The sequence below is a fragment of the Mustela lutreola genome, chromosome 18 (assembly GCF_030435805.1).
Source record: "Mustela lutreola isolate mMusLut2 chromosome 18, mMusLut2.pri, whole genome shotgun sequence".
NCBI classification, from domain to species: Eukaryota; Metazoa; Chordata; class Mammalia; order Carnivora; family Mustelidae; genus Mustela; species Mustela lutreola.
In genome coordinates this window covers 11,685,176-11,829,354 of record NC_081307.1, presented here as the reverse complement: position 1 = coordinate 11,829,354, position 144,179 = coordinate 11,685,176, and positions in this window count along the sequence as shown.

Genomic DNA, 144,179 nt, shown 5'->3' with positions numbered 1-144,179 from the left:
CACATCCTCGCCAGCATCTGTCATTTCCTGACTTGTTAATTTTAGCCATTCGGACTGGTGTGAGGTGATATCTCATTGTGGTTTTGATTTGTATTTCCCTGATGCCGAGTGATGTGGAGCATTTTTTTCATGTGTCTGTTGGCCATCTGGATGTCTTCTTTGCAGAAATGTCTGTTCATGTCCTCTGCTCATTTCTTGATTAGCTTATTTGTTCTTTGGGTGTTGAGTTTGCTAAGTTCTTTATAGATTTTGGATGCTAGCCCTTTATCTGATATGTCGTTTGCAAATATCTTCTCCCGTTCTGTCAGTTGCCTTTTGGTTTTGTTGACTATTTCCTTTGCTGTGCAAAAGCTTTTGATCTTGATGAAGTCCCAATAGTTCATTTTTGCCCTTGCTTCCCTTGCCTTTGGCGATGTTCCTAGGAAGAAGTTGCTGCGGCTGAGGTCGGAGAGGTTGCTGCCTGTGTTCTCCTCAAGGATTTTGATGGATTTCTTTCTCACATTGAGGTCTCTCATCCATTTGGAGTCTATTTCTGTGTATGGTATAAGGAAATGGTCCAGTTTCATTTTTCTGCATGTGGCTGTCCAGTTCTCCCAACACCATTTGTTGAAGAGACTGTCTTTTTTCCATTGGACATTCTTTCCTGCTTTGTCAAAGATTAGTGGACCATAGAGTTGAGGCTCCATTTATGGGCTCTCTATTCTGTTCCACTGATCTATGTGTCTGTTTTTGTGCCAGTACCATGCTGTCTTGATGATGACAGCTTTGTAATAGAGCTTGAAGTCTAGAATTGTGATGCCACCAACTTTGGCTTTCTTTTTCAACGTTCCTCTGACTATTCGAGGTCTTTTCTGGTGCCATATAAATTTTAGAATTATTTGTTCCATTTCTTTGAAAAAAATGGGTGGGATTTTGATAGGAATTCCATTAAACCTGTAGATTGCTTTATGCAGCATAAACATTTTTACTATATTTGTTCTTCTAGTCCATAAGCATGCAACATTTTTCCATTTCTTTGTGTCTTCCTCAATTTCTTCCATGAGTACTTTATAGTTTTCTGAGTACAGATTCTTTGCCTCTTTGGCTAGGTTTATTCCTAGATATCTTACAGTTTTGGGTGCAATTGTAAATGGGATTGACTCCTTAATTTCTCTTTCTTCTATCTTCTTGTTGGTGTATAGAAATGCAACTGATTTCTGTGCATTGATTTTTATATCCTGACCCTTATTGAATTCCTGTATGAGTTCTAGCAGTTTTGGAGAGGAGTTTTTGGGTTTTCCACATAAAGTATCATATCATCTACAAAGAGTGATAGTTTGACTTCTTCTTTGCCAATTTGGATGCCTTCAATTTCTTTTTGTTGTCTGATTGCTGAGGCTAGGATTTCTAGTACTATGTTGAATAGCAGTGGTGATAATGGACATCCCTGCCATGTTCCTGACCTTAGCAGAAAAGCTCTCAGTTTTTCTCCATTGAGAATGATATTCACATTGAGTTTTTCATAGATGACTTTGATGATATTGAGGTATGTACCCTCTATTCCTATACTTTAAAGAGTTTCGATCAAGAAAGGATGCTGTACTTTGTCAAATGCTTTTTCAGCATCTAGTGAGAGTATCATATGGTTCTTGTTCTTTTTTTTATTAATGTATTGTATCAAATTGATTGATTTGCCGATGTTGAACCAACCTTGCAGCCCTGGAATAAATCCCATTTGGTTGTGGTGGGTAATCTTTTAATGTACTGTTGGACGCTTTTGGCTAGTATTTTGGTGCGAATGTTTGCATCTGTGTTCATCAAGGATATTGGTCTGGAATTCTCTTTTTTAATGGGGTCTTTGTCTGGTTTGGGATCAAGGTAATGCTGACCTCATAAAATGAGTTTGGAAATTTTCCTTCCATTTTTACTTTTTGGAACAGTTTCAGGAAAATAGGAATTAATTCTTTTTTAAATGCTTGGTAGAATTCCCCTGGGAAGCCGTCTGGCCCTGGGCTCTTGTTTGTTGAGAGATTTTTGATGACTGTTTTAATCTCCTTACTGATTATGGGTCTGTTCAGGTTTTCTTTTCTTCCTGATTCAGTTGTGATAGTTTATATGTCTCTAGGAATGCCTCCATTTCTTCCAGATTGTCAAATTTGCTGGTGTATAGTTGCTCATAATATGTTCTTATAATTGTTTGTATTTCTTTGGTGTTGGTTGTGATCTCGCCTCTTTCATTCATGATTTTATTTATTTGGGTCCTTTCTCTTTTCTTTTTGATAAGTCTGGCCAGGGGTTTATCAATCTTATTAATTCTTTCAAAGAATAAGCTCCTAGTTTTGTTGACTTGTTTTTTGTTTTTGTTTTTTTTTTTTTTTTTTTGGTTTCTACTCTCATCTTTATTATGTCTCTTCTTCTGCTGGGTTTAGATTTTCTTTGTTGTTCTTTCTCCAGTTCCTTTAGGTATAGGGTTAGGTTGTATATTTGAGACCTTTCTTGTTTCTTGAGAAAGGCTTGTACCGCTATATATTTTCCTCTCAGGACTGCCTTTGCTGTTTTATAAAGAGTTTGAACAGTTGTGTTTTCATTATCATTTGTTTCCATGAATTTTAAAAATTCTTCTTTAATTTCCTGGTTGACCCATTCATTTTTTAGTAGGATATTTAGCCTCCATGTATTTGGGTTCTTTCCAAATTTCCTCTTTTGATTGAGTTCTAGCTTCAGAGCATTGTAGACTGAAAATGTGCAGGGAATGATCTCAATCTATTGGTACCAGTTGAGAGCTGATTTGTGACCCAGGATGTGTTCTGTTCTGAAGAATGTTCCATGTACATTAGAGAAGAATATGTATTCTGTTCTTTTGGGATGGAATGTTTTGAATAGATCTGTGATGTCCATCTGGTCCATTGTGTTAGTTAAAGCCTTTATTTCCTTGTTGATCTTTTGCTTAGATGATCTGTCCATTTCAATGTGGGGGATGTTAAGGTCCCCTACTATTATTGTATTATTGTTGATGTGTTCCTTTGATTTTGTTATTAATTGGTTTATATAGTTGGCTGCTCCCATGTTAGGGACATAGATATTTAAAATTGTTAGATCTTCTTGCTGGACAGACCCTTTGAGTATGATATGGTGTCCTTCCTCATCTCTTTTTATAGTCTTTGGCTTAAAATTTAATTTATCTGATAGAAGGATTGACACCCCAGCTTTCTTTTGATGCCCATTAGCATAGTAAATTGTTTTCCACCCCTCACTTTAAATCTGAAGGTGTCTTTGGGCCTAAAATAAGTTTCTTGTAGACAGCATATTGATGGGTTTTGGTTTTTATCCATGCTGATACCCTGTGTGTTTTGATTGGGACATTTAGCTCATTTACATTCAGGGTAACTATTGAGAGGTATGAATTTAGTGCCATTGTATTGCCTGTAAGGTGACTGTTACAGTACATTGTCTCTGTCCCTTTCTGGTCTACTACTTTTAGGCTGTCTCTTTGCTTAGAGGGCCCCTTTCAATATTTCCTGTAGAGCTGGTTTGGTGTTTACAAACTCTTTTAGTTATTGTTTGTCCTGGAAGCTTTTTTAAAAATCTCTGCTTCTATTTTCAATGATAGCCTAGCTGGATATAGTATTCTTGGCTGCATGTTTTTCTCACTTAGTGCTCTGAATATACCATGCCAGTTCTTTCTGGCCTACCAGGTCTCTGTGGATAAGTTTGCTATGAATCTAATATTTTTACCATTGTATGTCACAGCCTTCTTGTCTGAGCTGCTTTCAGGATTTTCTCTTTGTCACTAAGACTTGTAAGTTTTACTATTAGATGATTGGGTGTGGACCTATTTTTATTGATTTTGAGGCGGGTTCTCTGTGCCTCCTGGATTTTGATGCTTGTTCCCTTTGCCATATTAGGGAAATTCTCTGCTATTATTTGCTGCAATATACCTTCTTCCCCCTCTCTCTTTCTTCTTCTAGAATCCTGATTATTGTAATGTTGTTTTGTCTTATGGTATCACTTATCTCTAAAATTCTCCCCTCGTGCTCCAGTAGTTGTTTATCTCTCTCTTGCTCAGCTTCTTTATTCTCCATCATTTGGTCTTCTATATCACTATTCTCTCTTCTGCCTCATTTATCCTAGCAGTAATAGACTCCATTTTTTATTGCACTTCATTAATAGCTTTTTAAATTTCAGCTTGGTTAGATTTTAGTTCTTTTATATCTCCAGAAAGGGCTTTTATTTCTCCAGACAGGGTTTCTCTAATATCTTCCATGCATTTTTGGAGCCCAGCTCGCACCTTGAGAATCATCATTCTGAACTCTAGATCTGACATATTACCAACATCTATATTGATTAAGTCCCAAGCTTTCAGTACTGCCTCTTGTTATTTTGTTTTTTTGAGGTGAGTTTTTCTGCCTTGTCACTTTATCCAGATAAGAATATATGAACAAGAGAATAAAATGCTAAAAGGGTGGCAAAGACCGCAGAAAAATGTGTGTTAGCCAAATCAGAAGAGACCCCAAATATTGGGGAGATGAAAGGAGAGATAAAAAGAAGTTAAATTTAAAAAAAAAGAGAGAATATATATTAGACTGGTGAATAGAGCAGAAGCACACACTTGATTTTGGGAGTATTTTGGTCTCTTAGAAGAAACTATCTCCCAAAACTTTAATGAAAGAAAATACACACACACACACACACACACACACACACACACACATATATACACAAAATATATAATTTATATACACAAAATACATAAATTATATATATAGTATAGATTATATATTTTGTGTATATATATATACACAACATATAAACTATTTAATTTGTGTGTGTATATATACACATATATATGTGTATAATATGTGTATATATATGTGCGTATATACACACACAAAAAATAAGGGTATGATGAAGGGATGGAATATAATGTAAAGATAAAAATTAAAAAAAAATTCTTAAATGGAGTTGATAAGTTGGTTGGAAAAAGAAAAAAAAATAAAGTGGAGAGAATTTGCTCAGGCTGGAGACTAGAACAGCCCTGTGTTACATTTAGGGTGTATTTTGATCTATTAGAAGAAGTTGTATCCTAAAATTTTTTAGAAGATAAATGTGTACACAAGAGATAAAGTTAGATACAAGGAAGGATAAAATATGACTATAATAATAAATGTTCAAAAATATTTTTTTAAAGACTATTTATTTATTTATTTGACAGACAGAGATCACAAGCAGGGAGAGAGGCAGGCAGAGAGAGAGGAGGAAGCAGGCTCCCTGCTGAGCAGAGAGCCTGATGTGAGGCTTGATCCCAGGATCCTGAGATCATGACCTGAGCCAAATGCAGAGGCTTTAACCCACTGAGCCACCCAGGTGCCCCTCAAAAAGATTTTTTAAAGAAAGGTATTGTTAATATAAACTAGTTTAAAAATGTTAAAAGAGGAAAGAGTAAATGTTAAAAAAATTAGAATAAGAAAAAAATAAAATTAAAAAATTTTAATTAACTTTGTAAGACTAGAGAATCATGGGGAGAAGGCCATGAATTCCATGCTTTGCTTTCCCCTCCTCTGGAATTCTGCCATTCATGATAATTGAGCTTGGTCTCGGTTGGGTGTTCTTGCTGATCTTCTTGGGGAGGGACCTGTTGTAGTGATTCTCAAGCGTCTTTGCCGAGGTGGAATTTTGCCACCCTTGCCAGGGGCTGGGCTAAGTAATCTGCTCCAGTTTGCTCTCAGGAGCTTTTGTTCCCTGAATGCTTTCCATAGAGCTCTGGAAGACAGAAATGAAAATGGTGGCCTTCTAATCTCTGGCCCAGAGGATCTGAGAGCTCCGGTCCCACTCCTCAGAAAAGCGATCAATCACTCCTGTCTCCCTGGTCTCCAGCTGTGCTCCAAGCTCACCCGGCCTGTGACCAAACGTTTCCGTCTCTGGCATACAGGGCCATTTGGAGTCTCCAAACCCAGATCCCTGCCCCTCTTCCAGGGGCTTCTCCCTAGATCTAGTACTTGTAGGGTCCCTGCTCAAAAAGCAGTGGCCCAACTGTGCCACAGATCACAGTTTAACGTACCCTGAGTTGAGAGCTCACGCCTCAGCTCCATCTCTATAGCTGGCTTCCCTGCTCGGATACCTGTGAGCTCTGCTACACTCAGACACCCCTGATCCTTCTGTGACCCCATGGGACCTGAGATCACACTGTCCTGGTGAGGGCTCCACACCCACTTAGCCTCTGGAGCAATGTCCCTCAGTGGAGCAGACTTCTAAGCATTCTGATTTTGTGCTCCATTGCTCCACTGCTTGCTGGGAGACGGCCCCTCTCGCGCAGTCTATCTTCTCATCACTTCGGATTCACTTTTCTGCAGGTCCTAACTTTCAGAAAGTGGTTGATTTTCTGTTTCTAGAATTGCTGCTCTTCTTCTCTTCAATCTCCTGTTGGATATGTAGGTGTTTGGAATGGTTTGATAATTATCTAGCTGAACTCCTACTACCTGATGTCGTCTCATCCTGCTACTCCTCTCCCATCTTGACTCCTCCCTGCCACTGAACAGACTTCTGTAGGATAGATTCATTGTACCTATTCTAGAATTTCATATAAATAGAATAATACAGTGTGTACTATTTTATGTCTAACTTCTTTCCTGAGAATATGGATTTTCAGATTTATCCATCCATGTTACTATATATATCAGTAGTTCATTTCTTCCTATTTCAGATATTGTTCTATCATACAAACGTAGCAATTTATCTTCTCACCTGTTAATGGACATTTGAGTTTCAAGTTTTTGGCTATTATGAGTAAAGTTTCTATGAACACTTTGGTAGAAGTGTTTCTCTGAACATATGTTTTCATATTCCACAGGTATATACCTAAGAGTGGGATTGCCAAGGGTTTTGGTAAGTATATTTCAATTTTATATGAAATTGACAGATGTTTTCTAAAGCAGTTGTCCTATTTACCATTTTCATCAGCAATTAATGGGTACTGGTTGCTTCATATCCTTGTCAGCACTGGGTATTGTCGTGTTTTGTTTTCTGTCATTCTAATGGGTGTGAAGCCATTTTAATTTGCACTTCTTTGGTGACCAGTAGAACTGAACGTATTTTCATGAGCTAATTGGCAATTCACATACCTACTCTTGTGATGTGCTTATTGAATTCTTTGACTATGTTTTTTAAATTTTGTCTTCTTACTATTCAGTTGTAAGGGTTTATATTATATTCTGTGTATAAGTCCTTCCTTGCATGTCACAAATATTTTCTCCCAGTCTGTGGCTTACGTTTGCTTTCTTAACAGTGTCCTTTACTTGTGTGTGTGTGTGTGTGTGTGTATGTGTGTATGCACATGTACATGTGTGCGCTTAAGTTTGACATTTTAACCATTTTTAAGTGTACAGTTCAGTGGTATCCATTATATTCACAATGTTGTGCAGTTATCACCATCTATTTCCAAAACTTTTTCATTACCACAAACAGATTCTATAGCCATTAAGCAATAATGGCTGATTCTTTCCTTCTCCCAGCTCTTGGTAGCCTCTAATTTTTAGAGGCTTTGGTCTTTATTACTTTGCCTATTTCTGGGTATTTCATAGAAGTGGAATCATATAATATTTGTCCTTTTGTGCCTGGCTTCTTTTTATATTTTATTTATTTAAAGATTTTTATTTATTTATTTGACAGAGAGAGATCACAAGTAGGCAGAGAGGTAGGTGGGGTGGGGGTGGGGAGCAGGCTCCCTGCTGAACAGAGAGCCCAATGCGGGGCTCAATCCCAGGACCCTGGGATCATGACCTGAGCTGAAGGCAGAGGCTTAACCCACTGAGCCACCCAGGTGTCCCTTGCATCTGGCTTCTTATATGGAGTATGTTCTCATGATTCATCTATGTTGTAACATGTATCAGAACTTCATTTCTTTTTATTGCTGTCCTGTGGTATGTATACCACTTTTTGTTTATCCATTTGTCTACTGCTAGATACTTGAGTTGTTTCTACCTTTTGGCTATTGGTACTAATGGTGCAATGAACGTTGGCATACAAGTATTTCTCTGCATCCCTCTTTCTAATTCTTTTGGCTATATATGTAGGAGTAGATTGCTGAGTCATGTAGTAATTCTATGTTTATTTTTAGAGGATCTGTCATCCTGTTTTCCATAGCAACTGCACCATTTTATATCCCTGCCCACTATGTGTGAGAGTTCTAATTTCTCCACATCTTGCCAGCACTTACCATTTTGCCTTGATTTTTTAAATAATCATCACAGTAGGTGTGAAGTGATATCTCATTGTAATTTTGATTGCATTTCCCTAATGACTAATGATGTTGAGGATCTTTTCAGGTGCTTATTTGTCATTAATACATCTTCAATGTAACAATTTCTATTCAAGTCTTTTGCCCATTTTTAAGGTAGCTTTTATTGTTGTATTTTAGGAGTTCTTTATATATTCTGGATATTAAACCCTTAGTAGATATGATTTGCAAATATTTTCTCTCAATCTGTAAGGTATCTTTTTACTTTTTTGGCAATGTATTTTTATGCCCCCCAAATTTCATTTTAATGAAGTCTAAATTAACTACTTTTTTTTGGTCATTTGTGCCTTTGTTGTCATATCTTGGATGCCAAATCCAATATTGTAGAGATTTGCCCTTGTGTTCTCCTTCATGAGTTTTATGGTTTTAGTTCTTACATTTGGGTCATTGATTCATTTTGAGTTAATTTATATGGATGATGTGACATAGAAATCCTGCTTTTTTTTTTTTTAATGTGGAAATCCAGTTGTTCTAGCACTATTTGTTGAAAACAGTATTCTTTCACCATTGAATGAACTTGGCACACTTGTCAAAATCAACATAGATGTATGGGTTGAATGGTGTCTTTAGAAGAGCAGAAAACTTTAATATTTTAATATTGTGAATGCTAATATATTAGTGCTATTTTTTCTAAGCCAGTCTAAATAATCTTTCCTTACACAAGGGTTACAAAGAAAAAGTCTTTGTATAGATATTGTTTAGATTTTCTTTCTAAACAAATTTGTGTACATATTTAGATATTTCCTTCAATTTGTTTAGCTATCCTCTAATTTCTTAGTAATATTTTATCATTTTCAGTAAGGGGACATATGCTGTATAAGGATCCTTTTATCAAATGTATTCAGGGGGGACCTGGGTGGCTCAGTGGCTTAAAGTCTCTGCCTTCAGCTCAGGTCATGATCCCAGGGTCCTGGGATCCAGCCCCACATCAGGCTCTCTGCCCAGCAGGGAGCCTGCTTTCGCCCTCTCTCTGTCTCTGCCTGCCTCTGTGTGTACTTGTGATCCCTGTCTGCCAAATAAATAAATAAAATCTTAAAAAAATGTATTCAGAAGCATTTTTTTTTCTCTTTCTTGCTTTTGAGTGCTCTTATAAATGCCATTTCAAAATTTCATTTCTAGGGGTATCTGGGTGTCTTAGTTGGTTAAGTGTCTGATTCATGATTTTAGCTCAGGTCATGATCTCAGTGTTGTGAGATCAGGCCCTACGACAAGCTCCACACTGGGTATGGAGCCTGCTGAAGTTTCTCTCTTGCCATCTGTTCCTCTCCACTATGCGCCTTCTGGCTCTGGCTCAAGGGAAAAAAAAAAAAAAATCATGTCTCATTATTGCTAATATAGAAATGCATGGTGTGTGTGTTTGTGTGTGGTTGGTAACATTGCTGAATGCATTAATAACTTTTAATCAGTTTTTTGGTATATTTTTAGATTTTCCACATAGACATTCATGACAAGTATGAGTAAAAACATTTTCTCTTGTCCTTATTTTCTTTTTCTTCCCCTTTCTCCCTTCAAACTTTCTAATTTTATTTGTTTTACTTGACTTATTACACCAAACAGTACCTTTAATACATTACTGGATAAAAGTAGTGAGAGTAAGTAGACTTACCTTCTCCCAACCCTAGGGATTCATTTGTCTTCAATTCATTAAGAATGAAGTTAGCTGTAGATTTTTGGGTCCATGCTATTTGTATGTTCAGAAGATTTTCTTCTCTTCCTAGTTGCTGGGTGTGTGTGTTTTGAAGAAATGTTGAAATTTGCCAAGTATTTTATAGCCAATTCATTGCTGTTTTTTTTTAAGAATTAAAAAAAGTATTAAGTTCTCCTAATTTAATTATATTTCTATTAATCATCCTATATATTGATGACATTTTGACATATGTTTAAATGATGTGCTTCATGGTATACAGATATGCCTAACTTTATATCTTTATTGTGGAATATATTTTTCTCAATCAAATAAGACTTTTAAAATTCTGTTTATTTTTTAAACTTAATTCTAACATGTTTGGTATTAATATTGGATATCCTACTTACTCTCATTCTCCTTTGTATATCTTTCCCACTTCCTTCTAAGTCAGCATTTCTTGTAAAAAAATGTGGATTTTTAAAAAGTTTTTATTTAATAAAGGAGAGCTTTTTTCTTTTAATAGATGTTTCAGGTTTAAGGTTAGACTTTATGAACACAGTTAATACATATGATATAATAGATATAATAAAAGAAAGGAACTTGGCACTGAAGAAAAAGAACACATAACATTTTTGAAAACAAATAGGGCATATAAAAATAGGTCAAGAATTAATGCCTTAACAGAAATTCCAATTAACTCCTAAAGCAGATAAAATGCAGTCCATATGTCCCAAATATAATTCAATAAAAATAGAAGCCTAACATTTTTATACAGGTAGGACTTCAAAATTTTTCTTTTAAATAAATTGTTAAATATAGACATAGTCTAAATAGAAATTGACAACTATTTTGATGCTAAAAAACATTAAGGGCAGCATATATCAAAAGCTGTGGTATCTGTCTGGTCATAGTGAGCTGAAAAATGAGAGCATAAAAATACTATATTTTAAAATAAAAATGTAAAAACAAATTATGTATATAAAACTAAGAAGCTGGGGGGGAGCAAAGCTAAGGGAAATAAAAGGAATAAGAGAGATAAAACTATAAAGTAATGAAAAACAGAAATAGAAAATAGAGGTGATCAATAAAACAAAAAAGACTTTAAAATTATCAATAAAATGCATGAACTTGAGTAACTTTCACTCACACACAAAATACAAACAAATAACAGTAGGAATGAGAAAATAAATGACACTCTAAATTTAGTGCCAATTTAAATGTAGCTTATGTTAAAAATTGAGCACTTCAGCAAAAATCATTTTTTATTATAAAAATTACCAAATTCCAGAACACCTGGGTGGCTCAGTGGGTCAAATCCTCTGCCTGGTCATGGTCTCAGGGTGTTGGGATGGAGCCGGGTACAGGGCTCTGTGCTCAGCGGGGAACCTGCTTCCCCCTCTCTCTCTGCCTGACTCTCTGCCTACTTGTGATCTCTGTCTGTCAAATACATAAATAAAATCTTTTTTAAAAAATTGAGTTGAGGGAAATTGGAAGGGGAGGTGAACCATGAGAGACTATGGACTCTGAAAAACAACCTGAGGGTTTTGAAGCGGCGGGGGGTGGGAGGTTGGGGGAACCAGTTGGTGAGTATTAGAGAGGGCATAGATTACATGGAGCACTGGGTATGGTGCAAAAAACAATGAATACTGTTATGCTGAAAAGAAATAAAAATAATTAAAAAAATAAGCTAAAAAAAGAAAATTCCCAAAGTCCACCTAAGGAATGGCACAAATTATTGATAGTACATGGGGAAAATATCGGAAGCTTATCTGCCATGACAAGGCTCAAACAGGGTCAATTATTTTATGGGTGAGATTAACTGTACTTCTAGGGAAAAAATAATTTCCTTGTAATTTTTTTTAATTGGAAGAAAGGAATAGAATCTTTTTCAAAGCATTCTATAGATGTAATATAACTCTGATATCAGAAATGAACAAAAATAGTACATAAAATTCATGAACACAGATATGAAAATCATAAATAAACTATTACCAAATTAATTTCAGGAATGCATTAGCAGACTACTAATTATGCTGAGAAGGTGTATGCTGAGAATGCAAAAGTATTCACATTATGAAACATATGCATTAATATAATTAGTACATTAACAAATTAAAGGAGAAAAGTGAGTAAACATCTCAATATGAATGAATAAAACATGTTTCATTGCAATATTATTGACTCAGAAAAAGGAAGCTCTTAGTAAGCTAGTTAGAGAAATACATTTTTTAAAATTTGGCTTTAAAGATCTACCAAAATCCTTAAGATATTTCACTATGATTTATGATGTTTTAAGTGTGGTTCGTTGAATAAGATACCTCCCTCCAAACAAAAGTCCTAAATCCTGCAAGTGCATATGTTACCTTACATGGTAAAAGTGACTTTGCAGATGCCACCAAGTTAATGATCTCAAGATGGGGAGATGATCCTGGATTATGTGGGTGACAAGAGGTTAGACCAAGGGTTAGGAGGGCAATGTGGTGATGTAAGCAAGTGATGTGAAGGAGCCAATGCCAGGGAATGTAGGAGGCCTGCAGAGGCAAGGAACTGGCTCTCCCTGGAAGTCTCCAGAAGAAACCAGCTCTGCCAGTAGTGTTGATAGCCCAGCAGCTCATCTAGAACCTGACCTCCCAAACTGTACAAGAATACATTTCTGTTTCAAGTCACAAAGTTTGTGGTAATTTATTACAATAGTAGCAAGAAAGCTAATACAGAAAGAATTGTAGCAATCAGAAATAGAAAAAAGGTTCCCAGCTACTATGTTAGTACTAATATTAATTAATGAGGTTGGACCATGAACTAAAAGGAAAGTAAAAGAATATGTCTCTGTACACACACACACACACGGGATATATATGACAAAGACAAACTACCAAAAAAAAGAAAAGAAAAGAAAAAAAAATCAGCGAGAATCAATGGAAAAACTATCAGAACTAGTGAGAGTCCAGGAAAGTAGCCAGATAAAAAATCAATATTGAAAAATCAATAGCTTTCTTATACACTAGCAATGGCCCATTTAAAATGTAATAGAAAAATGGGTCCCATTTAGAATAGCCACAAGGTCATTAAATACTTATGATTAGGTGTGACAAGAAACTTGTAAAACCTGTTAAAAAAAAACTATACAAGTTTACTGAAGGTCATAAAGCAAGCCCCCCAAAAAGGGGAAAGTTGAATTATATTCCTGGTTAAAAATGATTTAGTATTTGAAAGAGGTAAATGATCCCCAAATTATTCTTCATATTAAGATTAAATTGAAAATTAAAATATGGTTTTAAATATATTGTGGAGAAATATGCACAAAAAATTTATTTGAAAGGAAACCACTAGATCTCACCAAAACCAAATTTATTTGAAAGGAAACCACTAGATCCCACCAAAAATCAAAACAAATTATAGAATTACAGCAATTTAAACGGTTTGTTATTACAGGAAATAAAATTGGTACAAAAAAGGTCAGAAATGTTCAGGTTTTTGTGAGAATTCAACTTATCAAAATTAGACATGGAGTAAGGTGTCAAAAGATAGAATACAGTACATTGATACTTTCACAATTGGTTATCCATTTGGAAAATTTTATTTAGTTCTCTGCATAACCTCATTTAAACCTAATTTACTGTAGATAGGGTCAAAGGCAAAATAGAAAACAGGTGCCTAAGGTTTTTAGAAGAAAAAACAGGAAAACATTAAAAATACTGGTATTGGAAAGACTTTCTCATTATAATATAAACCTAGAAGTGACAAGGAAGAAAAAACAGGAAAACATTAAAAATACTGGAATTGAAAAGACTTTCTCATTATAATATAAACCTAGAAGTGACAAGGGAGTATAGTTGACTGCACATGAATTACACATTATATATTGTTTAAGAGATAAAATGAAAATAAATATGCCATCTATGAAAAATAAAGTATTAATCATTAAATACATCCTACAAATCAACAAGAAAAGACTAACAGTTGAATAGAAAAATGAGCAAAGGACTTGAAGAAGCAATTGAAACATCCAGACTTATATACAAATGCAGATGTCAACATCAATAATATTCACACTTGGCAAACAACTAAATGAATGATAATCAGAGGTCTGCAAGGTGCTATAGTTAGAGCCTACTACCTAACAAAATACCCTAAAACTTAGCCATTTATTATTTTTTAAAGATTTTATTTATTTGACAGAGACAGCGAGGGAACACAAGCAGGGGGTAATGAGAGAGGGAGAAGCAGGCTTCCTGCCAAGCAGGGAGCCCAATGCGGGACTCAATCCAAGGACTGTGGCATCATGACCTGAGCTGAAGGCAAACACCTAATGACTGAGCCACCCAGGAACCCCGAATTTAGCAATTTTAAACAGCATTTATTCATGTTTGTGTGATTAAGAATCTGGAAAGTGCTTGACTGTGTGTTTCTGGCTTGAAGTCTCTCACTTTTTTCTTTCACCATTGGCTGAGGCTTGAAAGATCCATTTCTAAGTTCACTCATGTTGTTATGGTCTTTGGTTCCTTGTGAGTTGTTGGTCTAAGAGTTTCTGTCCTTTGCCGTGGCACATGGGTCTCTGCAAAGGGCAACATGGCATCTTGATGCCCCCAGCCGCAAATGAAAAGAGAGACTAATGTGAAAGTCACAGTCTTTTCATGTCTCATCACAAAGATACTCTGTTTGTTAAACATGAGTCAGTAAATCCAGCCTGTGACCAAGGGAAAAGCATTACGTCAGTGTGTGAATATCAGGATGTAGAGATCAGGAGGAGCCTTTTCGGAGGTTCTCATAATCTTAGTTGGAAAATAGTCCAGTGTGGTGATATCTCCTGAAGCTTACAGGGCACAAATGCTGAACCCCAAATCCTGAAATCCCGCTTTATAAATCTATTCTTTTCCCCTCTTTTTATTATTTATTAATTTATTTATATTTAATTTTAAAAAATTTTATTTTTGCTTCAAGTTTTTATTTAAACTCTAGTTTGTTCATATGTAATGTAATATTGATTCCAGGCGTAGAATTTAGTGATTCATCACTTAATAACAGCCAGTGCTCATTATGAGCGCCTTTCTTAAACCGCATCACCCATTTAATCCATCCCCTGCCCACCTCCCCTCCATCAACCCTTGGTTTGTTCTCTATAGTTAAGAGTCTTTTATGGTTTGCTGCCCTCTCCTTTTTACCCCTCTTCCACTATGTTCATTTTGTTTTTTCTTAAATTCCACATACAAATGAAAGCATATGGTATTTGTCTTTCTTGGACTTCGCTTAGCACGATATATTCTAGCTCCATCCATATCATTGCACATGACAAGAGTTCATTCTTTTTTATGGCTGAGTAATACTCCATTACACACACACACACACACACACACACACACACATCTTTTTTATCCATTCATTAGTCGATGGACATTTGGGCTCTTTCCAGAATTTGGCTATTGTTGATAATGCTGCTGTAAACATTGGAATGCATGTGTTCCTTTGAATCAGTATTTTTAATCCTTTGGTTAAGTACCTAGTAGTATAATTTCTAGATCAGAGGGAAGTTTTATTTTTAATATAAATCTATACTATAGACATTTTTGCACAAGTGTTTGAAGACAACATGCATGAGAATGTTCATAGAAAAAAATGCATTAGTGAAAATGAGAGGCAATCTAAATTTTCAATTATGGATAAGCCAATTATGATACAGGGTATCTGTGGAGTTTGATGCAATAGTTAGAATGAGGTCGAGTTATGTACTGGCAAGGAAAGTCTTTAAGCCATATAGTAAAGTGATGAAAAACAAGTTACAGAACAATGTCTTGACTTCAGTGGAATCTTATTAGGTAAATTATAAATAAAGACAAATTTAAAAATAAAAATGAGTTTTTTGAATGCATGTATTTAGATATGGAATATTTTGCTTTATAAACTTATGGATTTTATTCTTTTAAGGAAGAATGTATTAGTTAAATAACTTTTTAAAATAAAAGAATACTTACAGGAGTAGGTAATTTTTAAAACAGTGATATTACTGATAACCCTTTTAGTTTGATTGGATCCTAAAAACTTGACATGCCTCAGCATCAGATAAATATTATATAAGTTGTAGATGTTTTTCTTTTATTGACTAGATATCGGTTACAAATCAGAATCTGAGACTATGTCTCCCATCTACTGTAAGCTTAAATTCAAGTACGGGAAAAAAATATGTCACAGACAGTTGTAGATACTATCAGGTTAAGTCCTATTTTTATGACAATCTCTGTAGGAAGAGAACCTGATGGAAGATTAAACATGGAAGGTCAGCTCAATGGATTTTTCTTCTGATTAAAAAACAATGAGGGGTGCCTGGGTGGCTCAGTGGGTTAAGCCTCTGCCTTCGGCTCAGGTCATGATTTCAGGGTCCTGGGATCGAGCCCCGTATCAGGCTCTCTGCTCAGCAGGGAGCCTGCTTTCCTCTTGCTCGCTGCCTGCCTCTCTGCCTACTTGTGACCTCTCTCTATTTCTGTCAAATAAATAAAATCTTTAAAACAACAACAACAACAACAACAACAACAGCAACAAAACATAAAATATGAAGCCAGCCAAGTTGACGTTTTTAGTATGGCACCAGTTCTATGCTCCCTCTTCTCCTGACTCTTACAGTTTTTATTTGGGTTTCCATTTTATGATAGTATAAAGAGTCCACATTAAATAATATTTTTAAAATATAAGTCCAAGTCCCACAAATTGTAGGTATATAGCTTGATGCAGTTTCACCAAAGGGAACACATGCTGTGACTTTGAATCAAAAGAGATTGAACATTACCAGTATTGAGGGGAGCCCTTCATGCATGCACCCCCACCAGTCATTGTTTACCTCCTCATCCCACTGGAAAATACAATCCTGATTTCTAATGTAATACAATTGAAATTTATATGGATGGAACCATTCTAAATGCATTATATTGTCTCACTCCTTTTTCTTAGTATTATGCTTGTAAGATGCACTTGTGTTGCATATAGCAACAATTTATCTGCATTATTACAGTGAATGGGAGATTTACTTTTTTTGTTTTTTTTTCAATTTTTTGGCATTTATGAATTATGATGCCATGATCATTTTTTTTTTTTATTTGACAGGCAGAGATCACAAGTAGGCAGAGAGGCAGGCAGAGAGAGAGAGAGGAGGAAGCAGACTCCCTGCTGAGCAGAGAGCCCGATGTGGGGCTCGATCCCAGGACCCTGGGACCATGACCTGAGCTGAAGGCAGAGGCTTTAACCCACTGAGCCACCCAGGCGCCCCATCCATGATCATTTTTGATCTTGTCTTTTGGTCTTATGTATAGACATTTCTGTTGAGTATATACCTAGGTAAATAGGATATGCAGATGTCGTACTAGTGGTTACTTACAGTTTCCAAAATGATTTACTAAATTACACTGTGTTGAGGTTCCAAATGCTTCATATCCTCCCAACACTTTTTACCACAAGTTTGTTTTTAAGCTTTTCTGCTGATTACTTAATGGAATTTTAATTGGTTTTAATTTATATTTCCTTGATCATCAATGAAATTGAACATCTTTGAATAATTATTGACCACTTTGATGTTTTGAAGTACTTGATCAAATCTTTTGCCATTTTTTTCCTATTTTGTTAATACCCTATGTTGATTTTTAGGAATTCTTTATGTATACTGACTATGAATTTTTTGTCAGCAAATATTACAAACATCTTCTTTCACTATGTTAGGAGGCCAAGGTTAGAAGGTAATTATTTACTATTTTCAAGGTTAATCCTTTACTCAAGTATATGTTCTGCTTGCATATCTTTATCCTCTTGTAATAAATGTTAAATAAGCTCAACCCATCAAGAGAAATTTGTTTCCCCTCTATATATTTAAATAAAACTGGGGATAAAAATATATGTTTACAAAAAATAAAAAATTATATAAAAAAAATAAAAAATAAAACTAAGTACAGCTGCTTTATTCCTAGCTTCAATCTCTGTAAGAAAATAGATCATGTCCCCATGACTTTTCTGATCCCTCTTGGCTAAAATCTTTTGGTTCCACATTCACAAATAGCTATAATTAGCGAAATCATTTTTCCAATCCTAAAACCAGCTCAGTCTCTGAACTTCATCTATTCTCTCTTCTTCTCTCTTTATCTTGATCCTGTTGTGGATTGTACTATTGCCTTGAATGTGTCTATGTTTTTACCCACACTTTTTCCATACAATGTTGCTCCTTCTTTCCCTTGTTGACTATGGTATAGGCCTCTGTACAGGTCAGAGTCCAGGAAAGAAGAGCGGCAAATAGGATAAGGTTTTTTTTTTTTTTTTTTTTTTTTTTGTCATGCCTTGTATTATGATTGGGGACTTTGACTCTCTGGGTCTGTTGGGTATTTAGCATTGACTTTCCCGTGGATGCTTCCATAGGTTTTCAGAAGCTCCCATTAGATAAAACTCATTATCCTTAGACTTGGCACTATACTTTTTCAAGCTGGATGCTACTGTCTCAGCTCTGTTTTTTGATAATTCCTTCTATGCAGATGCTCTTAGAATACCATGCTTAGATAAATAGCTACAATCTCTTGGCTTTATATTTGTTAGTGAACTTTAGTTCACTGTAACCTACTCCCAAACCGAGAGATACATAGCAGCTTCTGTGCATAGTCCTGGTGAAGTTCTTCTCTTTTGACTTCATGTGAAAATAGAGTCACGGTTCCCTCCTCCTGCTTCCCCACTGGATTGAGGAGAGTATATTCTCAACACAGTTTTATCCCAGATTCTTCTTATGAACTCCTGACATTTCTAACACCTTTTATTCACTTGACGTTCATGAGTTGCTCTATTGATTCTGGGAATCTACTTTGAGATTTTTGCCTTATAGACTCTTTCACAGGATGCTTCAGTATCAATCATCATTTATATTATGACTCCTAGGTTGAAACTGCCAAATAATATCTTATTCATTCACTCATTTATTTATTCACTTATTCATTCATTCATGTATGCATACATTCAACAGATATTATTTAATATGTGCTAAGCACTGCTTTTGACACTGGCTAGAGTAAAGAAAAGAGAAATATCAGAATCTACCCTCTTTCTAGAGAGGAGACACACAAAAAGATTACATATAAGTTATACTTTACATTTGAACATGGCAAGTAAATGCAGAAAAATAAAATAGGGAAGAACAATAAGAGGTGGGTAGGGATATGGAGACAAGTGTAAAAAATACAGTCATCAAGGTAGGTCTCCTGGAAGTAAATAATCTGAGAGAAGATTTCTATGCAGTAAGTGTTTCAGACAGATGAGCTAAGTTGGGAGCACGCTTGGCTTGAGTGAGGGATGTATAGGTGGCCAGTGGCTGGAATAGCACGACAGAAAGTATAGAATCACTGGAGTCCAGGAGAGTTGACTGCTGTTCTTTTAGCCCTCCCCACCCCCCAGTAACAAAGGAAGGTTTTTGAAGGATTAGAATTGAAGAGTGACTGCTGACTCAAAGTTTCTAAATGAACATTCTGCTTTTGTATAGATGCAGATTGTAAGGAAGATGAATATAGAAGCAAGGAGACCAATTAGAAAGCTACTGCAATATTCTGGGCAAGAGGTGATGTGGATTGGATTAGAGAAGTAGCAGCTGAAGTAGCAAAATAGAAAGGTCAGGTTAAGAATATATTTTGAAAGTAGATATGAGCGAATTTGCTGACAAATTTTATGTGGGATATGAGAGAAAGAGAGGAGGTAGAGGTAATGTCAAGATTTTGGTACAAGCACCTGGAAGAGTTAATTGTAATTAATGGTTGTAAGGGGAGGAGTAGTTTGGCAGAGGCTGGGAGAAGCTAGTGAATAAGGCCATGGGTTCATTTCCATTTCTTCACATGTTTAAATTAATTTACATAGCTATCTTATTGAAGGTGTTGAGCAGGCTGTTAGACACATGAATCTGGAGTTCAGAAATTTCGTGGAGAGGTCTATACTCAAGATATTAATTAGAGAGTCATCAGAATATGCATGACAGAATTGGATCATCCAGGGCGGGAATATAAATAGACAAGGGAAGAGGTTTAGAGATTGAGTCAAAGTCACACAAAAGGCTAGAACCATGAGGAGGAGCCAGCAAACTGATTGTAGGAGTGACTAATGAGATAAGAGGAAAACAAGAAGAAGGCAGTACAGAAAGCCAACGGAACATGTTCAAGGATGAAGGAATGAGCACTTGGGTCAAATGTCCTAGTAGTTGTGATAAGATTGGAACTGAATTTTGATCATTGAATTTAACAACATGGAAGTCACTGATGACCTTGACAAGGACACTTTTAGTGATTTGATGAAAGCCCTGTTTGGATTAAATAAAAGAGAAGATGGGGGAAATTAAAAATTTCAGTTATGGACCACTCAACTCAAGTTTTGCTATAAATTAGAAAAATGCAGTAACAGATGGAAAGGGAACTGGGTCAAGAGTGGATTTTTAGAAAGCCTAAGTTTGTATCTCCATCCAGTCATCTAATAAAGAGAGAAATGCTGATCAGGGCAAGTATGAGGGGAATTTTGCTGGATCCATGTCTTTGTGGGGAGAGATAGGAGGTAAGTTAGTGCCTGAAAGGCAAAATTTCCTAAAGAAACATAGGAGAAGAACAGTTCAAAAAACTGAGGCTAGGTTATGTAAAGTTCATCTCCATGGACATTGAAATTTTGTAGATATGATAGATAAACAATGCTGGAGAGTGTTATCTGCAGCCTGACCTAAAACAATGAGGATAGGTGACCCAGTGGTTGGCAGATGGCTAAAACAAGGAAATAATACAAGTAGTATGGGTAAGGGATTGGAGCTGAGGTTTCACTAATTCAGAGGGCTTTGGAGCAGGAGTTTAGAGCAAGAAGATGAAAAGGATAATCAGGGAAGAATTTGAGAATGTAGTTTTTCCTGTTGAGGAATCATGAATTCTAGAGGGCACACTTGGGTGGGTTTCCAGAGTGGGTAGAGGTTGGAGACCAGGGGAGAGTGTAGGACATCATGGGAGGATAATGAACCCAAGAATCCTAGGCCTCCCATGGTCCCTGGCCTAAACCATAATAAGGAGCAAAAAGAGATCAGTCATAGTGACTCAAGGCCAATAGATAATCTTTGACTTTGCGTGGTGGGTGTCAGAGTGGGGATTCCTCCTCTTCCTAAAGTAGTCTTAAGGGCTCATGTGTTAGCTTCATTCTAAACTCAGAACTTCTTCATGACCCTTGCTAATAGAGGGTAGGAGTCTATTTCTAGTTCTCATTCTCATGCAGAATACGCCTCAGATTTTTTTAAAACATTATAATGACTTGCAGTTAGCAGTTTATAGAGTGTATGTGCTAGAAACAGCACAGATCATTTTGACTTTCATTCAGTATCATTATTTTGGTCATTTTATCAGTTTAATCATATGACCATATACTCTCTCTTTGCTTTGTAATGCCATTAAATAGGGAGGAATGATTAGATGAAGTTTAACATAAAACACAGACTTAGCTCATTTTATGGGTGCTATGAAATAGGGAGGAAGGATTTTTTTTAATCAATAGTGTCATTAATTCTGTTTGTCATCACCTCATCAATGTAGAGATCAGTAGAGGAAAATATATGGTTTTGACCGAAGGCAAGGAAGCTCCGAAGGACGGGTGTAAAGGACAGTTGACATGGAGATTGAGTTCCAGAAACTCTTCTGATGATACTTCTAAAGATCTTTATTTATTGGGGCACCTGGGTGGCTCAGTGGGTTAAGCCTCTGCCTTCAGCTCAGGTCATGATCCCAGAGTCCTGGGATCGAGCCACGCATCGGGCTCTCTGCTCAGCAGGGAGCCTGCTTCCCCCCCACCCCCTCTCTGCCTGCCTCTTTGCTTACTTGTGATCTCTGTCTGTCAAATAAATAAACAAAATTAAAAAAAAAAAGATCTTTATCTATTAGAGTCCAATTTTTTATTTTAAAGATAATTCCTATTCTGTAGCATTGATTTATATTTGAGACTGGGGAAAAGACTCAACCTTGTCTTGCACATTCTGTTCGCATTTTCCTTCAGCATTTGCTTTCAAGACTTCAGAACTGAAGCTCAAATGGACAGTTCTGACAGGTGACTCCTTGGAGAGTCCTCTTCCACGTGCTTCTCATTCAGTAGAAGCGATAGCCAGAGATGGGGTAGAAGAACCTGGCAAACAAGAGATAGATTAAACTCACTGGGTGTCAATAATGGATTATGTCAGAGTCACGAAGAGAGTTGGGGGAAATAATTTGAGAAGATGTACCAGGCATGCACATGAGGAATCAGTTTTGTTGGTCTGTTTCTTCAGTGTGAAATTTAATATCAGGAGTCAGAGAGCCAATATTCTTAGACATATTAGTAATTCTCAGTGAATAAGGAATTAAATTATGATAGGATAATAAGGTCTGATTGGCACTTGTCTCCTCTGGTTTCTTCCTCAGCTTTCTATATCATACACACGCATACACACCCCTACCTTTCTTATTCTTTCTTTCCTGGGTTTCAATCACTGCCAACAGCAGTACGGTGTGATTTATATGTGCTGTAACTGCCTGCTTCTTATTAATTTATTCAAGAAATATTTATGGAGTATCTTTTATGCCCAGGTACTATTCTAGGCACTGGTGATTTAGCAGTTAAACAGGATGGTTAAAGTCTCTGATCTTATAGAGGCATCTATTCTAGTGTGTGTGTTGACGGGAAGGGAGTAGAAACAATAAATATGTAAGTAAATAATATGCAGACTTGGCATATTAACAACAGGAAATCCAAATTTTAATATTTCTGCCTATGAATCACATAGAATCATATACCTGTGCTTGAAATATATGGGATCACACAACTAGGAAGAACTGTGAAGACGTGCGACATAAAATATTGCTCTCACTTCATTAGAAGGAAATTTGGGATGGAGGTGGTGATCATAAATTGTATAAAGTCAAACTGAAATAGGGAACTTAGCCATTACTATTAAGCCAAATCAATATTTAATTTCAATTTAAAGAGTATTTCACTCCCCACTAACAGCTGAAAACTTGGGTAAACCCTTCCAATTACCCAACTACCCACACCATGTAAAAATTTGAATCCTATAAATCAACATTGTTTCTTTTTAACCTAATGGTCGGTAATCCTTTGATAACCATATTCCTGTCCTCATGTTTTTAAAGACTTCACTCTCTTTGTTTCCCTGTGTAATTCTATTGGTTGGACATGGGTCAAATCTAAATCCCATGACTGCTCTCTTTTACAGACAAAAACGTGACAGAAGGGAGTTGGGGGAAATTGGAAGGGGAGGTGAACCATGCGAGACTATGGACTCTGAAAAACAATCTGAGGGTTTTGAAGGGGCGGGGGTGGGAGGTTGGGGTACCAGGTGGTGGGTATTATGGAGGGCACATATTGCATGGAGCACTGGGTGTGGTGCAAAAATAATGAAATAATAAAATAAATAAAAAATAAATTTAAAAAAATGTGACAGAAATCTTAAGGTTCCTCAGATTAGGAATAGGTTTGGGGTAGAGTAACTTTTAGTCAGAGCCCATTGTGATATCGAAGGATGGTTTAGGATCAGACCACTGAGTCTAAACCAAGAGCCATTGTGTACTGTACGTTTTCCTTCAGCAAAGTAACCTCTAAACTACTCACATACGAGATTATAGAGGTAGACAGCCGATTTTAAGAAATTGCTTGTCCTGTCATCTAATTCTGTCCTCACCTTAACCTACTACAGAGGCAGGCACTGTGCTTGCCTGTTTTCCCCCATCACAGGTTTACTCTCAGGTCCTCTCAGCTCTTTCAACTTCTTTATTCGAACATTTGCCAGACAAAAGAATTTCCCTCTTGTAATTTTACCTTTTCTCTGGTCAAAGTGTCAAGGCAAAATTAGGACTGTAGCCCATTCTCTGCACCATTGACCCTCCACTATTCCCAGAATTAATTTCTCAAATCAATTTGTTTGTTTATTTAAAGTAGCTGGAAGTTCCCTGGTAACAGCTAAGCTTTTCTTGCAAGATCCTATGTGCAGATTCAGATGGATCAACGTTAAAAAAGGAGGAGGTCAAGTTCAGAGATCTTGTACTATTTATGTGTAGCCACACACTGTATTTCCAGAAAAGTTGACATTTCTTGTAACGTTTTTAGAATTGGTTTACTTCTCCGGCTGTACACTTTCTTAGTAGTTGTAATTCATTTTGTCACATCCAGAGGAAAGGTATAGGATCTGTAGAGAGGATCACAACACCTAAACACATCTAGAGAAAAGAGAACACACAAACACACCCCCGCTGATCTGGTTCAAATCTCAGAAGAGCATCCCTAGTACCCTCTACTATTTTATACCTTCCTTGAAAAATAAATCATAATAAATACTCAAGGAGATGTTACTGAATTAATGCTAGATGAAGATTTCTCATATTTTCCTAAAAAGGCTAAAAAACATTTTTTTCCCCCAGAAGTCTCAAATCTCCTTTGTTTTCTTAAGGAAAAATATGCCATTTACCAAATACCAATACACCTATGTTTACACAGACTTATTTACCTCTTAGTTCCACCAAATACCTAAGATTTCACATCAGGGATACTAAAATAAAAAAGGTAGAACAGAAAGTAAAAGATGGAGAAAGGAAACAAACTAAGGAAAAATAAGTCAAGGGTCATGAGGCAGAGGTAGGGACGAAGCTCATACTGAAATATCCAGTAGAGTCCTCCCCACCAAGGGGGAAACACAACTGTGGCTCCATGCTTTCTTACAATCCTGCACAGAGAGAACCCTTCTTTTATGATATGGTTTTGGAATGGCTAGCCAAAAGCAGAGCAAGAGAATAGCAGTTACTAATACTTAAAGTAATTTTTTTTTTTTTTTCTGAGAGTCATCCTAAGTGAGATGATACATAATTTCACTAAGAACTCCCTCTGCAGAGTCTTTAGAGTAGGTGGAGGATAGACCAGCCAGCTGTTTCTTTTGAAGGCCAGCAGTGCAGGTCAATGCTATCACTTTCCTGTGCAGCCTTATAGGGCTCCAGAGTTGGGGTTCCAGGAAGGGCTGTACTCAAATGCTGATGGGCATTAGAAACAACTGAGCAATTCATCATGGGCAGATACTAAGGCTCCACTGACCTAGGAGATCCTTACTTAACAGGGCTGGAAGGGAACCCTGGGTTATTCATTTTAGCAAGTATTCCAGTTGATTCTGGTTAGACACCTATTTAAGAGCCCTTAAGTGACAGTTTTAATTTGTTTTTAATGCTTGACAGATGATGGGCGCTTGCATGACTGATAGATACACTGCTGAAGACTGTATGTTAGGTAGGCTTCAGAAATCCCCAGGCTCTCTCTACACTTGAAAGAACCTTTCAGAATGCAAATTAGCCAGAACAATGTTGGAGGAATAACCCTACATCTGCTCTAATTATTTGTTCTAAATAAATCATTTGTAAATTTTACTCTTTTGTCTCTCATTGCTAATAAATAGCTTCCAGTATGTTCCACAATCGATGGCAACACACCACTGTGTCACCAGCATACAAATTACCTGGAGGAATGCGTGGGCTGCATAGCCTTCAGACAATGCTTGACAAATATAATTTCTTTCCACTTTTTAAAAATAGATATTGAATGAAGTTAAGACTGAACTCTCTGACAGATACCTAGAATGTAGCTGTTTTACATTGCCAATTAAATCTAAATACGTCTTAAGAGCAGCAAGGTGTAAGATTTTTATGCTGTGAGGACCGAGGGACTTGAGAAGGATGTGCACCGGGAGAGGAGAGCTTTCTACTTCCTCTTGCTCCATTCACTGTTCTCCTCAGAATGCGTGTTCAATTTTCATACAGAAATAGGTGTCACCAAAGCTACGCCTCCAGCGAGAAATAGCAGTATCTGTAAGTCATCCCAAGAACACTTAGATTTGAGAAATGTTGTTCGCTGATGTCCCTTACAAGGCAAATTATAGTACCAGTCGTGCCTCATGGCTTGCTCTAGCATATTGCTTCTCAAAGTATAATCTCCAGATTAAAAGCATCAGTATCCATTGGGAACTTGTTACAAACACAAATTCTCGAGCCCCATACCAGATCTACTGAATTGGAAGCTCTAGGGGTAGAGTTGAGCAGTCTTGTGTTTTAATAGGCTCTCTGGGTGATTCTGCTGCATGCTAAGGTTTAGATACCACTGCTTTCCAGCATACTGAAAATTTGGGAGCTGGGAACGTATACCTGAAATAACTTCAGTTTTGGAAAATTGTTTTCTTGTTTCTGTTTCTGGTCACAGAGAGGCCTCATGTAAATATACATGTGTTCCCTCTAATTGTTCACTCTAATTTTATGGGGTTTATTTCAAATTGTGCTCATTTTCATTTATTTTGTTTGTTGTTTTTTAAAAGTCACCAAAATGGTGACTGTCAGGAAGGCCTATGTTTTGGGGGGGGGTCAGATTAGCACTTTTAAAAATAGAAAGGATGAATAGCCAAGTTTTGTATCAACATGGACGGGACTGGAGGAGATTATGCTGAGTGAAATAAGTGAAGCAGAGAGAGTCAATTATCATATGGCTTCCCTTGTGGAGCATAAGAAATAACACGGAGGACACTGGGAGATGGGGAGGAGAAGTCAGTGGGGGAAATCAGAGGGGAAGGTGAATCATGAGAGACTGTGGACTCTGAGAAACAAACTGAGGGTTTTGGAGTGGAGGGGGGTGGGGCCGTGGGTGAGCCTGGTGGTGGGTATTACAGAGGGCACGTATTACATGGAGCACTGGGTGTGGTGCATAAACAATGAATCTTGGAAGCATGAAAATAAATAAAATAAAATAAAAATAAATAAATAATAGATTTCAACACTGTAATTTGAAAATGCCCTTTCGAATTCCTTACAAGTTGCCACACCCTGTTTTGTTTTGTTTTTGCCTTATTCAGAGAGTTGTGTCCCTACCCTGCCTCTGGATACCTTCTGTTACAGTGCTGCAAGACAAAAGGACATTAATTTAAATGCTACTCTGTGTTCAGCCTTATCTCCTGCTATGATTTCTTACAGTCCTTTATTCCAGTGGCTGTTCTTTTATTTTACCAAATGCATCTTGTACTACCCATCCCCCTTTTTTGTCTTTGCTTATTATTTCTCCTCTTCTAGAATATACTTCTCCTTCCTCTGCAACATTCTTTAGGGGGCAGCTGAAATCCCATTTCTATGTTGAAGTCCCATCTGACAAACCGAGCTCAACATAATCTCTATGGATTTTTTTTTTTTTTTTGTACTATTCATTGCCAGGAAATGCCATCATTGTAGGTTATACCTATCCAATGAGAGTTTTAAGTTCCCTCAGATGCAGAGGTTTTTATCTTTCATTTGAATACGCAATTAAGTGTCTTGTACACAATTAGTAACTTGCAAGTTTTTTGATTAATTTTCTTATTGATACAATCGGTTCAATAGATTTAAAAACCTCAGTGCATATCAGGTACCAGCTGCCTTGGAAAGAAAGTTCATTCAGCCAAGTTTTTCTGCCCAAGTAGAATCAGTTATGTTCTTGTTCAGAAATGAGCTTGGCTGAAGGAGTAGAGTCCGTGAACAACTGTGCTACATATCAAAAGTGATGGGGGCTTTCTTGAGCAGAAATGTAAACATGTATGTCCCAGAGCCACGTCTGAGGAGACTGGTTAGAACTTTGCACAGAATGGGAACTCTGCGGACGGTGGTCCTAAACAAACCCAGCCAAAGGAAGGATGAACTCAGCGTGAATTACACAGTGTGGTTACCATCTGGAGCGGCACTGAGCTGGCTTATTGAAGTCCACTGAGCCTTCTAAGATTTAGAAAATTGAGTTTCAGTGTGACTTATGGGATGGTGTCAGTCCATTTGTCTTTATTTTACTCTCACTATTAAATACACACCTATATTCAGGTCATACCATGTGTAAGAATTTTTCCAAGCTATTGGGGTGGATGGTGCACAAAATAGACAAAGATTCCTGTCCTTATGAAACTTCTAGTCGAGTTCATCTGTGTATCCATGCAAATATCAACACCATAAGGATTTCTTTTATCTGTAATAACTGAATTGTCTGACCAGCTAGACTGCTGCTATGCTACACCTATTATGACTAGATCACACACCTCTTACCGGAGGGATGTCTGGTAGTAGTTACTACTTTCATTTCCTGGTGAGTCATACCATGAGTGTGGGTGGGTAATGGCATGCATTTTAACCTGGGTGGCTGACATGAAATGCACTCCTTCTGCCCATAATTGACTCAATTGTAATAAATATGTAATCTCAGTATTCAGTACTTCAATGCATTATTTAACTGCTCGTAATACATGTACTGGCTGTGGGGGAATGTGTATGGCTCTGTACACAGGAAAATATCGTCTTCTCGTGCAATCCTTTGTCTTTGATATTGTGTGTGTGTGTGTACATATATTTATGGTACATATCATTACTTCCACTGTACAGTTGAGACAATACTCAGAAACTTCCAGTGCCTTGCTATCCTGTGACCCTCAAGGCCATTCTCTTTCAGTTCTACACATTTTGTCTGACCTTACTGAGTTAAACAGGTTATCCTGAATGCACCATTAGAGGCTGCTAGCAAGCAAAACTTTGGTTCATAAAGCTCAAACACCATCTTAAGAAATTAAAGAGAGTTTGCTCTTTAATTCCTTGGAATGATTGATTGAAAAGCCATAAATCAGACCCATTATTCTATTTGGCAGAAACGTTAAAATAAAACTTGGGAAATGTGCGAACTTTGTCAGTAACTATCCTGGAGAAAGTCAATGGAAACCCTGAAACATCTTTAATTTTTTCACTGTAGAAAGGTCATCTGATTAAAATGAGCCCTTGATGATAACTTAGTTGTTGTGTGGAAGGCAGAAAAGTAATGATTTATAGAGTTCACAAAGAATGCTCTGGGACATGTTAACTGTCCCAACAAGCAGAAATCAGCCACCCTGAAACCTTCCGCACAAGGGATTACTAAACTCATTTTCACATGTTTGTAACCTAATTAGGTCTTCAGAGATAGTCTCCTGAGGCCAAAGACTAACAGTATGCCAGCCCCCAGTACTGCTTCATTCACATTTTAAAAAAGGGCTTTCAGCCCTTCAGGAATCACGGTTTCATTAAAGCAAGCAAATTCCAGGGAAAACCAATCAGGTTGGAAAGAATTTACATCCTTCCTTTTATAAATGATTCTCTCGGCTCTCTCTTTTTGTAATCTTCCTAAAAGTTGGTTGGTTTTTTAATCTTCTTTAAACTGTCACTTCCCTTCCTTTCTCCCATTTTGCCCAAGCATAGTCATTTTGATATATTTGCAGCAGCCAAGAACCCATTGCTGAAGACGTATGTTCTAAATATTTTCATCGGATTCCATGTAGCTACATAACGTGTAGAGACATTTTTCAGTGGTGCTGGGTACCGTCTCAGGGATTCAAAAGTACCCCTTGAGGCACAAAATCCTCTGTGTTAAACCTAAAATAGTAATGTTCATTTCAATCATCTAGATTATAGCTGTAGAAATGTCCTACAGGTTAGATTTTTATCACCAACAACACTTCTATATCCACGCTTGCTTGAGGTTTAAGCCGCCTTAATGTGTGTTTCTTTAGCAAGCAACTGGTCTAAGTCACCTGCTGTTTCTATGAAATAGAGCAAAAATGCAGTTTGATGAAACTTAATAGCTGATCCTTGTTTAGATATAATCTTCTCAATCAAGTTATTCCAGCCGGCGTACCTGGTTTAGACTGTAACTGCTTCTCTAGAGTGGAAAGCAGCAGATGACTAATATGGCATAACCAGGGGACAGAAACCGTGGCCAGAGTGAGCAGGTTCCTGATGGATACAAGGTGCCCTGTGATGGAAAAGAGGAGGGCTAAACCCCTAGGCACAGCATCCCAGCCTCAAATTGGCTCAAATTGGCTGATCACCCTAAAGGCTGTCAGAAACCAGACAACACCGAGCTTAAGCCATATAGATTTGAAAATGAAAATGTGAGGTACCTATAAACAGTTACCACCCAAATCAAACATGTACAGATTATATATTTGTGTGTATATTTCCCGCTTAATGGCACTTGTTCATGGTCAAATGAAATACATTCCAGCAAGAATTGTGTAGGACTAAGCTTTTTTTAAAATGACTGAATAATTCTTAGGATCATCGCAGTGAACTATACCTCTAAACTCTTTCTTTTTCTTGTGCCTTCATATATTAAATATAATTTTATGAGACTTTTTTATCTTTAACCTATCAATTATTTTATAGTCACACTTAATAAAAAAAAACTGGGTACTTTCTACAAGGCATGGCTGGAGGCTGATAAAATATAGATGATGGGTCACCTGTGGTTCAGAAGACATATGAAATGGGGGACACAAAAAGTTTATTCTGCTAGAGACGACCTCAGGGTTACCTTTCTATCATTCTAGTATTTCCCTTTGACTGCTGAGTCTTATAGATGCTTTAGGTAGGAATAGCATCTACTGGTCAAAAGCAACTTGTTTATCAACACACCCATGTAGTTGAGTTTCATGAAATGTGTACTGTTTTCTTATCAGAACCACGGTCTTGTCATGAAAACCTTCATAAATCATACTCCAAGAACAGCTCCTTAACTGCCTACTGTTTTCTTTTCAAATACCTATAGTTAATCTTCCTGACAGTTCTGACAGTCGTGTGCCTCCAGCTTTGAATTCCACATGTTGTAAGTAGCTTAAAACTTCAAGCCAAAGGAACAAGAATATATATCCATGGTAGGGACCCTAGATTCTCCTGTGCTGTGTCATCATAGGCGGGGAGAGCTCAAACGGGAGGTTCTTCTGAGGGTTGAGAATTTCTTCTTTATCCATGGGAAGATAGAGCTCTAATAGTTTTCGTTGTTGATGACAGTAGCAGAATGTGCTGTATTCTTCGGGCCAGATAGTTTTACATGCATCTATTGTGGCTGTTAAATAGTTATGTAAGGTGAATACTATTATTTAAGGTAGAACAGGTGAGGGACCTGATATCCAAGATGTAACACCCTCCAGGTAAAGTCAGGGAGCAGAAGAGCCAGGAGTCAAGCCTATTGTTACTGTTGGTATTAAAATCTGTCTTCCATTTTGTCAAGCTCGACTTCATTCAGTTTATCCTTTCTAATTTGGAAGGAAGTGAAACATTAGTTTTTCTCTTGTTATTTCAAGGAGTCAGTCGGCATTGCAGTGCCCATCAGGAACTTTCCAGAGAGATTTTGCCACAGGCCACAGTTGACAATGGGCTTCCTCATAAAGTTAACTGCTGCCTATGTCTATAGTTCCTGTTCTGACTCTTCTCCAGGCATATTATTGATGGTGTCCTGAGCTCTGTGTGGTAGGTGCAATTTGCTTCTTCAAATCCAGAGCTTGGGATGAACCGTAAGCTTCTCTCTGTGTCTCCATTCACCTGTGACTAGAGAGATAAAATGAGGAGAGAGTCTGAGCCTCCATCTCCAGCCATAGTGGGTAGACCCTTGGGGGGCACCATATGCTGGGTTCATTGTCTGAGTCCCTTCTAGGCTGTGCCATGCCAAAGGAAGTTACACTTGAACTTCACTTACATTTAGGATATAAGGTATTAGAGTTTGAAGGAAATATAGCACTCTCACATTCTTTGGTTGACTGGGAACCCTTCCTCACCATGAAACATACAGGCTTTCCAAGAAGGATTGTAAAATAGGCTGTCACAGGGTAAGGCTCGACTTGCCAAGGGGCTCACATGTAGGGTATGTGGGTTATTTGAACGATAAGGGACCTTGTGTATTTATAACTTGCCCATTTGATAAGGGAATCGAATCCCAGAAAAATTAACAAAATGTTGAGCTAAAGTCCTTGAGGGACTTTCTCTGTTGAGTCTGGGCCAACCTTGCTCCTAGTCTTACTCTCCCTCACTGACTCTACTTCAAGCTCACTGTATTTCCTGAACATTCCTCACATGTTCCTGGTTGCCCCTAACATGTCCCCCCCCACCATGACCCCCACCAACACCTGCTGGCTGCATTTCATCCAGTTCATAAACACTCTTCCTTTGAGATTCCATTTTAGGCCAGCCTCTAAATTAGCATCTGCAGCCTTCTCTGTCCCTGTGATATCATAATTTATAATAAATGTGTTTGGTGTCTTAATCCTTGGTTCCTGGACCAGATCTCCTAAACCCTTGGCATGTCCTGAGCAATAAGAGCAGTAGAAGCATCTTTTGGTACAATATTTAGTGTCTGTGTCCTCAGTTCCTGAAATCATTTCAGAGACAAAAAGGTGAAATGGTGTCTTTTTTGTTTTTTTTTAAAGATGTTATTTATTTATTTGGCAGACAGAGATCACAAGTAGTCAGAGAGGCAGGCAGAGAGAGAGAGGGAGAAGCAGGCTCCCTGCTGGTGCAGGGTTCGATCCCAGGACCCTGAGATCATGACCGAAGGCAGAGGCTTAACCTACTGAGCCACCCAGGCGCCCCTGAAATGGGTGTCTTATTATAAAAGCTGACTTTTGGAAATCCCTTTAGGAAGAGTGGGACTGGTTTCCAGGGGCACCAGCCACAAAAAGAGTGTTGTAACCTTCAGTCCCAACCCCTGATTCCCAGGGAGAGGAGGGGGCTGGAGGTTGAATCAATCACCAGTGGCCAGTGACTTAATCAATCATTCCTAGGTAATGAAGCTTCCATTAAAAACCCAAAAGGATGGAATTCAGAGAACTTCCAGGTTTGTGAACCAGAATGCATCTATGTGCCATCAAGCTGGGCCCCAAACTCCCTGGGGACAGAAGCTCCTTTGGGACCTTGCCTTGTGTATCTTTTCATCTGGCTATTGATTTGTTTCCTTTAATATCTTTCATTACAAACCTGTAATCCAGGGGCGCCTGGGTGGCTCAGGGGGTTAAGCCTCTGCCTTCGGCTCAGGTCATGATCCCAGGGTCCTGGAGTGGAGCCCAGCATCGGGCTCTCTGCTCGGTGGGGAGCCTGCTTTCCCCCTCTCTGCCTGCTGCTCTGCCTACTTGTGATCTCTGTCTGTCAAATAAATAAATAAAATCTTAAAAAAAACCAACCCTGTAATCTAGGGAGTAAATTAGTCTTCTGAGCTCTGTGAGCTGCTCTAGGAAATTAACCAAACCCTGGAAGGGGATTGTGGGTCCAAAGCACAGGTAACAACAAGAGTGTAGGACAGTCTTGTGGGACTGCGCCCTCCTCCTGTAGAATCTGATGCTATCTCTGGGTACAACTGAGTGGGATGGTAGGACATGTAGTTGGTGTCTGAGAATCGCTTGCTGTGTGGGGGAAATCCTCTCCATGTTGGAATTGGTACCAGAGCTGTGGTTTCCTTAGTATGCTTTCATCTTCTTTATAGCACTTAGTCCACTTCTCACTTTACCCAGATTTTTGCTCATCTGTCTGTGTGTCTTTTCCATGGCCATTGTTCGCTTGAATGTTGTATCCCTAGCAACTGCGCTAGCCAGTGAATAATTATGGAAGAAGAGTGAACAACTGAATGCCTGTATTTCACATTTTGCTCTGTTTTGCTCATTTTGTGCTACCTGAAGGAAAAAAAGAGACCTATATTTATCCTCTGAGGATCACTTCCTCCAGAAGTCTTCCTGGACTCTGTATTACCTTAATTTGGAGGATTATCCCTGACTCTGTGTTTCCACATCACTCCTCTTTGAGCACTTAGCAAAATATATTGGTTACCCCGAGCATACATCTGGACTTGGATTTCCTTGAGAGCAATTCTTGAGACCAAGGTGTTCCCAGAGATCAGGAATGGGAATTTGGGGGAGAGCAGAAGAGGGAAGAAGAAAGAATCAATATAAGAATATGATTTGAAGGTTGCTGCTGTGGGCAGTGGGGGCCTGATTCTTCAGGGACCTCTTGAGAAGCCTACAGAATGTCTCACAGAATTGTCTGCAGTTTGGGCACCAGTTTCTGTCCTCTAGGAGTTGAGTGGTGTCCTGCTGGTTGGAACTGCCACAGTTTTCAAGGGCATAGGAACAAGGAAACATCAGTGCCTGATGGCACCCACTTTCAGGACAGAGCACATGTTTGAGGGGAGAGGTTTCAGTGTGAAATGAACCAGGGGTTGGCACCCACCTGGAAGTCTCCCCCAGATGTGGCTGAATCAGAGGTGAGGCCATGAGCATGTAAACAGGGTCCCCATAGATGTTGGATCTGCCATGCCTCATTCATCTTCTTGTCTAGAACCTAGCAGCAGAGCATAGGGACTGGCGAACAGTGGAACTCCAACTAATAGCTATGGAACATGGTGTTGGCATATCTGAAAGGGGAGAGTGAGATGAATATGGGCTCTAGACACAGGTTTGGCTTTAAAACCCAGTTTCATCCCCAAACATTGAAAAAAAATTGTGTATGTCCCTAGCCCTTAGTTCTCTTCTCTGAAAAATAGGGTAATATTAGTCATTGCTTTAAATGAGAAAATCAGTGGAGCATTCATGGTGCTTGGCAAATAGAATGAGCTAAATAAATGTTAGCTCCACTGAAGACAGTAGTAAATAACCATGTTGGCTCGTTCTACTCAGTAAGCATGGTGAATGCTGTGGTTATCCACATGGTAATGGATGCGGCCCCAGCTCCCCGGCTCCCCAACTTGCTGTACGTTGCTTTGTCTACGACTGCATGTTTCCTTAAGCACAGCTGATGCAATGTCACCCCAGTTTCTTAAGTGTTAAAGTGAACTTTCCACGTTCTTCTGTATAGAAAAGGAAGGAAAAATAAAATAAGATGAAAACAGAGAGGGAGGCAAACCATAAAGGACTCTTAACTCTAGGAAACAAATAGGCTTGCTGGAGGGGAGGTAGGTGGGGGGATGGGGTAACTGGGTGTTGGGTATTAGGAGGGCATTTGATAGAATGAGCATTGAGTGTTATATGCGATTGTTGAATCACTAAATTCTACCTCAAAACTAAGAACACACTATGTGTTAACTAAATTGAATTTTAATAATTTTTTTTTTTTTTTAAAGAAAGGGTTTCCATGAAGAAAAAGGACATTTCTGCTGGAGGTAGTGGACTGACCATAATGCTTACCTCCTGTCTTTCCTCAGAGCCCCTTGAAATCGTACTGGTCTATGGAATGGTATAAATCTGTAGTAAAAAGAAAATGAGCAGAAACTCATCAGTAGATAAGAGGCTGCAGCACACTTGCAATTATAGGTCAAACAGATGTGTTTTAAACACTTTCGAATGTATGTTTCAAGAGAAATGCTGGCACACAATGAATTTCTGTAGCGAATGCTTGAGTGAATGAAAAGAGCGATCTCAACATACTAGTTAGATACATGTAGGTAAGCACCAGGAGATAGAGAAAAAGCAGAAACATAAAAATGGTTCTCTCTGGGGAGCAGAACTCTGAATGAGGAAAAGTAGTGGCAATGGATTATTGATTTTCATTAGGTTAACCTTCATTATTATTTTACTTTTCAAACAGTATTTATATGCTGCTTTGAACAAAAACACAGAAAAAATTGTAAAAGAAAAAAATGTCAAGAAGTTGGAGCAGTGACATATCCATGAGTTCCTTCATTTACTAACGGGAAACTTCTTGCATATACTTAGCTCAGTGGTGAGTCCCGAGACTCACAGGTAATAATCACCAGATAGACTATCAGTATATCTGGTGACCATGAATGTAGGATCGGGAGATTACCTGTGAATAAAATTGCAGAAAATCAAAGAACTATGTATAGATCCAGTTGATTTGTTTTGGGAAAAAGACTATTTTCAAGCAGCTGTGAATAATTACAACTAACTTGGGCGGGGGGAGAATTATTCACCTGGGTAGTGCCTGAACATTTAATAAATATTTGTGGAATTAAGGAATCAATGAGCCAAACCAGATTTTATAAACATTTTCCTTCTATTAAGTCAGAAAAATCTCAGTTTATCTGCATCAAAGAATTTTCTAGAAGTGCCCATATGTCTTTTTGATCGAATTGGATCAACAGATCAACTGCTACAAGGGGATGTTTATTTTCTCAAATCAATACAGAGTAATTATTATATCTACATCACGTTTGGGAGCCAGCTGAAGTTTATTGACTAGTAAAACCCTATTCCTTGATTAGGTGGTAGGTACTGGAAAAAGAGGGTATGATACCCAACCATCCTGTGTCTGATTTGTGGTCAGGAGCAGAGTAATGTGGAGGCCTGTGAGGGCACAAAGAGTTGATGAAGAGCAGCAGAGAACCATGCTGTGTTCCCCAACTAGAAAGCCAGCCTGGTCGTTCCCTACCTAGATTTGCAAAAACACACTCTCCCTAACCCACTTGATGGAAGCCTCTGCCTCTGAGGGTAGGGGAGGGTCAAAACATGCATATTGAAAATTTTTCTTTCTTTTTTTTTTTTTTTGACTCTTCCATAATTTGTATCCCTTAGAAACCTATTATTATCATTTGGTTACAAAATGCAAATATACTCCTCCATCTCAAACCCCTGGGTCCCCCTCGCCGCCCCTTACCCCCCGAACATTTTGGGATAAACACAACCAAACTGCCAGAAGGCTTTATTCCCAAAGCACCCCTTGCATGCAAAATCTGGCTCTCTCCCAGCTCCATTTGTTAAGGGCTCCTTCAGTTTCTAACCTATAATCTGCCTTCACTGGAAGCAGGAACCTGACCAGTCTCATGGGTTCAACAACTGCAATAGCTTCTCCTCATTGTTACTTCCCTGTCTCAGCTCATGAAATGCCCGCTGACATACGCTGGCAGTCAAATAAAAATAAAAATCCTCTTCACTAGTCCATTCATTGCTGTACAGATGCAGTATCGGCATTTGGCCTGTTAATATCTGATGTTGTTTTTAAAATTATTTTAAACTACCAGCTTATATGTGTCACCTCTCTCTGCTCTCCCACCTGTGCAGCAATGGGTGGGGGGGCACCTAGCCATTTATTTACCTACTAAAACTTGACTCAGTATTAGAACCTGATCCGATCCAGTTTATTTCTTTCCTTTTCTTTTCTTTTCTTTTCTTTTCTTTTCTTTTCTTTTCTTTTCTTTTCTTTCTTTCTTAGCTCCCTTTCTTTTTGAAAGATTTTATTTATTTGAGAGAGAGGGAGAGTATGTGTGAGTGAGGAAAGGGGCAAGCAGATTCTGAGCTAAGCATGAGTCCGACTCGAGGCTCAGTCTCATGACCTGGAGATCACAAGCCAAAATCAAGAGTCTGACACCCAGGGGTGCTTGGGTGGCTCAGTGGGTTAAAGCCTCTGCCTTCGGCTCAGGTCAGGATCCCAGGGTCCTGGGATCGAGCCTCCCATCGGGCTCTCTGCTCAGTGGGGAGCCTGCCTCTCTGCCAACTTGTGATCTCTGTCTGTCAAATAAATAAATAAAATCTTAAAAAAAAAAAAAAAAAGTCTGACATCCAGCCCACTGAGCCACCCAGGTGCTCCAGCTCTAGATTTCTAAATATTCTTAGGCTTTGAAACTTGGTTCTTGATACTTATATTTAGAGTTCTGTTTGTTGCCAAGCTTAGAAATGCTCATCCTCGTGGAATAGAGTGAGTGGCTTGATGACGCCCACACTGCCGAGTTTACAGTGTCTCAGTGCACAAGCCACTCCACTCGCTGTGCTAAGTCAGTTGCTTGCGTAGTGAGAGGAGAGGACAGAGCTCTAAGTGTGGGGCTTATCATAGTTAAGAAAGAGGAAAAGGGAAATATGGATGCTGCAAGTGCAGAGACTGCAAAACAAGGACATTTCAACAGTCTTAATGACTAGATGAACCTCTGCCATTAAAACAAAAGAAAACAGAACAAAAACAAAAACAAAAAAACACCCAAACTGTTCATTAGTTCTCAGACTCTAAGAACTCATAACCTGGAAGGAAAATAGTGTCCTACTCCATCTTCTGCATTATAAGATAAACACCTTAAAGAATTGAGCTTTTCCTTATTCCCCCCTAAATTAATAGAGCCTAGAGTACAGAATCTGGCATAGAAACATGCTTATTCCAATATGAATTGAATTCAGATACAATTGACTCTTCTTTAAGAACTGTGTACCTATAACATACAACCTAATTATTTATTATATTTGTTGTTTATTATCAGTGTCTTCCCAATAAAGAAGATAAGCTCTGTGGCAACAGGTATTTTGATCTGAGATTTTGGTAACTGATAGATCTCAAATGCCTAAAACAGTGTGTGGCACATAGCAGATACTATAAATATATGTTGAATGAATGCATGAATGGAAATCTCTGATGCCTTCCTAAGTCTGAGTCACCAGAGAAATCTTCCTGCAAAGTGGCTCCTAGTCTTTGAAATTTCACAGACCAAATCCATTGAAAGGAAAAAAAAAAATAGGAGTGTGAGAATTAGTGCTGCATTTATACTGATTCAATTTGGACTTTTAAAAAATAGCAATGAATACCCTCATATCAAAAAATTTTTAAGATAGAAGGATGGACTTCTCAATGCAAAAATAAGAAAAAGGAGAAATGATCTAAAATAATAGAAAAAGGAGAACTGATCTAAAATAATCATTAGTCTTCTCAGAAAAGACCGATGCTGACCAAAGTCATGGACCAACATCCAGGTGCCAGCAGGCTTCTGAGAGCTCTGAGCTTTGAGAACCATAGCCATAAGCTCCACTGAGCTGACCCTGGGCCAGTCCTACAGACACACTGGATTCCAGACTAGACAGTGTCAGTGACTAGAGGAGCAGAACCTTACAGGGAACTGGAGAGATCATCTGGTCCAGGAACTGCAGGCACTTCTAACTCCTGCCAGTTTATTGGGTGGCTTCCAGTTGATTTCGTCCCTCTTGAGTGCCCTGATGTTTTCAGCCTCAGGGGGAGCACTCACCAGCCAGCTGGCCTTGTGGAAACTTCCCATCTCCATCCCCTTTCCCTACTGAAGCTTGACAAGGGAAGAGCAAAAGTCCAAAAACAGTTCCTTTCTCTTTCTCACTGTTGACTTCTTTTTAGCAAACATGTGTTTCTTCAGCTTATGTACATAATAATGGATATAATCCAGTATTAATGTATGAGCCAGTCAAATGAGGAGGATTTGCATCTGCATCTGTAAATTGTCTGTGTGTCTATCTATCTATGTGCTAGAATTTCAGGATGCCCCAGGGACCCTCTCCAACCTTGAGGGTTCCTAGCTTATGTTCTCTTCCTCCTTCTCACAGCAGGGGTTTCTGGAACCTTCCCAGCAGTAGACATAGTCCTCAGCTCTCCAGTTGCTAAGACCACCGTGCCTATGAGAGCATCCGAACCTGGGCTTGTTCAGGGATAGGGCTCCTGCCTTGCTCTTGAGCTCATTTCTCTCCCTGCTAGCTTCATCTCCGCCACATCCTTCAGAAAGAGGCAACAAGCACCAGACCAGTCGAGAAAACTGAGTTTCTCTTCTGGTAACATGACTGTTTCCCTGGTATTCTTTAGGTTCGCAAGTCCTGAGTTCCTCTTCTGAGTGTCCATGCTGCAGACGGGGGACCTCTTCCGATGGTGGGCCTGGTTGGTGGCAATGAAAGCAACGAGAGAAAAGTCTAAGATTTCCTTCTGAGATGATGATGACGATAATGATGATCATTTTGCATTTTTATCTATAAAATTGTTCACATCCTGTCTCAGCATAGGGTACTTTTGGGGGCTGACTTCTTTCTCTGGATTCTCCTCCCTAAGAGCAGGCAGTGATGGAACAGCAAGGTGCTAGTGTGAAGAACCCTTTTTCGCATGGGAAAGGAATAGTGTAAGTGGTAGGTTGTTTAGCTTTCCAGAATAAGAATGTAATTTTTAAAGATTTCTTTTCTTGAGGTGCCTGGGTGGCTTAGTAAGTTAAGTGTCTGACTCTGGGATTCAGCTCAGGTCATGAACTCAGGGTTGTGAGATGGAGTCCCATGTTGGGCTCTCTGCTCAGTGCAGAGTCTGCTGGAGACTTTCCCCTTCCCTCTGTCCCTCCTCCCACTTGTATGTGTGTGCTCACTCTCACACACTGTCTCTCTCATAAATAAATAAATCTTAAAAAAATGATAAAAAGATCATCATTTATAAAGATTTTGTGTCTTGGGCCTAGAGATTTCTCTGTAGTGACTTTACTGAAGAAAAAAAAATGTAATCCATCTTTTTATTTCCCCTTCTGTGTAGGAAATATATTGAAGAAAGTTTCATGGTGAATGTTTTCAGAATGATGTTTTTTGTTTTTGTTTTTGTTTTTCCTAGCAGAGGATATAAAGAACAAAAAGGCCAGTTTACTGGTAGACATATGTGGAAAGAACCCTCAGATTTGCCTGGAAGACTTTTACTGTCACTACAGAGAACATAACCAAGTTCAGGCTTTGCAGTGCTGCTGATTATAAAGAATTATTTCCTGTAACTAGATCACCAAACATATTTTTTATTAATGTAGGTGACGACTGAGGCATGGAAATGGCTTCATTGAAAGATATATGATAGTTATAATTCCAGTGGGGACAATGTTATTATATGGATTTTTATTTCTATTTAAATCTCTCTTTTTTTTTAAATAAGTCGATGAAGTGACTTGAAGTCTATAAAGGCAGTTGCTATAAAATATACTTATATTAATATTACTTTTCATTTGGCTCCACTGTTGATACCAAGATGGCAGGTGTGAAGGGGAAAGATCATGTATTCATTGCATAACCTCAAAATGGAGCAAAAAGAAATCAAGGCCACAGTATATTTGTCTGCCTGATCTTACACAAAATGTAAAATCATTGAAACATTCTTTCGGATTAATGCAGCTTACTACTGCCTGCTGTTTGAGATTTCTTTAAAGAAAGTGATAGGAAGTGGACGTTATCAGCATCTTTTTTTTTTTTTTAAGATTTTATTTATTTATTTGACAGAAAGAAATCACAAGTAGATGGAGAGGCAGGCAGAGAGAGAGAGAGGGAAGCAGGCTCCCCGCTGAGCAGAGAGCCCGATGCGGGACTCGATCCCAGGACCCTGAGATCATGATGAGCCAAAGGCAGTGGCTTAACCCACTGAGCCACCCAGGCGCCCCCGTTACCGGCATCTTATAGTGAATGTACACCTCGACCGTTAACCCCCTTCCTGCCTCTAACTTCTTTTCCTCTAGTGCCATATCCAAACACCCTGTAAACCACCACTGACTTTTAAAAACAATATGTTTAAACATATTTTTTTTGCTTTCCCACAATTATTTAATTGTCTTCCTAATTAATTCCACAGTCTGAAATAAATTATTGACTTAGCAGACTTGCCTATTTTCTATGACAGCTTCAGCAGTAAACAGGCCATTAACAATTCATAATGAGCAGGACATGTTTGTTTTTTCCATGTGCTAATTTGGTACCCCATTAGAGACTTCCTTTGACTCTTCTCTTTCCTGTCGACGCATTCTAGAAAAGGGTGACAGACTGCTATATGTTTGAATAAAGAGACATTTAAAAGGAAAAAATAAAACTTTGTTTTGCCAAATCCAGCTACTTATGTGGGGATGATGTATGGAACTTTCGTCCTTTTCCTGTCCTTTTTTTTTTTTTCTTTTTTTATACTTTGTAGAGGAATGGTGGTGTTCCACACATGCACCAACATATTCTTCTTCTTCTTCTTCTTCTTCTTCTTCTTCTTCTTCTTTTGTAGGGGGTGAGCTTTTATTTTTTAATTTTTTTTATTAAATTTATTTATTTTCAGAAAAACAGTATTCATTATTTTTTCACCACACCCAGTGCTCCATGCAAACTGTGCCCTCTAGAATACCCACCACCTGGTACCCCAACCTTCCACCCACCACTTCAAACCCCTCAGATTGTTTTTCAGAGTCCATAGTCTCTCATGATTCACCTCCCCTTCCAATTTACCCCAACCCCCTTTTCTCTAACACCCCATGTCTTCCATGCTTTTTGTTATGCTCCACAAATAAGTGAAACCATATGATAATTGACTCTCTCTGCTTGACTTATTTCACTCAGCATAATCTCTTCCAGTCCCATCCATGTTGCTACAAAAGTTGGGTATTCGTCCTTTCTGATGGAGGCATAATACTCCATAGTGTATATGGACTTCATCTTCCTTATCCATTCATCCGTTGAAGGGCATCTTGGTTCTTTCCACAGTTTGGCGACCGTGGCCATTGCTGCTATAAACATTGGGCTACAGATGGCCCTTCTTTTCACTACATCTGTATCTTTGGGGTAAATACCCAGGAGTGCAATGGCAGGGTCATAGGGAGCTGTGATCACCAAGACAGCACGGTACTGGCATAAAAACAGACACATAGACCAGTGGAACAGAGTAGAGAGCCCAGATATGGACCCTCAACTTTATGGTCAAATAATCTTTGACAAAACAGGAAAACATATACAGTGGAAAAAAGTCTCTTCAATAAATGGTGCTGGGAAAACGGCAGCTATATGTAGAAGAATGAAACTGGACCATTCTCTTACACCGTACACAAAGATAAACTCAAAATGGATAAAAGACCTCAATGTGAGACAGGAATCCATCAGAATCCTAGAGGAGAACATAGGCAGTAATCTCTTCGATATCAGCCACAGCAACTTCTTTCAAGATATGTCTCCAAAGGCAAAGGAAACAAAAGTAAAGATGAACTTTTGGGACTTCATCAAAATCAAAAGTTTCTGCACAGCAAAGGAAACAGTCAAGAAAACAAAGAGGCAATCCATGGAATAGGAGAAGATATTTTGCAAATGACAGTACAGATAAAAGGTTGATATCCAGGATCTATAATGAACTCCTCAAACTCAACACACACAAAACAGACAATCATATCAAAAAATGGGCAGAAGATATGGACAGACACTTCTCCAATAAAGACATACAAATGGCTATCAGACACATGAAAAAATGTTCATCATCACTAGCCATCAGGGAGATTCAAATTAAAACTACTTTGAGATATCACCTTACACCAGTTAGAATGGCCAAAGTTAGCAAGACAAGAAACAACATGTGTTGGAGGGGATGTGGAGAAAGGGGAACCCTCTTACACTGTTGGTGGGAATGCAAGTTGGTGCAGCCTCTTTGGAGAACAGTGTGGAGATTCCTCAAGAAATTAAAAATAAAACTTCCCTATGACCCTGCCATTGCACTTCTGGGTATTTATCCCAAAGATACAGATGCACCAACATATTCTTGACCTGGGCTGTTCATCAGTCCTCAGTGAGTGCTTCCAGACAAGGTTCAAACTGATCTTCTATGAGAGAAGGCAAACCTATACCCTAAAAATCAGATCAGCATATTCCTGATAAACTATGCCTTGAAAGATGGGTAGAAATTTGCTAAAGGACAGCATCCTTCTGGGAGAAATATTATGGATGAAGAGAAATTCAAGAACAATCCCAGTATGGGGCCCATGGGTGACACAGTCCATTAAGTGTCCAGCTTTTGGTTTCCTCTCCAGTCATGATCTCAGGGTTGTGAGATTAAACCTTACATCAGCCTTTGAGCTCAGTTTGGAGTCTGCTTGGGATTCTCTCTCCCTCTCCCTCTTCCCCTCCCTGCCCATGCTCATGCTCTCTCTCTTTCAATCTCCCTAAAATAAATAAATATTAAAAAAAATAAAGGAAAACCCTGATAGGGTGGTGGGTTGGCATGAAGTCAAAATCCTAGTGGATTTTGTTTAATTTGGAGCATGGTGGGAGGAGATATTGGCAGATAAGATACCCTCTTTTGTGAGGGAATCAAAACACCTTGTTTGAGAAAATCAAAAGGATGTGACTGCTGGTTGTCCTGCTAGGTATTGACCTGAGAGGTAGCTCTGGGCAGTGGGAGGCTCTTTCCTGTCCTTGGAATGAACGTTCTGCCTACTATTCCCATATTAGCAGCTGTTTCAAAGATGTAGGCTTGAGAAAGGAAGGTGTTGTCGAGACCATCTGGACTGAATACATTACTGAACCCAGTTAAGGCCTCTAGATAAATTTTAAGATTCCAGTGAGTGGGTGTGGAGATCTGTTTGTCTTTTGGATGCCCAAGACAAGCCTTGTTAAAACTTATTAAAACTGTCACTGACCAACCTGGAAGGATCAGTCTCTCTCTCTTTTTTAATCTCTCCTTGCTCTAAATGTAGGGGGTCAGTGTCTGATTTCATCCTGGAAATTCCTGAGGTCACTAATAAGTTCTTGCTAAATTTGGAACTGAGCCATGGCAGATAGAGAACCATTCTTGGACAAGCTATTTCATCAGAAATAGCTCTTGTCTCATGTCAGTTTGGGAGTTATTAAATAGGTTGGCTTTGAAGAGTCAAAGGCAAGGCAAAAATGAAGAAAATCAGGATGACATTGTCTAGATTTTAATGTGAGAAACTTGAGTGGAGTCAAGGGTAAAAACAAAACACAGTGATTAGAGAGAGTACTTTGGAGGTAGGCTTAAGTTCACACTTAGCTCTGGGTCTTAGTTTCTTCATCTGTAAAACTGGAGTAATAACATATACCTCTCCAAATGAGAAAAATGTAACTTAATGCAGAGGTTGGCATATAATAATGGTTTAATAAATGATAACAAATGATTCAGTAAATAATTGTAATATTGTTATTTGTATTTTATATTACATTTATTTTATATATATATTTGTTGTAAGTAAGTTATTCTGTGAGAGACATTGTATTTAAAGAATCTCGAAGTTTGATTACTGAACTTTTGCTTTAACCTTTTGGATGAGAGAGAGAATGAGAGTGTCAGATTAATAACAAAACTTTGTAGGGAATCTCAAGGAGAAGCTGATCGGTAGATGGACAGACTACATACACTGCTTTCCCTCCAAGTTTCTTTTGAATTTGCTCTTTCTGAACACAGTAAAAGATCGTTTGCTCCGTTAAACCAGGACATGAAATCTAGGAAATGTGTATCCTCTTGATTGGAAGTTCAGGTGTGCAGTTCCAGCGTTAGATGGGTTGTTTTGATGTCTCCAAGTCTTCATTCATGCCCTGTGTTATGTGACTTTGTAGTTCCTTCTGTCAAGACGCAAAGCTTTTTCTTATCACTTGAGCCTGAGTTTGGTCATGTGACTTGCTTTGACGCATAGGATGTTAAGGGTTGCACTGGCAGGGGCTTGAACAAGTGCTTGTGTATTTCACTTCTGCTCTTACTCCTCTGGCTTAGCTAAGAGAATATATCAGGTCAGCTTGTTAGAGCATGAGTCACAGAGAGCTGAGCCCAGTCATCCCTGACATCCTGAGTAAGATCATCCCTGGCTAGCTGACCCCCAGCAAACTTCCAAACATGTGGGGAGCCCAACGAAGCCCAGCCTAAATCACTGACCGACAGAAGTTCGATGTAAGTAGCTGCTTATAAATTTAAGCCTCTAGGATTTGGAGAGGTTTGTGCAATAAATAGTTGATATATTTCAACAGGGACACAAGTGAGTACAGCGCTAAGGAAGAAAATGTAAAGATAAGTATGATTTTCACTGGGAGACTAATGATGTTGAGTTAATTAAAAATAAACTCTGGAACCTCAGGGTTAGTTTCAGGTTTGTACCTCATTCCCCAAGCTTTATTCTCCGCTCCTCACTGTGGTCCTGCCACCTAGCCCTATTCAGAATCAACTTAACTAGAAAAGCTTCAGCAAATAACCAGAAGGCATATGATGATGTGTCGGGGAAGAAAGAATGGAGAAAAGTAATCATCTGCCACTTAAAGTGGGGAACAGCACAAAATCATGGAAATGGCAATGGTGTTAGAGTAATGTATTCTCATGTTTAGATCTCATTTCTGGCATTATTAGATGTGCAGTAAAAGTAAAAATAATTTGCTTTTGTTCTCATTTATTTCATATGTATGTGTGTGTACACATGTGTGTGTGTATACACACACATACATATATACGTAATTTTTTTGAAGAATAAAAAATACAAGAAGGACAATTGGAACAGAATAGCAAGAATTCTATAAATGAAGGCTGCCTTTGGTCTCTGGCCACACTGCATTGCCTACTCTTGAATAGTTCCTGTCTTAACCTCGATCATAGATCATTTCTTTCTCACAAGCTGCCTTTGTGAGGAAGAACTTGGTGTCTTTTATCTCTCCATCCATAGGATTTAGCCTAGAACGCAGTAAAATAATGTCTACTCAATGAATTAGTGTAACATATCTCAATTATAATCAGTAAAATAGGTATTTGCCATTGATGTGCTGCTTCTGTGTTTCCATTACTGTTTCAAAAAGAAAAACCTGGAGGCACCTGGGTGGCTCAGTCGATTGAGCAGCTGACTCTTGGTTTCAGCGCAGGTCATGATCTCAGTGCTGTGGGATCGAGCCCTGCCTCAGACTTCAGGCTCAGTACAGAGTCTGCTTGGGATTCTTTTTCCCTCTCCTTCTGTCCCTCTCTCTCTCTTTCACTTTCTCTCTCAAATAAATAAAATCTTAACAAAAAAGCCTGAGAAAGGCTTTCTTATTTAGAATTCAACAGTAGTAGTCATCACATTTTTTGTCTGTTACACGAGGCTGGGGAAAGAGGTTTAGGGAAGAAATCTTGAGAATATGGAGAACCCAGAGGTAAAAATGAGGAGGCAAGAAAAATCTGGGTCTGTTCCTACCCGTGTCTTCTGCCCACTCGGGGATGATGACTCTCAGTGAAAGACTTAACTGTGGCAAGAGAATGATTAAGTATTTAACTCCCCAGGATATCTCAATATATAGCCATTGGAAATAAGAGCTCTGAGAAGATGAAAAGGTTTAATTGTAAGGGCTCCTGATAGGAGTGCAGTCAAGTGGAGAAGCAGTGAGGGGCTGCATAAAATAAGTGAGATATCATGGAAATTGATCTGAAAATTACTGGTCGTTACACTATCTCCAATGAAATGATTCATGCTAATTCAAGGAACTGTTTCTTTCTTCCCTTAACGATCTTACTGCTCTGAATGGCAGGAAAGCTATGGGAGCTTAAGAAGCAGTCTTTGCTCATCTCCTACTCTTAGGAAGGGCAAACCCCCTGCATGGCTCTTGAAAAGCTTTACTTGGCCACAGGGAAATGAATTCTGTAGAGCCAGATCAGGCCTTCTGTCTTCGCCCTCCTCTTCTTGGCGCCTAGCGTGGCATATGTGTCTGGAATGTAGTGTTCATGTCCTAGAGATAAATGCATGGCTTTACATCTATTTATTTTCTTAAATGAAGTCAGTAGCTAGTTGGAAGGCTGTGTTTATTGGCTGATAAATCTTGATGACCCTGCTTTTGTTTTAATGAGTTCGGGTGTGAGTGTGTACTTGGGTTTGTAAGTGTGTGTGTGCGCGCATGTGTAGTGATAATACAACAAAGAATATATTTTTAACTTCTCTGAAGTTGTTATTACTCACTTAGTACTTTCTGATCCTTCTGAAACTGGCTCTGTACAGGCTACCGTGCTCAGAGAAAACCACAGAACCCGAACGTGGAGCTGTCATTTCTTTTAAAATCTACCTCATATTCACAAAAGACTGAATGGCAGTGTTTCTCCCTGCTTCTTTATTCATCTTGAACAAATCACCTCTCTCTGGGCCTTAGTTTTGCCACCTTGTACATGAGGAATCACATTTACAGATGCCTAGGATTGGGTGGGTGCAGGTCTGCAAACTGAAAGCAACTGTATGAAAACATCAAGCAGAATTTGCAATCTTATTTTTATTCTAATCACTGTATTTGACTTATTCTAAGAATTTTGATAATCATACTCTTAAACCATTTCTAAAACTTTCAGTAATTTGCATCGTGGTTGGGCCAGGAGATCGCAAAATTGAATATTCATACCACTGCAGAATTTCATTTCTGCTTCTCTATAGACCTGGAGAAAATGAACTTTAGTTTAAAATTTCATCAGCACAGATCCTAGGTAGCTGTCCTTGTTCATTTGTAGAAAAGCTACCTACTACACTGCATCTCAATTTATAGTCTGAGGCATTTTTAACACCTATTAGAAACCATTTCCTTATGTTTTCCTAAAGATCCCTTTATATGATTTGCAGTGATTTGCCTAGAAGATCATAAAATTAATGTGCATTAATAAGTTCCTGTTCTGTACCCAGTACTGGGTTTAGTGCTTGAGATTCTACTAAAGAAACATGAAAGAATCTCTACTGACCAAGAGCTGAAAATTCATGTGGGCTAGTTTTGCTATCTTAACTAGACAACAACTTATTTCATGTATACCAACTGGTCTCTTGGAAGAAAAGAATAATACAGAGGTAGTTAGAGAAAGCTCTATGAAAGTGATAGACTGAGTGGGTAAAAGATAATGGAGAGAAACATCCTAGAGGAATCATGTAGGCAGTGAGCACGCTGCTCACTGAGCAGGCTGTGTGTGCCCAACTTTGAGGAGTGTCATTCACATAGACTGCAAAGTAAATAATGCTCTCTAGAGTTGTGCAGTGTAGAACCTGCCCAACTGTGCACTGTGGCTCTGAAAAAGAGTACAACTCCATGGGAGTGAGAGGTCATTAGGGCAGTGGTAAAGAGTCTGAATGGGTTCATATGAATCATCTATATGTACGCATATAAAACTCTGGGACCTTGTGAAATTTAACTATCTTCTCTCTCTGTTTCTCATCAGATTTATAAAATAGTTCATCACTCATGTAATTGACATGAGATTTGAAGAAGATAAGGATAAAACAGTAATGATCATAGTAGTAGAGTTTAGTTTTTAGCTTTACTTTTTGTTGTTATAATTAAAAGATTGGGACAGCCTGTACAGACTCTCTTAGTCATTTAGTTCATCAAGCTGTTCAGAAATCTTTGATTGGGAAGTGTGCGTGCATTGTGTTTGTGTGAGTGCATGTTGATAAGAATGGGAGAATGGGAATATGGAGATAGAGACAGAGTATTTTGTGGATTTGTTATGAGTATCTCTGACCCTTATTCCAGTATCCTGTTGGCTTAAATGCAACTAAACCTGTTAAAGAATGTGTCATATTAGTTTTTAAATGCTTTTAATAAAAGTGTATAGGCATACCATAAAAGTTTGAAAAATTGTGGTGTTTTCTGTCTTCTTTTCCTCTTAGCATATTGTTTTATTTCCTCTTGGTCTATTTCCCATGTATTGTTGTTGTTGTTTTTCTCTCTTTTTGTAGTGCTTTAACCATAGTATATATACTAAGTTGTCACTTCCTTTTTCACTAATGACATAAATATTTTTCATGTTGCTAAATCTTTTTCATTACCACTCATTTTAACCTCTATATAGCACTGTGAGACCAAATATAAATATTTTACGAAATTATCATTTTACTCTTGAAGAGTCTCATGGTTTCTGGGGTTTTTTGTTGTTGTTGTTGTTACAACCTTGATGGTCATCTTAGCATGTAATGCCTTTTCTGCATTTTGTTTTCTCCTCCTTCAAGGGAATTAATAGAGTAGAATTACTGGTTAAAGGATTTGAATAATTCCATGGTTAAATACATTTTGTGGGGGTCTATTTCTTGAGAAGATTTAGCTGTTTAGGTTTTACTAATACATCCTTCTAATTTCCCACTTGCTAGTCCCCAGATCCTATCACCAGCCATCCTTCCAAAAGATACAGAACATTCCTGCTGATGTAGAGGTTGGCGGATCCCGTAGCCAGCATAATTGCTGTAATCCCTATAGCCAGCATAATTCCAACAGAGGTCTGAATCATTCCACTTCTTGAACAGAAGCAAAGCCTAAATTATAGCTAAAGCCAAATGTGTCCTGAACTTAATTTCCCTTGTTTCCAGACGTAGAGAGCAAAAAATTTACCTTCTGGATGAGACTGACAGTGGCTGAGTAGCTCAGCATGGACTTGGTGTTGGCAAAGGGGTGGGAATTGCAAGCAGCTCACCTATTTGAAGCAGCCCTGAAATGAACCAAAGGGATGCATGAAAAATAGCTTAAATATTGAGCAGCTACCACCTGTCACTCTGGTCTGACTGGGTGAAATAAATTCATAAATAAAAATTAAATGAAAGCAAGGAGCTAAAAATAAAATCATATGAGGTGAATGAAACTGAAACTTTGAATACAAATACAATTATATGTCTTTGGGTAAAATCCATAACCAGTTTTCAGCAATACCCACCTGACTTGCTCATTGAATTGCAAAATGAGAGAGTATAAATCAGAGTTGACGACGAGGTCTTATTTCCCTCTTTAGAGATTTTAACTGAATAATAAATCATACAGATCCAGCATCATAGACCTCTTAGGATTCAGCTGTGCTGTCTTTGTTGGGGTCTACAAATAGTAATTCCTACTATGTGGTACATGTAGAGAGCAAAGCTCTTGCTTTCTTGCTGGTGCCTCCTGTCCTCATTAAGCAGCTCAGTAAGGGTAAAGATTTGCTTCCTCAAGCCAGTGAGAATAGAATTGGCTTCTCATCTGAGAAATACCCAGGTTTTAGTTCTCTCTATCACTACCAACTTAGTTTTTTAAATGTAATTTTCTTCAATATTACATGTGATGCATAAGCATCAGCCTGTTAAAAATTCAAGCACTCGGATATTTATATATAATAATAAGTTACAGTTGGAGCTCATCTCCCCTTCCAGTCACTCCAGTTGTTCCAGAAGTAGCTTCATTAATATAATTAACCATGTAAGCAGCCAATGTCTCTCTCTGCAAACTTTTCCTATACCCTTACATTCTTTTTATATTTACATGTACATATGTTATGTACAAATACATACATATATAGTTTAGGGTTTTTAAAAATAAATAATGTACCATATATATTATATGCATTATTTTATAATTTTTAAAATATGATTTAGAATATGTCTCTGTCATTATATACATATATAATATATATTATATCAAATATAATATAATAGATATATCTATAATAGGGCACATATATATATATACAGCTACATCATTCTATCTTAATGCATTCACCTTGCAGCAATGGAACGTAAATGGTTTCCAGATTTTAACTTTGAGATGCAATGCTGCAGGAAATTGAGTGTGTGTTTGTAGTTGTAAATGCATCAGGATAGACTTCAAGAAGCAAAATAGCTGTTTGTTATGACAGAGATCTAAGCCTTTGATAAACCTTGACAAACTGTTTTTCACAGTATAAAAGAATGCCATTTTCCCCACATACTTGCCAATACTGGATATTATAAATATGTTTGCTAAATTATAGCTGCAAAATGTTGCCTATTATCATTTATGTTATATCCCTAATTAGTAGTGAGATTGACTAACTTTTTTTAGTGCTTCTTGCCTAAATTGTATTTCTTTTACCATGAATTTTCTGTTCATAGCCTTCCTGTTTTTGTTTTTGTTTTGTTTTGTTTTTATCTTGGTTGTTTGTCTTTTTTAATGATATGCATGTATGTGTGTGTGTGTGTGTGTAAAGTTTTCTTTCTCCTTGGCCATAAGTTTTTATCTAAGATTGTTGTTGACTGTGAAGAGGTAGATATGGGGTTGAGAAGAAAAACAAAATTTAATTTATATTGTTCTCTTATTACCAGTGTTGGTCTATAGTGATAGCCCACCTTACACTTTAGAAATTAGGTAGCATTTTGTAAGATTGGAGAAACGTTATGAGATATCTTTGAAGGATGAAATTAGCATGTATGCAAAACAGCTGACATCTGGCATGTTTTCCATTCGCTTCTATGTTTCAGTTTATATTTTCATCCAGTATTTAAATCAGGTTTCTAACTAAATCCAGTGGATATCTTTTATGTTAGACAACTGATAGGTATTACATTTAAAATTTTAGTTCTTAGTGTCATTACTCATCATCCCAGTTCTTTTACTCTCTTCCTCATCAAGAATAGGTACGTATTAATAGTAAAACCTACAGTTTCCTAAATTTAAACATCTGTTGTAATCTATGTCCAGTTTTAGAATAAACCTTATTGATTGGCTATCTGGCAATATCCAGATGTTTAAAGTAAAATCAAATGCTTTCCTCATCTGTACTTTTCACTCGCTTCATTTTCCCCGCCTGTGAAGTGTGTTATTTTACAATGCAAATGTTTATACCACTCAAATTTCTCTTTCTTCACGGTTCTTTAGATCACACTGTTGCTATCTAGAAAATGTTACTTCTTTGTGATGATAAACTAACATGGAGGACATATTTGAAGAGGGCCATTAATTAATCCCACCTCTTGGTAGCCATGCTTTGTATAATCTAGTCTCCTGGTGTGGGGGCAAATCCCAGGACTTGTTTCTATTAATAGAATACAGCAGAGATAATGGGATGTCACTTCTATGGTTATGTTATATAACATCATAACTTCCATCTTGTTAGCAGATTCTGTTGACCCCTTCTTTGCTGGCTCTGATGAAGTAAGCTACCATATGCAGGGGCTTATACTGCAAGGGATTGAGGGCAGCCTCTGGCTCACAGCTGCCTAAGAACTGAGTCCCCATACCCCGCAAGGAACTGCAAATTCCTCCCAAAACCCATGTAACCTAGGAAAAATATTTTTCCCCAGCTGAACCCCAGATGCTACCCTAGCCATGACTGATTCCTTCATGGCAGATGACCCAATTGAACGGTTCGTGGATTCCTAACCCACAGAACTTGTGAAATAGGAAACATGTCTTGTTTTTAGCTATTAAGTTTGTGGTAACTTGTTACATAGCAGTAGAAACTCCAGGAAGTTTGGCCAGAAAGCTAATACCATTGCCTCTCTGACTGAATCTTGTAGGGAAATAGAAGTCTGCAAGACAGATGCGTGAATGTGTTGTTAGATTACTTTGTCAGAGAAGACTGGTATAGGCTTCGCAAGAATAGGGCCCTGAAGATTCAGTGGTGGGGGGAGCAGGGGGCGGGGGGCGGTTAGAAAAAACCCAACAAAATAAATAAATCATGAGACTCCTGGGTTTCAGGACATGGCGTATGGATTCTCTATCTCTCCCCTTCACCTAGAGGGTACAAACTGTCTCGGTGGAACCCTCTTTGGGTCCCCAGTGCTGCACTACTTTGACTTCAATGTCTCTTTTAAATTTTTTCTGAGGACCTCAAACTCTGACTCCTTATTTTTATTTAATCTCCTTGAAGTACCTCTTGACTCCTCCATGACTAGAAATCAAGGATTCTTGGTATGCATTCTTTTAACCCTCTTCTCCGTGCTGAAATATTTCACTATCTTCATATAGTCTTTCCTGTTTTCCTCCCATGTGTCTTCTCTCTTTAAAGATTCTACGAACCTTTCCCCCATGCATCTAATGTCATTCCCTGCAGCTTGCTGTCCTGCTGGCCTTCATGCACCACTCTTTGATAGGGAACAGTCCATTCTTCAAAGACCTTCCCTAACCATCAACAAATATCATTTCTTCCTAGCATTCAAGGAACAAAGAAACAATTACTCCTCAAACAACAAAATAAATGAGAGAAAGCAAATGCTGGACCAAGACCTTATTCTTTAATTTGCTACCCATTTGAACTACCTAGGGAAAAATCTAGGGTTAGTCCACCAGAGTTATTTATGGGGCATCTAAAATTGGGAGGGCACAAAAATTGAATAATAGATTTCAAAAGAAAATGCAAATATAAAGTATCCATTCTCTGGCAAAATTCCCCCATTAGTTCTCTTGCCATTTCTAGCTTCCACTTGACTGTAGGCTCAGACCCTTTTCAGTGGACTTGGATATAATAAAGACCTGGTCATAGACAGGTGGCCTCCTAGCTTGGTATCTTTCCTCCACTAATATCCAGTTGTATGAGAGCTAGTCTTGGCTTTTTGTTTTCTGTTTGTTTTTCCTTCCCCCCACCCAGCATATCTTGAGAGAGATACCCAGTATACAGAGTTTGGGGCTATTTTTCTGCTAGCCTTTATTTCCCTGAAAAGCAGTGGGGTTTTCACCCAGTCCTGTTCTATAATCTGGCTCTTGTGGTTCTGATGAAGCTGCCTTACAAAAGGTAGGTCATTTATGGTCCTGCATTCACTAAGTGGAGTACTTTTTTACTCAAGTCTTATATTTCTGATTCTCCATAATATTTAAGAAAGTTGGTCAACCCTTGCTTGAAACTCACCTGCTTTCACTTAGACAACACCGAACTTCCATGGTTCTCATTTCTATCCCTGATCTACTTTCTCTGGTTTCTGTCCTTAGCTATTTTCTGCAAGATCTCCCTTGATGATATCATTCTATTCTTATAGCTTTAACTATGATACTCAAATAGATATCTTCAGTTTTAACTTCCCTCCTAAACTTGACATCATCATTTCCTCCCTCCTAAACTTGACATTATCATTTCCAAATGTCCAAGGGAAATCCCTGTGAGAAATTCCTTCCTCAAGCTCAATGATATCCAGAAGCAAAGTCCATTCCTCCCACCATATTATCTTTGTTCTGAGCTTCTGTCTCCCTGCTCCCCCATGCCAGCTACCTAGTTTTTCTGTCTGTCTCCACACTCCCAGATGATTCAGAATACTTTAGGTTCCCCTCAACACTGTCAGTTCTCTCTCCTCTTTTTATTTCCCACTTCTGTCATAACCATTGGAGGCACTCCTTATCCCGGCTATGTGATCAGTTAAACACAGGTGTCTAGGCCACGAGTCTTTGCTCCATGCTTTTTTGCAAGCACTGGTGGCCAAGTTAATATTCTCTTGTTCAGAAACCCCCAGCATTTCAAGATAGTTTAGCAGATCATTTCCCTCAACTCTTACTGTAACTTGTGTTTATTGTCATTATAGGAATTTCCTCAACGTATTGTAAATATTTATACTCTCTACTGTTTTATTAACATCTGGATGGTAAGGGTCAAGTTTTTTATTTTTTCATGTCATTAATACCTACAGTAATTTCTGAAATACAGTGGGTTACCCAACAAAGATTGGTTTTATTTATTTGTGGATAGAATAGCCCTCCTTTGATCATCAAGTGGAGTTAAATGTATACTTGGTCGTGACCTGTCTTTCCAGATTCACAATTAGCTCTTTCAACCCCTAAATTGCCCACGTGTTAGAAATTTCCATGCCTTTGATAATTCAGTTTCTTCCATCAGAAATGGCCCAATACCCTCCCATTGCCTCCCATTTTCATTGTTCTAAAAGGCTATTATGTGTGTTTTGACTATGTTTCCTTCTGCAACAGAAAAGAAGAAAAATAGGCTCCTTTGTTCTTATAAATATCATAAGTTTAATTGTGATGAGTGTTGATTATTTTGGAGGAAGAATTTAAAAAGCAGTGGAACAGTCCTTTGTTCCTCACAGAAAAACTGAATGATAATTCTGATAAGGTTACAAACCACTGTTTTGTTTCTCTCTTTGACTTTTTTTCCCCCCAAGCCAGGATAGGAGTGGTCTACTTATTTTAAGAACTTGATTCTTAAGTCTTGTTTTTGTTGGAAAGGCATATATGTATTTAAGCTCCTGGAAATTTTGGAATTGGAGAGAATTTCTTTTTTTATTTTATTTTTTAAAAGAATTTATTCATTTGAGAGAGAGAGTGCACATGAGAGCATGAGCAGGGGGAGGGATAGAGGAGGAGGGACAAGCAGATGTCCTGCTGAGCATGGAGCCCAATGCGAGAGGACCCTGAGATCGTGACCTGGACTGAAGTCTGATAGTTAACTGACTGAGCCACCCAGATGCCTATGAATTGGTGAGAATTTCTATCGATTTATGTAAAAAATAAAGACCGGTTTTCTCAGGAATCGTATGACTGCTTCTCCCTGGATATGGTCCTGCAGGATGGCAGGTCCTACTTCCTCACTCATTTGCTGAGTCACTCCCAGAATCAAGTCATTTGCCTCCTTACTAGTCAGCTGCATAAAACAGTAGCTTGCACAGCTCATAACTGGAAAGTTCTCTGTAGTGATTGCCTTATTTAGGTCTTCTTGAGGTCCTTCCAAGTCTCTGTTTAACCCTTCGAATTTACCTCTGAAATGAATAACCCTACAACCAAGTAATATATAGTCCTCCGGATATAATTGTGAAAGATGTAAATCCAAAGTTGTGTAATTAGAATATGAATGAAGTCTGACTTTCATGAACATAATATGAAATTATGCAGATGCCCTGTATTGAAATTTTTTGTTCAAGAATCACAGAATTCCAGAGTTGGCAGGCTGAATGAGCTGTGTTGACATTGTGACTGCCACATGGCAGTGCCACTTTAGCTGGTAAACAGAGATATCTGCCATCATTTGACAGGATTAGTTTTTACAAATGCATATTTCAAACTAAGTGCGGTCTTTAGGATTCCATCTCTCAAATAAAATGCAGCCATTTTGCATGCAAATGATGAAAAATCGCTACACAAGAGGTTCTGCATAATTGGTAATCTGTAATAAGCAAGAAGTTTATATGGAAGGATCAGGGGAAAGGATAGAAGAAAAGTCAGACTCCAGGAATAAATGGTGGTGGGAGTCATGAGAGAAGTGGGAATGAGGCATTTGGAACAGAATGAACAAAGGATAGATCATGGAAAACTTAGCACAGATGAGAGGCAGTGGGAGGGACATGGAAGCATGGGGTAAGGCGGAAACTCAGGGGGTCCCAAGAGGGACAAAGACTCAGAGCAATACCGGTTCTCAAACCATTCCTACGTGGTTCACTTGGCTCCCAAGGGGAACTGTGCAAAAACCAAAAAGGGCAGGAACAGAGACTCTGCCATGACCTTCAGCACCTATCAGACCAGGATATTCATCTGTGTCCTGTCCATACTTGAGTCTTCCTCCTGTCTTAACTCAGACCCTTCCCTGGCTCTGGTCTTGGCTTCTATGTCTCCTTTGTTCTTCCCTGAATCTCTTTCATTTCCTCTTGCTTTATTCATTCTACAAACAGAATGACTCTAGCTATTGCTTAATGAATACTTTATACCAGTTTGTGCCTCAGGGATTGTATTCAACAACACAAAGAACTTACCTCCTCCCTGAAAGGAGTACTGTCCTTTCATGTTGGGTTTTATTTTTTTTAAAGATTTTATTTATTTGTCATAAAGACAGAGATCACAAGTGGGGGAGTGACAGGCAGAGCAGGCAGAGGGAGACGAAGATTCTCTGCTGAGCAAGGAGTTCTGATGTGGGACTTGATCCCTGGACCCTGGAATCATAACCTGAGCTAAAGGCAGACGCTTAACCAACTAAGCCATCCAGGCATCCCATGTCCCTTTAAGTTTTGCTTTTTTTCATGGAGCATGGAACATGTATTCCTAGCTTTGCTATGTGAACATATTTTGGGGGATAGTAGCACCTACTAAGAGCTTTTAGCAGACTACTATTAGACAATGCCTTCCATTCTCCTGCTCTGCTTTTGTTCTAAATATTAGTTTGGTGTACAGATCACTATTTGTTGTGTTTTTGTAAACCAAGATCTCACATGGAAATTTAGTGTTTAATATAACAATATACTGAGATTTTATGCCAAAATAGCTTCTCAGAACTTTGTGTAACTCCTTTTACACATTAATTTCTATATTCTTTTTTTTTTTTTTTCTATATTCTTAATGCAACTGTGGTATGGCCAGAGCCAATGATGTAGTTGTTCCAAGTTTCTGAACAGTTAAGGAGTTTCACACACTTTATTAATGCAATAATAGATTTTAAAGTGAACCAAAATGTGTAATTATAAGTGCATACTATCAGTATTACTAGCTTGATACTTGGGCTTAGATTTGCGTTGATTGAAACACTGCAGCTTTAAAATTAATTATGAAGAGAGTTAATGGTCATTTAAGGTTTCCCACATGAGGGAAAGTATCGGAATAAAGTATGCCTGGGTAGCCAGTGATAATATATAATATGATAAATGCTTTAGGAGAGGACAAGTGGTAAGGACATGACTGATCAGCAGGTCAGGGATTCCTTAAAGAATTCCTGTCTGCCTTGGAAATGGAAACAAACACCAGAAAATCTGCCAGATAAAATATGCGGAAAGATAGAATGTGGTGGACAAAGAGCAAAGGAGTCTTGTTTTGTTTTGATTGGAGAATTGAATGGATGGCCTGCCCCAGCTCTGGGGAATGGGAGACTAAGGTTGTTCAGGATGGACGCTTTGGAGAATTGTGGATTGTTAATTGGATCTGCCTTCCTGTTCTTCACAAGTCACAAATTAGACAAAAAGAAAGAAAAGGAAGAAAGAAAGAAAGAAACGGAGTTTATTTTTAATTACTTTTAGTGGCTGCTTTGTCTTTATCTATCTATCTATCTATCTATCTATCTATTTATTTATTTATTTTTTAATATACTCCACAGAGAGACTGAATAATGTGCAGTCCTGGGAAGTGTTTAGGTTACACAGATACACAGAGTAGTAGAGGGATATTTATTAGAGGCACAAAGATTATACTGAAAGCAGGGTTGGGGGATGGGCAGTGAGGGACAGAGATTCTGGAGTGAGAGGAAATATTTAAAAGAAGGAACTACTGAACTGAAATCTAAAGAATGAGTGGGATGTTTCCTCTGTGGTCTCTCTGGCATCCTTCTACCTGGAAAACCATGTAATGTAGACTTAGGAGCAAGGCCTCAGGCCCTGACTGCCTTGGTTCTCATCCTGTCTCTCCTACCTGCTAGTCATGTGGCCTTTGCTAATTTGTTTAATTGCTCTGGGTTTAATTTCCTCCTCTGCAAAATAGGAGTAAATGGAATTACCTGTGTAACAGTGTTGTGTCAGATAAAAATGGATGTATTCACAGGTGCCTGCATGCAGTGTAATATAAATGTCAGTTATCATTATTACAACATATGGCAAAACCAGAGAACATAATGTATGCAAGGAAATGGTCGCAGGTTTTGTGTCGCTGGGATTTGGAATGTGGGTGGGAGATGACAGAGAAAGACTTACCATGAAATGCCTGGTATTCAAGCTCAAGACATTGGATTTTATCCTAAATGCAAAGGGAGGGGCTTTGACTAGAATAAGGGAGGGGAGGTGTATTGAATTGCATCTGGCGAAAACAGACATGTTGAAGATCTAACTCCCGGTAACTCAGAATCTGACCTTATTTAAAAATATGGTCATCGCAGATATAATTCTTTATGAGGAGGTCCTACTGCAGGGTAGGTCTCTATTCCATTATGATGAAGGGTCTTTACTAGAAGACAGCCAAATAGAAACACGGAGAGAACTCCAGGTGAATGCAGAGGCAGAGACTCCAGTAGAGTATCTACAAACCACCGACCAAGGATTGCGGGCAGTCACTGGAAGTGAGGAGAGAAGTATGGAACAGATCCTCCCCTCAGACCTTGGAAGTAACCAACCCTGCTGACGTTTTGATTTCAGACTTCTGGTCCCCAGAACAGTGAGAGACTTAGGGTGGGTATTTTGCCCTGCAACCATTTCTTAACACAACCATTTCTGCTGTATTAAGTCATTTGTTTTGTGGTACTTTCTTATGGCAGCCCCTAGGAAACTAATTTGGGTGTTAGGGGAGTCCTGCTTTAGCTTTAAAAAAAAAAAAGAAAGAAAGAAAAGAAAACTACCAAATGAGGTAATTAGGGAGTAATCTGTATATATCTGGAAATTTTCCAGAGAAAGAATTTTAAATTTATAAAGGAAGAGAAATTATAGTACAAAAAAGCAAACAATCAATCGCTGGTTTTCAAATGGGAAATGGAGTTGAGAGAAACATCATTGAAAGTAGGGAGACCATGGGGCTCCTGGGTGGTTCAATGGGTTAAAGCGTCTGCCTTTGGCTCAGGTCATGATCTCAGGGTCTTGGGATCAAGCCCCGCATTGGGCTCTCTGCTCAGCGGGGAGCCTGCTTCCCTTCCTCTCTCTCTGCCTGCTTGTGATCTCTGTCTGTCAAATGAATAAATAAAATCTTAAAAAAAAAAAAAAGTAGGGAGGCCAGTTAGCAAATTAGAACCTCATTTATTATTGTCCTGTTCCTACCTTTGCTTCTAGGGGTTTCTTACCAGGGACCTCAGCTCTAACTTCCTATTTTGCAGGAGATTCATCAGAATGTCCAGTATGGCTCTTCTTGGGCAGCTTCTGCACTGCCTTTCCTGGTTCTCAGAAGTCTGCTGCCATGTTTTGCCACAAAATGCTGCTGGATTTCACTGGAAGCCAGTACTTCCTCAGCATAGGAAAATTATAACAAACTTGAACCTCATGACTAGGAAACATATTTAAAAAAAAAAGAACTCTGTTGCTTTAGGATCTGTTAGACTTAAAGAAGCAAATAGTTCAAGCTGGTCTATGTAAATAATTGAAGTGAATTTTAAAAATTAAGGTAGAAGAAAGAATTGCTTCTCTGCAAGACTATTTTCCAGGATCTGCACAGACAAGTGCTGATAATAGTCAGGCCGTGTTTTACCTAATGTTGTCCTTAGTGCTGTATACCTATAGTGTTCACCTGTGTGATTAGGCAAAAAATCACTGTGCACATATGTGCAAGAACTGACTTATGCTTTACTTCCAATGGAGATGACATCACTGGACAAGAAAAGATGCTGAAGGAGGCTTATTTGTCCAGGGATCCAGGCTGCTGGGGCCTGCGGTCACTAACCTCAGGCTAGGGATGGAGTTGCACATTTGGTTAAAAGGAGAAGGCAGCTGGTATTTAGAGTGAAGGGTGCTTCGTTGCCCCTCCCCCTACCATCTTTTTTTTTTTTCTTTTTTCTTCTCTTTTCTTTTTTTTTTTTTTTAATTTCTTTTCAGTGTAACAGTATTCATTGTTTTTGCACCACACCCAGTGCTCCATGCAATACGTACCCTCCCCAATACCCACCACCTGGTTCCCCTAACCCCCCCCTTCAAAACCCTCAGTTGTTTTCCAGAGTCCATAATCTCTCATGGTTCACCTCCCCTTCCAATTTCCCTCAACTCCCTTCTCCTCTCCATCTCCCCATGTCCTCCATGTTATTTGTTATGCTCCACAAATAAGTGAAACCATATGATAATTGATTCTCTCTGCTTGACTTATTTCACTCAACATAATCTCATCCAGTGCCGTCCATGTTGCTGCAAAAGTTGGGTATTCATCCTTTCTGACCTTTTTTTTTTTTTTTTAAGTTTTTTTTTATCTATTTATTTGATAGACAGAGATCACAAGTAGGCAGAGAGGCAGGCAGAGAGAGAGGGGGAAAGCAGGCTCCCCACTAAGCAGAGAGACGGATGCGAGGCTCGATCCCAAGACTCTGATTCCAGGACTCTGAGATCATGACCTGAGCCGAAGGCAGAGGCTTTAACCCACTGAGCCACCCAGATGCCTCAAAAGTATACAATTTTTTAAAAAATATTTTATTTATTTGACCGAGAAAAATCACAAGTAGGCAGAGAGGCAGGCAGAAAGAGAGTAGGAAGCAGGATCCCTGCTGAGCAGAGAGCCTGATGTGGGGCTCTATCCCAAGACCCTGAGATCATGACCTGAGCCGAAGGCAGACGCTTTAATCCACTGAGCCACCCAGGTGCTCCCACCTTTTTAAAAAAAGATTTTATTTACTTATTTGTGAGAGAGAGAGAGAGAGTGTACAAGCACGGGGAGCAGCAGGCAGAGGGAGATGCAGGCTCCCCGCTGAGCAAGGAGCCTGATGCAGGACTCTATGCCAGAACCTTGAGATCATGACCTGAGCCAAAGGCAGATGCTTAACTGACTGAGCCACCCAGGCGTTCTGTGGTTGCCTTTTTAAAATAGATAATCAGTATGATTCCCCAGCAAGAAAGTGGATAAAATTGTGTCCCAAACTACAACATTTTTTTTTTAATTTTTATTTTTTTACTAACATATTATTTGTTTCAGGGGTAAAGGGATACAGGTCTGTGATTGATCAGTCTTACACAGTTCACAGGACTCAGCACGTACCCTCCCCAGTGTCCATCACCCATTCACCCCATCCCTCCCACACACCCACCCCCAGCTAAAATCAGAACTATCTAACATGCTTTATGGAACAATGAAGTTAATGGTGTTGGGATAGGGTGTGTTTTTCTTGTCAATTTCCTTGGGTTATACAGTATTCTCAAGGATAGCATTCTCAAGGAAATAGATACAATTTTCTAAAAGCTAATTGATTATGGAGAATATTTGTCAGTATGTCCTAGGATACCAATATTCTATTGAGTATATCTTGGAATATATGGTATTAAAGCAGTCTTAGAAGGTAATGGCAGCTCATTCCTTTGCCTCTTAAATGAGTACATGTATACAATTTCAGAATTATGCAAGTGTTCAGTTATCTAAATTGTCTTTAGAGAAGGCAGTTCCTTATCATCCTTATTACCTTGGGTCCTTTACGGTTGGAATGACCCATGTCACGTGGACTCCCTCATGCAAAACCAGTTGCTTCCTTAATCCATGTAGTTAAACAAAAACCAAATGCCCCCCTACATCTGAATATCTTTTTCACAGGCCAGCTGTGGGGCCTGGACTTCCAAACATTTGTTTTGTGTTTGTCTTAGGGCATCACTTCTAGAAGGCTCAGTTAAAGTGGAGCCAAAACTTGCAAAGAACGGTCATAAATCCCAGGAACTGGATTTATCAGAGACACTGAGAACTTCGATGGTTGAGAAGGAATCCTAAGAAAAATGACCTAAAGATATGGAACATGGCATTCTTCCCAGAAGAGCAGAGTTAGGGAAGTTCCAAAGCATGTTTCTTACATTTCCAGAAGGCTTCGTTCAGGCAGTGAGGCTTTATGGGATGGTGAGGCGGGGGTCCTTCAGAATGGAAAAGTGACGGCATGGAGAAGAGATTGAAGGGAGCCCCTCAGTAATGTTCTCTGTGAACAGTCCTGCCCTTAACGAAATCTATCAAGACTTTTTGAATCCCTGAGGATGACAGTCCTCTAAAATAGCACCCCTGCTGCCACTGAATCCGTTATAACTCACCAGCCACACTTTGGTGGAGAATAGGTGGCGGAACGAAAGATTTCGCTGTGGATTGTTCTCTTGGTCTCTGGCCAGTTTGGGAGCTTCCCATCATCGACACACATGATTTCACGAAGCTCAGGATTTGTCATCTTTCCGTACTATGATGTTTCTGTCATTCTTCACCTTTCCCTTTGTATTTTTCAGCTCCAACAGATGCAAATTTGCCAAAATGAATGTTAATTGCCCATTTACTGTCTCCCTGCCTGTTCAATTTACTCACAGATCATTTCCTATTCAGAGCCCTGCAGCAGTTTGTCTCTCATTTACTCCCCTAATCAGTTCAGGTTTTAAGAAAGCCACATTTAAAAAAAAAAAAAAAAATCCAGCCTTCCAAAACCTCACCTTCCTCCACAGAAGGCCTTGTTGCACTCAGAACCGAGCCGGTCCTGCTGGAAGGCAGACAGCAAGAAGCCAAAGAACGAAAAAGATCCCCAAGCTGAATTTTCTTTTAGAGCAAGTCATTAAGAAACAAGGAAGCATTGTCTCTGCAGATATATCTATCAATAAGCTTAATTTGACTTTCTTAATTTCTTATCCATTCAAGGGTTTTCCTGAAGTTCATCCCTTCTACTTAGCTACTCAATAGTACATTTTAGTTTCATCTCACCGATTTCATCACCCCGGATCTTTTATTCCATTTGTGCTGACTGTTAAGCAAAGGAAGAAAGAGAAGTGGAAAGCAGATACTGTGGCTCATCCTGAGAAACGGCTTAAAAGGTCTCAATAGCTAGAGCGGAGAGAGCAAAAATACGGTCATGAGTCTGGGTGTACTTAAAATATTTGTTCCCTGGTCACTTAGACAATTTGTTTGCACTGAGTAACTCGGACCTGATTTAAGGCTTCAGTTTCCCTTTTCAGTTGCTAAATAAATAAATATTTCTCATTAGCTACATTAAACAATCAAGGTTAGAGCCCAAATAGTTTGTCAATATCTGCAGTACTAGGGGACATATGCCCAACCTAGGAAAGGCAATATAGTCCTAAGTTTTTATATTCAAACATAAAAGCTCTGGGTACAGAGTTGACCCACACCTGGATTTTGGCATCGTGATAACTGTTTATGTCCAGCACAGTCGTTACACTCTTTGCACATTCAAGCATCAAGATCAAGGCCATTATGATGGAGTTTGATTTGATTGGAATGGTATACCTGGGATGACTTTGATTTAGACCAGGGAAAGCCACAGTTTAAGCGATAAACATAAAGGTCCTGCTTATAGTTGTGTCGTCCCAACCTGTGGCCATTTAAATTTAATTTTCAACTGATTAAATTTAGGTAAAATAAAAAATTCAGTTCCTGAATCACAATAGCCTCATTTAAAGCGTTCGGTACTCTAAGTGGCTAGTGGTTACGGCATTGGGCAGGATAGGTATAAACGAATCCCTTCCTTGAAGAAATTCTATTAAACAGCACTGATGGAGTGCTACTGTTTTATGGACATTCAGAGCACTCCAGGTAGCTCTGTCCCCAGATAGAATATTCTAGTCTTTCTGCCCTTGAAGCAACCATATTAAAAGAAATCACTGACCTCATCTAGATGGGAACTGTCCTTTCCACCGTCTGAAAATGCAACTCATCTTTATAGTGACTTGAAGTTTTTTGTGGGTGGGAATGGGGTGATGTAGCTGTATTCCCAAATATGGAAGGATGAGGTCACAAAGGGATTTTCTAGCATCAGAGTAGATCTTGTTGTCAGAGACTTAATTTTTTTTATCATGGGAAAGCTAAAACCAGTGCATTCTGATGGTCTATTTTCTGTTATAAGAGATGGTCTTACTCTAGTGAGACACTCCACCCCTGCCACGGTGTTTTTTGCACTTGGATTTATGGACAAAAATAAAATCATGTTCCTTATCGTCACCTTATTTTTTAAATAAGCCCAGATTAGCCTAGACAGCACTATAAACACCACAGTTTATTCCACAGTTTATTCAACTCTTTCCAAGAGTTGGTTTCAGGAACATTTTCTAAAATTTCTCATTTTCTCCACTGGCTATTTGTTCTCAATCGTGTTACCTACACATGTGTCAGGCCTAGAAATTGTCCATCCTGGCAGAAATCAAAACAAATCACAGAACAAATTCAGCTTCTTGAAAGAGGTTATTACTATTCCCATGAGTGAGACCTTTGTTCGGGGTCCCTCGACTCTTCTGAGAGCTCTGATTTGTCTTGCTCTCTTCCTTGGGGTGCTAGAGATCATTGAGGTTAGACTATGTGTGTGCATTGGTCATAAATTGAAAAAAAAATAAAGTGAAAATGTCAGGAAATTAAAGGTTAAAAAGTAAGTGTAAGTATGATGATCTCAATCATGTTAAAAAAAAGAGAATAGAAAAGCTTAAAAATAATAGGTTATAATAATTAACCACAGTTATCTCTGGGTAGAAAAAATATGGATTCTGTAAGTTTTCTTTTTTATGACATTTTGTATTTAAAAAAACACTTATAAAAAATCTTTTGAAACAGCATCTATAAGACTCTGCTTGTGCTATAAGAATTATTTTCATTTCTGTTTCCTTCTGACCCATATCAACATATATAACTTTACATAATTATATTTGTGTATAATTACATCTGCATGCAATTTTGGGTTCTATTTTTCTTGAAGAAATGGATAAAAACATTTTAGATAAGAGAAACATGAATTGTATGTCAAAAGGGAAAGACATAAATCTAGCTTTGGAGACCTTGAAGTCTAGAGAAGGAAAGAGTAAACAGGATGCATTTTGATAAATGTTAGACTAGAGGGATGAAGTTCTATAAAAACAGGAAGGAGAACAAAACTGGACAAAATAGAAAAGGCTTTACAAAAAAAAAAAGGCATTTAGATTGGCTCAGGATTCTATATCATTATACTGATTAATTTTTAAAAGCTTCATTATATTCCAATTGATTGATGCGTCAGATTTTACTTAACCTAATTGTCTAATTATCATAAGTTCCTTGTCTTAGTTACTCGCAAGCTTTCACTTCCTTCAGAAGCCCTATTATGATCTGCTTTTTTTTATGATCAGCTTTAATTAAAAAATCCTACCCCTAGGAATTTAGCTAAAAGAAATTGTTTAAAATGAGGAAAAAACCTGCAATATGTACACTGGTTGTAAACATTGTCATGACTGTTGGTATATGTTACCCAATTATTATTGTTATGATTACATTATTGTGATTATATACATTTGTGATTTCTGCTTTCACTTTGATCTTTGCTTTGTCTTTTAACATTTTTGGTAATTGGTCTTTTTTGTCCTTGATGTTGTCTTCTTTCCCATTTTTCTGATCATATCTCTGTCCTGAACATTCTTGGTGGGCACCATGCCTCAGAATCTGGTACTGAATTGGCTGTTCTCACCTGGACTTCTATGTCAGCCTTTCTGGATAGTCTAGGACCCCTATAGTGACTAGATGTGAATAATATTTTGATTCGAAGGAAACTAACTAGTTTATATAGTTTATATAGTTCACTAGTATATATAGTTTATATAGTTCACTAGTATATATAGTTTATATAGTTCACTAGTATATATAGTTCACTCCTTCTGTGGGGTGAGAGCTATCATAAAGAATCAAATGCATCATCAAAAATGTAGACAGGCAGGGGCACGTGGGTGGTTCAGTCAGTTAAGCATCTGCCTTCAGCTCAGGTCATGATCCTGGGGTCCTGGGATCAAGCTCTGCATCAGGCTCCCTGCTCAGCCAGGAATCTATTTCTCCCTCTCCCTCTGCCCCTCCCCCCCCCCAATTCATGCTCTCTCTCTCACTCTAGCTCTCTCTTTCAAATAAATAAATAAAATCTTCCAAAAAATGTGTACACAAAGCAAAGAGTAATATCCACACTATGTAACTACTCTAAAAAATTTTTATGAAAATGATTAATAATTCTAGATGAAAATGGACAATGGCCATGTAGATTTTGTAGAAGAAATGCAATGAAATAATGAATGTATGAAAGACCCTTGTGTGAAATCCAAAAAATACAGGTGAAAATAGACACCATTTTTTGCCTGTGAGAACGAAAAAAGTTGGCAGAGATTGCTATAGGTATTGTGAGCAATAGTGTGGGGAAAAGGTACTTTAGACAGTGTTGGTGTACATGTATCATTCCTTAGAAGGCTATCTGGTAATAAGTATGAAATTTTCAGTGCACGTACTACATCAAGCTGTTTAAGTTATACTCTCATGTCCAAGAACCCCCGAAGAGCAGTCATTTATAACCAAAAAAACTTATGGTTTCTGTTTCCCCATATGTCCATCGTGAGTCTCTGCCATCCAGTTTGATGAAGCATCCTTTGTATGGGACATCTTATGGAAAGCTGAAAGAGAACATACACACCCTAGCTTCTAAAGTGTCCACTTATAGGCATGCCTGGTTGGCTCTGTCAGTGGAGCATGTAACTCTTGATCTCGGGGTTATAAGTTCGAGCCCCAAGTTAGGTGTAGAGATTGCTTAAAAATAAAATCTTTAACATAAAGAAAGAAATAAAGTGCCCCCTTATAGGGGCCTGTCATCCCTTCTGTTGGCATTTGATGGGCCAGAGCAAGTCGTCTGACCAAGCCTGTTGTCTGTGCGGCAAGGAAGCACAGTCTCTCCTAAACCAGACCGCAGAGAAGAGGACAGATGTTCTGAATAATAATACAGTTATCATGTGTACTTTCGCTTCACCAATTAACTCTTCTCTTAAGTTATCTATTCACAAAACCATCTAAACAAATGATAAAAGGTGTACGTCCAAGGATGTGCATTAAAACTTAATGTGTGGTAGTATAAAAAGGAGACAGGCAGCCACGATAAAGAAGGGAGTAGCACTGCATGTTTTGATGTACTCGTGTGAAGGGATGGGCGGGTTACATTAAGTAAAAAAATACATTATAAAATAGTGTACTAGTCTCCGATGGCTGCTGTAACAAATTACCGTAACTTGGTGACTTAATAACACGTTTATTCTCTTACATTTCTGGAGGTTAGAAGTCTAAAATTGAGGTGTTAGCAGAGTGGTGTTTCTTCTGGAGGCTCCAGGGAAGAATCAGCTTCCTTGTTTTCTTGTATTTCTGGGGCACTGCCTGCATTCCTTGGTTTGCAATCCTTCCTTGAATCACTCCAACCTCTTGTTTCCATCACGGCATTTCCTAGGACTGACAGACCCTCTTGGCTCTCTCTTCTGTGGATTCTTGTAATTATATTAGGCTCACCCTGATATTCCAGGATGATCTCCTCATCTCTAAATCCTTAACGTAATCACACCTATAAAGATCTTTTTAACAATTAAGGTAATATGTTCACAGGTTCCGGTTGAATCAGATATGGTCAACTTTGGATCATTATTCAACCTACCATGAGTAGTGTAATGGCAGTCAGCATATATACACACACAAACATGCACATGCATGTGTGTAAATACAACATAGATGTGGGTGCCTGAGAAAAGGTCTGGAGCAGGATGTAATAAATTACTGACATAATTATCCCTAGGGAATAGGAGAAGAAGACAGGGAAGGAAGTGGGAATGAATTGAACTTTTTAGTTTATACATTTCTGTGTTGTTTTGCACTATTAAATGTCTTAGAGGAAATTAATGAAATTAAACATAGTTAACATATAATTAGATATGTCAAGAATGTATTTACAGTTTTGATCTCAATAGAGCAACTGAACACTACTATGAATTCCATATTTTACATATTTTTACAGAAAACCCTGCTTATGTTTTAGTGTTAGAAATGATTGATAATAGTTATATGAGCTCATGCAGTACCTCTGTTTTCTGAACAAAGTTTGGACATTTTATTTTATTTATTTATTTATTTATTTATTTATTTTTAAAGATTTTATTTATTTATTTGACAGAGAGAGATCACAAGTAGGCCGAGAGAGAGAGAGGAGGAAGCAGGCTCCCTGCTGAGCAGAGAGCCCGATGTGGGACTCGATCCCAGGACCCTGAGATCATGACCTGAGCCGAAGGCAGCGGCTTAACCCACTGAGCCACCCAGGCGCCCAAGTTTGGACATTTTAAACACAAAGAAGATTTTAAGAAACTTAAAGGTATAGTTTATTTATTATTTGTTACTTTGTGAGACATAGTCATGTTTTTAAATCCAGTGGTACATGTGAATCCTCTCCTCAGAAAAATATACACTTCAAACCTAACGTGATTATGTAATTTTAGGGGTTTAGGAGCCCATTGATTCCAGTTTAAGAATCTCTTGCTCTAGGAGCGCCTGGGTGGCTCAGTTGGTTAAGCTGCTCCCTTCAGCTCAGGTCATGATCCCAGGGTCCTGGGATCAAGTCCCGCATCACGCTCCTTGCTCATCAGGGAGCCTGCTTCTCTCTCAGCCTCTGCCTGCTTGTGTGCGCTCTCTCTCTCTCTCTCTCTCTCTCTGGCAAATAAATAAAAATAAATTAAAAAAATCTTTAAAAAGGAAAAGAGTCTTGGGGCGCCTGGGTGGCTCTATGGGTTAAAGCCTCTGCTTTTGGCTCAGGTCATGATCCCAGGGTCCTGGGATCGAGCCCCGAATCGGGCTCTCTGCTCAGCAGGGAGCCTGCTTCCTCCTCTCTCTCTGCCTGCCTCTCTGCCTACTTGTGATCTCTGTCTGCCAAATAAATAAATAAAATCTTAAAAAAGAAAAGAAAAGAAAAAGAATCTCCTGCTCTTAAAACGTTGGCAGAAAAAATATATTGTCTTTCTTAGAAACTTATTGCTGAAAAAATACTTATCTATAACGAGACGGCCATATGTGTCGAATTCTACTCTGGAGCCGTGCTATACCATACAGAGCTATTCACTACATGTGTCCATTTGAATTTGAATCTGAATTACTTAAAACAAAGTGACTAGAAATTCAGTGCATAAGTCACACTGACCACGTTTCACATGCTCGATGGCCACAGGAGGCTAGCGCCTGCTATACTGGAAAGCGCAAACACAGAATATTTCCATCACTGCAGAAAGTTCCATTGGACACTACAGCCCAAGAAGATTCTCCAGGCTTCAAAGTGAATAAAGATAAAATTTAGATGAAATGATTCTAAATAACAAGTTATTTAGAACAAAGTAGTATTTCTTCACCTGTAGGCACTGCCATATAGGTTATATTCTTTATTCCCTCTAACAGTTGTGTGAGGGACATGTTATCTTCATTTTGCAGCATTCAGATGACAAACTTTAGTATAACGTGTGTTTTCAAACCCAGATCTTGACCACGCCTACCTAGTGAGTGCTCTTAAGGATTCTAAGCTACTTTTCCTATTCTAATGCTTCAGGTTTTCACTCCCCTTGAAAATGTAATATTAAGGATCTGCACTGTCATAGGTTTCTTATTCATTGTTATGTATAGAGTAACTGTTTTCCGACTATTTTCTCATATGTTTTACCCACAATAATGGGACATCTTGCCTAAAGGCTTGCCTGAAGATAGCCAATGCTTGACAATTGTAAAGCTTATTCCTATAAAGCATCGTTAGCATCATGAAATGCATTTCTCTTTGTTCTGTCTGCCTGTGGTGTCTCATTGCTTCAGCATCAGGACCAAGCCATTGTTTAGAATTATTTGAAATGATACTACTGAGGATATTTCAGGGGGGAAATTGATATACAAGAAAGTCATTATAATCATCACATGGCATGAGAGTGGCTTTAAAATATTGCCTATGCTTGGGATTCTCTAAAAGGTGAGATTTCAAACAGGACCTAAAATGCATTTGAACTCATTTTTGCTTCTAAAATATCTCTTGATAAATTAGAGTTGGGGCTAAAAGTAATATTTAAATAGGGCTTTCAGGCCTCATGTGCTGAGTTTGCTAAACCAAGGCCCCCCCAACCCCAGGTTTAGGGGAGGCCTAAAACCTAGCCATTGCTCAGCCCAGTAAGCCATGCAGAACTCAGGTCTGAGTGACTCAAAGTAAGGACAGGCTTTTCCTAATCTACATAAAGATACTATTGGCTTGCCAAATCGTATTGTCATGGGAGCTTTTCCCTTTAAAGAAAGGCCACACAGAGGGGAAACATTTTCTGATTTGCTTGAAAATATGATGGGTAGATATGTAGAAAAAATTTTTGGAATGACACTTTACTGCAATTACTGACTTAAGGAACATACAGGGGGAGGGGCTGAAACTGCTCACCATAGGATTTAAGAGGCGCTCTATGCATGTATTAAAGAGAGAAGACTGTTTGGAATGCTGATGCCCAAAGCACTGCTAAAAAGTGAAATAAATTTCAGAGAAGAGAACTCTGGATAAAGATCAATTCATCTGTTTATTCAATAATTCATTTTGAAGAAAGGCAGCTGTGTGGTAGTATAGTCCTTTTCAAGTTGTGATCTGCTGAGCTCTTTAGGGGTTATGCGGGTGAAAGTGAGGTTGGGAGAAAATAGAACCAGTCAGGCTTCCGATGCCCACTCCTGCTTCAAACAGAGCAGCTCAGAGTTAATCCATTTTACCTAAGGGATTTCTAACATTTGAAGAAACTCTCATGGCTAAAATATATGTGAAAACAAGTACCTTAAAAAGTTCATCATAACTGTACTCATTGAGTATTTACCACGTAACAGAGTCTCAGGTATTACCAATTTAATCTTCACAAAAACCTTCAGTAGTCTTTTTATCCTTTATATGTGAAACAGAAAGGTTAGGTAACTTTTTAATATCACCTAGCTAGTGAATGGCCAGGCTGAAGTTCCAACAAGATCTAACTTCCTTCAAAAGTATGACTATCCAGTAATTCTAAACACTATGTTAGCTTGATTGCAATATCCAAAAGTCCAAACCACATTTCTGTTTTTGGAAAAATAAAATTCATATTAAAAATGCAATCATGAGGATACAATTTGGGATAAATACAATCCCGGCTAATTTTCCTAGAGGAGCTTTACTTAAGAGTGTTAGGTGGTGGTGATTGAGACACATCATTTATCTGGCTGTGTCTTTTGCCATGTAGCTTATAAACCTGACCCTCTGATCCCATAGGAAAGCTCAGTAATCCAGAAATAATCATTTCTTTCACAGTGTGCATTTTTGAAGTCTGTTACCTCCTTTTATAGTAATCTCTTCATTGCCTCTCATCTGAAGAATTTTTCCTCATCTTTGAGGGTCTAACTTTCCTCTCATCCTTGACTTTCTTACCCAGTTTGATGCCGTTTCCTCTTCTGAGCATCTGGAACATTCTGAATAAAAAAGTTCATTAAAAGATTATATATAAAAACAAATATGCGGGACGCCTGGGTGGCTCAGTTGGTTAAGCAGCTGCCTTCGGCTCAGGTCATGATCCCAGCATCCTGGGATCGAGTCCCACATCGGGCTCCTTGCTCAGCAGGGAGCCTGCTTCTCCCTCTGCCTCTGCCTGCCATTCTGTCTGCCTGTGCTCGCTCTCTCCCCGCCTCTCTCTCTGATTAATAAATAAAATCTTAAAAAAAAATATGCTACAATTCTCTCTTCATATGTCTTGTAGAGCAAGGATTCTATATGATTTACCTTTATATACTCTGATGTGTATTAGTTCTGAAATAAAAGCTAGTGGAATGAGTAAATATATAAATGAATGATGACCACTGGAAATTTCCACAACGTGAAAGTGTGAACCACTTACTGTGGTTTCAAAATAGTCTCTCCCCCGGCCCTTCTGTTCCCAGACCCCAAAGGGCCCTTTACCAACAGGTAAAAGAGGAGATTGAAGACCAGCTCCAGTGCTCTAATCTGGTCCATTCTTCAGCACGTTTATCTCTCCACCCTTCAGACCTCAGCATCGGGAAGGTTCCATCCTGCGAAGCTGGGAATGGCTTTTAGCTGTAGAGTGTCATTTGCTACCCATCCCCTTCACTCCCCACAATAGCCCCAACTGGAAATGAGTACAAGGGAAGTTTTGGAAGTTGCTAGAGTGATTCTATACTTCTTACCTTCCTCGCCGCTATTCACTCCCTTGCATTATTTATATTTGCATGTGTTTTGGTTTAACCTATGATGTAATGAGCTTCTTGGGGGGTGAGGACAAATATCACGACTTACTCCTTATTTTTTTATATCACCCTTCTTCACCACCACCTTCGCTTAGGACTCAGAGCAGTGTTCTTCACAGGTCATTCCTAAGTTATGAAATAAAATGACTCTCTCTGGTCAGCATCTTTACAAAATGCAATATAACATAGCAGGGTCTTGTAGGCATGCTAGTGTGCTAAATTTTTCATGGTATATTGCACACACTACTATATAGAAGCAGTCATTCTTGGTCACCATTCTTTAAAAGTTTGTATTTAAGTTGGAAAGAAGTTTTTCTCTCTTTTTTTTAAACCAGTCACTGATTACATGAAGTGCTTCGCACGATCTCATTTGAGATAAGTCATTTCCCTGCACCTCAGGGTCTCATGGGTCGTGAGCTCCTGTGACTCCACCCATATTTCTGGGATGCGGAGTCATGGGCATATCAGAAGGTTGAGTCAGTCATCTGTGACGGGAGGTGACCAGAGAATCTTAAGCAGTAGTATTCCTCCTTCCCAGGTAAAACTACTGGCTTCAACAAAATCCTTTTTATGGAATTTCAGGTATAAGAGACAGAAGCAGCAGGAAGTGTTGAAGAAGTCATAATAACACTGGAGAGGTGGAGAGAAAGTTTGATCAAAGAGAGAGGAAGAGACAAGGAGACACTGAGTCACATGTCAGGAGGGACCTTTTGAGTAGGAAAGTAGAAGCCAGTATTTTTTTTTTAATTTTTTATTTTTTATAAACATATATTTTTATCCCCAGGGGTACAGGTCTGTGAATCACCAGGTTTACACACTTCACAGCACTCACCAAAGCACATACCCTCCCCAATGTCCATAATCCCACCCCCTTCTCCCAACCCCCCTCCCCCCAGCAACCCTCAGTTTGTTTTGTGAGATTAAGAGTCACTTATGGTTTGTCTCCCTCCCAATCCCATCTTGTTTCATTTATTCTTCTCCTACCCACTTAAGCCCCCATGTTGCATCACCACTTCCTCATATTAGGGAGATCATATGATAGTTGTCTTTCTCTGCTTGACTTATTTCGCTTAGCATGATATGCTCTAGTTCCATCCATGTTGTCGCAAATGGCAAGATTTCATTTCTTTTGATTAGAAGCCAGTATTTGAATGGATAAGATACTCCAGCAGAGCTACTCTGGGTGGTTAATGCTACTGTTTTATCTGGAGAGTAATAGCCCCAGCTCTCCAGGAGCAGTTCACCTTCACTCTGTTTCCCCCTTCTCCACTCCCTGCCACCCCCAATTTTTGTAGTTCCTGAGGTTAACTAATGCCTCAGACTCTTTCAGGTTTCTTTGTGAAACATTCTTCTGTCAATACACTTTCAGTTAAAGAAAAGATTAAAGGTTAATAACTTTCAGGTCAATTAGGAGCTCAACCTTCTAGTTTGGGATTTTGCATATGTACTGATTTTGATTTTAAGCAGTCCATATATATATTTGGTTAGTGTTTATAAATCAATACAACTAAACTGAAGATGTGCTTGAGCTCCCAACCGAATTTCTCCCCTTTCTGTGTTTGATTTGTTGCCATTTCTCCTACATACAAATAACAGAAGTTGCCTTTAGGGACCAAAGAATGTCCAAAGGGAAGGAGTTCAGTCATGATGTTAATGGTAAGAAAGGGTTAAGGCAGTTAAGAAAGTTCTATGTTGAGAAATGAGGTGTGAAATATTTTTTCAGACCCCCAAAGGAGTGGCTATATTCCAATATATATGTTTCTGTATTTTCCCTAGCTTATTCAGCTCATAGAAATGTTTGATGACCAAATGGCTATCAGGCACCGAAACAGTGTATTTGGGTATTTTGGAGACTCCATTCTTTATGACTCTTTAAATGGGAATTACAACCATATGCCTTTGATGGTTTGGGCAATTAACTGTTTAAGGCAGTGGACTAGATAAAACTACTTTTTGGAAGTCTTCTCCAAAGGTATGAGTTTGTGTTCATTTATGCATTTTGTATAGCAGATTTTAAAATGGGTAATTGTGGCTGGAACAATGAAAAGGTCGGAAACACTCTATCAGTGGCTCCGTAGATTTGTGTTTTAATTGCTTAGTAACGTAGTAAACACTCTGGAGTATCTGAGTACAAATGATACAGTATCATTCAGAGTTCCAGTAATCACAGATGTGATTAAGAAAACCCCATGTCATGGCTAATAATGATGATCTTAATAAATTGTTATTGCTATAAATGTTCCATTCTGTTCAATTATCCTACTGTTTTCATTGCCTCTGCAGCTGGTTCAGATAATCTAAAACTAGAAGCAGGACAGAGGTTATTTGAATGAAGGGTCCTACAAGTATAAACCCTTCACAGAAAAACCCAGAATCCCATTGCCCCAGTAATAGTGGTATTTCCCACAGGTAAAAACTATGCTCCCAAAACTACGTGGGTTTCCACACCACTGAAAAAGCCCTTAACAATGTAAACAGTTTATTACCTCTGATTTTTGGGAAACAGAAGATTCCTAAGGTTTTTATTTTATTTTATTTTATTTACCTTCCTCAGTTTTCTCTTATAAAAGAAAAGCCAAATGATCTGATGACTTTTGGACCACTCAGTTGAGGTCCCTTGGAGATGCACAGGCACTGTGACTTGCTTCCCTTTCAGCTGGAGGGGAGGGATCTCTCTGCACAAATGAATTGTTGATGACCACAACGGTAGCCTCCCTCATTGTTCATTTGATGGTTCATTCATTCTTTGGATCCAGATTGATACATGTATCAGACATCACACCAGGCAGTGGGCAACACAGCACTAGCAGGACACTTTTAAAAAATTATAGGTGACCTTCTGTTAGATAATCATCAAGAATTATCTTTGAAAATAACCATTCAAAGCTAAAAAAGATAGGAGACACATTTTTAAGCATTTCAAGAACAAATGTCTTAGTGGTAAAGAGTTGAAAGGAATTTTTCAAAAGAAATTGTGTTTGTGAAATCTGTAGACCAACAGAATATGTTTTTTGAATGAAGGACAAATGATGTTCTGAGAAAATACAGTCGGGGGCTTCATAATCAGAAAACAGAAGGCCAGTGTAATCTAGAGTCTGACAGAGAGACGCACACTTTTCCAAGTTCCAATAGCATACTAACTATGTTTGAGTTTAGCATGAAGTTTTCTGAGGTTTTCTCCCCCCTTGTTCCTCTGTGCTGTGATCCCATGTGATAAATATGTATTACTAATAGTACATCTTTGCCACTGACCGGATTCATGTTATGGATCACTGGTGCCCACACCACTAAAAGCCACTTCCTCTACATTTGTACTCAGCTAATAGTTCCCTAGTTTGTAGTTGTAATTCTAGGCCACAGGCGCTAACCACCGTCTTGGAATCAGCAGCTGACAGATATGAAAAAGGTAGGAACAAAACCTAAAACCTCATCTAGAGGAAAAACAGGCTTCCCAGAGTCATTATAACAAAGTAATCGTTCTCACCAACAATAAATAACATTTATTAAAAACAAAATCTATACTAGACTCTTTGTTGGACATTTTTCATACAATATTTCACTGAATGCTTTCTCTCACCCTACAAGGTAGAAATTATTTCTCCTGTTTTATAGATAAGGAAACAGGCTCAAATTGGGTAATTTGTTTTTAGCCACACAGCTAGTAATTGGATTCAAATGAAGATTTGTCTGACCCCAAATCTGTATTCTTACTGGCTCACCTAATCTTAAGGATCTGCGGGTGGCCAGGACCTGAGCTGGGTACACTGGGGTTATTGTTTAGAGGACAGAGAACACAAAATGGTAGAATGAAGCACAAAGCTGTAAATTCCTCTGGAATTCATTCAAGTCCTATCTAGAGCACTTCCCAGCTGTGTCACCTTCATCAGACTCTGAGGCATGGTTTCTTCATTTGCAAACTCAGGCCCACAGTTGTATACATCTTCTAGGGATTTTGTCCATTTTCAATGAGGTAATGCATGTTGTACAGTTTCTCTGTCAGTGCTGAAATAGATTACCCCAAATTTAGTGGTTTGAAGAACCACTTGATCATCATTAAGATGATCAAGAATTGATCATCTTAATGTTTCTATAGTCCTGAAGGCTGAAATGGGTCCTGCTGGCTAAAATCAAGGTATCAACAAGGCTGTGTTTCTTCCAGAACCCCAACTGGAGAATCTGTTTCCTTCCTTTTTCCTCCTTCTGGAGGACATCCACATTGCCCTGCTCATGGCCTCTTCCACCATCTTCGAAGCCAGCGATGGGCTAGTTGAGTCCTGTGTCATTTTGTGTCAGTTGTCAGTTTGTAGTTGACTTTTCTACATCCTGTGTGTGCTTTTAAGGACCCTCAGGATTACGTGAGACCCACCCAGATAATCTGTACAAATCTACTGATTTTAAAGTCAGCTAATTAGCAACCTAATTCCCCTGTGCCAAGTCACATAACATATTCACAGATTCTAGTCATTAGGTTCTGGACGTCTTAGGAGGAGGGCATTGTTCTGCCTACCACAAATATAAAAGGTGCCTTTTAAAGAACTTACTGTATGATTTCTGATGCAATTATTAGGATTATTTTAATATAGATAATATAATGTATGTATCTGTCCTAATAAAAAAACAACTCCTACACACACCTACATTTATTTACTTACCTATGTGTGTGTGTGTGTGTGTGTCCCTCTAAATTCCACTCCCCCCAGAGGTAACTACTGTTAAGAATTTAGCAATGAATCCATAGTAGTTTTTAAAATCCATTTTGGGGAGCTTGGGTGGCTCAGTTGGTTAAGCGTCTGATTCTTGATTTTGGCTCAGGTCTTGATCAAGCCCTGCATTGGGCTCCATACTCAGTGGGGAGACTGCTTAAGATTCTCTCTTTCCCTCTCCTCCCTGCCCTTCCCTCCACTTGCATACATGCTTTCTCTCTAAAATAAATAAATCTTAAAAAAATTCATTTTCAAACATGTCAATATGCATTCACACATATATACATATATATTAAACATAAAATGGAATTACAGCATTCATATTATTTTATAACTTGGGCATTTAAATAGTTATTCTCTGGATAAGTACATCTCTACCTTACTCCTTAGTCTGTGCTGTTTTACAATGGAAATATACTATAATTCATAAATCTAATTCCTTCAAAGTGAATTCTAAGGTTTGTATGAATTTCGTTGTTATAAACAATGCCACAGTAGCATCTTCCTGCAGCCTTGCAAATGTATCTCTGGAAGGGATTCCCGAGAGTACAAATTGACCTAGTAGTTTTAAAACATTATTTAAATTCTTTAGAATAGTCATACATACATTTTCCATAAATGCATAGGTACAACCAAATCATGTGTTCCCTGTCCTGTCTCTTCTGCCCATAGCCATATTGCAACCATCCAGGTACCTGTCTGGTATTAATACTGGTAATAGGTCCCCTCTCCAGTCTGTTGCCAGGCTTATGGGCATAGAGTATAATAAAATTCACTGTTACTTTAACTTATGTTTCCTTGTTCAGAGATTTAAATGACTTATGATTATTTTCCATTTAAATTTGCCTTTTCATAATTTATTCATATTGTTTCTGTTGGATTGGTTATCTTTTCATTATCAATGTGTAAGTAGTCTTTTTTATAGAGACTAGTCCTGTGTCATCTGTGTTACAAATATGTTTTCCCAACCTATCAATTTTTTATTGATCTAGTTTCTGATATGGTCCTGCAATATTTTTTTTTCACTTTTATACAGTTGAGGATGCCTATTTTTATAGAGCTCCTGAGTTTCTAGTCTTCATAAAGGAGGTCTCTTATGCTCTTAGGTTGCTCATGTAGATTTCTAGTGCTTATAAAATTTTAGTTTGTTTATTATTTCATAATCCTTTCTGGAGTTTATTTTTATATATGACATAAAATAAGGTTCTTAATATATTTCCTATGATTGTGTACAACTAGCTATAGTTCCATTTATTAAATAATATACCCTTGAACCTCTAAATTAAATGGTAGCATTTGTCATATATTAAATTTAAAAAATATAACAGGACCTACTTTTGGATTTTCTATTGTCTTCTAATGATATACATCTATGGTTCTATTAATACTACTATTATATTATTTTAATGCCTTATACTATGTTCTAATTTCTGATGAGATGTCTTCCGCTTTACTCTCCTTGCTAATCTGGGGCATGCATCTTCCTTCAAGATATTAAAGTTCATTTTTTAAATCCAGTGCAAAACAAATAATAAAAACAAAAGCAAGTGAATAATATGCCAACATCCTGTTCGAAGTCCAATGTAATTTTATTTGTATTAAATGTAATTATATTAAATGTAATTGTGTTAAATATAATTAAATTAAATTAATATATTTCTTTAAGGAAAGATATTTCCTTTCTCCCTCTCTTTTAGCAACACAACCTTCAAATTGTATCTGGGCACATGGCTATCTGGAATAAAGCCTATATTTATTAATCTTTGCAAATGGGTAGGCCGTGCGCTTAAGTTCTGGCAATATTCCCATTACCCTCTGCTAGCATCTTGCCTGGAGATGCAAAATGGGTGGTGGAAAAAAAGCAACTGTGATAATAAGTTTAGAACTTGAGACTGACTCTATAAGTAGGGACCTTTATAGCTATGTTTTAAAGTTCATTAACTGTTTCTTTCTCCCCCTTTCTCCTACTAATTTATTTAAGAGTACAGTGGTAGGATTGTATCCAAATTTATATCACCCTGTGGTGGCAGAGAGACTATTAGGACTTTGTCTAGCCCCTATATTAGGAACACAAATTTGTCTCCTGGGCAAGGAAGACAACACATGTCAAGGAGCACATGTTGTGGACTATGCTGGATATGTTCTGTCTAACCCTCTATATCCCATTCCATCTTTTTTCCTCTGGAAGATTGACAAGTATGTAATATACCAATAAGCATCTTCACATTCAGCTTCCAATTTGGTTCACTCTGTAGCAGATGCTATCACATTAGGGGGAGAGAGGACTAAGACTTCTGAGCTTATGTTCTCCTGGTTCTTTCTGTGCTGGTTTATCTCAAGTTGGCTGCATGTTTCCACTGAAGAACACAGCCCCTGCCAGACAACCCTTTCTGTACAGCTTCTCCTAGAGTTCTACTATCTACTCCCTCCATTCAGTGCTGGACATGGTCATAGCTCCTTGCTGTTGTGAACCCCATTGTTTGTCCATTTCTCTTATGTCCATACATTTTATTAAAATCTTTATAATTACCCAGTTTGGGTATGCTGCTGTTTTTATTACCAGTTTCCTGGCAATGCACTAAATTTGCCATACAGTACACTCAACCTCAGCTGACCTTGGTGTCTCCAAATACAGAATCCCTGTGAGTATCTTATCCTGTTCTGAGACTCTTGTTTTGGTTGGTATAACTGAGTAACAAATTAACATAATCATAGGAGCTTAAAAGTCACCATTGATTAACTCATATTTCTCAGGTCCAAAATCTGGGTTCAGCATATCTGGGTCCTTTGCTCAGGGGCTCATCAGGTTGAAATCAAGGTACTAGCTGACTAAGTTCTCATTGGGAGATTGGAATCCTCTCCCGAGTTCCTTTAGATTGTTGGCAGAATTTAATTCCTTGTGGTTATAGGTCTGAAGTCTTTTCTTGTTGATTACTGGTTGGGTGCTGGTCACTCTCAGCTCGTCGAGTCTGTCATCAGGTACCAGCCACATGGCCATCTCAGTACATGACAGCTACTTCTTCAGAGCCCCCCCCCCCCGAGGATCTCTCTCTAGTGGGCTATCACAGAGTCCAAAATTATATAATGTAATTATGTGAGTAACTATGCCATTACTTTTGCTATATAAAGTGACCCAACCAAGGGAGAGATATCCCATTGTATCCACAAATTTTTCTGAAACTCAAGATTTCTATTTCCTTAGATATACATCCTATAGAAACTCAAGAGCAGGGAGAGGAATCTAGAAGGCTATTGTAGAATTCAACCTACCACAGTTGTAGAGGATTTAGGGTGCCTAAGTGCTTCAAATATCCTTAGTTAACTTTCTTATTTTCTTCATTACTATATCTTCACCATCAGAGGCACCCATGCCTCAATTTTACAACCTTATTGGGATTCTTTTATATCAAATGACTTGTCAATAGACTTTCCTAACTGTTGGCTTCCACTTGTCTTGGTCTAATAAGACCTTGGTCTAATAAGACAGTTGACTGTTTTGGGTCTAATAAGACTTGGTTACTTAGTTTCTCTATATGAATTCTTTAATTTTCTGCCTGAGGGCAACGTGGGATGAGGGAGAGTTTAAACCAGACCATGGCTATCCTACAACTTGTTGGAGAAAGTAATCTGAAGAATTTACCATCAAATATATAGACTTTCACTTAATCATTCTATCCTCAGACCAGCACCTTACCTGTATGTTCTTCTGCCTGTAACTCCAAGTCTGGGGTGTCTTGATCTAATTTATTTCAGAAAAAGACCCTGTTGTCTCCTGGGAAAAGAGCGCAGAAGTGGTTGCCTCTCTGTTCCTGTGGTGTTAGGAAGCTGGGCTTTCAAATGTTCTGCTATCGTCTGAATGAGACTCACCTTGTTGATCTCCCCACCTTGCCTGCGCCCTTCTATGCTCTCAGTCTCTTTAGCTTCTCAGCCTCTGGGGGGTTTTATGAGGAAAACCCATTTGTTTGTCTTCACATTTATATGATTAATTATCTTCCCTGATAACTCCTTTGCAATTCCTTACAAATAGCTTTCTGTTGTCATCATCATGCTTTGGAGTTACAGATATCTCCTTGTTCACTGAATATATTCACTGAATAGAAAGTTTTTGTTTGTATGTCCATTATGATTGTTGTTTGAGGGTGAGTGACCATCAAGTAGAAAAGGGGACACAAATGTCTTTATTCTACCATGAAAACCAAAGGTCAATGTTCTGATAATGATCATTATGGTCATTATTGTACAATAAAGTTTACAGGTCATGGTATCTGCTTGGGGAGTTTGGGTTCCTTTTATGGAAAGAAGGTTTCAGCCCATTGTCCCTGAAGGGATAAAAGAGCTAACAGTGTGGGCCAGAAGCACAAGTGACACTGAGAATGTCCATGAATTACATATGTTGGCTTAATATTCTTCCTGCCCTCTGCATTGAAAGAAATCACCTTGTTAAGTCAGTGAAGTCCGTTGAGGTTGAGGGAGTGAGGATGAAATGGTTTCTGCCTCCAGATAATTCATGTCAGCAATAGACCTTCATGGGCATCAAGCCTCCTTTTCTTTTCTTTTTTTTCCCCCCCTTTAATGCAAGTAGTAAACACAATGGAAAACATAAACAACAGAGTAAAATTTGAGGAAGAATTCCTAATAAAAATTCCCAACTGGTCTTGTCATTTTTGTCTAATATAAATCTATTAGAGAGTCCATTTGGCCTACTGAAAGAAGGATGGAACATTTGTATCTGTTGAAAAGATTGTGTAAGCTTCTGGCTTAGACCTCATAGGAGATGTTTGGATGAAAAAGACATAGGAGAGGTTAAGGAACTCACAGGTGGTAATATTAGCTAAAACACATGTTGTCTCTTAGGTAAGTGGAGAGGTGGATGAAAGAGTAGTAGTAGGGCTGGAACAAAGCACAGGGGGTCTTAAACTTGGCTGCATATATTTAAAAATATGAAGATTCTGTATATATACATGCATATATACACATGTACAAACACACACTGGTATCTCCCATCTCCCTGGGGTAATTAAAGCAGAACCTCTGGGGGAGGAGCTTGAGCTCTAGAATTTGAACATGCTTCTTAGATCATTCTAGAGTTGAGATCCACTAACTAAGATCACAGATACTTTGGGCAGAACATGAAGATGGAAAGTAGTTACTTTTTTTTTTTCCTTTTTATGCTGATAGCTCATTTTATAATTTCTAAGAAAGCCACTGAAAAACACTGAACCATTCCTCGCTCCTTGTACCCTTCCTTTCTGGACAGGAGAGGTAGGTGGTTCCTTGTCCCTGAATCTCTGTCTCTTCATGTAGAGGGGGAAAAAAAAAAAAAGGAAAAAAAAAGAGTCAAAGGCTGCACTTTTGAGCCAAGGCTGGGTCAATTAGCATTAGAGGATTTTTCTGTTTCCAAAGGTAGAGTTCCCCCTGCTTCTCCTGCAAACCCATCCTCCCACTTTAATCAAACCACCGATTGCCATGTCATCAATTTAATCACAGGCTTCCTTTTGAAAGGTTTGCTGCTGAGGAATTAGTTTCCAGGGTCACTGAACCCCTGTGAGCAGCCTCACCTCGGAAGCCAAAGAGAGAGCTCATTTGGAATTCAGAGGCTTACCTGCTCAGATCTCTGCTGCAAACCCTAGGATGTAGTCCCGCTACGAAAACATTGCTCAGAAATAAAGTTATGAGGGCTTGACTGGCCCCTGTGAAGGTATTGAGTTCAGCTTTTATTTTTAATCATGTTTAAAGAGAGGATCTCTTTTCATTCCTTGTAATAAAACCTGTCTTTCATTTTGAAAGGCAAACCAAGGCAAGAACAAAACAGTGGCATCAGTTCTTTGAGTGGTTTATGTCTCACATGGATGTATTTCAGAATCATGGATATGAAAATGAGCATTTTTCTATTAGTGTGATTAAATCTGAAGAAAAATTTTCCTCTTCCATTGTCATGGAGAAGAGAATGAGTCAAAGTGATTCCATCTTACTCATGAGTAGTTTCTGTTTGCATATCACTGTTTTCTGGTGGTTCTGTTTGTTTACCTTGGATAACTAGATTTTATTATATCTGTTATAGCGTCTTTAGACCTAGATAGCCAGGCATAAACTGACCTGGATTCCATTCTGTATCACAAATCAATGCCCAGAGTGGTCCTCCTAAAAAACTATTGCAGATTCTTCATTGCAAATGACAATGGAGGAAATCAGAAAGACACAGATGGAATTCTGAATCCCAAGTGGATTTTTCAGTATCAGAGTAGGCAGGGGGGTAAAAAAATCATCAACTATATTTGATTTATAATTTTTCTATAAGATAAATCTAGAATGCTTCAATGCCAGTTTAACCAGCCCCTTTTCTCTGAAATAATATTGCAGATATATTTCACTCCTTTCCTCCTTGACTTTCAAACATTCTGTAAGTTAGGCGTAGAAATGTTTCCCAGGGAAACAGGGAAAGAGAGCAAAAAGGGGCAGCGAACATTGCCAACTCTTCAGTGATACTGGAAAGTATTTGAATTTAGGATAGCAACACATATATCCCTTCCACATACCTATTAGGCAGTTTCCCAGGCTTTAAGTTGAATATTTGGCATTGGAATAATGAGCTACCATATGATGGTGCCTCTATTTCAAATTTCCTTAGAAAAAGGGAGAGGAATGGAGCCTTAAAAGTCATGTATTTATATTATCACAGAAAAGGAAACAATTTCTATAAAACTGACTACTCACAAAATTTTCTAATTTGCAAAAGGGTTGTGAAACATTCTGGTGCACTTTAATATTTTCATAGAGTTGGGGAAGACATCCTTCAAGGAGTGAGCACATGCAATTTCAGTTCTCCCCCAAGAAAAATAATTGCTGCTTTCCTTTGTTCTCTTGTCCTTTAAGGGGAGTCTAAGGGAACAATACTTTTTTTTTTCTTAGAATCTTGACTGATCCCAATTCATAAACATTCAGTCTATGGAACCCAGGACTGTGTGTGTGCTTTGCTCTCCCTGGATTGCTGTGGGGTTTCCTAAAACAAATTAGATCTTTGTCTCCCTTCTTTCCTGGATGTGAAGGCATTTCTATGGATTCTTGGATCCTTCTTGTCTCTTGTTAGCCTGAGATGCTCTACATAAAATGTTGGTGACTCCATCAAAGATAGTCATCTGTGACAGCATGGAGTTAAGTTAGTTTTGGGATTCTCTCACGAATAATTGATTCACTTTTACAATTTGAAGACATCATAATGAAAAAGATACTGCCTGACATCAGCGTGTTGACACACTACTAGGCAACAATTAATAATTTTAAGGAAACCATTTAAGAGAAAATCTATAAGATCACCATAAGCAAAATAGCACAAAGATTCAAAGGGAAACCACTCTGATGGTGGGAATTAGGAATTAACATTTCAACTAGACATCATCTGGTGGCAATTCTTATCTTAGATGCGATAGGCAGAGTATTTCTGGAAATATGCAGCTTGAAGAGCTTGTTTCTTGGTGGAGATGAGATTATTGGTGGAGATTATGGAGTCCTCATATCTAAATTTCCTTTCCCTGAACAAAGAGACTGCTACACAGAGCACCTCCCTTTTTTCATTTTGAGCTTTAATAATCACAAGTCAGGCAATAATCAAGCCTGAGGGAATAAGCAAATGAAGAACCCCTTAGAACTGAGCCAGGCTTGAATACAATGTAACTCCAATGAGCAAGATGCCTGTGGCTATGCCTTTGCTGTATTCACCCCAAGACTCCGTTCTGAGAAGACACTGTGAGGCAGGACAGACCAAGTAGGGCAGCGTCTGCCTCTTCAAGCTCCCTGATCCACAAACTGACACAATGTTTACACCTTCCAGAGGGCTCCTAAAGTTTGGGACAACCTAGCACCAATATTTCAAGATAGCTTTGATTCTCTTGTATATGTATGTAGGATACCTTTTTTGTGAAACATGAAACTTTCTATGCCAGATTCCCCTTTTCCCTACCAACTCTCTTCTGCCTAAAATTAGATACTTGAAGAAATAACCCTCTAATTTAGAGGAATTCACGACAGGTTAAAGTACCTATGTCTCAAAACACATGCCCTATTAAGTTTTATCATCAGTGTAAATTGGTTTAATCAGGTATTTTACTCAGAGTCCTATTTATTATTTTTTAAAAAGATTTATTTATTTTCTTAGAGAGTGTGTGAGTGAGTGGGGGGAGGGGCAAAGGGAGAAGGAGGAACACAGAGCAGAATGAAGGGCTCGATCCTATGATCTGAGATCATGACCTGAGCCTCAGTCAAGAGTCAGATGATTTTTTTTTTTTATAAACATATATTTTTATCCCCAGGGGTACAGGTCTGTGAATCACCAGGTTTACACACTTCACAGCACTCACCAAAACACATACCCTCCCCAATGTCCATAATCCCACCCCCTTCTCCCAAACCCCCTCCCCCCAGCAACCCTCAGTTTGTTCTGTGAGATCAAGAGTCACTTATGGTTTGTCTCCCTCCCAATCCCATCTTGTTTCATTGATTCTTCTCCTACCCACTTAAGCCCCCATGTTGCATCACCACTTTCTCATATAAGGGAGATCATATGATAGTTGTCTTTCTCCGCTTGACTTATTTCGCTAAGCATGATACGCTCTAGTTCCATCCATGTTGTCGCAAATGGCAAGATTTCAATTCTTTTGATGGCTGCATAGTATTCCATTGTGTATATATACCACATCTTCTTGATCCATTCATCTGTTGATGGACATCTAGGTTCTTTCCATAGTTTGGCTATTGTGGACATTGCTGCTATAAACATTCGAGTACACGTGCCCCTTTGGATCACTACGTTTGTATCTTTAGGGTAAATACCCAATAGTGCAATTGCTGGGTCATAGGGCAGTTCTATTTTCAACATTTTGAGGAACCTCCATGCTGTTTTCCAGAGAGGTTGCACCAGCTTGCATTCCCACCAACAGTGTAGGAGGGTTCCCCTTTCTCCGCATCCTCGCCAGCATCTGTCATTTCCTGACTTGTTGATTTTAGCCATTCTGACTGGTGTGAGGTGATATCTCATTGTGGTTTTGATTTGTATTTCCCTGATGCCGAGTGATATGGAGCACTTTTTCATGTGTCTGTTGGCCATCTGGATGTCTTCTTTGCAGAAATGTCTGTTCATGTCCTCTGCCCATTTCTTGATTGGATTATTTATTCTTTGGGTGTTGAGTTTGCTAAGTTCTTTATAGATTCTGGACACTAGTCCTTTATCTGATATGTCGTTTGCAAATATCTTCTCCCATTCTGTCAGTTGTCTTTTGATTTTGTTAACTGTTTCCTTTGCTGTGCAAAAGCTTTTGATCTTGATGAAATCCCAATAGTTCATTTTTTCCTTTGCTTCCCTTGCCTTTGGCGTTGTTCCTAGGAAGATGTTGCTGCGGCAGAGGTCGAAGAGGTTGCTGCCCGTGTTCTCCTCAAGGATTTTGATGGATTCCTTTCGCACATTGAGGTCCTTCATCCATTTTGAGTCTATTTTTGTGTGTGGTGTAAGGAAATGGTCCAATTTCATTTTTCTGCATGTGGCTGTCCAATTTTCCCAGCACCATTTATTGAAGAGGCTGTCTTTTTTCCATTGGACATTCTTTCCTGCTTTGTCGAAGATTAGTTGACCATAGAGTTGAGGGTCTATTTCTGGGCTCTCTATTCTGTTCCATTGATCTATGTGTCTGTTTTTGTGCCAGTACCATGCTGTCTTGATGATGACAGCTTTGTAATAGAGCTTGAAATCCGGAATTGTGATGCCACCAACGTTGGCTTTCTTTTTCAATATCCCTTTGGCTATTCGAGGTCTTTTCTGGTTCCATATAAATTTTAGCATTATTTGTTCCATTTCTTTGAAAAAGATGGATGGTACTTTGATAGGAATTGCATTAAATGTGTAGATTGCTTTAGGTAGCATAGACATTTTCACAATATTTATTCTTCCAATCCAGGAGCATGGAACATTTTTCCATTTCTTTGTGTCTTCCTCAATTTCTTTCATGAGTACTTTATAGTTTTCTGAGTATAGATTCTGTGCCTCTTTGGTTAGGTTTATTCCTAGGTATCTTATGGTTTTGGATGCAATTGTAAATGGGATTGACTCCTTAATATCTCTTTCTTCTGTCTTGCTGTTGGTGTAGAGAAATGCAACTGATTTCTGTGCATTGATTTTATATCCTGACACTTTACTGAATTCCTGTATAAGTTCTAGCAGTTTTGGAGTGGAGTCTTTTGGGTTTTCCACATAGAGTATCATATCATCTGCGAAGAGTGATAATTTGACTTCTTCTTTGCCGATTTGGATGCCTTTAATTTCCTTTTGTTGTCTGATTGCTGAGGCTAGGACCTCTAGTACAATGTTGAATAGCAGTGGTGATAATGGACATCCCTGCCGTGTTCCTGACCTTAGCGGAAAAGCTTTCAGTTTTTCTCCATTGAGAATGATATTTGCGGTGGGTTTTTCATAGATGGCTTTGATGATATTGAGGTATGTGCCCTCTATCCCTACACTTTGAAGAGTTTTGATCAGGAAGGGATGCTGTACTTTGTCAAATGCTTTTTCAGCATCTATTGAGAGTATCATATGGTTCTTGTTCTTTCTTTTATTGATGTGTTGTATCACATTGACTGATTTGTGGATGTTGAACCAACCTTGCAGCCCTGGAATAAATCCCACTTGGTCGTGGTGAATGATCTTTTTAATGTACTGTTGAATCCTATTGGCTAGTATTTTGTTGAGTATTTTCGCATCTGTGTTCATCAAGGATATCGGTCTATAGCTCTCTTTTTTGGTGGGATCCTTGTCTGGTTTTGGGATCAAGGTGATGCTGGCCTCATAAAATGAGTTTGGAAGTTTTCCTTCCATTTCTATTTTTTGGAACAGTTTCAGGAGAATAGGAATTAGTTCTTCTTTAAATGTTTGGTAGAATTCCCCCGGGAAGCCGTCTGGCCCTGGGCTTTTGTTTGTTTGGAGATTTTTAATGACTGTTTCAATCTCCTTACTGGTTATGGGTCTGTTCAGGCTTTCTATTTCTTCCTGGTTCAGTTGTGGTAGTTTATATGTTTCTAGGAATGCATCCATTTCTTCCAGATTGTCAAATTTATTGCCGTAGAGTTGCTCATAGTATGTTCTTATAATACTTTGTATTTCTTTGGTGTTAGTTGTGATCTCTCCTCTTTCATTCATGATTTTATTTATTTGGGTCCTTTCTCTTTTCTTTTTGATAAGTCGGGCCAGGGGTTTATCAATTTTATTAATTCTTTCAAAGAACCAGCTCCTAGTTTCGTTGATTTGTTCTATTGTTTTTTTGGTTTCTATTTCATTGAAATCAAAGAAATCAAAGAAATCAAAAAGTCAGATGATTAACTGATTGAGCCACCCAGGTGCCCCTACTCAAAGTAGTACTTAATGAGAAGGAAAAGGAAGTAAGGAAGAATATTTTTAGGATTAAGCATGTAAGTACAGTATTTCAAGGACTTTAGTAACCTAGCGAAAGATGCGTTGTTATTGAGATGGACTCTGGAGGCTAATTACTATTAGCCTGTGCTGGTCCACAGGCTAATTACTGGCTCAAGTTAGTCCGACTAGTAAAAGAAGTAATACATATCCTGTTCTGTATGAATACAAATTAAATACATTGAAGAGAGAAAAAAGGAAGAGAAAAAGAAGGTCAAGGAGAAGAGAAAGAGGAAGGGGCGGTGATTGGTGTTGCCGTGTTTTTCTTCATATTCTCTATGTGTACAAAACACCCCGTTGTTCACAGTGGCTTTAGATAGAATGACATAGCTGAAATTTACTCCTGTGCAATAGAACTGAAGAGAACCAGTGACAGGTGCTATGTTGATTATATATGATGTGATCCGTGCATTTTGTGAGGGAATAAACTTGAATGACAAAGGCAAAGCAAAACTAACTGGCAAATAGCAAAGAGCAACAACAAAACTTGTTTTACCTTACTGTTCCCGATCCCTCCTCTCTGACGTGTGAAGCAAAAGGAACATTCACAGGTTAGCACTGGAGGGACTCTAAAGACGGGAGGGCTGGTTGAATTATATTACGCAGAGCTGCAGTCGGAAGGCAGTGGCTTGTGTTTGCCGTGCGTCTACACTTAGTATGCATCTGCTTGGGATGAACTGTTGGGAAATAATACTTAAAGATGAACTTTGGAGGCTCCTGGGTGGCTCAGTCAGTTAGGCAACTGCCTTTGGCTCAGGTCATGATCCCGGGGTCCTGAACGGTCTGCTTCTCCTTCTGTCCTTCCCCCTTGCCCTTCGCCTGCTCTCTCTCTCTCTCTTTCTTCTCTCCCTCTTGCATGCACACATGCTCTCTCACTCTCTGTCTCAAATAAATAAAATCTTTTAAAAAATATATGAACTTTGGGGGATATATTTACATTGTTTTACCAGCTTATGGTCCTGTCGTGGAAAGACCTCCAAAATACTGTATTAATACCACTGAAACCATGAAACTGGCTTTTCCCAGCATGTTGTATGTATGCATTTGGTGTATGGGAGATGATTTGGTTTTGGTAGTAATTATATGTGTGTGTGTGTGTGTGTGTGTGTGTGTACACACATACATATATATGTATATATTAAGAAAATTTAATTATTTTAATATATAACATGCCTTTGATTTAAAGGGACTATTACATAAGGTAAGGCCAAATTCATTTACGTATTGAATGTGTGAGTTGATTAAAAATATTATTAGTACTGGGGCGCCTGGGTGGCTCAGTGGGTTAAGCCGCTGCCTTCGGCTCAGGTCATGATCTCAGGGTCCTGGGATCGAGTCCCACATCGGGCTCTCTGCTCAGCAGGGGGCCTGCTTCCCTTCCTCTCTCTCTGTGATCTCCTCCCTTAAAAAAAAAATATTAGTAGTACTTGTGTAAGTAATATCCAGATGTAACAAAAGTGATGATAGTGATACACTAATTAAATTTGGAAAACACACATATACACAGACACACACAGGACAATAAACTATAGGAGATCAAGTCAGGGAACTTAGAGGACTTTGTCTTGTCCATATTTTCAGCCCCTTGTGAAAAATGTAGCACATAGTAGGTGTTCAATAAATATCAAATAAATCAATATTAAATGCAAATTTAAAAGCCATATTTACCTATACTGTGTGTTTAGGGAATTATTTATTCCTTCTGAACTGCCAAGCATGGATCTATAAAAGGAAAATGGTAGTCCTTACTATCCTCCAATCCCACAGGCTATTGTAAAACGCAAATACAATGATATAAATGTAAGGGCTTTGTAAACTACTGAATATCATACAAATTCAAGGTAATTTGATGTTACGTTCCTCATCCCTGTGTCATAGATTGGTGACACGGGTTAATGAATTACCATTGTCTTTAGTGTTAGAAACCATACTTGGATCATGAAAAAGTTTAGTGCTCTTAGGTCATGATGGACATTTTCTTCTAAGTGGTACAAGAAATAGAAATATGCGATACTTGTTTCTCATACTCTGGTCTGGTGACCAGTGCTGGTCCTCAGTGTTTTACCAAACCCATTAAGTAGCTGGACAGTTTTGGAAGAGAGAGAACTAAATAAATTTAGTACATATACATATGTGTATATGTGTGTGTACAAACATGAAATATATGATTAGCTATGAACATTAGAGAAGTCCTCCAGGTTTCATAATAATTGTCATGAAAACTTGCCCGTTTGTCTCCAGGTTTGCCTTAATCAGTCAGCCTTGATGTAATACATGAAAAAGGGCCACAGGTATATTTTTCCCCTCTTCTCATTGAGCAGTGGATTCTAATTCCCCTTCCCTTGAAACAGAAATGGTGGTAATGAATACTTTGGACCAACAGAATATGAGGGAATTGACACTTGGCCTCTTTCTGGGTCCAGGTGTTAGAGACCTGTTTCCACATCCTGTACCTAAGAACACTTTCTCTGGTTGCCCTGAACCACTGGGTAAGAACTCTGATTCCCCCAAGATGGTCATTCTGGAAAGAACACTTGTAAATGCTCTGATAGAGAATCCAGCCAATCCAAGCCTTCCAGTCATCCCTGACGAGGACCCACACATGAGAGTGAAATTGTCTTGGCCCTTTGAGACCATGCTATCTGCCAGCTGAATACTGAGGACTTTCTTCAACAACACATAAAACCGGCAGTTGCCTAACCCATTTTGATTCCTGACCCATGAAACTGTGAAATATAATTTAGGGTTTGCTTCATGAAGTAGTGGGTGTAGTTTGTTATATCATAACAGAACACTTGGCTCAGTCAAGAGATTTCATTCATCTCAACCATAACAATTCCATATAATTTGTGTGTTATGTATATTTGCTGGTTTTCTTTTTCATGTTTCTTAAATCCTCAGGTCATACAAATAAAACAATGGGTGGTTGAAAAATAAAAGCAATAAAATAGCTATTTTAATGGAAATATTCCAACTTCAAAAATGCCAGTATGAGTATTGACAAAAATTTCAGTGCAAACATGGATTTTTTTTTTAAGTACTGAGACAAATGAGGCTATGTGATTTTTAACTGAAAAAAAGAGTAAAATTGAAAAAGTATAAATTTAAATATTCAAAAATCCAGACCAGTTTATTTGCTGTTAAGATATTTGGTCAAATGAGGGATGCCTGGGTGGCTCAATTGGTTGGACGACTGCCTTCGGCTCAGGTCATGATCTCAGTGTCCCGGGATCGAGTCCCGCATCGGGCTCCCAACTCCATGGGGAGTCTGCTTCTCCCTCTGACCTTCTCCTCGCTCATGCTCTCTCTCACTGTCTGTCTCTCAAATAAATAAATAAAATCTTAAAAAAAAGATATTTGGTCAAATGGTAGCATAAAATTTGAAGTATTTCATGTCATTTTCAAACAAAGCAATTTGATTGATAATGTGTGCAATTTGGCCAATAGAGTAGAAATTTGGATAAAGTCGCTAAAGCCAAAAGGGGAATCAGCTGGTACATCTTGAGAGATTTCACATGTGAGAGAGAGAGAGATGCTCAACACTTTTTGTTCCTTTTAGCACTCAAAGCACAACCTATAGAGGAAAATGCTTTTGACTTACTTTATAATTATTTTATGAACCATGATGTGGATTCCTACTGGTGCATCAGACTTGGCACAGATTGTGTAGGATGTGTGCCCTTTCTGTGCATGGGAGGAAGGTACAGCTAAAAGAGTAAAAACCACTCCAGTCACAAGACACGGGGCGGGGTGGGGGGGCAATGATGCACTTTATTCAGTGTCCACACAAACCCCGAACATTGGGAAGAACATCAGTTCTTAATTGTTGAGAGTCAATGCTGTCATTGTGTTGCCTGAAGCATCATTATCAATTTTGCCATGTTGACCCACCTAGAGAATGGCAATCACACATGGAGTTTAAAGTTTAAGAGGAGATTCAAAATATTTACCATTAAATCTGAAATTCCAGGAAGAACATTTTTATTAGTTCAAGGGGCATGGTCAAGTGGTAATACATTCAAATCTTGAATTATCTGAATATATCACTTCACTAGCACAATAGGACACATTTCTTTCAGCTGTTTTAAAAGATATTATGTCAACCCATTAAGTTGACATACATGTGATGGTAGTCTCAGATATACAGCTCAGTATATACCATCATACTTTATACTGTGCTCATTATCTGTCACCATATGCTGTCACAATATCACTGACCCTATTGTCTATTCTGTGCCTTTTCTATTTCCATGACTTATTAATAACTGGAAGCCTGTATCTCTGACTCCACTTCACCCATTTTACCTATCACCTCCCCTCTGGTAGACATCTGTTCATTCTTTGAATGTATAGATCTGATTCTGCTCTTTGTTTATTTATTCATTTGTGGTTTTTTTTAAGATTCCATATATGAGTGAAATCTTTCTCAGTCTTACTTATTTTACTTTGCATAGTATCCTCTAGGTTCATCCAAGTTGTCTCAAATGGCACAGTCTCATTTTTTTTTTTATGGCTGAGTAATATTCTATTGTGTATTATATAACACTTCTTTCTCCATTTATCTATCAGTGTACACTTAGGTTTCTTCCATAATAAATGCTGCAGTTAATATGAGGGTGCATATATCTTTTCAAATTAGTGTTTTCATTTTTGTTGGGTAAATACCCAGTGGTGGAATTATTGGATCACAATACTTCTATTTTTAATTTTTTGAGGGATCTCCATATGGTTTTCCACAGTGGCTGTACAAATTTTCATTCCCACCAACAGTGTAGAAGATTTCCTTTTTCTTCACATCCTTGCCAACACTTGTTATTTCTTATCTTTTTGATTTTAACCATTCTGACATGTATGAGGTGATATCTCATTGTGGTTTTGATTTGCTTTTCCCTGATGATGAGTGATGTGGAACATCCATCATGTGTCTGTTGGCCATCTGTAGATCTTCTTTGGAAAAATGTGTATTTGGACCTCCTGCTTATTTTTTAATTAGATTGGAGTTTTTCATTTTGTTTTGTTTTGAGTTGTGTAAGTTATTTATATATTTTAGATTTTAATCCTTTATCAGATATGTCTTTTGTAAATATCTTCTCCCATTCAGTAGGTCGCCTTTTTGTTTTGTTGATTGTTTCCTTCGTTGTGCAGAAACTTCTTATTTTGATGAAGTACCAATACTTTGTTTTTGCTTTTGTTTCCCTTGCCTTAGAAGACATATCTAAAACAATATTGCTATGGCCGATGTCAGAGAGATCATTGCCTATGTTCTTTTCTAGGGTTTTTATGGTTGCAGGTCTCACCTTGAGGTCTTTCATTTATTTTTTTTAAAGATTTTTATTTATTTATTTGACAGGATCACAAGTAGGCAGAGAGGCAGGCAGAGAGGGGTGGGGAAGCAGGCTCCCTGCTGAGCAGAGAGCCCGATGCGGGACTCCATCCCAGGACCCTGAGATCATGACCTGAGCCGAACCAGCGGCTTAACCCATTGAGCCACCCAGGCGCCCTCTTTCATCCATTTTGAGCTTATCTTTGTATATGGTGTTAGAAAGCATTCCAGTTCATTCTCTTGCATGTAATTGTTCAGTTTTCTTATCACCATTTATTGAAGAGACTGTCTTTTCTGCATTGTATATTCTTACCTCATTTATTGTGGGTTACTTGACCATATAAGCATTAAGTTTATTTCTGGACTCAATTCTGTTCTGTTGATCTATGTGTCCATTTTTATGCCACTACTCTACTGTTTTGATTACTTCAGCTTTGTATTATATCCTGAAATTTGGAATTGTGGTATTTCCAGCTTTGTTCCTCTTCCTCAAGATTGCTTTGGCCATCTGGGGTCTTTTGTTCCATGCAAATTTTAATATTATTTGTTCTAGTTTTGTGAAAACTTCTGTTGGTATTTTGATAGGGATCATACTGAATCTATAGATTGCTTTGGGTAGTATGGACATTTTAACAATATTAATTTTTCCAATCCATGAACATGAGATATCTTTCCATTTGTTTGTATCAACTGCCATTTTTTTCATTAATGAACAGAACAAATATTTTAACTTTAAGGCAATATGTAAGGATTTAGGAAAACTGAATCATTATCTGAATAACTGGGAGCTGAGCATGACTTTATTTAGGCATTAGAGAAAAATATATATATATAAGTGATAGAATAGAAATATCTTCTTACAGTTTCCTTCCAACCTGAAACATTCAAAATTCTTCCTTTTGAATATAAATGTTTATAGTTTTGCCCTCTGATAGGACACTGAAAATGGACTTCATGGAGAAATTACTTTGAAATTCAAAGTCCATTTAAACACCAATTATTCAGAATCATCCATCAGAGACAACAAAAACTTGTTTCCATTCCGAAGGCCTATAATTATGGGCTTTTAAATTTAATATAAAAGGAGTAAACAAACTAGATTTAGTATCTGACCGATGTATCACATATTCATTACTGAACCAGCTATGTGTTGTAGATCCTTTGGTGAAAGTTTATAAACAGTATCACCCTTTTAGTAAAACAAAATTCTTTTTATTAAAATAATTCCACTGACATTTGGAAAGGGCAAAACATAAGAAAAGAGAGAATATAAATGTTTGCCAAGGGTTCAGCCTTAAAAGGAGGCACCAAATACAAAGACACGGCATGAAGATTTCTGTGGGGTGTTGGAAATGCTCCACATGCTGTCTGTTGTAATGATTACAAAAACCTACATGTGTGTAAATACTCATGGAACTATACGACAAGACAAATTTTAAAAATTTGCAAATTAAAAAAAGTGATGTAGAATGCATAGGTGCATTAAACTCATTCATTTGTCTAAAACATGGAGACCCCTTTTCCTTTTTTGCACACTTGATTAAAAAAAAAATAAGTCAACTGTGTCTATTCAAAGTATCACAAGGTCCTAGGGCTAGATGAAAAGGATAAGAAAAGATATTAGAAGAAATGAAAACAGAAGTGAAATCCTGAAACCCAGGAATTATTTGGACGACATGACTGAACTGTTCACACTCAACATAGCAAAGTACTTCTCGGTTCCAACATATCAGGTGCAAAGTGGCACATTTGGACTTAAACAGCATGGTTGTTCACAGAAGGAGATTAAAATACAAAGGATAAAATATTCTGTTATTATATACATGTCTTTACATGAAGGTTGCCTAATATTTCTTCCTGGAATTACATTTTATCTAGTGTCCACTATTTCAGTGTATTTACCTTTTAGACGAAAACCAGGAGATGAGGTGATTAAAGTCCCAATAGTCTTCTCATAAAAGAATATTTACTTATAAAGTGCTTCCAGTACTAAAGAAATTAGAACTTTGAATTATTTCTCTCACAGTTGAATTTAAAGCATCTTTTATAAGCAGCACAATAATAGCTATAGTGGGAACAGACCTGTGGAGAGAATGGGGGATTAAGAATCATAAGGCTTTGGGGCTCCTGGGTGGCTTGGTCGGTCAAGCGTTTGCCTTTGGCTCAGGTCATGATCCCAGAGTCCTGGGATCGAGCCTTGCATAGGGCTTCCTCCTCAATGGAGAGCCTGCTTCTCCTTCCTCTGCTTGTGTTCTCTCTCAGTCAAATAAATAAATAAAATATTAAAAAAAAAATCATTAGGCCTGGATTCTATACCCAGTTCTGTCATTAAGGGGACGAACTTGGATGACAATGGTTGTGATGATCACCAGGCTGATCATTTTCTTTGTCCCATATCCAAGAAAGTTGAGATCAGTTTTGAAGATAATCAAACCTAGAAACCATGGACCCTCCTTACTTCAGTACATAAGGATTATTAAAGCATCAAATAAAGACATGATTTCTGGAAGTATATAGTGGTGGTAATTACCCAACAGTGTGAATGTATTTAATGCCACTGAGTTGTCCACTCACAAATGGTTAAAATGGTAAATTTTAGTATGTTTTACCACAGGAAAAAAAAATAAAAAGGACATGAGAATGGCGTAAGAAATGAATACATACAAACAAGTCTATCTCTCAGACATTATAGGAATTTCTATTTATAAGAATATACTCAGGGTGCACCTTTGGTCATATTCAGCAACCTCTTTGGCATAAGGAATCTGCCGTACTTGAAAAACCTTCTAAAAAAAAAAATCTTGATTTTTATCTTCTCTTCTGCAGGAGAGACATATTAATGGCCAGGCACCACTTCTACCAGGTAAGACAAAAGATTTACCACCAGCCCAGTCAGCTCCTCCAGGCCTAAGGTCTTGGTAATAAGTCCTGAAATGTCTTGCTGTGCCGATGTTGTACAAGCTCCTTTTCCATTATCTTTGCTGCATATGAAGAATTCTGCTTATTTTGCTGTGTCTATGTTGCATGACCTAGGAATTTTCCTCTTTTTTTTTTCTTTTAAGATTTTATTTATTTATTTGACTGAGAGAGAGAGAGATCAACAAGTAGGCAGACAGGCAGAGAGAGAGGGGGAAGCAGGCTCCCTACTGAGCAGAGAGCCCGACTCGGGACTTGATCCCAGGACCCTGAGACTATGACCTGAGGCAAAGGCAGAGGCTTAACCCACTGAGCCACCCAGGTGCCCCCCCCCTTTTTTTTTTTAATGTTAATGTTTGTCCGTAGTCAGGCATGATTATCTACAATAAAATAAAACAACCATGACAGATTTAATTGTTTCCCCTTTCTGGTATTCTTCTATGTGAAGGGAGCTTCATATTAGGACACTTGATGTTCCTGATTACCTTTTTACTCCTTTCCAAGAGAAGTAACTTAATCAGATTATCATATTCTGAGAGATAAATGAGGAATGCATAGCCAGCCTCTTCTGTTTCCTTCCTCGCTGATGCACTCTGCTCACACAGATTATGCACTGTCTTCTGTTCCTCCCTAGTGTACATTTTATGGGAATCTGCATGAATGTGGGGAGATGCCTGAGATTGGGTGAATAGGTCTGGTTTAGGGTTTAATATTAGGAAGCACAGTTGACTGTATATATGACCACCATTCTCCGATTTCAGTTTTTTCAGTAAACAACGGGAGGATTTTGTCCCCAACCCTCTTTCCTCCCTCCATTTGTTTCACTTCCCACCTAGTGTAGAACTTAAGAAGGCAAGAGGGATGTTTTATTGAATTTACCAAAACATCCCTATATCTGTTGCATGGATTGATGAGCTTGAAAAAGAGGCAGTGAATAAAAAGTGGAAGATCAAAATATTTGGAGGGTCATTGAGGCTTTTTTGCATACCTAGAGTAGGTAGGTTGGGCTTTGGAAACGCTTTACAGGGTATTCAGTATATGATGTGTCAGACCTACCCTTCCCGAACAGAGGCACACAGACATTAGCAAAACCACAGGCCTCAGTAAGAGCTATGGCATTCATGAAGGTTTTGGCCATATTGACCAGTGAACCTCAGCAAAGAATGGAGCATCAGCAAAGATTGGGACGTGTAGACCTCAGCCCAATACATGCAACAGGCCTTGGGGGAACTATCCAGCCAGCTGGCCCAGATCGTATCAGCAAAGACCCAATCATGCATACACATGGGCAGTCTGGGTGCGCTCTGCAGCAGCTCGGCCTCATAGGTTCTGCAGGAACTGGATTCACCACTCCTCTGCCAGGCATAGAGGTCTCCACAGACAGGCTCAGACACACGCGTTGTCAATCACAACCCAGTCTTACTGGTCTTTTTCACTGTGGAGGATGAGTAATCTTTGCTGCTTCGACACTGTAAAGCCGCAGATGTCTACAGAACTGTAGTGAGGTTCTAGCTTTAAGTGGTTAATGCCAGAGACGACATCCATGACATGACAAGTGCATTGGTTTCCTTCATTTTCACATAAGCAACAGCAGCAGCGGCCGTGGGAGTGGGTGGGTGGGGGTTTGGTGAAAATGGAGTGAAAAAAATGTGGATAGTTGTTGAACCAAGGAGATGAATGGATCAGAAAGAATAATTGAATCTCTTGACTTCGGTGCTTTTTAATGTCAGGCCTAGGTAGAGGGGACTAGGTCTTAGGTCTCATTTAGGGCCAAAGAGAATATTGTGAATGGTACAGTTGAATTCAGATAGCTTATCTACATGGTCTCAAGTTTGGTGTCTATCGGACGAGTGCACTAGACTTACAGTGAGGAAATGGCTATACACTAATAATATTTAGATCTGTCACTAGGCAGAGTCCACTCTCAATACATCACACGGTTGACAAAACCATGGTACTCAGAAGAAATTAAAATCTGAATATGCCTAGCAGAAAAAGAAAGACACCTGAATTAACTCCATTTATGATGGGCCTTATTGGTCAATGCAACTGAACATAATTGAGAATATTAAAATGGGGATTAAGTTTTCAGGTTTGAGTCTGGTGTTAATCTAATAAATGTATTTTTGGGGACTATTTTGGAGTCTTTGGGGGAAAAAAATGACCCTGCACACCAGGGACCTCAGAAAAATACCTAAAGGATCTGTACTTGCTTTGTGCTTGGATGGAGGGTGGAGGCCAGCTTCATAAAACTAGGAGCAGGTCTGTCTAATTGACAGATCACCTTTTTGCCTAGACAGGAATAGCTACATCTTAGTTAACCATGAACTTCTTGGCTAAAATGCTGGGGTAAAAGAACAAATAGTGAATTGTTTAGAGAGAGTGGGGGAATGCTACTTCTCTCCTGGATTTGGGGCCTGTTTTCAGATGGAAGATGTTCCATCAACCCAGCATTCCACACCTCTCTCTATCCCTTTATTTGCTCATTGCATCCCAGAGAGGAGATATAAGCCATTCAACTAGTTAGAAGAGGAACCTGGGCCTGAGCAGCTATGCACCCATTAGGGCTTTTCCAAGCCGCCAGATACATCATAGAGTTACAACTGTTCAACTCACAAATGAACTTAGGCTATTGACTCTCCTCGTGCCAGGAGGATCAAATAGGGCTTGTTCCAGCAGCCAGGAGAATGGTGTTGAGTAGAGCCCCCCCAACAATCTTTGATGGTCATGTTGCACAAGTCTCTGTAACGTGGACAGATTTGCTGTCTTACTATAGGTATCCTATCTTAACTGAAGCAGAAATAAATTCCTAGAAATGTTCCTATCAAAAAACTAACTATGTAGCATTGCCTTTAAGCCCAGGTAATGTAGAGTGGGGCAACTAATACTGAAGTTTGGAAATATCATGAACCTATTCAGTTGACAGACTATTTGGTAAAAAGCATCGCCTGCAACAACTCAAAAGGCAGATAATGTATCCAACGGGCTTACAGGTCTTATGAGGAGATTAGAAAAAAGAACACAAGTACCACATGTTGCTTACTGTTTATTGCACTTGAAAATGTACTACAATCTCAGGAAAGATCGACTAGTTTGCAAGAAACAATGCAAATACAGAAAGGCCATGTAAGATTAGAAGGGCCATTACATCTCTGTCTAATAGACAAACTGTAACTCATAAGAACTCCTTGAACAGCAAAACTGAAAGATTGATAGAACCCAGCCCCACGGATAAGGAAAAAAATCAAGGAATTTAGTCATCACAACCATTGTTAAAACTTGAAAAAAAGTATAGATTAATGTAGCATCCGGTAAATCCTTTCAGTTAGACAACTTGGCTCAGGGAATTGAGGCTAAAGATGTGGTTCTCACCACAGAGCTTGATAAGCTCCAGGTACTTAGTGGTAAGTACAGACAGAGAGGTATGCCTTTGGGAAAAAGAAAATGTAATGTTGGCCATTGGCATGTGGATCTGAGTGGAATCAAATAGGAAAAAAAAAAGGTCTTTTTTTTTTTTTTTTTTTTTTTTAAGAATTATACTATTTGGTAAACGATGAAACAGTGCTAAAATTACCCTTGAAACCCTATTCTCCAATGAGCAAGAGGTTTATGAAAGGCTCATGATAAAGAAGTGCATCCCGACAGGGTATGTTCTCCAATGTACTCTTCAGGTGTGGTCGAGGTGAATAATGAACAAAAAAGGTCTTTCCAAAAAGCAGAGCCAATTACTGTAGAAGTTGCTGGACTGGAAGTGTTATCAGAATTGAAGTATAATCAAAGGACATTACCTGTCAGGAAAAGGGGCCCTTCTAGCATTTGCTGAATGGGATTTAGAGTCACTGTGAATGGGCGATACAAACCGCTTTCTGTCCTTGAGTGTAGCCCTCTCTGAATGGGAATGTTACGTTGTTCTGTTCATGATTTTGTAGTGTATATGCAGGTGGAGGAACCGAGGATGTGGGGAAATAACTTATCTTTATACTTCATAAGTGTCCTGAGCAAGGAGATCATATCTGGACTGATACAATGTTTCTCACATCATTTTTGATGCATAGACGAACATTTCCCCCACATCCTAGACTTTGATTCTTGACTAAAGGGGACTTGGGTTGCCTCGCTAGGGAAAGAGGTGAGTCTGTCTTTGTGTAGAAAGGGTAGTGAGCCAAACATGTGTTGGCAAGAAAGGAGAACTGTGGGTTTGTAGGGCTGTTTACAAATAAGCTGCTTCTCTTTCATTCCCTAAACATAGCAAAGATGGAACCTTCCTACTGAGTAGGTTTCATTTGACCATACGGCTTGTTTTTCTCAGTATAATGTGGGAAGAGCCAAGGAGTATCACTTCCATTAACAAGCCTTAGCAGCCTTTCACCAGCCCCTTCTCCATCGTCACACCTATCCCCAACAGTCCAGATACTGGCTACTCCATCAGCTTGAGTCTGGGAGTGAGTTGCATGTCAAGCACATCCCTAAGGCTGACTGTACTATATTTCGTGTATGGGCCAGAAATCAACTTAGCCCCGCCTGGTTGATACAATACCCCTGGACGTTTCTCATTCCATCATCTTGGGAGCAAACCTGCCCATAGAGGTACGTGTTCTGTTCCTGCATACCACCAGTCTTAAAGATTCCTTTAATGCCTGGGGAGGTGTATCAGAAAGCTCTCTGTTTGCAAATGTAAATTAAATCTTTCAACTTAGCTTTTATAAGTGATAAAAATGGTTTGGCCTTAACCAGTGAATTCTTTGTCTTATCCCCACTGTTTCAAAATTCAGGTATAAAAAAGGAGGGTTGATCTGGTACACGCGAAATGCAATGTTTCTTCAGCAACATTTGCCAGGCACTATTCTAAGAGCTGTACATATAGTATCTTAATTTAAGCTTCACAACTACCTTATGAAGGAGGCTTTATTACTCCCATACCTTTACAACCCTTACAGATATTCTTAATATTAACAATCCTTACAGAGGAGGGAACAGAGACACAGAGAAATTAATTATCTTGTCCAACAAGTTTATTTCATTTCTTTTATCTTTATGAGCACCTATTTTATTGAATAAGAGGAGACACCATCAAAAGTGAAAGACACATTATTCTTTTTATTTGTACAACCCTCTGGGACTTTTTGTTTGATATTAAAACTCTGCATTATGCTTTCAGGAGAAAAAGATTTAGGATCTTTAGGAATAAGTCAGCATTGTTCCCGCAATAAATAATTCACTAAAAAAGAATTCCAAGCAAGGAAGGGAATCTGATAATTTATTTTTAAAATTGTACTCATTAAGAGGCCATCAGAACTGAAAAATGAGAAACTCTGTATTGTCTGATATAGTCAGTATACAGTGAAAATTTAATTTCAGATTGTATATAAGATATTGAGTCATTAGACAGATTACACTTTAAAAAATCTTTGAATTGTTTGATATAGACATAGATACTGATTGCATAATTAAATACTATTTAGATGGATATAAGTCTTTGGAGCTGAACTTTTCAGCCCTGTGGACTCCTATACTGACTCTCCAAGGTGTCCACACTGTCCTGGTTGCCCTTGTGCTCTCCAAGGTGTCCTGGTATGAGCAATATATTAGTGACCCTCCCTAACTATATACTATGTCTTGATTTGCATGCACAAAGTCACATCCTGTATTCAAAATAATTTACTGTGGAAAAATGAGATAATTATCAGGTGAAAAAGGTAGAATTGTTAATTTATTTTCTATCAAGATAAAATTTAAGTATGTAATATAGATACGGGTTTTGTGGCAAAAATATAGAAAGCATTTGAACTGACTCTTGTAGAGTTTCCAAGGCTGATACTATAATGTATTTGATTAACTAGGGGAACGTTGACAGAAGAGTAGTGTGTTGTGTGTGAGGTGAGGGTTCTTTATCCATTATCACCTATGTATTTTTTGTCAGGGAAAAAGGAAGTTTATTGACCTTATCTCCCAAAGGAATCTCCAATCTAGTTCAGATATATAGTTGATTAAGAATTTAAGAGCACTTAAGCCCTCAAACAATCATGTATTATCACATTTTCATATAAAAGGGTTTAAGCCACCAGTCTGTTCTCTAAATATGTTTATTTACAACCTTATTTGTAACCTTCTTTCCAGTATAAATTTACCTTGAATTGGTCTGAAGCCAGAACTTCTGACAGGTGGAGTCAAGCAACTAATGAAGTTAGTGCTTCAGCTGCATTTGCTCCTCAGGATATAACCCCATTAAGTTATGTGAGATGGAGGGAGAGTCTTCGGCATAAAAGGGTTATGAAAAGAAATGTAATTAAGTCGGTGGGTGGAAGCTCTATAGATTGTAAGTTCTTAATGTTGGAAATTTCCATTGTTTATACAATTTTGTCCTAGAACTTTCTAAATAATAGATCTTTAAGTTCCTTTTTAAATTGTTAATCAGAATAATCTTCTTTGATCTTGACCTCTTTTCTGTCAACATCTGCTTGATGAATCAGACGTGAAGACAGACCAAATAGTTTTATAATAGACTGTTATATATTTAATATATTCTCATTAGCATTCATATGAATCTTTTAAAGGTCAAGAGGTCTCATAAGTATTTTATCTCTAAAATGTTATATGGTATATATCAGTCATTTAATCTTTCAAAAATACAGGCATAAATATTAAAGGATTCCACCATTAAATAGCATATTCAAGGAAAAGGTTTTTTCCTGATAATTCAGAAATAACTCATCTAGGTGTGTTTGTAATTCTATTTCCGGTTACATAGATTAATGCTCTGAGATTAGGTAAAGAAACATATCCCTACTCAAGCTATTGGCGATTTCTCATATTTGTATGGTATCTCCATTTTGCCAATTAATTTATATACAGTAATTCATTTGATCCTTGTTATAATAAGCTGAGTTAGGTATTGCTGTTTTCACTTTTTTTTTTAAAAGATTTTATTTATTTATTTGACAGAGAGAGATCTCAAGTAGGCAGAGAGGCAGGCTGAGAGAGAGGGGGAAGCAGGCTCCCCGCTGAGCAGGGAGCCCGACGCGCGGCTTGATCCCAGGATCCTGAGATCATGACCTGAGCTGAAAGCAGAGGCTTTAACCCACTGAGCCACCCAGGCTCCCCCTGTTTTCACTTTTAATATGAGAATGTTCGGGCCCCAAATAGTAGTCCAAATCATATAGGGCTCAAACTGAAGATCAAGTCGTCTGGTGCGTCTGGGTGGCTCAGTCATTAAGCATCTGCCTTCGGCCCAGGTCATAATCCCAGGGTCCTTGCATCTGGCTCCCGGCTCAGCGGGAAACCTGCTTCTCTCCCTCCCACTCCCCCGTTTGTGTTCACTCTTTCACTGTCTCCCTCTCTCTCTGTCAAATAAATAAAATCTTAAAAAAAAAAAAAAAGTCGTCTTCTTCCAAGTTAAGTGTTTTTTGTTTGTTTGTTTGTTTGTTTGTTTCCCCAGAAGAGCACTGTTTTGGGTTAGTTATAATGTGTGTTTAGAAAACTCAGTGTGTTGGGTGCCTGGATGGCTCAGTCAGTTAAGTGTCTGATTCTTGATTTCAGGTCATTGTTTTTTTAATTTTATTTTTTCAGTGTTCCAAGATTCATTGTTTATACACCACACTCAGTGCTCCATGCAATACGTGCCCTCCTTAATACCCACCACCAGGCTCACCCACCTTCCTCCCCTCTAAAATCCTCAGTTTGTTTCTCAGAGTCCACAGTCTCTCTTAGTTCATTTTCCCCTCTGATTTCCCCCAATTCACTTTTCCTTCCCTTCTCCCAATGTCCTCCATGTTATTCCTTATGTTCCACAAGTAAGTGAAACCATATGATAATTGACGTTCTCTGCTTGACTTATTTCACTCAGCATAATCCCGTCCAGTCTCCTCCATGTTGATACAAAAGCTGAGTATTTGTCCTTTCTGATGGCTGAGTAATATTCCATTATATATGCGAACCACATCTTCTTTATCAACTCATGTGTTGATGGTCATCTTGGCTCCTTCCATAGTTTGGCTGTTGTGGACATTGCTGCTATATGTACCCCAATGTTCATAGCAGCAATGTTCAGTTCAGGTCATGATCCCCAGGCTGGGATATCAAGCACTGAGTCATGCTCTGTTCTAGGTGTGGCGTCTGCTTATAATTTTCTCCTTCTCTTTTTGCCCCTCTCCCCCTCTAACAACAATGACAACAACAAAACCCCCTCAATATAGATCTTTGTTTGATTTTAACTAGAGGTCTGATGTGTTCTCTATATCCATAGAGGAGACAAAAATAAGCACCACATATTAATTTAAAAGTACAAATTTTAACAATCTGTACTTCATATGGATTGATTGCTAGGATACATTAAAACCAATGTGCTTTCACCACAAAACACAGAAGAGTCCATGCTAAGATTAAAAAAAAAAAAAAAAAAAAAAGTTGGGGGGGTAGTCGTTGTCCTTACTAATTTTTTCATCCAGGCGAATGCCTCCATTTATTCATGACTGCAGAGCACAGAATGGGTATTGTATTCAAACACCAACATTATAAGCTCCTGATAAGTTCTCCGCTCTTCAGCTTCATTATTGGTGTTCAACACTCTTTCCCTTGACCTATACCAAACTCAGGACCTTTTACCTTATACAAATACAAAGATATTGGCCACAGTGACCTGATTTGATCCTCACTTAAAAGTAAGAGTAGATTTCGGGAACTCAGTGCAGCTCATATGAAATACAATGTTCATCTCTGGCCCTTTGACAGAACAGTTGCTCTATAAGCCGTTACATTCCAGTTTAGAAATGGCTGTCCTGCGGCAGTGGGTGGATTCACACTTCCTGTACATACGTCACTTTAAGATGGAGATGAAAATGCTCTGTGTCAATGTAAGTTATTATCAACCATTTACAGGATTAAGGACTTCCCCAATACAGGCTGATGCCAGATACGTTATTAGTTCTGAAGAAGCCATTATCGTTTATGGTGTCAGTGATCTGATGAGAGAATATAATAGGGACATCATCTCTGTGACCCAGCAAAATACCATTTATGCCTTCGATGAGATGGAAGAAAAGACATTAAACTTCTGGGATATCTTAAGGTACAAATAATAGTAGGAGAATTTTAGACGACCTTGTGAATCAAGTCCGTCATTGTTTCCAGGGACAGTAATAAAGGCTAAAATGGCAGATGTATCCACTTATATATGAAGCCTTTCCAAAATATCTGGGAAAGTGCATAGATAAATAATCATAAACTACTGTATGGTAGAAACCAACCACAGCATTAGTAGCCGCACACACAGAATTTCTTCAAATCCCTGAGCTAACTATCTGACCATAATTTGTTTTTGTTTTGAGTCACACCACAAAATACAGTCCTTTGCTTGTCCATTTCCTGGTTGCAGATTAGATACACAAACAGCAGTCGTGCATAATGTAAATTTGAAGTTTATTTGTATAAGTTTAATGTGTGTTTCTTAAACACTCTCTATATACTTAGGTCTCAATGCATCTATCCATCCACCAAACAGAATTCACTAAGGCAGGGCTGATGGGAGATGGTTTCATTGTATCTTTGCTTCAATTATGTTTATTTTCTGTCCTTTCCTCCCACTAGCTTTCTTTCCACTGCCATGAATATTTTGCTGATTTCACTTTTGGGAATCATTTTTGCATTCCCCTTGATCCGCTTGAGCTATATCTCAGTAGACACCAGAGGGGAGTCAGAATCAATATACTTTAGTATCAACACTGATAGGGAAATTAGGTCTTAGTGTGAGTGAAAAACAATTTGGAAGAAATTTAAGGGGAAAAAAATTCCCCTCCATAGCTATATGTTTCCTAATTCATTTATATTTATTTCAATAGGAGCAGGAAGTGTAGCATTAAACACTTCGTCGGAACAAATATGCTGTCTAAATGGGGTAGGTTCAGACACATTCTAAATCGTAAGCAGGGCCAAGAATCTAATATCCGTCATGTGGGATGGCTCTGCACCATCACATGGTGTTATTGTCATCATCATAGTTGTGCCCCCCTGCCTACCAAAACTTTATGTTTTTATAGATTATAAACACTTGCTTGTGTACAAACTCAGAATCACAAAACATCTATATAAGGTAGATAGAAGTCACTGTCTGTATCTTACAAATAAAAATATATAGGACACAGAGATATGTGATTTGTCCATAGTCACATAGTTTATAAGTGGCTGAAAAGAGATTTGAAATTTCACTTTTCCTAGAGCTCAAACTTGTCACAACTTTCTTACACGGCCCCTAAAAATAGTGCATGGTTTGGACCCAGTTAAAGAGGGTGTTCTCTGAAAATGCTCTCTCTCAATCTAGGTCATCTGAATAAGCCATCTGGCCTTAACCTAAGATTTCTGAGTACCACAGAAGCTAACACCTTGATCAACAAGAATATTCTGGAAATAGAAAATGCTGACTATTTTATGGAGAAGGTGCAAGTTATAGGAGTTAGGAGGTTATGAATGACCAAAGGATAAAAACAAGGGTTGGTCTACCAAAGAAAGTTTGGGAGCTCGTTATATGATCACATTCTACTATTTCTATGTCCTCAAAGTTTATGTCCATCCATATAGCATCCATGGTTGCTAAAAGGTGGGGGAAATTGTCATGTGCCCAGGGTCATTTTCCTATTAGGGAATGCTGGTAGAGATGGATGGGAATCTTGGCAGCGGGGAAAATAATTGCAACCTTGATTCCTCCACCAGCACGTATGCTGTACAAATTTGTGTGTGTGTGTGCTTATATACACATGTATGTGGGTGGTAGGGTAGAGTCTTCTAGGCTCCTCTTTGTACCCCTCTCAGCAACTCTATTTGAAAACTCAGTGCTGGGGTGTCTGGGTGGCTCAGTGGGTTAAAGCCTCTGCCTTCAGCTCAGGTCATGATCCCAGGGTCGTGGGATCGAGCCCCGCTTCGGGCTCTCTGCTCAGCGGGGAGCCTGCTTTCTCCTCTCTCTCTCTCTGCCTACTCGTGATCTCTGTCTGTCAAATAAATAAAAATCTTAAAATAAAAAGAAAAAAAAAGAAAACTCAGTGCTGCTTCCATGTTTGGGGAAGAATTAATAATAAGAATTATCAACCTTGGTTAGGCAGAGAGGAGGCTAGGAAGTGGCTGAGAATGGAAGCTTATCAGAGTAAAAAGAGATGGTCCTGCCAATTGATAGAAATCAAACCAAATTATAAATCTAGGTGGCTGTTAAGTCCCATCTTATTCATGATCTCTTAATCATCAGGGCAAAAGAGTTCTTTTCTTACCCGCATCTATTATAGTTAGTATGAGGACAGGAGGTGGGTCTCTATTCTCTCTCTCTCTCTCACTGTTTAAAACAGTTTTAATTTTAGAATACACTTGTATCTACAGAAAGTTTGCAAACATAGTGGTGAGGGGTTTAGTATACTTGTCACCTAGTTTCCCCTATTGCTTAACTTACTGTGATAAATTTGTCCCAAATAAGGAATCAACATTAGTATGCTACTATTAACTAAATTTCCTACTTAGTTCTGATTCCACTAGTTTTTCCCTAATGTCATTTTTTCTGCTCTAGGATCCTATCCAAGATATGACATTGCCTTTACACATCACATCTTACTAGTTTGTCTGGTGATTGACAGTTTCTCAGACCTTCCTTGATTTTGATGATGTTGAGAGTTTTGAGGAGTAATGATGGGCTCTTTTGTAGAATGTTTGTTAGTTTGGGTTAGTTGGATGTTTTTTCATAATTATACTGGGGTTTTGTGTTTTTGGAAGGAAGACCACAGAGGTGTTCATTGGCATCAGACCATGTTAGGTCCACATGTCATCAGTGATGTTAACTTTCAGCACCCGGCCAAGGTAGTGTTTGCCAGGTTTCTCCCTGTAAATGTACTTTCCCACCCCTTTGCTCTTTGAAGGAAAGTCACTTGGCACAGCCTATACTCAGACTTGGGAGAGAATAGTAAAGCTCTACTTCCTGGATATTAGACTATCTATATAAGTTATTTGAAATCCCTTCCATTTGAAGAAGTTCCTTTATATTTAACATTTCTTGTACCACAACCCTACTGGTAACAAATTATCTCAGTTTTTGTTACTTGAAAAATGTCTTTGTTTTGCTTTCATTTTTGGAAGATGTCTTTGATGAATATAATATTCCAGGTTGACAAATTTTTATTTGCTTTTAGTATTTTAATATTTCCTTCCATTTTATTCTGGCTTGAATTGATTCTGATGAGAAGTTAGTAGTTGTGATTATTCCCTTGTAGATAGTCACTGTGTTCCTCATTTTCTCGTTAATTTTGGATTTTAGCAACTTGACTCTGATGCTCTTAGGTGTGTTTTTCTTTGTATTTATATAGATTGGTTTCTCTTGATTATCAGATGATACTCATCATCAGATTTGGGAATTTTTTTTAGCTCTTCCTTCAAATGCTTTACAAAAACCCCCAAAAACCTTATTTTCTCTCTTATCTCCTTCCGAGATTTGAATTACTTCATTGGACCACTCATACTATTGCATTGGTGAGTAGAACTTTGTTTTTGTTGTATGTGTTTGTATGTTTGTTTTATCTCTATGTGTTTTAATCTAAATAGTTTCATTTGACCTATCTTTAAGTTTACTGATATTTTCTATATCTGATGTCCAATTTGCTGTTAAGCTAATTTCACTGTAGGTATTGAACTTTCACCTTTAGAATTTCCATTTTTTAAAATAGTTTTCATTTCACTCTTATGATCATTTATTTTTTTTTAATTTTTTATTTTTTATAAACATATATTTTTATCCCCAGGGGTATAGGTCTGTGAATCACCAGATTTACACACTTCACAGCACTCACCAAAGCACATACCCTCCCCAATGTCCATAATCCCACCCCCTTCTCCCAAACCCCCTCCCCCCAGCAACCCTCAGTTTGTTTTGTGAGATTAAGAGTCACTTATGGTTTGTCTACCTCCCAATCCCATCTTGTTTCATTGATTCTTCTCCTACCCACTTAAGCCCCCATGTTGCATCACCACTTCCTCATATCAGGGAGATCATGATAGTTGTCTTTCTCTGCTTGACTTATTTCGCTAAGCATGATACGCTCTAGTTCCATCCATGTTGTCGCAAATGGCAAGATTTCATTTCTTTTGATGGCTGCATAGTATTCCATTGTGTATATATACCACATCTTCTTGATCCATTCATCTGTTGATGGACATCTAGGTTCTTTCCATAGTTTGGCTATTGTGGACATTGCTGCTATAAACATTCGGGTGCACGTGCCCCTTTGGATCACTACGTTTATATCTTTAGGGTAAATACCCAATAGTGCAATTGCTGGGTCATAGGGCAGTTCTATTTTCAACATTTTGAGGAACCTCCATGCTGTTTTCCAGAGTGGCTGCACCAGCTTGCATTCCCACCAACAGTGTAGGAGGGTTTCCCTTTCTCCGCATCCTCGCCAGCATGTGTCATTTCCTGACTTGGTGATTTTAGCCATTCTGACTGGTGTGAGGTGATATCTCATTGTGGTTTTGATTTGTATTTACCTGATGCCGAGTGATATGGAGCACTTTTTCATGTGTCTGTTGGCCATCTGGATGTCTTCTTTGCAGAAATGTCTGTTCATGTCCTCTGCCCATTTCTTGATTGGATTATTTGTTCTTTGGGTGTTGAGTTTGCTAAGTTCTTTATAGATTCTGGACACTAGTCCTTTATCTGATATGTCGTTTGCAAATATCTTCTATTGGGATTTCATCAAGATCAAAAGCTTTTGCACAGCAAAGGAAACAGTTAACAAAATCAAAAGACAACTGACAGAATGGGAGAAGATATTTTCAAATGGTCATTTATTTTTAACTTGTCAGTCCATCTTTTCCTTTAAGGCATTGGAGTTATTTATGATGGCTCTTTTAAAGTCTTGATATGATCATTTCAACATTTATATAATTTCTATGTAATTGTCTGTATTAACTTTCATTCCCCCTGATTGAGAGTCACAATGTCTTGCTTCTTCTTACAACTAATCGATTTTTGCTTGGGGGTACACTTTGAGAATGTTATAGTACTGAAAATCTCATTGTCAACCTCATCTTGTTCTGGTCAGAGTTTGGTTTAGGTTTTCCTGAAGTAGGTCTAGAGTAGCCTAGCTCCTCAAATGAGACTTTTCTAGAGTCCAGGATCTCCAAAGGCTACGTGTGTGTGTTTCCACTCTGGCTAGTCAGAACTCCAATGTCTGCCAGTATTGTTCCATTCCTAGGATCTCCATTTGGCCCACTAGTTGTGCCCTAGAGATCTTGCATAGCATTCTTGCATTTATACAACTTTGTATTTGGCCAAAAGCACAAGAGGAGTTCTTCCTAGATTTATGGATTTATTTATGCAGCTCCCTCCTCTCTGGTTCCCTGAGCTACGCATAACAATTTTCTCAGAAATGCTGGACTTTGAAGTCTTTCTCCCGACTACCAAGACTGCCTCTCTCTCTTGTACTCTGCTTCCATGTACTGTGATTTGGATTTTTGGCTCCAAGAAGAAAGCCTGATGCATTTGAAACCCATGTTATGTATTTTCCTTATCTCAAGAATTACATTCCTGCATTGTCTGTTTTCCATTGTCTGAAAGGAATTGCTTCGCATATTGTGTCCAAATTTAGGGCTCCTTGTGGTGAAATGATAAGTACAATATTGGTTATTGCCTAATGACTCAAGCTGGAAGAATTATCTTGATATTTATTTAGTCTTATACCAATTCATCCTGTTTCTAAGTATTCCAGAGTTTCTGTTGTCTAAGATATTACTCTTAATCTTTGTCTCTATTTCCAAGGCATAGCATTCACCAGTGAATATATCTCTGTAGATATGAAGATTCTGTACTACAAAAAGTGGGGAATCTAGAACGTTTTCAGAATATTTTAAATGAGTGACTATTGAAAACAGTACAGGTTATTCTACATCATAAAAACATAATCAAGGAAAAGAGAAACACCACTATATAAATTTAGGGACGTTCGAAAATACTCTGCTTTTTAAGGGCAACATCAGATCTATAAGGCATGGAGGAAGAAGAAGACAAGATGATTCGAAACCTTTAGTTTTGGGGCACAATTAATTCCAGTTTTGTTTAAATTTCATACTTTCATGTGATTGATATTGGGCATCCAAAACATGAGCTTTAAAGGATAGATGATTATGGTGTTTCAAATTTACACTATGTCTTCAATTAGTTCTTAAGAGTGAATTGACTGGTGTTTTTAAAAATTCTCTTTTTACCATGACCTGGATGTATCCAGCACCTTCTTGGCAGAAAGGCAGGAATATTGGAGACAACCGCATGGGACCAGAATGAAACAGAACCAGAAGAGAACTCTTCTTGTGCTAAGTAGTTTTAAGTAGTTGTAAGAACATGGGGAAGTCATAATCTTCTGAAACTTTATTATTTTTCTAGTAATAAGTGCATGTGGGAAAGAACTCATTTGTTTACCTAACTCATATCTATGTGAAAGACACTTTTAAATAGTAAAATGCTGTACGGAATATAAAGTTACAGTTAAATTGGGTGTTTTCTGATGTGTTATAAGGGACATGAAAAAACATCATTGTTAGCTATTAATACCTACAATCCCCATCATTTGATTCTCTCTCTTCATTTAAAACATTGACTCGAGAGGGCCCCACCTAGAATGAAGGATGAATTAGTTTACAGTGGTTTTGTTCAGTGAACACTGAACTGAGGAGGGTAGAAAGTAGAAAGGTAAACGTTTTTAGAAGAAAGGGTTGGGGAGTTCTGGAGCGTGGTGTACCACTGGCATGAACAGACCAACAGTAGTAAAGTGGCCTGAGAAATAGGGAATACCATAAAACGAAATGCGGCACCGACAGAAGGGAGGGATCTTGAAACAGGAGCTGACCTCCGCATTCTGGTTTAAACCCCACCTTAACTGGACATTTTTATAGCACTCGACACACTGATCTTTGCAAACCCTCCTGCTCCCCACGTAAGAGTCAACAGTTGCACAAAAGAGGGGCTATTAGGGAATATGAGAGATGATCTAATTGTAGTTTGAAGACGAGTACACCAAATTTTCTCTTAATTCTGTAGCCAAAGCATGTAAAATGACTTGCTTGCTCTTAACACAGAGCTAGTTGGTATTAGATTTGGGACTGAGATGAAGGCCTCTGGCTTTTGGCCCTTGGTTCTTTCCTCACCTCCAGGACTCCTTTTATGTTTCTGGTTATGGGCACTATAAGTGAGGCCATAACCCGTCTGCACTCCTAGCACAAACCAGAGGCGTGATTAAATCTCTGCCATGATTTTTAAATGTATGCTCCTACTCTCAGGTGTTTCCAGACCTCTTTAAGCATGCTCTAGTAAAGTTTTGGACAGAAATATAGATGTGTGCTTCTATCTACAGACAGTGATCTATTCTTATAGTATATATCATTGTTTTCCGTAATCCTGTGCTGGCATTGTTACTACCCAAGAGGTTAAAAAGATTGATGTATAACCTGGAGTGCTTTCCATTTCAAGAAGAAATACATGTTGAGACACTGTCTCTGGCTTAGTCGTTGCCGAAGTGTTATTCCTGAACTCACGTAGACACATCGACAGGCACCTTAGTAGGTCTTGTGCTTGGAATTCTGTGGAATGAGTCATTGTGTGTGTTAATAAGGAACCTGAGACACGGGTGGAGGACCAACAAGTCAGATTCATCTACTCCATGTCTGAAAAAAGGCTGTCCAGGAATTACTCCCAGCTCATTACAGCTCAGTTCACAAATAAAATGATGAGATTCTAAAAGCTTCGTTCCTCCTTTTTACCAATAAAAATAGATAGATGATCGCAAAGGATGAATGGCTCGCTTGAGGCCGCACAGTCTGTAGCAAAGTTACGGTGGATCCCAGGTCCAGGGACTTAGTCCAGTGGTCAGGACGTTTAGGAGGATTCTTGCTATTCCAATGGGGAAAAACTAAGTCAGGGAAATATCTTGAATAACTGACTTTTGAATGTTAAAAAGAAAGAAAGAAAGAAAGAAAGAAACAAACAAACAAACAAACAACAGAAGGCCACCTGGGTGGCACAATTGGCTAAGAGTACGACTCTTGGTTTCAGCTCAGGTCATGATCTCAGGGTCGTGGGTCCTACATCAGGCTCCGTACTCAGCTCTGAGTTTGCTTGGGTTTCTCTCTTCCTCTCCTCTGCCCCTCCCCCCAACTCTCTCTCTCTCTCTGTCTCTTTCTCTCTCTCTCTCTCAAATAAATAAAACCTTTTAAAAAATGAAATAACACAGTATTTCATGATAGACTGTCAAGACAAATATCTTTTATTGGACACAATCTGACATATAAACACAGACACACACACACACACACACGTGCGTGCGCACAGTTACAAAACCTTTTCTAGATAAAAAATTGGGTGAAATTCCCCAAGTTGCTGCTTTGTCAGCCACTGGTATCATCAAATATTTTTAATCTCTTTTCCGAGCACAACTCAGATATTCAACAGCTGGGAATAAATAAGCAATATAAACCTCTATTTCTTGAAAAGAGAAATGAAGTCTATACCTTTCAGATAACTTAATAACCTCTAGCATCAGTAATAAATATCCAGCTTTCTGTGTAAATTACACTGGGTCTTGAAATATTGTACTCAGTACTGAGTTATTTGTTTAATATATCGTATCTCTATGTATACAAATTAGAAAGAAATGTTTTGGAACGTGATTAAATTACGATTGCAGGGAGGTACGTGGTGATATAATCCAGAAGCATTCCTTTCTCTGGGTTCCCTGGTTCTTTGTTATAATTGCATTTAATTAAATAACTGCTCTAGAATTGCATGATAAGGCAAGCGTTCTCAGTGTCAAGGGAAAACACTAGTCACTCTGATGTCAAAATAGTCTGATCTTTCCCAATACAATGAAGATTCATCATCTGATGATCACAAGCCTCCAAAGCTCTTCCTTCAGATCCCGATAAGCCATTCTAGCTTCTGTAGAGGGCCAGGGTCAGAGAAAAATTTGGCAAAGTTTTAAGAGTTTCACGGCTCAGGTTGAGTTGTGATGCTTTGTTTTTATGCTTGACCAGGGACCAGGCCTGTTGCATGGCTGGTCTGAACTTTGAACCTGTCTTCAAGGTTTGATACTGACCTGTGCAATCATGCGGGTTCAGGATGGATCTCCATGTGGGTCCATTCTTCGGTGGTTCACTAGCTGCACTGAACACCATGTCATCACGGAGCTACAGGTGATAGGTAGGCCTTCTCAGAAAGGCTTTGAAAAACTGAAATAAATCTTTATTAGGATGTCAGTAAGAACCTTTCTACTCAAAGAGAAACTGGTGAAGATTTTTTGGGTAGCTCATTCACTGTCAGTTCGATACTTCATTTTAATCAGAATGCATTCTGCAAGGAGCTCATATCTGATATGCAGAACAATGAATTTGTTTCTGCTTCTATATAGCCCCATGAATAAAAGGAAAACACCCACAGCACAAGATGTGTTACACCCTATCTCTGCAAATCATTATCTCCCAGAGTCACAGATTTCATTATGTAAAAACTTCATTGTAAATTTTGCTCGGATCACTGAGTTCAACAACCTTTGTTGTTGTTCTTTAGCAAAACAGTATTAAGTTCAACATATTAATACTTTAGACAAAGAAATGTGCTTGAGAAGAAAGAAATCTGTGATTATATATGTATATATATATATTCATATATGTTCAATTGGATAAGAGTTTGTTTTGTGCTTTTTTCTTAGTTTTTTTTTTAATAAGGTTCCTAATAATTTAGAAGGGTGTGAATTAAAGTTAGAACTTTTAATTTGTAGATAATTGGCAAAGCAGATAGATACCTTTCTATCTGCTTGATGCAGATAGAAGATGCAGAGTACAAGTTCATCTTCCAAGTTTCAAGATGGCAGTGACAGTGTCAAGTCTGACAACTAGCAATGTCCGGTCATACTGGACATGCTGAAGGAGCAGACCCAGCAGAACCTCATTCACTGAGGCCCTCACAGCCTCTTGAACAAATTTATCTGAGGGAAGAAAGGAACTATGCATCACTTGCCCTCTGCCCTGGGTATATCATGGTATTAGAGATAGACAAAGGTTAAGGAAGGAATTAAATGACCTTTTTGCTCATCTTTTTTTTTTTTTTTAAGATTTTATTTATTTATTTGTCAGAGAGAGTGAGCACAGGCAGACAGAGTGGCAGGCAGAGGCAGAGGGAGAAGCAGGCTCCCTGCTGAGCAAGGAGCCTGATGCAGGACTCGATCCCAGGATGCTGGGATCATGACCTGAGCCGAAGACAGCTGCTTAACCAACTGAGCCACATACATGTCCCTTTACTAATCTTTGTATCACATTGGGGCACAACTGAGCTATGCTGAGACCCCTCTAACATGACATCACAGAAGGGGACACTCCTTTTCCCCAGTGTATTTATAGATCACCTTTCAACTCTGATAACTTACAGCTCTAAGGGACAAACCGTGGTGTCCAGAGGCAGATGTCATAACACCATTTCTCTAAATCACGCTTCCTTCCCTGAGAGAGGACTCCTGGGGTAACACAAGCAGACTAGGAACGGAGGAGACCCATTGGCATTCCAGTTTTCCTACCAATTTCCCAAGCTATTAACCACTTGGAGGTTGGATTATACATTAGTATTAACTCCTATTATCAAGGAGAAAACTAAGGTTCCTTTTGTTTCTTTTCCTCTAAAGTATTCATATTTCTCGCTAGTGTGACTGGTTCCAAATAGTTAGCATGTAGGCAACAGACTGATCAGTAGTATCACTGCAACAGCTGACAATGCTCTTCCCAGATTGCCTTTTGGTTCCTACAGCTATGGCAAACAGCCTCTGTTTGTTAAATATTATACGATATTAATGGTTAATAATGTACTCTTTGGGATCAGGCATCCCTGGATTATAAATAAACTTTTAAACTTATTAGATATATGGTCTTAGGCAAGTTAAGTAACCTCTCTATGACTCAGTTTCATTAATTGTAAAATGTTTATAAAAAATAGTTCCATACTTAGAGTTGCTATAGGGTTGAATGATTAATACTTGTAAAGCAATTAAAATGGTAGTCAATAGAGATATTGCAATAAATATTAACTCTTAATACTATTATAGTTTTATATAAGGAGAAAACATGAACATAGGATCCTCAACATTATGCTAGTCTAGAAAATTTTGATACCATGTAGGTTCTGAACAGACCTTTATGTGGTCCTGCTTTCCAAGGTCACATAACTAACTGCAGTTCCTTAATTATGAACTCGATGAATCTCAATGCAAATATTTGTCACTTTTACAATATGTTAGTATGATTATAAGACTTTAGGACTTGGAGGAAAAGAATGAGAATCGCTCTAGAAAAAGAAATGGCTATGACCTGCATATTTTTTTTTTTAAGTCATGTTGAATATTTCTTTTAATCCCCTCAAGACCCTTTGAACATGAAGGCATTTCATCCCAGGCTGTGAAACACTGAGAAAGATACAGCAAGCACTATGGAAATTTTCATATTTTTATCAATTCTAAAACATTAAACATTAAATTAATTATAAATTAAAAGTGGATTAATTCATTATGAAGCTCAAATTGAGGAAAGGAGTACATTTTTCAATTAAGCTATTTATTTTGAGATTGTTGTATGTTCAAAGGAAGTTGTAAGAGGCCATACAGGGAGATGTTACATACTCTTTAAGAAGTTTCCACAGTGGAAAATGACATCACAAAACTGTAATAAAATGACACAACCAGGATATGAATATTGATACAGTTAAGATTCAGAACATTCCCACCATCACAGAGATCCTTCCTGTTGCCCTTTATTATTTTTTTTTAAGGTTTTATTTATTTTTAGAGAGCGAGAGCAGGAAGTGGGGAGAGGGAGAGAAGCGACTCTCCGCTGGCCATGGAGCCCAACAGGGGCTCAGTCCCAGGATTTTGACCTGACATGAACTCAAGAATGCAATGCTGAACTGACTGAGCCACCCGGCACCCCTCCCGCTGCCTTTTATTATTATTTTTTTAATATTATAAAATGATTTTATTTATTTGTCAGAGAGAGAGAGAGAGAGAGAGAGAATTCACAGCCATGGGGTTGGGGGGCAGAGGGAGAAGCAGGCTCCCTGCTGAGCAGGGAACCCCATGCAGGACTCTATCCCAGGACCCTGGGATCATGACCTGAGCCGAGGGCAGGCACTTAACCCACTGAGCCGCCCAGGCGCCCCTCCTATTGCCTTTTAGAGGCACATCCACTTTCCTCCCATCCCACCACCTTTCTAACTCTTAGGAACCACTAATCTGTTCTCCATTTCTTAAAATTATGTGCATTGGGGAATGTTATATAATGGCTTCCTACAGAATGTAAATTTCAGGGATTTTTTTTTTTTTCAGTATAATTGTCTGGAGTTTCATCCAGATGTGTGTACCAATAGCTTGTTCTTTTTATTACTGAGTGGGTATTCTGTGGCATTCATGTAATACAGTCTCGTTAACCATTCACCCTTTAAAGGGTATCTGGGTTGTTTCATGTTGGGGACATTACAAATAAGGCTGTTATGAATGTTCATAGACAGATTTTTGTGTGAACATTAGCTTTTATCTGGGAAAAATGCCCAGGGGTGCCATTGCTGTATCAAATTATAGTTGCATATTTAGTTGTTTAAGGAAAATCCAAACTGTTTTGTAGATGGGCTGTACCATATTACATTCCCATTAGCAATGTAGCAGAGAGTGGGATCTACTTTCTCCAAATTCTCACTGGAATTTGGTGTTGTCACCATTTTTTAGTTTAGCTATTTTGGTAGTTTAGCTATTTTGGCAATGTAGCTATTTGGTAATAGAAATTAAAACCATACCTTGTTATGGTTTTAATTTCTATTTACCTCATGGATTGTAATAACAAACATTTTATCATGTGTGTCTTAGCCATGAATTTCTGTATATTCTCTTTAGTGAAGTGTGTGTTCATATCTTTCCCACAGAGTCCAGTTGGATTGTTTGTTATTTTACTGTTGAGTTTTGACAGTTCTTTATATATTCTATATGCTGGTCTTCATTGAAAAATGTATTTGCCATATATTTTCTTCCAGAGTGTACCTTGACTTTTTACTCTTTTAATAAAGTCTTTTACTAAGCACAGGGTTTTTGAATTTTATGAAATCCAACATCATTTTTTTTCATTTGTGAATTACATTTTGTGTCCACTCTAAGAGCTCTTTGCCTTGCCACTGATCCAAATATTTTCTATGGTTTTTTCCATGAAAGTTTTATAGTATAACATTTTGCATTTGAATCTGTGATCCATTTTGAGTTTAATCCTTGAATAAGATATGAGACTTTAGTTGAGGTTAATATTTTTATCTATAGATGTCCCAACTCTAATACCATTTTTTGAAAAGGCTACTTTTTCTCATTGAATTTCTTTGCATCATTGTTGAAAATCAATGGGATGTATTTGTGAGGGTCTCTATCTGTGCTCTGTTCTATTCTGTTCTAATCTATATGTCTGTGTTTTCACCAATAACACATAGTCCTGATTGCTATTTATATATAAGAAGTCTTGAAATTCAATTGACTGACTTTGATTCTTCTTTTCCAAAACTATTCTAGTTCTTTTGCTTTTTCGCATAAATTTTAAAATAATTTTTCTATGTTTACAAAATAATATTTCTGAGATTTTTTAAAAAGATTTTTAAAATTTATGTGGCAGACAGAGATCATAAGTAGGCAGAGAGGCAAGCAGAGAGAGAGGGGGAAGCAGGCTCCCCTGCAGAGAGCCTAATGCGGCCTTGATCCCAGGACCCTGGGATCATGACCTGAGCTGAAGGCAGAGGCTTAACCCACTGAGCCACCCAGGTGCCCCTATTTCTGAGATTTTGATGGGAATTTTATAAGACTTACATATCAATTGGGCAAAGTTGACATCTTTATTATGTTGAGTCTTCTAGTGCATGAATGCATTATATATTGAGATATTCTTTAATTTTTCTCATCAGCATTTCATACTTTTAGAAAGTGGTAAGCATATATTACTAGATTGATAGTTGTGTATTTTTTTAAAGATTTTATTTATTTTATTTGACAGACAGAGATTACAAGTAGGCAGAGAGGCAGGCAGAGAGAGAGAGAGAGAGGAGGAAGCAGGCTCCCCGCTGAGCAGAGAGCCCAATGCGGGGTGATAGTTGTGTATTTTTTGACAGATTATAATGATGTCATATTTTTTATTTCATTGTAAAAGTACACATGTTAGTATAAAAATACATTTGAGTTTTGCAAGTTTGTCTTGGGTCCTACAATAGCTTAATGGTGTCCTATACTAACTTACTAAAATGAATTAAGAAGTTTTCCCTCCTATTTTTTGAAAGAGAGTGTTTAGAATTGATACAGTTCTTCTTTAAACATTTGTCAGAATTCTCATAGAAACCACCTGGGCCTGGAGATTATATTTTGGGAAATTTTTGAAATTATGAATTCTATTTCCTTACTAGTTATAGTGCTATTTGGATTATCGATTTCATGTTGAGAGGGTTGTGATAGATTTTGAGGAATTGATCTACCTCATCCTAGCTGTTAAATTCATATGGATGAAGTTATTCTTTATTATCTTTAAGATGTCTTTAATGCATATAAGTGATTTCCCCTGATGTCTACAATGTCTGCAGTAATATCTTCTGTATCATTCCTGATATTGGTAATTTGTATCTTTATTTTCCAGTCTTGCTAGCAGTTTGCTGATTTTATTGATCTTTTAAAAAAATCAGGTCTTCACTTCATTGATTTTCACCATTGTTTTCCTGTTCAATTTCACTGAATTCCGCTGTTATCTATATTATTTCCTTCCTTCTGCTCATTTTAGTTTAGTTGGCTTTTATTCTTCTAAGTTCTTTAGGTAAGAACTTAGATTTTTTTTTTTTACTTGAGCCATCCTCTTTTCTAATGTTTATACATTAATTGCTACAAATTTCCCCGTTGTACTTTTTTAACTGTGTTCTATAAATTTTGATACATTTTATTTTCATTTTCATTCAGCTCAATGTATTTTTTATTCCCCTTGAGGCATTCTCTCTGACATATAGATTATTTAGAAGTGTGCTGTTTAGTTTCCAAATGATTGGAGAGTTTCCTGTTACATTTTAGTTCTTGATAGATGGTTTGTTGCCATTGTTTTCCAGGAAAAAATGTCTATATGATTTAAATTCTTTAAAAATTATGTGATGTGTTTTGTGCCTAGAATGTGGTCTATTTTGGCATTTGCTCTGGGAGTATTTGAAAGAATGTGTATTTTTCTGTTGTTAAGAGAATGTTCCATAAATGTGGGTTAAATTCTGTCAGTTGATAGTACCATTGAGTTCTTCCAGATCCTTGCTGACTTTCAGCCTAGTTGTTCTATAATTTCTTGAAAAGGGGGTGTTGATTGTATCTTTGAATAGCTTTTTTAAAAAAATTATTTATTTCTTTTCAGCATAACAGTATTCATTGTTTTTGCACCACACCCAGTGCTCCATGCAATCCGTGTCCTCTATAATACCCACCACCTGGTTCCCCCAACCTCCCACACCCCCCCGCCACTTCAAACCCCTCAGATTGTTTTTCAGAGTCCATAATCTCTTATTGTTCACCTCCCCTTCCAATTTCCCTCAACTCCCTTCTCCTCTCCATCTTCCCTTGTCCTCCATGTTATTTTTTATGCTCCACAAATAAGTGAAACCATATGATAATTGACTCTCTCTGTTTGACTTATTTCACTCAGCATAATCTCTTCCAGTCCCGTCCATGTTGCTACAAAAGTTGGATATTCAGCCTTTCTGATGGAGGCATAATACTCCATAGTGTATATGGACCACATCTTCCTTATCCATTCGTCCGTTGAAGGGCATCTTGGTTCTTTCCACAGTTTGGCGACCGTGGCCATTGCTGCTATAAACATTGGGGTACAGGTGGCCCTTCTTTTCACTACATCTGTATCTTTGGGATAAATACCCAGTAGTGCAATGGCAGTGTCATAGGGAAGCTCTATTTTTAAATTCTTGAGAAATCTCCACACTGTTCTCCAAAGTGGCTGCAACCAACTTGCATTCCCACCAACAGTTTAAGAGGGTTCCCCTTTCTCCACATCCTCTCCAACACATGCTGTTTCCTGTCTTGCTAATTTTGGCCATCTTTGAATAGCTTTTTTAATGCTTTCTGTAAGTATGACATTATATATACATAACATCAGAGTTTACTGGTGTCACCATTTTACCAGTTTAATTGAAGCATAGAAAGATTTACCATCCCTCATTTGTAATATCCTTGTGTTAAATATTTTCTCTACATACATTTAGAACCACAGAAAACATACTAATTTTTGCTTCAATTTTCAAACATAATTTAGAAAATTCCAGAAGAGAAATATTTTTGCTTACCATGTTTTTCCTTCCTTCTTGATGTTGCAAAATTTCTTTGTTTTTCTTTCTTTCTGTTTTTTTAGCTGTTCTTTTGAAACATCTGCTGCTGACAAATTCTTAGTTTCCCTTCATTTGAAAATGTCTTGATTTTCCTTTCATTTCTTGTGGTTTTTTTTTTTTGTTGTTGTTGTTGTTTTGTTTTAATTTGCTTGGCATGCTTTTATTTTTGTTTTTACTTTCTTCTTCTTCTTTTTTTTTTTTTTTAATTTTAGGTATTTAACATACAGTGCAGTTTGGTTTCTGGAGTAGAATTCAGTGACTCATCACTTCCATACAACGCCCAGTGTTCATCACAGGTGTCTTCTTTAATACCCATCATCCATCTAGCCCTTCCTCCTCCATCAACTCACAGTTTGTTCTCTATCATTAAGAATCTCTTACAGTTTTTTCCCTCTCTCCTTTTTTTCTTTTCCCCCTTCCCATATGTTCCTCTGTTTTCTTTCTTAAATTCTACATCTGAGTGAGATCATATGGTATTGGTCTTTCCCTGACTGACTTATTTTCCTTCATATAATATACTCTAGCTCCATTCATGTTGTAGCAAATGGAAAGATTTTATTCTTTTGATGGCTGAGTAATATTCCATTGTATATATATCCACACACACACATATCTTCTTTATCCTTTCATCATTCCATGGATATTTGGGCTCTCTCCATAGTTTGGCTATTGCTGATGATGATACTATAAATATTGGGGTGCATATGTCCTTTCAAATCTGAATTTCTTTTTTTATCTGTTGGGTAAATACCTAATAGTGCAATTGCTGGATCCTAGTTCTATTTTTTATCTATCTTAACTAGTTCTGTTTTTTAACTTTTTGAGGAACCTCCATAGTGTTCTCTGCAGTCACTGGACCAGTTTGCATTCCAACAAACAGTTCAAGAGGATTTCCCTTTCTCTGTACCCTCGCCAACTCCTGTTGTTTCTTGTGTTGTTAATTTTAGCCATTTTGACAGGTGTGAGAGGATAGCTCGTCATTGTTTTGATTTGTATTTCCCTGATGATGAGTGATGTGGAGCATCTTTTCATGTGTCTGTTAGCCATCTGGATGTCTTTTTAAGAAAAGTGTCTATTCACATCTTCTGTCAATTTCTTAACTGGGTTATTTGGTTTTTTGGGTGTTGACTTTGATAAATTCTTTGTAGATTTTGGATACTACACCTTTATGAGATATTTTGTTTACAAATGTCTTCTCCCACTCTGTACACTGCATTTCAGTTTTGTTGACTGTTTCCTTTCCTGTTCAGAAGCTTTTTATCTTGACGAAGTCCTAATAGTTCATTTTTGCTTTTGGTTCCCTTGCCTATGGTGACATGTCTCGTAAGTTGCTATGGCTGAGGTCAAAGAGGTTTCTGCCTGTGTTCTTCTTTAGAATTTTGATGGTTTCCTATCTCACATTTAGGTTTTTCAATCATTTTGAGTTTATTTTTGTGTATTGTGTAAGAAAATGGTCCGGTTTCATTCTTCTGCATGTTGCTGTCCAGTTTTCCCAATACAATTTTTTGGAGAAACTATCTTTTTGCCATTGGATATCCTTTTGTACTTTGTTGCAGATTAGTTGACCGTATTGTGGGTCATTTTCTGAATTCTGTATACCATTTCATTGATCTATGTATTTGTTTTTGTGCCAGTACCATACTGTCTGGATGATTACAGTTTTGTAATATAACTTGAAATCTGGAATCATGATGCTTCCAGTTTTGTTTTTTTCTTTTTTAGAATTGCTTTGGCTATTCTGGGAATTTTGTGTTTCCATACAAATTTTAGGATTGTTTGTTCTAGTTCTGTGAAAATGCTGATAGTATTTTGATGAAGATGGAATTAAATGTGTAGATTGCTTTGGACAGTATTTCCTTTCATTTCTGAAGGATATTTTCACTGAATATAGGATTCAGTGTTGACAGTTCTTTTCTTTTAGTACTTAAAAAAATGTTGTGATACTTCCTTTTGCCCTCCATGGCTTTACTTAAGAAATTCACTATCATTTGTTTTTTTCCTCCTATATTTCTTTTGAGATTTTAAGCTTATTTTTAGTCCTTAGAGATTGGACTCTGATGTGTCAATGTGTCATAGTATGGATTTCTTTATGCTCCTCCTGTGTGTGCGGTTTGCTCACCTTCACTGTTCTGTAGCCATATTTGGAATGCTATATTTTTTGCTATATTTGGAATGCTATTAGCCATTTTCTTTAAGGCTTTTTGTTGTTGTTGTTTTAAACTGTACTCTCGGGTGCCTGGGTGGCTCAGTGGGTTAAGCCGCTGCCTTCAGCTCAGGTCATGATCTCAGGGTCCTGGGATTGAGTCCCGCATCGGGCTCTCTGCTCGGCAGGGAGCCTGCTTCCTCCTCTCTCTCTCTGCCTGCCTCTCTGCCTACTTGTGATCTCTCTCTGTCAAGTAAATAAATAAAATCTTTAAAAATAAATAAATAAACTGTACTCTCTTTTTCTTCTCTCCTTGGACTTAGATGAGATGAATGATAATCTTTGTCATATTCTCACAGGTCCCTGAGGCTCTGTTGTTTTCATTTTTACTGTTTTTAATACTCATTGTTGTTCAGATGGTGGTTTCTATTGTTCCATCTGTTAGTTCAGTGATTCCTGCCACTGCCTTCTCTACTCTGCCATGGATCCCATCCACTGAATTTTTAATTTCAGTTATTATATTCTTCAGTTCTAAAATTTCCATTTGGTTTTACCTCATTATCTTCCATGTCTTGGCTGAGATTTTTCATTTTTTCTGTTTCAAGGGTGTTTGCAATTGCTCACTGAAGCATTTTTATGGTGGCTGATTTGAAATCAATCTTTAGATAAGCTATCTAGCTGATCTCCGGCTAGCTGAAGCAGTCTCAGCTTGCTACTTCTCCGCCATCTTGACTCCTCCCCCTGAAATATTTTTCAAATAATTCTAATGCCTCTGTCATGTCAGAATTGGCTTCTATTCTGGGTTGAATTATTTTCTTACCCTTCCTCAAAATTCATAGGTGGAAGTCCTAATCCCCAGTACCTCAGATTATGATTCCATTTGGAGAAAGGAAATGTAAAGAGGTGGTTAACGTAAAATGAGATTACATAGATGGGTTACGATCCAATATGACTGCGTTCTAACCAGAAGAAGAGAGGACATGCCAGTGGCGGATCATGTGAAAACACTGGAAGAAGATGCCACCTACAAACCAAAGAGAGAGGTCTCAGGATGAAGTCAAGCCTACTGACATCTTTATGCCGGACTTTCAGCCTCTGGACTGTGAAGAAATAATTCTCTGTGAAACCACCTGGTCTGTGGTATTTATTATGGCAGTCCTAGCAAACTAATACAGCTTTATGATTCTTTTTACATTGAATTTTAGATCCCCTCAGTTCTTCATATGATGAGGTATTTTTAATTGAAATATAGAGATTTTTTGGGAGGAATTATTATTATGTTACAAGACTCTGTATCTTACTTTAAGGTTCTATTTTAGTTGGCTCCCACTGGCACTGCTCTAGTGGGGGACCGGGGAGGATGCATCTTCACTGCCAGCTGGAAGTAGAAGTCAATTTTTCCCAGTTGGCCTCTATTGACACTGAGGGGATATTTCATGACTGTAGTTGGGGTGGGAGTGCTGGCTCCCCTTTAGCCCTCCACTAATATTTGTTTGAGGGTAGGAGTACCTCATTACTGCTCCCTACATAGTCTCCACTAAGATCATGGGGAGATGGTGGTAGGGAGGTCCTACCTCTTTTGATAACACCTGACAAAAAGTTGAAGATCATCTTATTACTGTTCTGTGAGGGTGGATGTCAAAGCTCCTCATGTAGTCTCCACTGATATTACAGTGAGGGGAGGGCTTCTTACCATCTAGTGGGGAATAAATTTCAATCTTTGTTTTGCTTTTCTGATACCATTTGGGGGAGTATTGGGGGTCCCTCATTACAGTTTAGGAAGGGTGGAAGTTTAAACTCTCCATATGGCATTTCCTTGTATGGGTGAGGGTAGGGTTACAGCTTCATTTCCTAAGGTATTTGGCTACAGTAGAACAGTTACTATATCAAGATTTCTTTTCTTGCTTGGCTGCCCATTTCTTGGTCCTTTGATTAGAGAGATTAGCCCTTGTTTTGTCTTTTTTGGTCTGTGCCTATTGACATTTCCAGTTGCTGACTTCTTCAGCTGGGAAATATGAGGCAAAAAGAAGGTCCAGAATTTCACCACTGTATGATTCTTCAGTCAGGTCCTGAATCCTCTCGTTGGTATCCTTTCTTTTCTTTCTTTGCCTTTCAGTGCCTTCTCTATTTGTTTTACATATGAACAAGGATTTTAGTTGTATTTACTTGAAGCAATAAGGGAAAGTACTTCTGTTTCATCTTCCTGGAAGTAGAAGTCGGGTAAGTTTTTAAGGGTCTAAGTGCTTTAATTGTTGATGCAAGTAACTAGGAAATGTCAAACTCAATTTTGGCACCATGACTTGGCTAGTAAAATTCTCGTTACCTTCTCCACGTAACAAACAAGCAAACAGAAAATCGGATTTGTATGTGTTGGAGTAAAAGGAAATGTTGCCTCTTGCTTTTTTTTTTTTTAAGGTAAGTTGATTGTTTTATTACATTAAGAATTATTTCATATGTAATTGCCATAAGGGTAATCAAATCTTTGATTCACTGAACTCTAACTAGCCCTCAGTTCTCTGAGACCACAAATTGGTCATCAAAGTAAACACAAAGGGTCTTTAGTCTGTAAGTATCTGTTAAAAACTATAGATTGGCTTAGAATCATAACAGATAGCTGAAGTTTTTTTTTTTTTTTTTTTAAGATTTTATTTATTTATTTGACGGAGATCACAAGTAGGAAGAGAGGCAGGCAGAGAGAGAGGAAGAAACAGGCTCCCTGCTGAGGAGTGAGCCTGATGTGGGGCTAGATCCTAGGACCCTGGAATCATGACCTGAGCCGAAGGCAGAGGCTTTAACTCACTGAGCCACCCAGGTGCCCGATAGCTGAACTTCTGTAGGCTACTTTAAAGGAGACAAAGCATGATCTGTTAATACAAACAGAATTAGGCACTAGAGGACCTGAGAAACAAAAGCTAATGGTGATAGAGCAGAAACAGAACTAATTTGATAATGTGAAGATCCAGACTTGATTCCCAGCTTGACCTCTAATCAACTATGGAATCTTACTCAACATGGTTAAACTTTCGAAACTACAGCCATTTGGATGTTAGAGACTTGAGTGTGCTTAATAAACTAATATTATTCACTATTATTACTGTTATCATCATAATGCAGCTCAATACATGTCCTAGTCTATATAATAATTATTATTTTGGAGATTTGTGTTTGCTTAGTTTGAAATGCTACAAGTCACAGATTAGCAGATTAAAAAAGAACATTTAAGGTTATCTAGGTAAGTATCTATAGATCATTGGTTCTCAACTTTGGCTGCACATTAGAATTACCTGGGGAGCTTTTTAAAAGCTTCAGTGCTCTGGCCCATCTCCCAGAGATTTTGATTTAACTGATCTGGGGTGAGGCCTGATCATTAGTACTTTTGAAAAGCTCCCCAGGTGACTCTAATGTGTACAGGGTTGAGACTCACCAATCTAGGTAAACATCTCCAGTCCTGACTCAAGATGTTGCTTAGCCTGAGTAATTTTAAATTCCCATTGGTCTAGTAATTTCCAAAACCAGTTTGGAAAAGAGGGTTAGTCTGTCTTCTAACTCCTGCACCCTTCTCCCTATCCATCAAGATGAGGCCTTAACATGAACATTTTTAAAATGTCTCCTAGTGATTCTCATACTGCGTTCTTTTGCACTCCCCACCCCACTTTTATTGTTCTGATCTCCTCCTGCCCTTCCAGTTGGAAGCTGACCTGGTGTAACTGTAACTTCAAAGCTTAAGTGCCCTCTGACACATAAATGCCACAATTTCTGTTTGAACACCTTTATATGACAGGAAACTCATTAGCTCCTGAGACATCTGATTTTATCTTTGGAGAATTCTCAATAAGGTAAGATGTAAAGATGATAAGGAGACAGATTTCAGCTCAATATAAAGAAGACTGGGTACATTAATACAAAAGTAAATGATGACTTAAATTACAATGTTTCTTGAAAATAACTGATTTCTTTTAATACTTACTATATTTCATTTGGTGTCTTTTACTCCAAGACAATTCTGTAGACATGTTCTGATCATCTTTGCTTTTTACATAAAAAGATTATTTTCCTCTCTTTTGCATAAGAGAAAGCAGAGGCACATGGAAGATTAGTAAATTGACAGAGCCAGTACATAAATGATCAAGTGGGATTTGAACTATTGCAAATCACTCTGAAAGCTACATTCAGACATAAGATTTCCATCTATGGCCAGATTCTTTTGTTTTTGTTTGTTTGTTTCTCTTTTTAATATGAAGAGGTGTTTTCTCAATATGTCCAAAATATATTTTCATGACCAGTGCATGTCTATGAAGAAAGATCTTATAGAGGTGAAGGGATACTGTTGCAACCAACATCAAAGAACAGACTAGAAACAGGATCTAGGAAACCCTCTGGGAGTAGTTTTAAGGAAGATAACATTGGTGAGGGCAAGGTGGACTAACGGAGTTGGCTCTTCCCCTGCCTGCTATTTCTGGCAAAGTGTGAACTCAGGTCACTTCTTGCATTTAAAGGCAAAACCTGTCATTCCCAAAAGGAGCTCTCTGTACTGGCTGGTTCACTAATTCACTGCTGACTGGGCTTGTCTGGTGAGGGAACACATTAAATATTTAAACCTTGTCCTTCCTCAGATGCAGAGCAGCAAAGATGATTTTCCACGGAATTTAGCATTAAACTCAGGCAATTTGTACAGCTGTGCATATAAATGGCTTTTCACATAGTCTCTAGAGGCCAGGGTCAATGTTCCTCGTACATTTTAATACTGTAGATGACATAGCGACATCCTTCCAATTTATGTTCCCTCATAATTGAAAGGGGCTTAATAAAAGTGAGGAAGAGGCAGTATGTACACAGCAACATCGATTTCTGCTGACAGTTGAGCGGAAGCTAATTGTAATTTTAATGTAATTTGTTCCATGGGTGATGTTGAGCCCTGGAACATAACTAAATCCATTTTAAAAGAAATGTGTGTGTGTGTGTGTGTGTGTGTGTGTGTGTGTTATAGTATTAGAATGACCTAATTATACAGCTGTCATGAAGATACCAAATATAACTTCTTCAGATGAATACTTGAATTATTTTCCACACAGATATGTTTGTTTAAATTAATGGAGACCTGGCCTTTATTATGAGCACAGAATTTTACCCAATCAGATTTTGGGATGACACACATGTTACATTATTTGAAACAAATGGACACATTATTTATCAAAGTATGAGTGTAACACAGTCCTGATTGCTAAAGTCAAGCTTACCTGCATGAACTGTAGTTAATATTTATTCTGGGTGAAGCAGTTTTTTATTAAGTTATTTTTTCATTTAGTAGAGCAAGAACATGCTAATAGTTTTGTTGGTAATTCAAACATTTCCTGCTGTGGGTAAAAACAAATGTAAAACTGAAGAATGATGGTGTTCTCTGGCTCTGAAATTTGCTAATTGCAGAGCTATTCAATTATAGGTAATATCCTTTTATTGCTAATAAGATTACCGTGTGTCAACACAACTGCAATTCTGAAATGGAATTTGCCCAATTTGCCTTGTATGGAATTTGAAACTGTTTTGTGTAAAAGACTTTAGAAAATTAGCACTGAAATATGAATGACAAGGAGAAGAAATCAGCAAAATGCCTAATCTAAAATCTTTTCCCATCCAGATGCTTTTCTTTTAGGGCAGTTTCAAAATGGATTTTGCCACCAGAAAAACAACCACCACAACAACAAAACAGACATATGATTGGATCTATTGTCATACAGGTTAAAAATTTCTTTTGTTTATAGTCTGCTTTTATAAAATTAGGCATTATCCAAACCCCCTTCACCAACTAGTGTCTAGTATCATGTTAGGTAGAGAATAAGCAAAGAATGAATGTAAGATTATAGTTTAGATTAGGCAATCAAGAAAGTGTCAGAATTAACTATTTGGGAAAAAGGGGGAGATAAAATATATATTCTTGGAGGTACTAATCAAGGTTCTCTAGAGGAACAGAACCAGTAGGATATAGATAGATAGATGATCAACGGCTATATAGATAGATAGATAGATATGATTTATTGTAAAGAATTGCTTCATTTTATTATTATAGCTAAGAAGTCCCATGATCTGCCATCTGTAAGCTGGAGACCCAGGAAACCCCACAGTATAAATTTCAGCCTGAGTCTAAGGAACTCAGAATTGCTAGTGCTGATGATATAAGCCCAGTCCAAGGGCAGAAGATTGAAGTCTCAGCTCAGCAGAAAGTGAATTCATCCTTCCTCTGCATTTTTGTTCTAGTCACATCCTCAGTGGATTGTATGATGCCCACCTAAATTGGGGAAGGCAATCCACTTTAATTAGTCTACTGATTCAAGTATGAATCTCATTCAGAAACACTCTCAAGACATATCCAGCACCCCAAATCAAGTTCGCACAAAAAATGAACCATCACATGGGCCTTACCTTGGACAAATGAAATCAGACTCAAAACGTTGACCACAAGACTGTGCATGCTATGTTTAATCTCTGCTGTGCTCCTTATACATGTGGTATAGTTTGAGAACTACTGGCCCAAAGGGTTCATTCAGATACATGATTAATGGCTTTTGTGCATATCTTATGTCCCTCAATTTTGGCCTTTGGCTACAAAGACCATAGAATGATGCTCTATCTTTTTCTAAGGAGAAGACTGCATTTATCTCCTTACTGCCAAAAACAGTTGGAACAGAGGCTTCCATAATGTTGAAGATCTTTAAATGTTACTTATGTTACTAATCAAATTTACTAATGAGGCCAGCAAATACAGGTGTCTAGGCTCCTCTGGACATAGTAGGACCCATTACGAGCATAAAGGATAGATTGCTTGGAAAGTCTGATCCTTACTTTTAAAGTGTTATTTCTAAAAACATTTTTATAGACAATGTATCTCAGAATAACTTTGGATTCCTGACACATTCAGTCAAAAGCAACAGAGAATGGATCCAGAAATCTGTGTCTTAACACTCTATATCACAACCCCTATCCTTGCACTCCTCCTCTATACCACGCCAAGTTGAATCACTAGTGATTGATAAGCTTGGGAAAGAACTTCTTTGTCCTTACCCTGGATTTTGGACTAACTATGGTGAGCAACCTTCTCTGTTTGACTGGGACTTTAACACTGAACATGTCCTGGGAAACTCCCAAGTTCTGAGCAGATTGGAGTAGTTCATCCCCCTAACAAAGACCTAATTTCAAATCTTGTTCTATCATGTATTAGCTCTAGGCCTTTAAAGATGACAGTAAACTGTCTTAAGATACAATTTCCTCATCTCTAAAAGGACTGTACTATCCCATTTCACAGAGATATTCTGCTGATTAAATGAAATTAGATGTGATTACATACATGAAACACCTACTGAACAGACGTTCTGTAAATGTTATTTCCTCTCTCTACCATTGGCAAAATGGTATTCTCAGGCCCAAGGGGAGGATCGTGTTATACACAACAGGAAGGTGGGTGTCATTTCATTTGTTTCACCTGCCAAAAAAAAAGAGAGTTACTTCTTTGTCAGTAAATAACAGGTTGTCATAAGCTGTTTTCAGGCAGATTTGCTTTTGATTTTTTTTTTCAGTTTGCAAATATGTAAATTGAGAGTCATGATTCACTTCATTTCCATGTAAAATTAATTAACTATAAAATTCCAGATATAAACAAAAAAACCCGAAAAGAATGAGTTGTTAGTTTAGAATTTATATAAGAGAGAGTCCTATAAACCAAAGCAGATACCACTTCTACAATTAGAGAAGATATGTGGACAAAGCCCTAAGGCCAGCTTGTATTCGTACTATCGACATTAATAAGCTATATAAAGCTAGGTAGATTTCAATTTTTCTAGACCTTAGATTCCACACATATAAAAGGATGAGATTGAAATAGGACATTAAATTGATCTCTAAAGTTTCTTCAAGCTTTATGATTCTATTCTTAATAAATTATTGTTTTGCTTCTACTTGAATTCTCTTAGTAAAAGGGAGATGGCTACTTTAAGACAGTTGATGCTATAGTAGGGAGATTAATTTTAGATTGCTCTCTTTGATTTTGAATCAAAATTTCCTTTCTATAGCTTATTCCTACTGGTCTTAAGTCTGTCATTAGAAAAGATCAGAATAACTTTTTTTAATTCATGAGCTAATTCTTTAAGCTATTTGGAATGAATAATCACATTAAGCAAATTTTATTTATTCTTTTGCTAGAAGTGGTCATGACATGGCCTTGTTTAACCATGGTAGGTTTTATTGAAGACCTGAGGATTTCTCAGACCACGTGAGACTGTCCTAAGCAATTTGTGACTGAACAGCTAAAATCAAGCATGACCATTAGGATAAGTATGCACTGGCATCGAGTTTGGATAATCAAATGGAAAGGCTGACCTTTTCTTAGTTAGACTAAGAGGGTCAGAATGAAAGATAAGAATGGGTTAAGGAAAGGTAACATGGACATTATCTAAGTGATAGAGACTCCTTTCTAGAACAGGTAGATTTGGCTAGGGAGAAGTCTCTGCAGAGACTGAGAAATAGATGTTTAATCAGTAGTAATGTCCCAAGTTGGAGTTGAGAATACAGAAGCCTTAAATCTAGATTAGAGACAATATTTATGTCTTCAGTCATTAATTCACCAGATGTTTATCAAGTACTCACCCTGTGCAGGCACTGTTTCGGCACTGGGATATATGAATGAGTCAAGATAAGCCTAGCTTTTATTTAATATAGCATAGTATACCAAAACTACTACCTGTCAAGCATCTGTTAGCACATTAATGATCTTATTAATTTTTCCTATGGTTAAATTGAGGGAGAGGTTATAATATATAGCATATTAACTCATACAGATTTCTGGATCCATTCTCAGTAATTCTGGTTAAATGGTTTTGGCATGAGATCCAAGAACATACACTTAATAAACATGCTCATTTATTCTGAAACACAAGGCCCCACAAATTATAAGTCTAGAAAGATCATTTTAGAAGAAAAGATCACATTTCCCAAGCAATCTGTCCTTTATACTCTTAGAGAGTCCTGTAATGTCTAGAGAAGCCTGGATCTCATCTGCTAAAGTAGTACTTTCTGTTTATTATTACATGGCTTGTTCGATGCCCTGACAATCTGTTATTCAATATGGTCACAATCACTTTGTGGTTTTAAACACATCTTATAAATCCAGGGAAAGACTTCCACTTGCCAAAATTATTCTGTAAGGATGAAACCCAGAATTATCCATGGTGCCTTTGATACTGTCTACTACTAGTGGGTATATTCACTTTTTCAGACAGTGAATTTTTATTGATGCAGTCAAAGAATACAAGAATACATCTTTTTTTTTTTTTTCCTCTTTAGTGAAGTCATGTTTTCAGCTTTTATTGATCTGGTAGTCAGTTATAGCCTCCATATCTTTCACATATTTCTTAAATGGAATTGTATCATCCAGTCACCTCTGCAAATGGGGGAAGTCAGCTCCTTTACTCAAGGGAACAGCCAAGCCAAATTCTCAGTTTTTAGTTATCCCATATTTTGCTGAGTTGACTATCCCTCCCCCCACCTCCACAGGGGCCATAAACACTGCTACAAAGTCTTCAATCGTATATCTGATTTCCAAAATTAATCTGTTGTACCTACCTACATCCTTGGATGTTAACAGAAATTCAAGTTTCAGTGCCATACATCGAAATACAAATGATTATCTCCTTGCAGTTGTTTACATTCACTGAGCCAATCCTAAATCCCCTCCCCCAATCTGCTCTAATCCTTCAGTATCATTGGAATCACTCTCACAAACATATCCCAATCTATTCTCACCTCCTCCTTTGAATGGACCCTTTATGCTCTTGCATCACTGAAACATGGCCACACTGAAGATACTACTTCTCTGGAACTTCTTGAACGGACATGGTTTTTATTTCTTCACGCCACATAACTCAAGGGTCTTCCCTATTCCCTTTTATTACTTGAAAAACATTTCTTCTCCTTCCTCCTTAAAAACACTGTTTTTGTTTTGTTTTGTTTTTTGTTTTTTGTCTTTGTCAAATTCAACTCACCAGATTTTATTACCTTTCACTTCCATGCTACCAAGTACTGAGACATTGTTTGCTCTTGTAATTCATAGAGAATCTAGCTCTTGTTTCTCTCTCCATAGCTATGATATTTTGAGATTTTTCTCATGCAGATAGATAATACATCTAACCCCTAACATTCCTAGAACCTTCATCTACTTGCTCCTTTGAATCCCTCTTGGCCGCATGGTCATGTGATTATTACCTATACCTACACTACTCCCAAAATGTTAGTTTTAAATATTTCAGTAATCTCTGATTATCAAATTCTCTTCTTCTAGTTTGTTCTAATATTTTTATTCCAGCAATTCCTCAAACTCATGAAAACTTGGAATTGTTTGCAGTTGTTTATTCTAGCACTTTTGCACTATTAGTCATCACTCTAGGTCCTCACTTTCCCTAGAAACCTAGGTTCTTTATTTTAGCCCTATATTCTCTTTGAAACCTTCCAAGTTTCTCTATCATCTCTTACCACCCAACATCATACTCACTGGAATAAATATCCCAACCCTGATCAGCTCAACCATCCTTTTATTTTGTACGTACGAATGAGAAGCTCAACAATCAGAGAAAATTCACTAATAGGAATTAGTTTAAATTTATATCCATGATATCAAAAGGAATCTCAAAACTCAGATAATCCTGCTAAATTTTCCTATTGAACATTTGAAACAAATAATTAATAGAAAAGAGAGTGCAGTTATGTACGAAGCTAAGAAGTAGAGCTAATAGGGAAAGTAATAGATAAAAGGAGCATCATACACAAAGGCAGTTCAATCAGCCAGAACGATGACCACAGTCAACAGAGTGAAAGCTGACCCATAGTGAGAAGGCTGCATTTAGGTGCTTGCACAGCAGATGCACAAATACTGGTAAGAAATGCTAGCATGGGGCACCTGGGTGGCTCAGTGTGTTAAGCCTCTGCCTTCAGTTCAGGTCATGATCTCAGGGTCCTAGGATTGAGCTCCGAATCGGGCTCTCTGCTAGCAAGGGGGCCTGCTTCCCCCCTCTCTCTCTGCCTGCCTCTCTGTCTACTTATGATCTCTGTCAAATAAATAAATAAATAATCTAAAAAAATTTTAAAAAAAGAAAGAAATGTTAGCTTGATTATTTCTTGGCCAGAAAGTTTTGAGTGTTTATTATTTGTCAGGTGCATTTATAGGCTCTGAAAAAATAGCACCTAATAGTTACAGGAACTTAGGTTTAATTGGGGAGTGTAGGGATGAAAAATCCTAAAACAAAATCCAAATAAGCCAATTTCAACAACTGATAAAAATGAGAAAATAGGGTAATGTGGTAATATGTAACTAAGAGGGCCCCTGTAGCTAGAGTCATCAGGGAAGTCCTTTAACGAAGAGGTAGGATTTGCACTGAGTCCTGAATAAGAGGCAGGAAGCTATGCAAAATATGGAAGGAAGCAGATGGTGCAAGCAAAAGAAACAGCAAGTGCAAAGGCTTGAAGATGGAGAAGACCTGGGTATGTTCAAGAGACAGAAAGTATGCCAGTGTGGATGTTGTATCATAAACAAGTGAGAGAATGACTAGAGATGAATTTGGAGACATACGTTTTCCTATTAAATTTACCTTCCTACTTTCCAAAGTGACAGTTTCATGCCTTTTCAAATCTTTGATACCTACTCCCTGCACGTTCTCTAAGCTGATAAACTTGTACACAATAAATGGAATTTTATGATAATTCACCTTGACCAAAAATCCTACCACCCTACTGTGTTATTTCCTTTATTATAGTATTCCTTATTGTGGTTTCCCTTATTATAGAAAAAATCATGCGAAGACCAAGTTAATTTGTGCCAGAAATTCCAACCACTATTATCATCTTCAAGATTTAATTTCTGTAATTAAACTTTTTCCTCTGAATCATCAAGCTTCCACTCTTTACTGGTTCCTTCAAAATATCCTTTAAAATATTGTCCCTTACCTCATATAGCCTTGCAGTTTAGGCTACTATTGTTCTGCTTCTATTCACAGAAGAAAAAAAAAATCACGAGTTCTTTATATTTGTATTCTCTGGGTACTCACCTCACATTTTGTTTCTCACCCATACTCATTTCAATTGGACTTTGGACTTTGTCATTCTTTGTGAACAGTTCTGAACAAGGTCACCATTATTCTACATCTTCCCATGACTAATGGTTATTTCCCCATCATATTACTATTGCTCTTTACAGTATTTAACATGATCTATGATTCCATCCATCCTGAAACATGTTTTTCTTTTGCTTCCAGGACACCACGATCTCTTGACTTTCCTCCTACCTCACTAACTGCACTTTTCAATCTTTTTTCATAGCTCCACGTTATTGATGAACTATCCAGTTGGTACAGTTGCCTTAGGATTCTGGCATCAGCTCTCAGCTTCTGATCCTTTTGATCTCTACTCTATCACTAGGTGACAGCAACTGATCCCATCGTCTCAAATACTATTTCTGTTCTTCTGAACTCTCAGTATTCCCATTCAAACATCTCTCAAGTGCTCAAATCTAAGATAGTCAACTAATAATCACTACCAGACTATTTGATAGGCATCTCAGATTGAACTTGGCCAGAGCAGAACTATCAGTTGTAGTCCTTCACCTCAGTCCATACTATCCCATCAGCTCAAGGAAGGGTACTACCACTGCCACCTAGGTGCTCAGGCTAGAAGTCTAGGAGTTGATTGATTCTAGACCCAGTCTGTTAATTAAGGTAGCTCTCTGCCAAAACATAACCAAACTTCTACCAGTTCTCACTGTCTCTACTACTATATATAGTCCCAGAAACCATCACCTAATGGAATTCAAGCAAAAGCCTGCTTAGATATCTCCCTGTTTCCTCTCTCATCTCCCCATAGGCCTTTTTCCACAAAGCAGCCACAGCGATATTCTCAAAAGTAAATCAATGCATGTCCCTAGAATAAAATCCTACAATGGTTTTTCATTATACCTAGGATAAACTATTAATGTAACCTCTAAGGCCCTACGTTTCACTATGTTGATTGTGGTCATTGTTCTGGCCCATTCAACTGTCTCTGTATATGAGTCTCCCTTCATCTATTACCTTCCCTATTAGCTCTACTTCTTAGCTTCATACATAAATGCACTCTTTTCTATTTATTTGTTTCCAGTTGGTTTTTAGAAGGATGTATGCGTTTTGAAAAGTAGAGCTGTAAGGTGACAACTACATGAGAAGGGGCTAAGTGATAATATTTTGAATTTAAAAAAAAAAAAAAAACCTAAATGTGAACCATATTTTTGTTTTTGCAAAAAGTAATAGGCTTTTAATGTGTGAGTCAGTTTCCTCATAAATCAGTTGGAGATTGCAATATTTAGTTTGAAAGGTTGTTTTGAGGTTTAGTAAAATATAATTTATATAAAGCACTCAGTACAAACTTTGGTATGGTGAAGTTTACACAAAAGAGAGAATGAGTTATTTACCAATTTGCATGGGCTTGGAAAAAGAGGAATCCTGCTTAGGCAAGAGACAAAGGCATTATATCCTCAAACATATTACTTTACACTTTTAAGTTTTGTAATTTCATGTGAATTACTAAATTAACTTTTAACATCTTAATTTCCCTTCTTTTAATATAAAAGACTTGATCAGATGGTCTACATTCTTCTATCTCTAAAATGTCTGGTCAGATGAAAATAATTCACATGCAAGACCCAAAGAGGTGAAATGCTTTGCTTTGGGCCACAGGGAGTCCAGTTTTCTAGTTCTAGCTCCATTAAGTAGTCACATATTTTTACATCCTATATTTGAGCCTTGGATTACTGGCTTTCTGTCTATCTAAAGACATTGACCATTTTTGCTGGATGGATGGGTATTTGGGAAAGAGGAGACTGGGCAGGAAAGAATAATATTGAGTCTGGATCCTTCAAAAATAAGGCAGGGTAGTGACAGCAGGAGATTGCAAATGAATGCTTCAGAGAGCCAGAAGGATTGAGAAATCTGTGTAAGCAATGGAGATACTCATATGTAGCAGAGAGACTCAGTGAATTAAGGGTTATTTCTTACTTTGCAGGTTATTCTATTTCTTACTTACTTATTTCTATCCGGAACCTTTGTCTTGAATAACAACCATGTGGCCAGCAGAGTAGGGAAGCAACCAAGAATCTGGAGTACTATTAGTAAAAAAAAAAAATATATATATATATATATATGTGTGTGTGTGTGTGTGTGTGTGTGTGTGTGTGTGTGTGTGTGTGTACACATACATATATATGTCAGATTATATGGAGTTAAGAGCCCTGCCCCCTTTTTTTAAGCTGTGTGAACTTCACCAAGCATTTAATGTCTCTATGTGTGCGTTTTCTCATTTGTAATAATTCAGATGTTTTCCACCTCCTAACTCTCACTTCAGGTAGTTGTTCAGGTAAATCTTAAATAAAATGAAACAATCAACATTTCCCAATCTTTTCTGATAATAGGAATGATGAAGGGTTTCTCTCAAATATACAGATAATAAAGATTTACCCTGAGAAATTCTGTTTTAGAACATTCTGTTTGGTGACCAGAATTCATGTTTTTTAACAAATAACCAGGATTTATTTGTAATTCAGGCAGATTTGGCAGACACTGATGTAATGGTGCTGTGTAACAGTAATATTAGTCAATATTGTTAGACCCAAGGAGTACTGGTTTAAACTAGCCAGTCTGGGGATAGAGGCTGCGAGATATTTTCTCCTTCCTTTTGGTTTTCATTTGTGTGAGGAGATAGTAGTGTCTTGTTGTCCAAATGCCGGTATTGTGAGGTAAAGATGGAGATATTTGTTTTGTTTTTGTCTATCTATATACCCATTTATCGACCTACTGATCTACCCATCTATTTCTTTACTGTGTTTTGGGAGCTGATGCAAAATTGGTCTTGAATCATAATCCTCCTAATAATATACTGGTCTATTATCATATTTAAATATAATAAACATCAATATGCTAAATAAAGAGAAAGAAACAAGAAGGTATGGGGGAGAGAGAGAAGAGACAAGGAGCAAGTATATGATATTATATTATGATGATATAATGGCAACTTCATTAACATCATAATTATTTAAAGATAGGGTTTTCTCATGTAACTGTGATTACAAATATAAAACTGCAAAGATACCAAACAATATTGGCATATAAGGCGTATATTTAAACCTTCAGGACTATTAATTTATTGGCTTGTGTTTAGTTGAAACTGGATTGATAAAATTGAGATGATATTCTCCTTATAAGTCAGGAACAAGTGAACAGACAAATTGCTTTGAATCTCTAAAGTTGCAAGAACCATCCATTCTCTAATTTCAGTTGACTCCAGTAACGAAGTAATGCATATATAATTCATTACCAGCGAGAGACCTGGTAGAATTTACCAAAATGCACTGAAGGGAATCTTTAACTGCTTTCTTCTTGCACTGGACTTGCCTTTGAGTAAGTACCTGAAGGGGACTAAGACTAATTTCCAAGGGCATTTTCCAATTTATGATACATGTATGGTCCTCAGGTCTGCTTCCTTTTGGTTGCATTTCTTTTTTCTTTTTTTAAAGATTTTATTTATTATTTATTTGACAGAGAGAAGTCACAAGTAGACAGAGAGGCAGGCAGAGAGAGAGAGAGAGAGGGAAGCAGGCTCCCTGCTGAGCAGAGAGCCCGATGCAGGGCTCGATCCCAGGACCCTGAGATCATGATCTGAGCCGAAGGCAGCGGCTCAACCCACTGAGCCACCCAGGCGCCCCTTGGTTGCATTTCTGAATGTAGTACTAAGTCTTCTGTGTATGAAAGGGTTTAGTTCTTACAGCAATCATCTGTGAATGAATTGTTACCATGAAATATTAATAGTCACCTTGATATATTAGATACTGTACTTTGTACATCTTGCATATAAAAAATACCTATATAAGTGGCTAATGGATTGTTTCATTCAATCATAATTCTATGAAGCCCAACTTTTCATCTCAAGGAATTTAAGGTCTGTTCGGGATAATAAAACACAGACATCATATGAAATAGGTATTTGTAAGTAATAAGTATTATACAAAATGTTCAAATAAAGCAACATGAGATTTTGAGGCTGGTGAGACAATTTCTCAGTTATGTGTGTGTATGTAGGCATATACATTTACACATATGTGTGAAAAAGTGCAAAAAATTCAAATTCCCTTACAACCTCCCCTTCTTGAAAGCATTATTGGCTTTCTCTATTTCTTTGAGTACCCAATTTTGAGAATCTAGTTCCTGTTGTGAAGAGTGCAGCATTAGTAAACAAATGATAAAAATACTGGTGAAATAAGTCTTTTTGTCCTCTCAGAACTATTAATGTTTTTAAACAGTATCACAGAAAAAGGAAACCTTAAGAATTCTTTAATAGACGTAGGATTTCAAACTCCATTGCATTAGAGTAGAGAATGTTTTGAAATGGGTGGGTAAACAGCTTTTCTGACTTCTTGAAAAACATGACATAGGACATTGACAACCGTTCCTTAGTGGATATAAACATGGTCCTTTGAAAGAGACCAATGAGGACATAAGAGGGACATTGAAACCTACAGGCTATGTTTATGGAATTGCTGGTGGAACTTCCTTGGTGTCCTTCTCTACTGGAATTGACTTTGGCCACTCCTTTTCTAACCCTCAGTTCTTTCTTCTCCTCTGCTAGGTCAGTAGACTCTTGGACAACTCTATACAGCACAGAACTCTTGTTTTCATTTTTTGGCACAGTTTCTATACATTTTCTCTATCCATTGGTGACTGGGTAATGATTTCCCTTTGGCGTGACTCTAGGATAACTCAAAAGTTAGTGTTCACTCTTAGATATTTATATCTTTTTTTTTAATATAATTTTTTATTTTTTATAAACATATATTTTTATCCCCAGGGGTACAGGTCTGTGAATCACCAGGTTTACACACTTCACAGCACTCACCAAAGCACATACCCTCCCCAATGTCCATAATACCACCCCCTTCTCCCAAACCCCCTCCCCCCAGCAACCCTCAGTTTGTTCTGTGAGATCAAGAGTCACTTATGGTTTGTCTACCTCCCAATCCCATCTTGTTTCATTGATTCTTCTCCTACCCACTTAAGCCCCCATGTTGCATCACCACTTTCTCATATCAGGGAGATCATATGATAGTTGTCTTTCTCCGCTTGACTTATTTCGCTAAGCATGATACGCTCTAGTTCCATCCATGTTGTCGCAAATGGCAAGATTTCAATTCTTTTGATGGCTGCATAATATTCCATTGTGTATATATACCACATCTTCTTGATCCATTCATCTGTTGATGGACATCTAGGTTCTTTCCATAGTTTGGCTATTGTGGACATTGCTGCTATAAACATTCGAGTACACGTGCCCCTTTGGATCACTACGTTTGTATCTTTAGGGTAAATACCCAATAGTGCAATTGCTGGGTCATAGGGCAGTTCTATTTTCAACATTTTGAGGAACCTCCATGCTGTTTTCCAGAGAGGTTGCACCAGCTTGCATTCCCACCAACAGTGTAGGAGGGTTCCCCTTTCTCCGCATCCTCGCCAGCATCTGTCATTTCCTGACTTGTTGATTTTAGCCATTCTGACTGGTGTGAGGTGATATCTCATTGTGGTTTTGATTTGTATTTCCCTGATGCCGAGTGATATGGAGCACTTTTTCATGTGTCTGTTGGCCATCTGGATGTCTTCTTTGCAGAAATGTCTGTTCATGTCCTCTGCCCATTTCTTTTTTTTTCTTTTTTTTTTTTTTATTTGACAGAGAGAAATCACAAGTAGATGGAGAGGCAGACAGAGAGAGAGAGAGGGAAGCAGGCTCCCTGCTGAGCAGAAAGCCCAATGCGGGACTTGACCCCAGGACCCTGAGATCATGACCCGAGCCGAAGGCAGCGGCTTAACCCACTGAGCCACCCAGGCGCCCCCGTCTGCCCATTTCTTGATTGGATTATTTGTTCTTTGGGTATTGAGTTTGCTAAGTTCTTTATAGATTCTGGACACTAGTCCTTTATCTGATATGTCGTTTGCAAATATCTTCTCCCATTCTGTCAGTTGTCTTTTGATTTTGTTAACTGTTTCCTTTGCTGTGCAAAAGCTTTTGATCTTGATAAAGTCCCAATAGTTCATTTTTGCCCTTGCTTCCCTTGCCTTTTGCGTTGTTCCTAGGAAGATGTTGCTGCGACTGAGGTCGAAGAGGTTGCTGCCTGTGTTCTCCTCAAGGATTTTGATGGATTCCTTTCGCACATTGAGGTCCTTCATCCATTTTGAGTCTATTTTCGTGTGTGGTGTAAGGAAATGGTCCAATTTCATTTTTCTGCATGTGGCTGTCCAATTTTCCCAGCACCATTTATTGAAGAGGCTGTCTTTTTTCCATTGGACATTCTTTCCTGCTTTGTCGAAGATTAGTTGACCATAGAGTTGAGGGTCTATTTCTGGGCTCTCTATTCTGTTCCATTGATCTATGGGTCTGTTTTTGTGCCAGTACCATGCTGTCTTGATGATGACAGCTTTGTAATAGAGCTTGAAGTCCGGGATTGTGATGCCACCTACGTTGGCTTTCTTTTTCAATATCCCTTTAGCTATTCGAGGTCTTTTCTGGTTCCATATAAATTTTAGAATTATTTGTTCCATTTCTTTGAAAAAGATGGATGGTACTTTGATAGGAATTGCATTAAATGTGTAGATTGCTTTAGGTAGCATCGACATTTTCACAATATTTATTCTTCCAATCCAGGAGCATGGAACATTTTTCCATTTCTTTGTGTCTTCCTCAATTTCTTTCATGAGTACTTTATAGTTGTCTGAGTATAGATTCTGTGCCTCTTTGGTTAGGTTTATTCCTAGGTATCTTATGGTTTTGGGTGCAATTGTAAATGGGATTGACTCCTTAATTTCCCTTTCTTCTGTCTTGCTGTTGGTGTAGAGAAATGCAACTGATTTCTGTGCATTGATTTTATATCCTGACACTTTACTGAATTCCTGTATAAGTTCTAGCAGTTTTGGAGTGGAGTCTTTTGGGTTTTCCACATATAGTATCATATCATCTGCGAAGAGTGATAATTTGACTTCTTCTTTGCCCATTTGGATGCCTTTAATTTCCTTTTGTTGTCTGATTGCTGAGGCTAGAACCTCTAGTACTATGTTGAATAGCAGTGGTGATAATGGACATCCCTGCCGTGTTCCTGACCTTAGTGGAAAAGCTTTCAGTTTTTCTCCATTGAGAATAATATTTGCGGTGGGTTTTTCATAGATGGCTTTGATGATATTGAGGTATGTGCCCTCTATCCCTACACTTTGAAGAGTTTTGATCAGGAAGGGATGCTGTACTTTGTCAAATGCTTTTTCAGCATCTATTGAGAGTATCATATGGTTCTTGTTCTTACTTTTATTGATGTGTTGTATCGCATTGACTGATTTGCGGATGTTGAACCAACCTTGCAGCCCTGGAATAAATCCCATTTGGTCGTGGTGAATAATCTTTTTAATGTACTGTTGAATTCTATTGGCTAGTATTTTGTTGAGTATTTTCGCATCTGTGTTCATCAAGGATATTGGTCTGTAGCTCTCTTTTTTGGTGGGATCCTTGTCTGGTTTTGGGATCAAGGTGATGCTGGCCTCATAAAATGAGTTTGGAAGTTTTCCTTCCATTTCTATTTTTTGGAACAGTTTTAGGAGAATAGGAATTAGTTCTTCTTTAAATGTTTGGTAGAATTCCCACGGGAAGCCGTC